Source organism: Malaclemys terrapin, chromosome 8 (assembly GCF_027887155.1).
Source record: "Malaclemys terrapin pileata isolate rMalTer1 chromosome 8, rMalTer1.hap1, whole genome shotgun sequence".
Lineage (NCBI taxonomy): Eukaryota > Metazoa > Chordata > Testudines > Emydidae > Malaclemys > Malaclemys terrapin.
The window spans coordinates 73167795-73311973 of NC_071512.1; the positions used below are offsets into that span (position 1 = coordinate 73167795).

General features: G+C 41.1%; 1 protein-coding gene across 1 annotated transcript; it reads right to left on the reverse strand.

The window, feature by feature from the left end:
• Positions 1-2616: 2616 nt before the first annotated feature.
• On the reverse strand, positions 2617-73595 carry PALMD (palmdelphin). The gene is made up of 10 exons (XM_054038066.1): positions 73343-73595; positions 72781-72907; positions 41282-41327; positions 34315-34395; positions 23181-23311; positions 12101-12215; positions 10983-11016; positions 10706-10819; positions 8776-9879; positions 2617-2731 (listed from the first exon to the last, which is right to left on the reverse strand). The coding sequence occupies exons 2-10, from the start codon at positions 72798-72800 to the stop codon at positions 2688-2690; spliced, it is 1689 nt and encodes a 562-aa protein (XP_053894041.1). The 5' UTR covers positions 72801-72907; positions 73343-73595; the 3' UTR covers positions 2617-2687.
• Between the last annotated feature and the right edge of the window lie 70584 nt (positions 73596-144179).

Below are 144179 nucleotides of genomic sequence, written 5' to 3' on the forward strand. Positions count from 1 at the left end.
CTGGTAATGCATCTCTCCTTTAAAGCCATATTCTGGCTCCACTTACATTGTGTGATTGATGTTAACAGAACTGCTCCCATGAGTTAGGGTTTAAGGATCAGGGCTTTGGTTAGAAGTCATTTCTTCTGTAATCTGTTATGCTGAAGTTCTCACCCTCCAATATTCCCAAAGAGGAAATGAAGGATTCCGAGGTGCAGTGTAAACTCACTCCTGGGCCAAATCTTGTTCCCAATAAAGTCAATAGGGCCAAAGTTTGCTCCTTAATGCAAAACTCCTATTGCTGAAGCAGTGTTTCACCCTGATCTACCTTAGAGGGAAAAATGAAGTGGTGAAAATACACACAAGTGATGCTATAAAGGTGCTGGAGACTGTCAATTCTCTTGACTATGAAAACTGTTCAACAGAATTTTAACTTAAAATTATAAGCAGTGGTAGCTTGTACAGTGCACTTTAAGGAAAAGATTTCTTCCTCCCACTCACTGTGACTTCCTGCATTGTTGCTACTTCGTTTGTTCTTGTCAACAAGTACCAGCTGGAGAAAATATATTTAAAATTACTTCATATTTCCTCTTCCTCTTAGGATTTGAAGCTATCAGGGAGACATAAGTGGACAAAGGTGTTTTGTCCTCTTTCCTGCTCACTGCAGCTTTTGTGACACTACGTGGCACTTTTGGTCAAATAACGTGGTCAGGTTTTTGGGAGTTTTGTTTTTGTTTTTCCTCCCTCCCCAATTTTTAGAACTGTAAATGTGGGGGCCTAGGTATGGGAGATATGTACAAAAGAGGGTCAATAAAAAGAAATTGGCCTAAAGAAGTTTATTATAATTAATATCAAAATATTAGATAATTGGGTGAATAAACTGAATGTAGAACTGACTGCAATTGGTTTACAGAGCTTATATTTTCACTTGTACAACTTCACTAGGATTAAGTTCCAAAAGTCTATCTTTAGTGGTTTAGTAGCAAGGAAAATCCCAGTCTTCTTTTAATGCTCTTTTCTTTCCCCCTCCCCCCCTGCTGCCCTTCAGTTTAGTGATGCACTGAGCTCTTGTGTGCTGAGATGAGGAGATAAGTCACTGTTAAAAACTATGCTACCATTGAAAAATTAATACTGGTGATTGTTTTGGTAATGATAGTCTGGCCACAGGTATTGAGGGTGTAGGGGCAGCATATTTCCCCCTGTGGCAGCACGGGCAGCCTATGATTAGGGCCTTGTACCACGCATTTCTCATGAATTCAAGCAATGTTTATGTTGACTTATTTTTGGATCAGGCCTGAAATATATTTAAATTGGGCATTAATACTTGAGCATTTTTCTTACATTGTGGAAAACTACTTAAACTACAGTACTTAATATACAGAGGAAGGAAGGGACTCCATCTTCTTAGGATGGAAATGCCTGAGAGCAAATGTGGTACTAGAAGGAGAACAGGGTGGTCAGATTAGAAGGAGAAAACAGACAAAAGGGAAAAGCAAAACAATACAAGACTATGAGATTACTAAAGATGGAAGGAGAGAGAAAACATGCAAGTGGAAAAGAACTACCACCCAACAGCTTAAGCCTTATTCAGTTTTATTTGTTCATTTTCCTGCATTTGGCCAAGTTCTAACATTTGAGATTTTGCAGCCCTACATTTTAAACACACAAGTGTATCTCTCAGACGGAGTTTGTGTCAGGTATGATGACAGCTCACTGGATAGGGGGCAGCAGGGGAGCTAAATAACCAGACCCGGGCTTGCCAAGCACAACAGGGTGCTTTGTGTGAGTTACACCGAAGTCTATCACCAGATTGAGCACTAGCTATTGCCTGCTCACTGACTATGCGTAGGAGTACTGCTCTGGAAGGCCCACCCACAGCCGGCACGGTGACAGACAGTTACCACCTACTGAGAGAGAATTTGGATTTGCTTTTACATCCCTGCTGGGTTGCAGCTGACTTGAGAGAGCCGCCTGATAGGAAGCTACAGCCTGAACTGTAATTATTGACCAAAACATTTTTGAACCAAGTCCTCAGCTGTTGTCAGTTGCTACCAATCCATCGAAGTCCAGTGGTGCTACATCCATTTATGCTATGGGAATCTCTCTGCATAGTTACATTCCATCATATTTCTACTTTAAATAGCTGTTTTTTTACATTAACTTAATAAACTAGAAATACTTTGCAACAGCATCTTCAGTTAGGTTGGTTCACTTTCAAGTGTGTGCATGTGTCCTTGAAAATTGAATACTGGAATTTCCTCAAGGGGTGTTTAATTGCTTATCCGTGCTGTACTCATGGCAACTGTTGTTCTTTACTCTGTGTGGGTGGGTGGGTGGGTGTGCTTCTATAGGGCCAAAGTTGATTGTTCTTATGTGGCCAAACTTCCTATTGACATCAGTAGAAGTTTTATTTAGGTGTAAGGACTCCAGGATTTGATTACACTGTTTTTTCTATGCAGATGCCCCTTATGTTGGGGGGTGGAGGGGGCAACAACATAAGACCCAGTCTCTCTGGTGGAGGGACTGGGTGAAGTCACTGGGTCTCTGCAGAGGGACAGGGTTGCATATGTGTAATATGTAATTCACATTTACATTTTAGAATAAGCAAAACACATTGAAGTCCAGAAAAAACAGCCGGAAAGGAAGTCTTAACTTTATTCTCTTTTGATTAAGAAAGCCTAAATTTTAGTTCCATGTCATTCCAGCTGTTAAATCACCTTTTTCCCCAGCTTTGTCATTCTCATCCTCAGAGCTGTGGATAGAAAAGAAAACACAAAACCTCAGTGAATAGTATGATTCGCTTTCTGCTTCTGAATCTAAATCTCCTTGTTTAGAATAAGGAAGAATGCACTTACCCGAATGGTTAGATCCAACAGACTAAGCATTATTTTAGTATTATAGAAAGAAATTAGTAGAAAGGATTAGTGCTGGTAATTTCATAGCATAGATGAAGTACAGAGAATGAATCCATTAACACTTTTAGAAGATAGGTGGGCTAAATTTCAAAGCTTATTAAATTTTTTTTTTTTTTTTTTTTGCTTAATTTAATGCACAGCAAACAGCTGGTATGGTTCTTGATTGGATAGGTGACAAGTTTAAAAGAAAACATGAGTAATTAAACTAAACTCTTTGTTTATAGCCTTCACTTAGTGGTTTAGTTTAAAATAGGGCTGTTAACTCACACGATTAACTCAAGAAATTAATCGCAATTTAAAAAATCGCAATTGAAACTTATTACAATTTTAGATATATTTCTACATTTTGAAATATAGAGTTCAGTTACAACACAGAATACACTGCTTACTTTATATTTTTTATTACAAATATTTGTACTGTAAAGTGATGAACAAAAGAGTATTTTTAAATTTACTTCATACAAGTACTGTATTGCAACCTCTTTATCATGAAAGTGAAACTTACAAATGTAGATTTTTGTTGCAGTTACATAACTGCACTCTAAAGTTTTGCATTGTTTTGTTTTTGAGCCTAGAAGTCCACTCAGTCCTACTTCTTGTTCAGCCAATTGTTTACATTTTACATTTACAAGTTTGTTTACATTTATGGGAGATGCTGCTGCCCACTTCCTATTTACAATGTCACCAGAAAGTGAGAACAGGTGTTCATGTGGGACTCGTGTAGCCGGCATTGCAAGGTATTTACATGCCAGATATGCTAAACATTCGTATGCCCCTTCATGCTTCAGCCACCATTCCAGACGACATGCTTCCATGCTGATGACGCAACACTCCAATGTGGACCTGAACCACCAAAAAAGAAAATCAACCTTTTGCTGGTGGCATCTGATTCAGATGATGAAAATGACCATGCATCAGTCTGCACTGCTTTGGATTGTTATCGAGCAGAACCTGTTTTCAGCCTGGATGTATGTCCTCTGGAATGGTGGTTGAAGCTTGAAGGGACATATGAATCTTTAGCACATCTGGCATATAAATACCTTGCTAAGCCAGCTACAACAGTGCCATGTGAATGCCTGTTCTCACTTTCTGGTGACATTGTAAATAAGAAGTGGGCAGCATTATCTCCTGCAAATTGTAACCAAACTTGTTTGTCTGAGTGATTGGTTGAACAAGAAATAGGACTGAGTGGACTTCTAGCTCTAAAGTTTTACATTGTTTTGTTTTTGAGTGCAGTTATTTTTTGTACATAATTCTACATTTGTAAGTTCAACTTTCATGATAAAGCGATTACACTACACTACTTGTATTAAATGAATTGAAAAATACTATTTCTTTTGTTTTTTACAGTGCAAATATTTGTAATCAGAAATAAATATAAAATGAGCATTGTATACTTTGTATTCGGTGTTGTTGAAATTAATATATTTGGAAATGTAGAAAACATCCAAAAATATTTAAATAAATGGTATTCTATTGTTTAATAGCACAATTAATTGCAGTTATTTTATTTTTTTCCGCTTGACAGCCCTAGTTTAAACACTTGGAAACTTCTCTGTTCTTTTGGATTAACATATGTAGAAGAGTTGATTCCGTTCACACTGGAGTAGGACTGGGGCAGCAATGTCACAATCTTAACATTTGTCACGGTAATGTGGTTTCTCTAAGTACTAAGGGCCTAATAATTGTGACTGGAGTGCTGTAGCTAATTTCAAAGTTACAATGGAAATGCAGGTGATTAAATATTAAGGTTCTTTCTAAAACAATGATATACTACTACTTTAAATAAAGAAAATTTCTATAGTATGTCTAAAAAAGCTACAGTCATAGATGTGTTCTCTCCCCCCCCCCCCTCCATTGCCTAGCTCTGTCTACTGTGAGATAAGTGGGGTCAAGGATTTAGTCATCTGTTATCTGATTTATGAGGATCAACAAGTGTCCTTGGGGAGCCACTGAGTGTGCATATTAAACTTGAAAGTTATTGCTAATCATAGGTTACACTCTACATCTATGGGGAAAACCTGCTCAGCAGACCACAGTCCTGATTAGCTTTGGGGAAGCCAAAGGCCGAAGGCTCTGTAGCTACCACCTTCAGATCTAGGAAGTTTGGATGATAAATCCTATCATGGTTTGGAAGAATGATCAGTTAAGCACGTGATTTAAAACTTAATTTGACCATCTGGATGTGCGTTGCCCCTTGCTTTACAGAAGTTGTGTGGAACACATTTTTTTTTCTTCTGTATTGATTTTTTATTGCATACTGTTTTCCTCCACATGAATGTAGTTGCACATCAGTTGTGTTTTCCCTTCACAACAAAGTAATAGGAAAGGAAAACATTAGTTCATCCACTCCAACTCCCTGCCAAAAGGCCCAGACTTTCACCACTTCTCCTGATAGAATATTCTACCACCCTATTAAAGGTCTCTGGTAGGAGATTTTCCTGCTATTCAGTCTAAATATTTCCTTTATTTGTTTCATCCCATTCCTCCTAGTTTGTGTGACCCTAAGTGTACGGGTGCCAGGTTTGTATAATTTTTAGTGGTGCCTAGAACAGCTCCAAGTAGAGCCGTCCCGTCCATAGGACGGACTGGGACAACCGCTGTGGGCCCCGTGCTTCAGGGGGATGTGGGGTCTGGGTAGAGCCATCTCATCCCTAGGATGGACTGGGGCAACTGCCCCGGGCCCTGCATTTCAGGAAGATGTGGGGTCCAGGGTGGCCTGGTGCTGGCAACAGCGAGTGACCCGGCCCCAGCCTGCTCTACTCTGCCCCACTGGCTCCCACTATTGCTCGGGGGTAGGGGCGGGCTGGTGCCGGGTCGCTTGCTCGCTGCTGCTGCTGGCACCAGGCCTCCTGCTTAGTCCCCAGACTGCCCTAGACCCAGAGCCGACCCATCCATAGGATGTACTGGGGCAACTGCCCCGGGAACTCATACTTTGTGGGGGCCCACGCTTCAGGGGGATGCTGGCTCCAGCGTGGCCTGACACCAGCTGCAGCGAGCAACCCACCCCTTCCCCCAAGCCCCTGCCCTGCCTCTTTCCAGTTTCCACCGCCCCTTCCCCGAGTGACACCAGGAGCCAGCGGGGCAGGCTGGGGCTGGGTCACTCATTGTTGCCAGTGCCAGGCCTCCCACTAATCCCCCAGGCTGCCCGGGACCCTGAGTCCCCCTGAAGCTTGGGGCCCCCCAAAGTACAGTAAGCCCAAACATTGGTGGAGCTGGGCCCACGTTCCTAAATATTGGTGGAGCATGGGCACCATGAGCCCATACAACTCGCCACCTGTGCCTAAGTGCTTTGCCTCTCCCTGAGTGGTGTTTGGCTCATGCAAACATTTGTAGACCCTAATTCACTTGCTGGAAATTACATGAAGAAAATGAAATGTTCTAATAAATTTATTTTTTAAAATTGAAGTTGTAATCCTAGGGCTAGACCCTATGGAAGCAGTAGACTGTAACTGTATCTTGGTGTCCTGAGTACACCGCCATTCTCAGGGGGAGACAAGTATGGTTGCCATGTAGAAAGGGGAGGAGTTTGTTCTGCAATTCTAGTACTGCATGGGGATGTGTAGGAAACTCTGGTTCAAACCCCTGGATCCCCATATATATAGGCAGAGAACATGGCTCACGTGCCTCTGAGCTGACCCTGACTAGCATTAACCTCTACAGCAATTTACTCTGGAGATTCTTTTCAAATTAATTTTGCCATAAGACATCTGTGCCCTAGTCTCATTTGCCATCCACTTCCCCTTCATTTTTAGCAGAGCCCCTGATACATGTTCTTCATATGTGCACATGTAACCATGGGCTCCTCAACCCTCTAGTGCCTAGTTGATTGTTTTCCTCTCTATGCTACATGTAGCATCTGACCCAGAGTTACTGGTCTAAAACACAAAACAGGAGCTTGGAATGGGATAACAATTAACAGTAATGTGCCAGATTCATTCCAGGTGTAACTTCATGGATTTCAGTGGCGATACCAGGATGAATTTGGTAGTGGGATTTGAGAGAATGATTGATTTGTAAACAGTTTTTCTTTCTCTAAGCAGTAGCCCTTTGTAAAACATTGTTACTTTGGATATAAGAGGCTTTCCTGCTTTTGTTTCCTTTTTAGAACTAGCAGTATGACTACAAGGTTATTTGGAAAAATTAGTCATTTCCTGGCTTTTTCCACCATCTAATATGGCAAGGGGTGGAGACAAAAAGATGGGGGAAGGAGAGGGATGTGGCCCTGTTCCATGTTCCACTGGGAACTTCAAAATACATTGTTAGAGATAGTATTGCACACAGTAAGTGAAATTCTGTCCCTATTGAAGTCAATGACAAAACTCCTATTGATGTCTATGGGGCCAGGATTACATCCAATGACCTGTTTCTCCTCTCTCTCATACAACTTTTAAATCAGTAGAATTACACAAAGATAAAAATGGAGTTTAAAAGAATGGAGCAGATTCTCTTATGTTTTTACTACATGTAAGGCTTGCCTTATTCCCGCTGAAGTAATTGTTAGTTTACTGTTAAAATGAGGCAGGACCAGCCTGTGAGTGTATTTCTATCTGCCAAAAGAAATTCAGCTTCTGAAAGTGAAAGAAAAGTAAACTTTAAAATTTCTGTCATGGTGCATTCGACAACATGAATTAAGTGAATGCATCCTTTCACAATAGCTATGCAGAAACTTCTCCAAGTACAGAGATACTCAGACAATATTACTTGAAATTGCTAGCTTGATACAATGAAGTATCCATATCCTTTGGAGATATTTACATTTAAATTGCTACTCCTTTCCTAATATTCTAACTATTGCTAAATCACCAATGGCTTGTTAGCTAAGGTCCAATCTTGCATGTCTACTGCAATCAAAACTACTGGGAATTTTGGAGTGTGGGGGGGAGAGGGTGCAGGATCAGGACACAATTGGATACATTTGAGTTATATTATGATGATGTCTTTTTTCTTTTAAATGTAATATAACCTTTATCAGTTGATTGAAACATGCGCCTCTTATTCTTTAGATATATTTCACTGATAGCTAAATTACAGTATAAATATAAAACATATTAGCTTACTTTTGATAGACAACTATTGCTATTTGAGGATTTCTTTTTAACATTTTTATAAAATTTTACATCAAGAAAGAGTGCAAGACTGTATATGTTAACAGATTAGAAAAAAGTAAAGTATTTTAATAATTAAAGACAGACAGACAATACAGACAGACTGAAGTTAACATACTGACAGGAAAATGACATTTTATCATTTAAAAATTATAAAAAATATCTAAATAACTCAGGCTAGAAAAAATATTAAAATGTGCATAAACATAGTCAAGGCAAGGTAGGCAAAATTGACCCAAGAAGAATGTAAAGCTGCTTGCTAAACAGTCTTTCTAATTTAAGGCATAAATTAGATTATACAGGAAGTAGTTAGAACACAGGCACAGATATGTCCCAATAAGGAGATACACAGTGTAAGAAGCAATGCCATTAGTCACCCAGAAGCAAAGTGAATCTATTCTTATATATCATATGCCAAAAGAAGAATTTTAAATTGGCATTTCTAGAAGAACCAAGAGTGTCAAGTTTCTGTTTCATTTTTTTAATCTTTGAACATTATGGAAATAGTTTTTTGGAGATTAATTTTCAAAATGATCATTATTTCAAAATATGGCAACTAGTGCATTTCTGAAGGTGAAAAAAGCATTCCATAGTACTAAAAATTCAGATTAACATATGTTAACAAATAAAAAGAGTAAAGACATAGACCAATAATTGTCCATAAAACAGCAGAAGAATAGGAAAGTGCTAAGGATTGTTAGTAGGAAAAAAGAGTGATGCAATCAGTTATTACATGAGTGAACAGCAGTGACATGACTTTCCTTTTTTATTACCTGTTAATGAGGGATCCTCTGTACCATCTCCAGATAGCTGGCCATCAAGATGAGTATGGTACATAGGAGAGCTCAAACTTTCCTCTTGTTCTTGCAGTGATATGGAATTTTTGTGGGATGATTTATTCATGTTTCCAGCTAGGTTGCCCTCTGGGATCCTCTGTGGAACTTCTGCTGTTTGTTTGTTGGGTGGCTGGTAAACTTGACTGTAATGGCCTACAGGATGATATGACGGTCTCTCAGATTTGCTGTCTTCTTCATCATCATCATCAATGACAACCAGTTCTGCATGGATAATTCCATCATATCTGGACAAGTTTTTGTTTGCTGCTGCTTCTTCATCATCATCATCTATGTGCTGATAACCCATGAAAATCATTGTAACCGGTTCTGTATCATCCACATAACATGGCACAGCTTGAACAATGCTGTACCTAACATCTTCATCAGCATCCTGCATGACAGGAGACTTTTCACTGGTATTCTCTGAGTTCATAAACATTGCCTCACAATCACTCTCTCTTGTCTTCTGATAGGGTTCCAAATCCTTCTGTAGAACTCCTCTTTCGTCATTATGTATTATCCTGGTTTTTGAACTTATGTGTACCTTTCCCTCTTTTTGCTGAGACCCTGGAGAGGGAGACTTTGGCAGTGTTAATTTGGGAAGATCAAAACCATTTTCTTCATTGTGTTGCCTGTTGCCTTTGTTATAGAAAGATTCATTTTGATGATTGCCAAGTTCATTAGTCTCTTTTTTAACAATGTCTTCCAAATTTGATCCAGGAACTAATTTGTCTTTCTGGGGAGTTGTTGGCCTGTAAAACTGGTTTGCATACACAGGCTCATGATACTCTGTAGGAGATTTAGCATTTTTTTCAGTTGCTTTCCTTAAAAGTTCTTCCACCTCAACAGGTGCAAGCTCATCTATGCCATTGTGTGTTACACTGCCATTGGACCATGTTGCATAGACTGACTTCCTACCATCGTCATAGACTTTTACTCCTGTACTTTTAAACTCATCAGATGGAAGAGGTATGGTAGACAAAACTGTGCTTTCCCCAGTCTTCATGTCTTTCTCAACTTTAATTTCCATGGCAAACAATGCTGTTAAGAGAAACAAGAACTTAACACTGATAACATAGTAGCTGCAACAAATATTTAGATTTTATCCTTATGAGAGGTGATTTGGATAAACTGTCAAATCTCGTAGTCCAATTTTCAGCAGAGATTGGCCTGTGCCACAGAATTTGGATCCTGAGTCTAAGGCACCAAAGAATGAGGCATGCATTGAATCCAGATCTCGGTTCTGAGATTGAACCCCCACTTTATCCCCTGCTGCCCTCCTCAAAGTTTGAAGATATTAAGAAACAATATTTTGATTGGGCTCATCTCTGATAGAAAATCAGCTGTTTGAGGCTCCATTATGCAACACCAAATGAGAAAGCCAGGTTAAACTTGGTCTCTTGAGGCCAACTCCTACAAGGTGCTGAGCAGTGGGAGTCAATGGGAATCGAGGGACAGTAATACTATGCAGGAGTAGAGTCTCAGTCTTAAAGATAGTGGGAGATAGGAAGCTTTGTAGAGGTCAGGGGATGATTAGATTTGGGTTATTCAGCAGGCATAATTGCTCATAGTAGTCCACATAATGCATTTTCTATCGGAACCAGATAGGGGTTACATCAAGTACGGTAAGTAAGTGCTGGATGAAAGTGCTAGAAAACATTGGGCCTCATTTTTAATGGTACACTAGTTATACAGCAGTGCCACACAACTGACTACAATGGAGTTACTGTGTGTAAGTAAGAAGAGAATTATGCCTATTATCTGTAGTCTCTCTATTCTTTCCTTAAATAAGTTAGCTTTAATTTTTTAAGAGGCTTATGAACCATTACAAATCTGCACTCTTTCTAGAGTTACTACCAATCTGTACCTCTTCTGTTTTCCTCCTCATCCTCAGTTCCTGCATGTCCTGCCCTTTTCAGTGCAGAAGGTCTGAAGGATTTTGGAAGGTCAGGTATATTGGTATATATGTAGTCCACTGCCTCTGTTAAAAATAAATAAACAGGAGATCCAGAGTATTTTTCATTGCCTTCATGCAACAAACATTAAATTTTTATTTTTTTAATATATTTTTTAAAAATTTTTAATAATATTTTTTAATATTTTTTTATTATTTATTTAATAAAAAATGCTTTGGTTGAACATACCTTCTTGAATTTCTGCTTTAGCTGCCTTCACAGACTATGAAGAAAGAGCAACAAAAAGTGATATGTGATTATTGCGGTTTTAAGAAATTAACTCAAAACACAAGAGACTTTTCTACTGCACAACTGTTTAAGTTTTTGTGTAGCTCAGCTTGAACTGGAAGATACCTGGAAATGGAAATAACCTCTCAACAGGACAGTTGCAGTTGTGGGGCAAGCTTTCCCATTCCACTTTGACAGCATGCCTTATCTATCCCCTTAGAGTCTGGCTCCTGACAGCCTCTCTCATAGTTTCACATGGCACTGGAGAACAACCCATAGATTTGTACATCTGGAGTGTAGAGGTCAGGGTGTTCTTAGTGGAGGGTCCTCACTTCAGGAATTACTTTTTCTACTGGAGCTGACAAAGCTACAGGGCAATTATGGCCGTGAGTAGTCTCATTGAAGTCAGTGAGTCTATTTGCATGAGCAAGTGTGCAATCTGGCCCCAAGTTTGTTGACTTTCAGGCATACTGCTGAAAATCTGTTTAGATAGGGTTTTCCTGAAGTTATGGGTTAAGGCTTCTCTTTTATTTCAAGTGGGAGATAAGAAGGTTTTAAAAAATGCTGTTGACATTTTGTCAGCATAGCTGACTAATGATTAATGGTACCACAAGATTTTTATTGTAAGTGCACTTAGGATCTATGACAGGTGCACAATATAGTGTAGCTGTAGCCTTGTCAGTCCCAGGATACTAGAGAGACAAGGTAGTTGTCACAATATAGTTGCTTGGAGTGACCACCTCAAGGGTTTAGATAGCTCAGTGTCCATGCTCATTATTCATTCCTTGCCCTCTCTGCTGAGATGGCCTGCAAAGCTGCCAATTGCCAATTTTGTGATGTGCTGTAGATATTTTTTCCATTGAGTAATGGCTGAAACCACCAAACTCTTTCCATATAGATCATAGCCATTGGATGGTGTAATCTTTTGGTCACTCTTCTGTGTTAGATTTGAACTACTGAGGTGAAATACCTTGTATCTCAATATCAGTCCCATGATCCATTCAATTCCTCTTTACTAAAATCTATTTGTTATAATAATGAATTAAAGAATCCTGTTTCTGAAGTGTTGTAACACCAACCTTTAAGATATCTTCTGCTGTTCTCTCAACTGATTTAAGCTTCTTTAAAATCGCCTGTTCATTAACTGAGATTTTCATCTCTTCTTTTTCCAGAGCTTCAATTTCTTTCTCAAGTCTGCAAGCATAATTTATTTTATATAACAATATTTAAAGAATATGTATTAAAATGCAATTAAGCTTACAGTATATTTCCTATAGCGATATTGATGCACCTGATTCCTCTCACACTTACACCATTTTTACACTGATGAAACTGATTTGCTCTTGATTTAGGAAGGTGTGAAATCAGAATATGCCTGTTGTTTTTACAGGCCAATGTGTTTGTCACAGATCTCTTTAGAGGATACTTTGAAAATAAACAGATTAAGGCACCCTGGTAAAATTTGCTTATTAACTCTTTTAGAAGGGGATGGAGGGAGGAAAGGAGGCCCCTAAAGGATTTCTTCACCTTCAGCTAAACTCTCTCAAGCATTATCACAACTAAAATGGTGTTCACCTCCCCATAACAATGACTTAAGATATTAGGCCAGTTCACAGACAGTGGGGTGAATGTTTTATTTGCTCACTTCTTTGTTCTGGATCACCATTCTCCCATGTTCTAGAACAGGGGTCCCCAACGTGGCGTACTGGCTGGCGGATGAGCATCTGCCGAAATGCTGCCGACAAGCAGCGTCATCCAGAGGGGTCGCTGCCGAAATGCTGCAGATTTTTGGTGGCATTTCGGTGGTGATGCCTCTGGATGCTGCTGCTTGTCGGCGGCATTTCAGCAGCAACTCCTATTGACCTTGCCGCTTGTCGGCGGCATTTCGACGGATGCTCGTCCGCCACCACGGTCCTCTGTGGCTCGTCGTCTGGTGCCCACCAGACGAAAAAGGTTGGGGACCACTGATCTAGAACAAGCAGAGCAATTTGATTGCTTGGTGGTAGGAAAGCAGGGCTACCCAGAGGATTCAGGGGGCCTGGGGCAAAGCAATTTCGGGGGCCCCTTACATAAAAAAATGTTGTAATACTATACAATACTGTATTTTCGTGGGGGCCCCTGTGGGGCCCGGGGCCTGGGACAAATTGCCCCACTTGCCCTCCCCCCCCGGCGGCCCTGTAGGAAAGTTATAAACAACAATTTACATGATTATAATTAAGGGGCCAGATTCTGACCATTTTTACATAATGTGGATTAGTCCCTTACTACATAAATAGCCGCGATGATTTCAGATGGACTTCTTGTGGAATAAGGTACTACTCTGTGTGAGCAAGGATGGCAGAAGGGAGCTCAAAAGAATGGAGGAAGATACAGAGAGCTAAACTGCTGCCCTTGGAGATAAAATTGCATTCCTTCCTTGTAGCTGGCACACACTGGACCTGGGATTATGAGCACTTGTTTGAGTTTTAAAACCCAGCTACAAATAACTAAAGTTCACTTTGTAGGACTAAAGTAAACCAATAAAGTGATCTCATTATCTTTCTTCAGTGTAACTATTTCAATTTAGAAAACAATTGTTATTACTAAGCATAATGGTGATGATAATAGTATTTTAAATTATACTAGCACAAATGTTTCCAACCAGTGTTAATTGTGTATCTGGCAAAAACAAAGTCACCCACGTACAAAAGCTTCTGTGGAGATTGGGATTAAAGCTTTACTTCTTTCCCTTTCATTTGTTTGGAACCAAGTACAACTGATTTACAGATACTCAGTGACAAGGGGTTGGGGGATGAATATTCTAACACTTGCTCCTCTGTATGTGTGTGCACAAGTCCACATATAGAGGGTGGGATTTGAACATTTACCTTCCCCCCATCTCTGTCTCTCACTTTACAATCTGTAAACAGGGTGTAACAATACCTGACTCCCAGGCATGTTACTGCATGAGGCTTGATTAATTGTGAAAGGAAGGGTGATGTATAAATGCAAAGTACTGTCATGATGGTGTTTTAGATGTGGCACACCTTAGTACAAGTAGAGAACTGGATGCATACCTTCTACAACTTTACAGCATTGACCAGCTTTAAGTAGATGGAGCCATGTCCCAGCTATCAATGGTCTCTAAAATCCTCCTTCCTGCCATGTGCCCTTTACCATTATAACTCTACATTTCTATACATCCTGCTCTGTGGAAGAAGTGCTGGCTCCACATCTCTGGAAGTATCTCTTTTCAGAAGAACAGTAATACGACCAGAAATGCTGATTCAATGCACCAAGGAGAGGCAGCTGAACGTTAATTGTGCTTGCTGAGACAGGGCCTCAAGTGTACAAGGTAATGTCCTCACAATTGCAGCCAGTCAATTTGCAAGAGAAGCTTGTCAGCTTCGATAAGCAGGATATATGTCAGTGGGTTATTAATGACATCCCCTTTCTGAACCTTCTTCCCGTTTGGGTGACGTGTTCTGAAACAAGAAGGTAGTTTTAAGGGACCCATTTATTACAGGAAAATCTCTTGGGTCATGCCTGGCTGTAACCAAAGGCCTCTATAAGCAGATTAGATACAATGCAAGCATAAACCTAAAATACCACTGTGTTTTGCAAAGAGTACAGCTATTCCACGAATATTTAGTAAACTAAATTTGGGTATTAAAAGACAGTGTTTCCATTACTGGAGATCCTGCTATCTCCCTTCCAGATTTCAATAATACTAACCCAAAATAGCCTCCCTGCCAGACATGTTGGCTGTCTGGTTGTTTTAAAGCCTTTATTGTTACAGAAGAGACACATTGATACCCAGCTGAAAGAATTCATCTCTTGGTCTATGCCGGATTTCACCAGTTTCTTACTAGTTGTGTGTGGCCTCTCTGTGCATCCTGTATATCTGTAAGGAATCACAGTTCTTTTCCCCCTCCCTCTCTTTTGTTGTTGTTATGCAGAACTGTATGTTAGAGCTGGTCAAAAACACTTCAGCACAAATTCTTACCATCAAAAATGCCGTTTTGTTGAAACTGAAGTGTTTCACAGAAAGGGGCTGGATTTGAGGAAAATGTCATTAAGGTTTTGAAACTGTGTAATTTTTTGTGAAAAGGAAGGCTTGTTTTCTCACCAGCCCTGCTATATGTTATTCAAGCCCAAAATAGAGAACAATAACTATGGTCCTAAGCCAACTCCACCTAAGTCCATAGGTACATTTCCACTGGATTCATTGAAAGATTCCCATTGACTTCAGTGGGCATTGGATCGGGATCTAAAATAAATGCTTTTGCACTTGTTCCTGCCATTTCATGTTTATGTATAAAATTTTTAGGGTCAGTTTGCAAAGAATTTTATACGTTTTCACACTGAAACTTGTAGGGATGCATTCTTGCAAAAGCCCGGTGCTGTATGTGTTCAAAGATTCACATGCATAGCTGGAGTTGCATAGCTGGAGAGGCTGAAAATTGTGCCAGAACAGCTTTTTGTAATTATATTTTTAAAATCTGATTTAGAAATGTTTAAATGTTCTATTTGGGAAAAAAAGTTCTGATATTTAACTATTTCCCATTCTTAGTGTTTAAGTTTAAAAAAATACATATGCTCTAAGAGGAATTTGGCTGCTATGGGGTACTTATCTTTGGAGGTTTTCACTGCTTTGTACAGGTTTCAGGTGTATGAAAGCTGGGCATATGTACTGATATTAAATACACGATGTGGGTTTTTGTCCATCTGCCCTTGAGTAACATTCGGGGCATGAGGCAGTTTTCCATTTCTATCAGGAGTAGATTAAGGCAGGATCTTTGGAACTGGGACTTCAGGTCAGAGGGTGCCCAATCAGAGCAATGACTGACTCAGGAAACAGTACAGCACACAGCTGATTGCGGCTGCCTGTGGGAAGAGGCAGCTCTGCGTCACCTGGAAGAAAGATCAAGGACCCAGGAGTGGGAAAAAAAAAGAGTCTGACTGGAGGATACCAGAAAGAGAGGAAAAGTCAGTTTGGGGTTGGGGGGGACAACTTGTTTTGGGTGAGCCCAACATTTTAGCAGCTCTGGGCTCCACCTAGCCATAACTTCCCTTAATAAATTACAGTATTCTTGTTTTTTCCAAAACCCTATTATCCAAACCTCCCCTTATCTGAACCCCTTCCTTGTCCTGCAGCATGAGATACATGCTGCAGAGCGCAGGTATCTAATGCTGGGGGACAAGGGAGGGATTTGGATAATGCAGATGTTCAAGTAATTAATCAGAGACCCTGGGCCAGGACTGCAAGGAGGAGGACTAGACTCTGTGGCAGGGGATGCCACCCTGCTGCTTAATGGCTCCTGGGGCAGACCTCTGTCACAGGAAGGACTAAGTGGGGCCATGACAGTAGAGTTGCAGAAGGCTTCCTGGCTGCCATTGGGCTGGGGACACCCAATCCCTGCAGGTGCAAGGTGCAGAGAAGATTGCAGTCCTGGTGGGCAGAGCAGAAACCCCTGGTCAGGACTGTGAGGAAGAGGCAGAGGACAAGCCCCAGGCTGCAGGGGAGGCCATTCCACTGCTGAATGGCTTCTGCCCTCTCAATTATCCAAATTCCTGAGTATCTGAATAAAATCCATGTTCCCATTGCTATTTGGATAATTGGGAGTATACTGGATATTCCCAACTGGCTGGATGGTGCTTGGTAACATTATGTTGTTTGTGATCTTTTTTAAATAAGTTGTTTAGCAACTAATTCTACTGAGAATGAACCTTTTTTGCAACCAAGCTGTCAAGTTAAGTGACAAAATATGTCTACCTGATTCTGCAGCCAGTTTGCACCCTCAGCAGAGAATGTTTGGCTTTATACCCTGTAACCTCTACCATGTAAACAGGGTATTATGGGATAGATACTGTGAGTGCTATTCCTGTCCGTAACCTGAGTGTTGAACTTCTTGCCTGCAGTTTTGGTTCAGGCCACTGTTAATTGTTCAGTATTGATACAAAGAACGGAACTCTCTCATTTATCTAAAAAAACAGAAATCCTGCTTGTGTACTGGATGATTAACAGGCATGAATTGACCTACTGGGCACTCCAAAAAAGAAATGCTTCAAACTGGAGGCCCCTTAGGGGGAAGAGAGGGAAAGATATATGCATTCACTATGAATCTGCCTGCAACAGCAGAAAAAAAACAGGAGCTAAAGAAATGCTGCAATATTCCTTAAAGGAATTTACATGTTTTTCTTAAAGAAGAGTGAGAAAGAAAAAAGCACAGAATAACTCACCCCTTGGCAGTACATGTGCCATCCATTCTCCAGTTTGACATTCAGATGAACAGTAAAATTCTCTCTGGGATTTTCAATAATATATTGTTACTCAGTGGCAAGTGTGCACATGAGCAGTGTATCTGTCTTCTCTTTCAGAGCTGTTAGATAGGTAGTTATAGCATAGTGGTAGGAAGATGGGCTATTGGAACGGACATTACACTAAGATTTGTAAGACTTAGGTTCAACTCCCTGGTCACACACTGACTTTATATGTGATCTTGTGCAAGACACTTAGGCCCAGATCCTTAAAGGCTTTTAGGGGCCTAACTCCCATTGATTTCAATAGGAGTTAGGTGCCTAAATCTTTTTGTGGTTGGGGGCCTTACTCTACCCCATGCTTCAATTCTCCAGCTGTAAAATGGGGATAATGACTCCCTACCTCTCACAGGTGTTGAGAATAAAATCCATTAATGATTCTGAGGTGCTCATGTTAGGTGTTTCTTGTATATTAAGGTCCTGAAAATCTTTAAAGCACAGATAGATCTCCACCAATGGTAGACAGAGCTATTAAACCTGTATAATGCAGAATAGAGGGGCTGGGAGGTCTGACCAGGAGTAGGTCTTGCTATATCTTTTAAAAGGTGTAATTGTGCTCACCTGCAAGCACTTACCAGTGTGCGGGGAAGGTTGGACCATAGCCACACCCATTCTGGCCTGGTTAGTGTTAGGAGGTCACTATCTTTTGTGCTCCTGTGTGCAGACAGCTGAATTATGCCTAGCAGGCTAGGTGAAATGATGGGAGTTTCTTACACCTTCTCTCCTCTTTGGCACACCCACACAGGGCCATCTATAGATCAGCACTAAGATGGTGAGGCTTTCACTTTCAAAGATTTTAATGCTTTTATGCTATGTTTTGCTCTGAATGGAATTTTAGCCTGTTACAGTTTGATTGAACCCCAAATATTTTGTGGTATTAGAATTTAATATATATAAATAATAATGTTAATAATATAAATATTTATTGCAATAGTGTGTGAATACAAGGTACCTAATGTCACACCCAGGTCTGATATAATGCAATTTAGTTCCCAGAGAATTTGATGATATTCAGATCATGCTTTCAACAGCTAGCACCATCCCATTATACCTTTGTACTTCCTGGAGTGTTACTCATTTCAGCTTGTTTCCTGTTTGTTGTCTTTTAAATACTCTGGGAATTAAATTGCATTATGTCAGACTTGGGTGTGACCCTAGGTAATCTTGTATTCACACCCTACACACTATTGCAATAAATATTTATACAAAATATGCCTTGTGAGGTATCATTTGACAAGTCACAACAGACTGGTCAATAATATCCTTGTGAAATGTATGTGACAATGCTGAGTGTGGATGGCCTCGATATTGGATTTTAAAGTCTGTATTTGAACAAAGTAGAAAACAGGTCTGTCCAGGAGTTGAATACAAACAAAGCATGGTTGATCAGCGATGGTGGGATTGCAATTTATGTATGTGGTAAACAGAAGGAAGGACAATTCCCAGTCATTTGGCATGGGGAATTCCTATATGGACAGTTACATTGTAAAATTGCAGCAGGAACCATCACATTGGAATACAACAGGGGACACCTTAATCAAGATGGAGTTGGTCTCCTGGCGGAGACTGCAGACTGAACCCCAGGGGATCAATTTGACCCTGGAAAGAAAGGCAGACTTTGAGGTTAAGGACACACACAAAGACTAAGTTATAATTCACCTGAGGAGACAAGGAAAGCCAGGATCTGGCTATGAGCTATCAGCCATTGCTCAAAAAGGAATATTGGTGAGGAAACTACCTTGAATGAAGACTGCAGCTTGCTAAATTAATTCTGTGCCCTTTAGAAAGTGTAATCTTTCTTTTGCTTGTTTGTAAACCTTTCTACCTTTACTCCTAGTACTTGGTATCACTTAAACCTATAGCTTTTTATATAGTAAACTTGTTTTACCTTTACTATAAACCAGTCCAGTGCTGTGACTGAAATAAGCGTGTCAAATACCAGCTACATTAATGAGCTGAAATGCATTGACTCTTTAAAGGAGCAACAAATGTTGTATTTTCTGTGAATCTGCAATGATGGGCTGTGTGTTGAAGAGAGACATCTCTGAGGAGCTCTGGGGCTGGAGTTCACTGACTTTTACCTGCTAGGCAAGATGAAGATTGGAAGAGTGTCGAGTTGGCTGGTGAGGAAGACAGATTGGGGGCTGGGGGGAGCTGACACACACTCTACTCTCCAGCAGAACCCACTTCTGCTGAGGCAGGAGAGAACACGATGGCTCAGAGCTCTGAGCATCCCCAGCAGTATTTTACAATGGTTCTGAATGTAGTTCTTTGGCTGCCAAATGTGTTAGCTTTAAGAATGTGAGTTATGTGAAAGAGCTGTGTGTGTGCGTCTGTGTGTGTGATTTGTTCTACACTTCAGTTCGCTCATATCTTTTTTGGAAATATTTTTGCTGAGTAATAGCACTGATTCCTTTCTACATTCTCTCAAACACAGCACATTCAAAACAAAACAAAGTGATATTTACCGATCCTCATTCTATTTAAGTAGCATTACATCATAACTAGATCTTTTCTTCTTAAAGTGAGTACAGTGAATTTCTCTGTGTTGTATTTCCCTTGGCTGTTAACCTTTTGCATTTTATACTCATGCCATTTGTGTCAGGCTCTCTTTGCACTCCAATTAAAGCTAGGATATTTTGTATGTGCATCAAGAAGTGGAAATCATCTGGAGGAGAAAATGATCTAAGAGTGCTTGCAAAGAAAGGTCAAAGTGAAGGAAAAGTTAGCTGGGCAACAAAATTAAGTAGATGACTCAAATAATAATAGCAGAGCTGTGAAAATGTCCATATCGCACTGAAAAAGGTCACCTGCCCCAAGGGTGCATACAAAATCAGCAACAGTTCTGGGTTCTATTCATGAGTAGCAAAATGAAGTAGCCTAATATGAAGAGAGGAAGCTTTTAATATTGGGGGGCAGTGGACTTTTAGGATGAAATTTTCACCCTGAGTTTAACTAAGCTTCTGATTTTGCATCTGTAAATGATTGTGGGAGTAATTAAAATTATTTTAAATCTAAATAACTGATTTATAGTCACAGTCAGATGTTTAGACACCTATGGCATGTTAATCATGCCTGTAAACAACCGAAGGCTCAAATTTGCTTTTACAATTGTTAGTACCTGAAATTTACCTCATGAGAATTATTGTTGCTGTGAAGCTTTGGCTACATCTGAACCAGAATCACAAACTAGGCTTTGGTAAAAATATGATCTAGAATACAAAAAGTGCCTAACTGACCTAGGAGCTTATTGGCCATATTTTTAAATACACGCATTTAATGATGCAGATAGGTGCTTAGTGGGATTTTCAGAAGTATCTAGGTGCTTAACTCCCATTGAAGCAAATAGGATTTCGATGTCTAGGTGCTTTTGAAAATCTCACTAAGAGCTTACCTGCATCTAAGTGCCTAAGTCACTTTTGAAAATGGACTTTGGAGCCTTAGTCACTTAAGCACTTCTGAAATTTTTACCCCTTGTCTACTTTTGTACTCAACCTGCAATGAAAAGGAGGGGCTCTGATTCTAATCCATCTCCCTGAAATACAAAGAAGTATTTAGTTCTGTTTTAGGGGGGTTCTCGCCTTTATAATATATTGGCTTTATAGTAAGAACAATGATAAGTGATATGCAATTAAAATGTTCCATATGGTGCAAAAGAAAGTGTACTATCAGTGTATACAACCTCCTGTGCATGAGGAAATAATGGCTATATTTTGAATAAAGGCAGCATCAAAGGACAGTATGTACTCTATAATGAGATTCTGCAACATCCTTAACAGTCTTTAGGAACCAAGCATAGTAAGATGTACAAAAATATCATCACTACATGGGTGATTCTAGTAGGATTTAACCTTATTAGAAATCTGGTTAGGTCAATATTAAGAATGTAGAGTCTTTTTTTATGCAATAGTCTGACCATTTATTATAAGGACTTAAAAACTTGCTGAAAGCTTTGAGCTAATACTGTAGGAGTTATTTTGATGCTAATTCTAAGTCCTCTCTACTGATAGGATGCAGGAGACCTGCAGCAACTGTTGCTATGAGACCTGCCAGATACTATGACTCAGGCACAGAGAGCACTTAAGGTACCTTGATCGGGTGACAAATTGGATTTATACTCTGGAGTTACAGTACTTTCCCGCTGGGGTCTCTCGGTCTCCAAGGCATTTAATCTGTCAGGAGTTCAATAGCTCTCATTTTAGCTCTACTACTATTCACAGAGCTGCAGGATAAGGGCACTGTCTGTTCTTTATTTAGGTGCCACTGAATGAATTTGAAACAGTGCAGAGGACTGCTACAGGGAGGAGAAAGGAAAAACATGAACATTCTTGACCTGATTCGATGGCTTTAAAAATAGCATTTAAAAAAATTGCTGGGGAGGCTAGGTTTTTTTCTTTCTCTTCCCAAAGGCTCAAAGCGGAGTTAGATGCCCCACTCCTACTGAAAGTCTGTGAGCCTTTGAAAAAATCTCCTCCTAGTATATCAGAGCAACAGGATTCCTTGGGACCTTAACAATAGGACAGCAGCTCACAGTGTGCTGTATGTCTTCTGCTTGGTCCTGAGCCTATCCTTCCCTGTGTGTGTGTGTGTGTGTGTGTGTGTGTGTAATATTTGACAATCACGTTGTCAGTGGAATACATTGATGGTGCATTTTAACTGGGTCTTACAACCAGCTAGGCACCTATACCCTTGTCACCACAACAAAGCATTCCACTGATGTACTCAAAAAGTGATTCTCCTTGAGAAAAGTGTTTCATGGAAGGAATCAGTCTAATTATGGGACACAAGCTGGCACAGCAGTGCTGCCTATCAACAAACAAATATCACTTGTACCAATAAGACAGGAAGTAGGGAGGAGGTCCGTGGGAGATAATCTTGATGACAATTTAGCCAAAGGAGTGTGCGGGGGAGGAGAGCTGAGGAAGAGGACTCTTCAGATGAAGATGCCGTTAAATTAAAATAAAGTAGGAAGAAGCCTCAGCAAGACTTCAGGGACACGGCAACTTTGTGGATCTAAAGAAACAGCTCTTCATCTTTGCTATAGTCCTCACTGAACAAATGTTGGTACTCCTAGCCACAGAGGAGCTACAACATGTGTACAGTACAAACCCCACAGCATTCAAGAAGTACTGAATGCGGCTAACAATCCTGAAGAACATGCCTGTGATCAAATAGGGCCGCCATGTCTGAATCTGCTTATGTCGCTTTAAAAATAGCTATATGTGGTAGAGAGCCAAGCTGTGAGATTTGTAGAAACTGGTAAGATGAGGTAGCAAAAGGGTAAAGGAAGGACTCTGCGGGAGGGTTCTGAGGATTACATTTAGGACGCGCTTAACACTATGGGTTATGAGTGAGAGCATGACAGGAGATAATCACAGGGACAAATGATTACATGACTTAGATGTGGAATGCTTTGCAAGGGGTCAAGTTTTGAAGGCTACATGTTCTCTAGCTAAAATTAAGAAATTATTGGTTATCTTAATCTTAAGTGTGCATTATCTGACTTACTGTTAGCATCTCTGAGCAAAATCCACATGCTGGTGCTTGCCTCTGTAGAGAACAGTACGAATGGTGAATGTGGAGTCAGGAAAACAAATCCTTTAGGGGTATTGTATAGATATGTAGGAATAATAACTTTCAAACCCACATGCTATACTTCTGATTGTTGCAGAAGCCCTTCAAATATATTAAAGACTGTATTGCACCCTTGGAATTAAATAAAACACTGCAAATTATTAGCCTTAGCTGATACTTCATTTTACCTGTAACAATGGAGAGTGGGACCTCTCCTTTCCTTCATGCTTTTAAGAATGAACCATTTTAATGACTACAGAGGGCCACCACAAATTTGTGCTGTACCTGAGGATGCTTTGTTGCAGCTTGTTGGTCCGTTCCTGGTCTTCCCTATTGTCCTTTTGCATTTTTTCTTGTTCTTTTGGAGTGAGAGCACTCAGACCATCCAAGAGCCATTTCTCCCGAAGGGCCTTTTTCTAATTTCAGAAAAGATAAAGACAAGTGTGTTTAAAAAATGCTAATCAGTAACTTTCCCTATCTGCTTCCTAGACTGTAAGCTCTTTGGGGCAGGGACTATGTCTTTGTATGTGTTTGTACAGCACCAATGAGACCTGATGGGAGCATCTGGACTCCCATAATAGAAATATAAATAAACAAGAGTAAACTTGTTGTTTAGTGATTGGTTTAACAATAGAGTAATTAACAGCAAAACATTTTCATTATCAATCATTCTGCCTTTACAGATGGGTTGAATTAACAGGTGAGCAGACCACATGTCACTAAGGCTTGGTCCACACTGGTGCAGGGGATCGATGTGCAGGGGAAACGCAACTTCAGCTACGAGAATAGTGTAGCTGAAGTCGACGTTTCCTAGATCAAACTAAGTTTACTTACTGCGGGTCCACGCGGCGCAGGCAAGCTCCCCTGTTGACAGCGCTTCCTCGTCTCGGTGAGCAGGAGTTCCGCAGTCGACGGGGGAGCACTTCTGGGATCGATTTATCGTGTCCAGCTGAGACGCGATAAATCGATCCCAGAAGATCGATCTCTACCCGCCGAATCAGGCGGGTAGTGTGGACCTAGCCTTACTAGCTGTGATGGTTAACATTTGTAAACTGACCCAGTGTTTGAAATTTTTTGTTTTATTCTGTGCTGCATTAAAGCATAGGTACTATGGGCTCATGCCTAGGGCCCAGCTCCTGAAGTCCTGCGGTTACATCTGTGTATATATATATCTTTTTATTTTTAAATGACAGTTTCCAGCCAGGATGGTTATAAAGAAAACCTTGAAACAGTCAACAAAGTGATGACTGCCTGAGTCTGCAGACAGCCTGAAACAATAGCTCTGAGCGCTGTCCTTGCTCACTTGGAGATTGAATGTGGTACAAGAGTGGGGCTGCAGAGGTGGAACCATGGTATAGGGGAATGGCTTGTATCAGCATGCCTAGAGCCCCAGGTTGCCTTGCCTTTTTCTCATTGTGTCAGTCTTCTGCTCTGTGTGCAAAATTCCCATTGCAAGGGTTATTTAGAGGAGCTCCTGAAAATACCAGAAGAATTGTTGCCTGCTGAGCTTTCCCAGTGCAGGGCTGGAAGGGCTGAATTATTAATGCAGATCCTAGGATAAGACATGTGGGACTCTTGAATACAAGCAGGGTAAGCCTATCTGAGTTATTACACAGACCTAAGGGGGGGCTGTTGGATTCCTGAATTTAGAAGAGGAAGTCTGCCTGAATTAGGTTTGCCCTTCTTCTGGGTGCTGAGGGGCTAGAGAGTTTGGACTCTGTATGAGAACTAATACATGAGTCCCAGAAAGCAGGAATCCAAGCCTTGAGTACTCTGGTGCAGAAGTAAATCACTGCAAGACAGAAAAAGGGTAGTAGGCTGTGAAGGGGCATGCTTGAGGATGGTGCTCCATCATAGCCTTCTGAAGGTAAGTAGGAGGTATTAAACCCCTCAAAGACAAAACCACAGCAGTACAGATGGAGACCTCCCAGTCTTTTTGGAATGAAGTGGCACTCATGGCTGGTTAACAAGTGGAACCGTGCGTTAGTAGTAGGTGTTTGGACTTTTGCACTTGTAATGTTAATGAGCATTACTTAATTAAAACATAAGTCTGTCTTTCATCTGTGGTTTAGATTCTTTTGAGCTGGTGAATTGATCACACAGAAGGTGCTCTGAGTCACTTATTCATTTATGTATTTGTCAATTGCATGAAGTGGCTGCTGATCCACTTTTCACGGGATTATAAAGCACACTCCGTTATTACTCCCGTTGTTTTAGAAGTTGCTTTGGATCAGATGGCTATAGTGTCTCCTATGCGAGAGTTGTGCTTGATCAGGAACCGGAGCTGCTCTGGTCTCAACACAGCTTAGAGCAGCTGCTGGGCTCCTCTAAATTGCACCATTGGTGTAGGGTTGTTAGAGATCTGTTTCAGCATGCCCCTTCCTACCCTGATGCGTTCCTGTGCTGGGAAGACGGGGAGTGGGGAGAGAGGGGAAGGATGTGTCGGGTACAGGGCCAGATCTGTCATGTTTATGCCAGCAGGGAGCTCCCTTCCAACAGGTGAATTCTCTGTGGGCTGCTTGCGAAAGCTATGGCTCCTTTGCACACCGGAGCAGGGCAAAGCCCCATGACTGTGTGTAGAGAATCTTGCCCAGACTTTGTAAATGAGACATCTAGAATGAAATGTGTAGGTATTCATCACTAAAATCTAAAATAAGAGGAAATGTGTTAATTTCTCACAGTGCTTCTGAGAAGCTACATGTGTATTTTTATATATATATATATATATATATATATATATATATATATATATATATATATATATATATATATATATTCTTTCACTGAGTAGATTCACTTTCAAATAGTGTGAAAAGCTGATTAGGCTCTGAAACTTTCCCCAAGACAAATTCAATGTGCCTGCACTTGGAAGGGCTGGAATAGTAGCCCTGAGGAAGACAACCAGGAGTAGCCTTTCCCTCCCTAGGAACTGCACTCCCTGGTATCTTTCCAACCTGCTGCTGATCGATGGAGATGTGGCAGAGGAAGGATGGTCCTATGGTTAGGACTTGGGAAACATGAATTAAGTTCCTGCTCTGCCACAGACCTCTTGTGTGACCTTGGGCAAGTCACCTAGCCTTTCTGTGATTTAGTTCCCCATCTGAAAAATTGTAGAGAACAGCTTTTCCCTACCTCACAGTGGTGGTATGAGGAGAAATACAAAGATTGTGAAGTGCTCAGATAGTATGGGCCATAGATGGATAATGCCTCTTGCCTTGCAGGACAATATTGAAATTCCTAGTGAAAACAACTAGGAAGAGATGTTAACATAAAATTCAGTCAAAATGCCAGTTTAACATAATATTTCAGCCTAAGATTGGAGGCCACCCCTGGGATGTTGGTGGGTACTGAAGCCCTTGGCTGACCCCTAGTCTGTTCACCCATTGCTGTGTTCTGCGAACAATCTTTAACTTGACAAATGATTCCTTCATTTTGGCAGCACAGCATCAGCTTCCTAATGAAACTGTTTGAAGTGACTTTGTTTAGTTCACCACTAAGCCATCACAAGAAGCTAGTTCTGTACTTGTACAAAGAGGAGAGGCATGAAACCTATTTTTTTTTTTTTTGACTGGGCTGATTCTGAAAATCTTTCCAGTCACATTGCACTAGATGTAGGGTTATTGATTGAGGGCAGTTGAAGACAGAGGGTATATTGGGGCAGAGTGCAATCAAAAGACCTGTTTCAAACTTGTTCCATGTAAGCATCTGACAAAGGTGGATGTTGACTGCTAACACACACCTGGATTCCTCACACCCTTCCATGGAAGTACCCACATGAGGGGAAAGCTGGATAGAAGATCTGTGAGATTTTTCTTGCAGTATTTTCCTGAGATGGTTCCTTTGTGAAGTACAAGGACAGGGTATCAAGTATCGGGGGTAGCCGTGTTAGTTTGTATCTACAAAAACAACAAGGAGTCTGGTGGCACCTTAAAGACTAACAGATTTATTTGGGCATAAGCTTTTGTGGGTAAAAACCTCACTTCTTCGGATGCAAGGACAGGGTTTATCCCTCCCCACTGCAGAATGGCCAGCTCTTTTTGCCTCCATAAGCTGTGGATCTGCCTGTGGAATCTGAAGCCCTGTGTCTCCAAACTAGCTCTGGGGCCTCCTGGTCCTTTTTTCAACTCCCAGGTAGTACAACTCCATCACAGTGGTGCTGCCAATCACCCCTGGGACCCTACCTTTAAGAAGGGAGGCCAGTGCAGAGGGGGCAAAAAAAATGTTACTAGAGCTGGGTGGATTTCTTTACATTGAATATTAAATTTGTTAAAGAGGCAGTGTTGGAGTGACCGAAACTTTATGAATTTGGGTGGAATTCGTCAAATCTTTCAGCCGACCTCCCCCCGAATCCTCCCCTTATTTTTGGTTGAAACTGTTGATTTCAGCATATTCAAAACAAACCATTTCAGTGAAAAATGTTACTCTTGAATTGCCATTCAAAATTTTGTTTCACCCCCAAACAATTTTTGAATAGTTGGTTTGGTGAGGGGAAAAACTGAAAAACCTCAGTTTGGTTTAAAGAAACCAATTTTGGGGTTTTTTGGTGGGGGAGGGTTAAATTTAGCCACTGGCCCAAAAAAACCTCCAATAATTTGTTCAGCTCTAAATATGAATGCAGCCTCCACTGGTCTTTCATTTGATAAATTTGATTAGCAGAACATTTTTTTTTTTTTTTTTTATCAAGGGGGTAGCGACTTAAAACAAGAGAGAAGACAGAGTATATCTGAAGACAAGCACAATCCTCTTACTGTAACTGTATCATCAAGCCCTGTCAACGAATGTATCTTGGTCTCAGCATGATCAGATGTGTGATTGTGACCAGAAAGGAGATGACTGGGATTATGCCAGAATATTTGGCACTCAAAGAGTGTCTTCCCCTTGTCAAATCGGGACAATTCCTACAATAATCTAGTCTGATTAGGAACAAAGGTATCTTTTATTTAAATGTTTATGAAAGGTAGGGCTTTCAGGGTAATGACTTTCCAGGTATTGCTCTGTTTTGAATTGACCTAGCACTGCTTTTTGGGGAAAGGAGATTATAATTTCCAAATATGACATAAGATCTGATCCTGTAGTTCTCAGACATGCATATTGCCTATTGGAGTCAATGGAAGTTTTTTGTACAAGGACTACAGGGATAATCCCCATCCATATAAGCACAATAATATAAAAAATAAGCACGGTGGGTAAATTTCCTATTATAGCTTTTTTGCACATTTTATTTAATTAGTCGCACTTTCATGAATGGCTTACGTGCTGTATAACTTGGAAATGTTTGTTGTATAAAGGGAGAAGCTCTGGCTAGAGAAGAATCCTGCATGGCTCCACTGAAACCAGTATAATTCATTGAGGTATAGAACAGCTGCCTTTAGGCATGCAGAAACTTTCTGCAGAGCCATCTTGCTCTTCCTTCATTACAAACAATGAAAGTGGTACATTCACAGAACGGTACAAAGTTATGCATGCTACAGTATGTTTGTACCTCTGATATCATGTTGACTTCTGTACATTGTATAGAAGAAAAGGATGCGAATACAATATGATGTGATAGCATTCCAGCCATTCTGAGAGTGTTATCATTGCCCTGTGTGGTTCATATTCCATCATGCTGGTGGTACTGACAATAGATTACACTGCTGTGAACAAACTCCTGAGCATGATCTGAGGGGGGTGTAGCTGGTCAGAGATCATAGAACAAGTCTGGAGTAATGTAGCAGGATGTCATTATTTTGTCCCCTGCATAGGTGTTCCCGAGTCTTATGTAAATTTTGTGGCTGGTCATCAGGTGCATATTCTATTTTCCCGATGTGCAAAATGCAAACCCACACACTATAGCTAGGAAAAGGTCTGAGTTTTTCATATTTTAACGGCTTTCAAAAATAGGGTTACATGCTATTCTCACAGGATAAACCGCTGGGATGGTAACACATATGACCTCCATGAGATAGCACTTGGAAAGACATTGAAGGGGGTGGGGATAAACAGATTCACCAGGTAAAATGAAAGGATCGATAAAATCTGCTGGAAAGTCTACCCAGATGGCATGCATCTGATGAAGTGGGCTTTAGCCCACGAAATCTTATGCTCAAATAAATTTGTTAGTCTCTAAGGTGCCACACATACTCCTCATTCTTTTTCCAGAACTATATGAGTCCCATCCTCCCTGCACATCGCCTCCAGCAGCACAACTGTGGTCCCTATACCTTTCCCCATCCTCTCAATAGGAATGATTGTAGGTGCAGAGGGGAGTTACTGCTGGCTGCACCAGTAATCACTCCCATGAAGATTTAATGTATGCTCTGTACAGGGGAGGCATGCTACCCTTGGCCCAGGGACACATCTTTTCCTGACCCACAGAGCCCTAATCTAACTGATCTGGAGTGAGACTGCTCTAAGGGGGCTAATCCATGAAAGCCTCATTCAGGTTGGGGGGCTTACCTGCCCTGTTTTATTTCCCTCTACCACATACTGGAGAGGAGCAAGTAGCCCATAGTTGTGGGATGGAGAAAAGTGATGCAATGCAAAGCAATTTAGTGAAAGGGACAAACCTGGAAAGCCAGAATGCTGAACTAGATCTAGGGTGATAGTGGATGGCAAATGAGACATCAGTTTGCTGTGTAATATGCAAGCAAAACAGGCCAACATAATCTTCGTTTGTATATTGTTGTGTGCTAATACAGCCAGTCATGGAACAGGGGATGGTAATACCTTTCCATATGGCTTTGCTGTGGCCAGGGCGGACGAGAGTGGGGGGAAGCCAGTACAAATTACTGGGGCCCGGCGGCCTGGAAGGGGGCCCGGCTTCCCCTCCCTCTTGTCGGCCCTATTTAGCCGGTTCGCCTTTGCTCGGGGGGGGGCCCAAAAAAATTCTGGGCCCGGCTTCTTTCCCCCCCCCCCCCCCCCATTGGCCCTGTTTAGCTGGTCTGCCCTTGCTGGAGGGCCCGAAAAAATTTTCATTGAGGCCCGAACCCGCTCTCGGCGGCCCTGGCTGTGGCCACACATGGGGATATTAAATTCTATTCTGACACTTCATTACCAGAAAGACACTGACAAATTAGAGGTAGCTCAGAGAAGAGCAAGCAAAGTTATTTGGGGAACAGAGGGATTGATTAATGGGGAAAAGATATATAATTAGCTCTTTTAGTAACTTAGCTGAAACTAATAAAGTGGGATAGGATAGACAACAATACCTGAAGAGTGTAAACACTAATGAAAGAGAATAATATACTTAGGCTGGTACCAGAGAGTGCACACAGGAATCATAGGACAAACTTAGGAAAGGAAAAATCCAGTTTGAGTACAATGGAACAAAGTTGTTCCTGATATGGGTCACTGAAAGATAGACTGGACAAAGTACTGATAATTGTGCAATAGAGAACAAATCCAAATGAATGAACTATCCTGCATTAGCAGAGAGATGGACTAGAAGTAACATTTTCAAAAGTGAAAATCAATGGGCCTAAGTCACTTTGGTGCACCGTGTGCAAATTTCAAACACATCTAGTTTGAAAGTTAGACTGTGCCTTGTGATTGCGACATATGTGCCTGTCTTTCTGTGCACCATGATCAACGTAAAGTGGCTTCTACATGGTTTTTTAATGCAGTGACCAAGGAACATGCACAGGTAATATTGGGGTAGGAAATTACTGCTCACAAACTAAAGAGCCTTTAAAGTCATTTTCTTCTCTTCCCCTCCCACCCATCCTCTCACTCCTCAAACCGTGTGAGTGTGTGTGTATCCATACCCATATGCAATTGGGTTTTGAAAAAAATATCTCTGAAGGACCAGACACTCCGTGTGAGCCACTGTGACTGATATATAGCAGCTGAAGATCTTGTCTTTAATATGCACCTGTGCAGGGCAGTGTGTGCACTTGTACTATTTAACATAAATAATTATAGGTCATTGTTCCTGCAACATAGGGATTGTTTTTGTGTATTTTAAAATAGATACCAGGAACAAGGGGAAAGAATCTCCGTAGTCACTATGTCCCCCAGTTCCGCATGGTATCTTAACTTCTGCTAAAACTGAGGCAATTTCATGTCCTTGAAAGGCGGCGGCGGCGGGGGGGGCTGCCCTACAGCATACCCTAGCATTAATAAGAACAAAAAGGATGCTTGAGTTTGTTCATATAGGGATAGAAAATAAATAGTATTGAATATACTACAATGATGCTTCTTAAATAGTGGCACACTCTTGTTTGGAGAACTGTATTCTGTTTTGGGAAGCATGTGGAAAGATGTATTTGAGTTTCAATAGCCCAGAGAAGGGCAATAAGATATATGGAGATACTGCCAGGCTTAAATATGATGGGAGGCTGAAAAAAGAGCATTATTATGAAAGAAGAGCTAGAGGGGACTTAAAATGGGAGTGGGCATCACTGTCCGCCAGTGACATTGGGCCCCATTTGCCATGCTGCAGTGATTGCAAGATCATGTGGCCTCCCCTTACTTTGGTATAGGAAGATATTTCACTTACTGCAAGTGCTTGGGGGCAGCAAGAGACAAATCTTTTAAATCCACAATTTGAGTCAAGGTAGGGCCTAGAGCAGTGGTGGGCAACCTGCGGGCCGCACGTGGCCCATCGGGGTAAGCTGATTGAGTGGTGCAAGATGTTTTGTGGATGTTGACCCGTCTGCAGGCATGGCTCCCCGCAGCTCCCAGTGGAAACTATTTGCCATTCCCGGCCAATGGGAGCTGCGGGAAGTGGCGCGGCCACTTCCTGCAGCTCCCATTGGCCGGGAACGGCAAACCATGGCCACTGGGAGCTGCAGGCGGCCATGTCTGTGGACAGTTGATGTAAACAAACTGTCTTGCGGCCCGCCAGCGAATTACCCTGATAGGCCGCAGGTTGCCTACCACTGGTCTAGAGGTACCAGTCAAGAACAGAGCCCTGTGGTGCCATCAATATTTGAAGTGTATAAGAATAGGATATTATCCCCTTGAAATTTCTACTTCATATGTGTATGTGCTAAAACAGGGACAAGCAAATGATATGCCTGTAATCTGTTAGTTGCAGGTTTTATGGAGTAGGGTGTTTCTTTTCCCACATACAGCACTGCACAACTAGTCAGGTTCATTGCAGTTTTTCCTGCCTTCCTCTAAAGCAGCAGGACCCAGAACTGAAGGATGTAATGATCTAGCATGACAAACTCAGCTTCCTATGTTCTTGTGTGGATGAAAGAGGAAGATGAATGGGACCAGGTTACATGTGCTTAATTTGAAAATGATTCAGTTTTAGATACACTTCTGTGTCGTGGGAGAGGCAATTCTGTGTAACTTGTTCAGGAAAGCAAGCCAAACCACTGGCCTTGAAATCAATACCCCTTTGCTGGATCCCTCCATCCAGACATGCAATTAATATGGGTCAAGATATGCTTAGGATCTTTGATAGCAGAATACCAGTTCTGCATACTTTCAAGAAGCAAGCCTTATGTCTTATTTAAATTACTTGAAATGCCAAACTGCCCTAGACAGAAGGGAAGCCTGAGAAAATAGTCATCCCATTTTTTAAATAATATGATTGAAGAGGTGGATCATCTGATTCATTAGTTGTGACACTGACAGACCAGCCAACCTGTGTATGACCAATAACAATGTAACAGAAGGCATTACAGTGGTAATCAAGACAATCTACTTGTATGTGAATTTCAAAGAGCTGTACTAGACTAGCAATCGTCAACACTCATTCATTTGTAGTAACAGAAATCAAGAGTAGAGGCTAAGTGTATTGGTCTGTGTTTATATCTTGTTAGAAGTTTAACAATGTAACCGGATTATCTTGTAGGTGCTAATTCCCTTTCATGTCTTATTTGCCTTAATTATGAATGTGACTGTGTCCAGTTAACCCTCAGATCAAAGATATAAGATACTGCAAGAAACTAATATATTATCCACATGGTCTTTGGTTTAAATATCTCTGTTATAATGCATGACTGGTTAAATGCCTTATGTGAATGAATGTAAGTAGTTTACCAGTGTATGCATAGGAAATAGAAGATTAGCTTCCAAGCGAAGACCTGCATTGCATATTCTTCCTCAGGAGAAGGCCCTGCTGTGATAATTTCTGTGAGGAGGCTTATCAGCTTGCTAGAAGAACTATAAAGGAAGCCCTGGGCCTGATCCTTTTCATCTCTAGTTTGCTTAAACTTTGAACAGAGAAAGTATAAGTTGTAAGACAGACATCTTCCAAATAATGATTTGGAATAACCTGGAAGATGTGTGGAAAGACTGGGACAGACTCTACATCTGGACTGCCTATTGGACTATACATTTTTAAATTGATTCCAGAAAGACTTTTACAAATCAGCAGCCACACCATCTCTGCTATGAAACTGACCTAAGGACTTTACACACATTTGTATGTATATTGATCTTTTTAACCATTTGCAACTCTTTTTTTCACCCTTTTATTATTAAAATCTTAGCTTTCGCTATTAAGGATTGGCTGTAAGTGTGATTATTGGGTAAGAGCTGAGACTCATATTGACCTGGGGATAAGTGTCCGGTCCTTTGGGATTGGTGAACCTCACCTATGGTGAATCAGGTTTTCAATAACCCCTCACTATATTAGACTTGGCTGTCTAGATGGGAGTCAAGGGCTGGAATGCTTAAAAGGGACTGTATTTGGTTTCTTGTTAACCAACGTGGTATTAGAGAAGCTGTTTTGTTACTGGCTTGGTGAATCTAATTACAGGATAAACCCCCAGTTTGAGGCATTGTTTGCCCTAATCCTTGGAGTCAGCCCTGAGTGAAACATTCTCAGTGTGGCCCATCCAGGCTGTCCGGTCACATCAGTGTTTTGAATACCATACTGATGTGAACTTGCCAAGTCTGACATCAGTGCGAAATTTGCAGATGCTTCTCCTATATGCCTCCCACACTGGGTCACAACATTATTTCACTAAGGAGATGCATTAAATAAATTGATAGATGTTTTGCCAGATAAAAATAATCTGCTACTTGATGATTTTATCAAGAAGCTGCTATTTGCCATTTGGTTGCATCTGGTGATTATATTGCATTTTGTGCTGAAATTATAAAGTGAACACACACAGTCTGACATGCGAAGTCCAGTTTTAAGCTGGGAATTATTTCTGGTTGTGATCTCACTTTAAGCTACAAAAATTATCAAACAACATTAGCCCCTTTATGTGAAGCTTTTGCACGATGCCTATTAAAGTCAATTGGAGTCATTCTGGTAAAACTCAAAATAGTTCTGCAAATGTAACAGTAAACGCATGACTTAAACCCATAAATGGAAGGACGCTTAGATTGAAGGCTGAAGCAACACTTAATTATAGCAGTCTTGCCTAATGTTAATAGCAGGGCTAGGACTTTCTTTGTGTTTATTATTTGACTCTTATAGATATTTTAAAATGTTGAATAACTTGAGCTGCTGATATTGACAAAATAATACCTTCAAATGCTGGTATTTTAATTTTTCTTCTTCTACTTTAAGACGCTTCTGTGTAATTTCTTCTTGAAGCTTTCTCTTGTCCTGGAAATTAAAAAAACCCACACATTAATTTTTAAAGTGACATGTCACTGCTTTGGTGCTTTAACTTGGACCCCTGGGGGGAATTCTTAAGTGATGTAGCACCACCTTCCTTCCTATTTACAGCGCAGAGGTCAAGGCTAAGGAAAAGGGTTATGCCTGGGTGTCCCTACACCCAGACAATACCCACCTGCTGGGATGGCCCCTTGGAGCCACAGATAGCTGCCATAATATAAAATAACCTTGTGGTTGCTCTACCTGTCACCAAGAGACTACTGATTTGGTGCCCAGTGGCGTAGGTGCTGGAACTAAGGTGACCCCCTGGCTTGAAGTGGTTTCCATCATATACAGTTTGGTTCAATGACTCTCAGCACCCCTACTATAAAAATTGTTCCAGTGCCACTTTCAGTGGTGTCCAGAATCTGGGGAGAACATACAATGGTGATAGATGACTTGATCCAACTCCCTTTGAAGTAGGAAGAAAGACTCCCATTGACTTCAATGGGCATTGAATCAAGCACAGAGTAACTTGTACCATTACAAGCACCCCTAATGGGCCACTCTACCGCCAATCATTGCTTTCACAATGTATTGCTATTAGATATAACAACTTTGGCACCTATTCATTTACATTAACGTGTGGTAGGGCAGTAACTAACTCATGTCTCACCTGCTGTTCTATACTATGATGCACCATAGTAAGAACTGACGTAATGACTAGAGGTTATAAAAGACTGCATATAGGGATCTCTGACAGGGGTGTATGTGCCTCCCATGTGACTTTGGAAAAGGCTATGCCCCTCTACTAGGCAAAAAGTTGGATGTTTGGTTCTCAGACTACCTGAGCTGCCAAATGTGGTGGGAAGAGCTGTCAGGATGAGCCTGGCCTAGCTGCTAGGAGGAGGAACTGACAGCTGTGGAGGAAGACAAGAAAAAGGAAGTGGCATCTCCCAAAGGATTGCTCAGTCTCTTTTTGGAAGGGAGAGGAGCTGGTCTTTACTCCACTATCTTGCCTGGGAAGTGCCTGATCCAAGCAAGAAAAGGAGTAAATAGGGGAATAGAAGCCTTCCTTGGTGCAAGGCGATCCTGTTTATATTTTGATCATTTATGAACATTTTGGACTTAGGGCAGCCTCTCCCCACCCCTTTGTTCATAAATGATCAAAATATAAACAGGATCGTCATTACAGTTAGGGGCCACGACTAAGGCAGCTGCCTGCTGTGATGGTTTATTTTCCCCCTCCTGATTGAGATGGAACGTATGTGGTTGACTGATGTTGGACCTGCCTTAATGGACATGTAGCCCCAAACCCCAGGGGTTGCTAGTGTCCTGTCAGAGAAGCCCTTCACTTGCTATTGAAAGTCAGCCACTTCTGGTGTGACGGCTGACAACTGTGTGACTGTTGGTAGGAACAGTACCTGTCTGGGGGACAGCAAGTGATAAACACCTAACTAATTGGAAGTACGTGGGGAGGCATGTAGCTTGGCAGACTATGATTGCCCCCATGTTAGACTGTAGTAAGTGAATTAGCATTGACACACTTTCTCTTCTGAAAAGTGTCAAATTACAAGCGGGCATAACTTCTGTTTTCCATCTCTCTGAAAGGTGCTACTGACCCATCTCTGCAATACAAGATACAACTTTTAAAGGTGAGTTTAGATTTGGAATATAGCTTGACACAGTCCCTATAATACTTATCCATCAAAGATTCTTTGTTCTTCTGTAACTCATTTAACCTAACAATCAACGGATTTAAGATATTAGTGTGTGATGTTTGTCAACAGCATCTATTATAAAATTTGCTTTGTCTAAGATCTGCTATCATAGATTTCTTACTGTTCCACTTATCCTGATTTCAAGAACATGCCATCTCTGAACTTCACAGCTTTCTTTAATACAGAACTTTCCTAATATCATTGTATAAGTGTTCTTGAATTAACCCAATCGTTAGATGAACAGGTCATGAAGTCAGCCTGTATTTACAGAATAGGATACAGAAAGCTTCTCAGTCAATAGGAAAGTTACTTATCACAGTCCTGAAATCCCACAACATAACCCTCTCAACAAAAATAAAACTTTATAATTCTTTTGTGCTCACATCTCTACTTTACAGCTGTGAGACCTGGACACCATACAAGTGGCATATCAAACAGCCAGAGGCCTTCCATATGCAGTCTCTGCGTGCCATTATGGGGATCCGCTAGCAGGACAAAATTACCAACTTAGAGGTTCTCCAAAAGTCAAATGCCATAAGCATGGAGGCCATGCTGATAAAGCTCAACTACACTGGGTTGGACATGTCCTTAAGATGCCTGAATATAGATTCCCCAGAAAAATTTTCTGTGGAGAATTGGCACAAGGACATTGAAATCAAGGCCGCCCCAGAAAGCGCTACAAGAACAGCATACACTTTGGTGCAAAAAACCCAAATGATCTTGAGAAGGCTGCATTAAATAGATCAGCCTGGCAGCACAAAACACTCAGCGCTTTCCAAGCCTTTGAAGAGGACAGAAATAATCGATTTGTTAGTTGCAAGGGAAAAGCGTCATGCTACTGCTATAGCTACCAAGACGCTCACCAATGACTTTGTCTGCCCAATCTGCTCACGAGCATGCGTTTCATGCTTTGGACTTCAGAGTCACTCCAGAATCCACAAAAAGAGAGAGCATGAAAACATCACCGTCGAACCGACAGACTACACACATTTACAGACTGGTCCACTTTCTAAGGGAACGCATTTTCTTAATAGTCACATTTTAAGCCAGAGAATGCACCCATCTTAAGTTTATGCTAAAATATACCTGTGTTAACTTTGGTACAAATAATAAATTATGAAAGATGCCTTGGGAGTCCACATACTCACTAAAAAAAATCTTATTTTAGCATTAAGAGGTCAAAGTAAACAATCAGGCAGCAAATACACTTTCAAACTGACAAAAATCGTCCAATAACAATCATTTCCCCTTGAACCATTTTTCTATACTGTTTACAAACTAACACAGAAGAGTGGTGTACAAGAATACTGTACAAAAAGGCAATCATAAAGGGATAAAAGTAGAATGCAAAGAAACAAAAAAAATCCAACTGAAAATGAGATCAATGTACAACATTAAAAGAAAGAAACTTTTTTTTTTAGTGAACACCTTGCACATTTGTTTTACTTTTATCCCCGGGTTTCCTCCTATGCTCTGCTTCATCTTCAGGTTTTGTACTTGCATCCTTCATAATAGCAATAGCCACAGATAACACCTCCCTAAGTAACTACCCATTAACTAAGTAAAGTAAAACACATTTTTGGTGCTGTATGGACACCTGTTCATCTGAAATTGATTGCTGAATATAGTGGGTCAAATTCCACACAGAGGCTGAGTACAGGTGCAGCCTTCTAGTCATGAAAGGATTTAAGGCAGGTTGGGGCATTTCCTAGGGTGCACTTTGCTGTGCCTTGTCTAGATCTTACTGCAGTACAGGCTCTGCATTTTAAATAGCTGAATAAATGTTAAGTATTAGTCAACTGGGTATGGATACTCCCCCTTGAAGATTCAGCTTACAGGCAAGAAGCCTCTTAGTGCTCTTCACAATGGAGAGAGAGCTGCCCTGTTTGTGTGACGGTAAAGAGGTACCTATGCCCCTTTCTCTCATCCATATACCGAAGTGGGACATGGCCCTGTGCCTTAATTTTTGACTCCCATTATAGTCTATGGGAGTCTTGCCTAACTAAATACTCAGGGTCACCTTAAGTCCTTCAAAATTCATGTGCAGAGGGGAGGAACCCTGTGCAAACCCTAGGGGAGGGGAAGGGAAGAGACGAGACAGCAGTCTCACATCATGGATCTTCCAGCCTATCATCCAGGCTAACTGTATATGGTTTTGTGGTTCCACTGCTTGTAAATGTGCATCTTTGGGAGGGTGGAGCCAACATTCAGCCATGCTCCATGGTCCCCTCCACCACCAGAGCTGGAGACGTATACTTCATAAGAAAATACAGACCCTGTCAACATTGTCTGATGCAGAAGTCCTACTGCACCCATAGTCTTCCACTCCCAGCAATTCCAGCTTCTTCTTCTGTCTGCTAGGCCCCACAGCAGAGGGTCTGTATTGTTAGGGCAATCAGTACAGCTAGCAAGCCAGCCTGTGCACCTTTGCTTTTACAAGGATTCCTGGGAGTGCTTGTTGCTCATCCAAGTAGACAACAGCCTTTTGAGGACACACCCTCATCTCTTCTGCAGGGAGGGAAATGCCACCCTAATGGGATGAGGCCAAGGAAACACCATTATCTAGAACTGTTCCCAAATACTTCCACTATTACTTTTCCCATGGAAGGAAGGACTTAGCCCTGTTTTTTGTCTCAGTATCAGTTTGCTAAAGCAAATGTTACAGATTCTACAGTTAGGGGGCAAGTACTTGCTTCAGGCAGCAAGTGCAATAAACTAAGAACCTTGCTAAAACCCCAAGCCTGACTTCTCATGTCTTATAACAGGCAGCACAGGGTATAGGAAGTAGTCACAAGTCTTTAAAAACTGCTTCTCAAGTGTTTCTAAGGAGAGAAAAGTCAACCCCTTCCAGCTATTCCATCTGCTGGCCTCTAAAAAACTTCTCCGCTTTAAGGGTGTGCGCTGAAAACCAGGTTGCAGCTTGAGCCTGGTGTAGATGTCATTAACTTTCCAAAGATCTTAGGGGGGGAATAGATCAGGCCTTAAATGAATATGCTGTTACCTTTGTTTCCTTGTGCAGTGGTTTTCAAGCTGCAGGTCATGACCCAGTGCCGAGTCACAGAATGTAAGACACTGGGTCGCAGCGGCTCTGGTCAGCACCACCAACCGGGCCGTTAGAAGTCCCATCAGGGGTGCTGCCTGGCTAAGGCAGGCTAGTCTCTACCTGTTCTGACACTGTGCCGCACCCTGGAAGCGGCCAGCAGCAGGTCCGGCTCCTAGGTGGGGGAGCCACGGGGCTCTGTGCACTGCCCCCACCCCAAGCACCGGCTCCACACTCCCATTGGCAGGTTTCCGGCCAATGGGAGCTGGGGGTGGTGGTGCCTGCAGGCAAGAGCTGCGTGGAGCTGCTTGCGTGGCTCTGCCTAGGAGCTGGACCTGCTGCTGGCTGCTTCTGGGGTGCAGCGCAGTCTGCAGTGCCAGGACAGGCAGGAAGCCTCAGGGCTGCCCAGAGGATTCAGGGGGCCTGGGGTCTTCGGCGGCACGGGGCCCCCGCCGCCGAATTGCTGCTGAAGACCCGGCACTTCAGTGCCGGGTCCCAGGGCGTAAGGAGCCCCCGCCACGGGTCTTCAGGGCACTTCAGCAGCGGGTCCCGGAGCGGAAGGACCCCCCGCCACCGAACTGCTGCCGAAGACCCAGAGTGGAAGAAGCTCTGAGGTCCTGGGCCCCGTGAGAGTTTTCTGGGGTCCCCGGAGCGAGTGAAGGACCCCGCTCCAGGGCCCCCAAAAACTCTTGTGGGGGCCCCTGTGGGGTCTGGGGCCTGGGGCAAATTGCCCCACTTGCCCCCCCCCCCACGCCTCCCGGGCGGCCATGAGACGCCTGCCTCTGCACCCTGGCTGCGCCGCTGAGCGGAAGCTGCCTGAGGTAAGCCCATGCCCCAACCCCATGCCCCAATTCTCTGCCCCAGCCCTGACCCCCCCCCCCCACATCCCAACCCCTCATCCCCAGCTCCGTTGGATCATGCACATCAACAATTTTCTTCAGCTGGGTCACCAGAAGAAAAAGTTTGAAAACCATTGTCCTAGTGTCTAGTGGATGGGTGGTGTTTTAAGATGCAACAAGTAAAAACAAAGTCCAGTTCAACTCTTTATCAGAATTTCCATCTAGGATCCTTCATGTTTATCCGTGATGTGTTTAGTGCTGGTAGGTTTTTTTTTAATGCCATTGGCTATTTATCCAGGCAATATAATCTATCTTTGACCACTAATTGCAAAATCAAATAATTCTAACCCACCATATGGATTTTGTGTGTGTTGGGGGGGAGGGGGCTTGAAAACAAAGGTATTGACTTAAAGGTTGCCTGTAATTAATCAAACCTGAACTATCCTACTACAGATTTTCTTTTCTTTTTGTCTCCTCCAGAGCTGAATTCTGCCCCAATTTAACCCTTCTCTAATCTAATTGATTTAATTGGGGGTTAAATCCGGGTCCTGTAGATTTGAGTGACTTTTGTTGTTGTTACATCAACTTCAGCCATCTATGCTCCTTGTTTTAAAGAGATCTAAGAGTTCCCCCCCATACATAAACATTCAGACTTTCAAAGCAGAATTCTGTTTAGAGCAGCAATGAAGGTGTCTTCTACAGTCTTTAGCGTACATTACATTCTTTATAAATATCCCTCAATCTGTTGTTCTACGGAAAGCTGATCGCTTGGAATTCAGTCAGCCCTATGCTCTTTCTTCTGACTTTTACAATTTAAGCTTTAATGTTTGCAGAAACTAGCAATCCTGCAGTGTTAATTCATTCTATGATATAGGGGGACAGAAAGATTTTAGGGCCCTAGTTACTTTTTGCCTGTGAAATATGGTAATTTATCAGTTGCAAAGCTTGTAGATCAAGAAGACCTGCTTTTTGACCTGGCATCCTTCATACACACACACTCTGGTATGAAGATAGCATTATGTATATATGATCTGAGGTGTAATAATGACTTCAGTGCACTGGATTTAGTCTTTAAACCTATTAAACCATAATAAAATGAGTACTGGCAAATTTACTGTATCACAGCATGTAACTTACAAAGCAAATAAAGGAAAAGTAACCATTTCCAGCAGAAATAGATGCTTTTTTTCTTGTTCCTTTATGGAACAAATGATTCTTCAGAAAACATACAATATTGTATTAATGCATTGATTTTTCTAAGCCTATCCTCATGAGTTATAACTGTAAGCACTTACTGTTATGGCCTGGAATCTTTCCTTCAGCAGTTCAGCTTCTTCCATTCTGGAAATTAAAAACAGACAAGCGGTGAAGGGAGAAGAAAAGATACCATAGGCAAAGAGCCACCTGTGAGGGTTTCAAGAAAAGCTGGGTGGTTTGTGATCCAATTCCACAGCAGAGAGAAGGGAGAATTCCTGACTTATCCGGCGAGTCTCTGAACAGATGAGCAGATCAGCCGAGGCAGACACATGTAATGAGGGTGCGGTGGGGAGGCAGCCGTGGAGAGTGCTGGCATGAGCTGACTGACAAGTTTGAACAGTGGAACACAAGCCCTTTTCCTTCAGAAGCTGCCAACTCTTTGTTTTAATGTGCACAGTTAGCTGGCCATAGTTTCTTTAACTGTTTCATGCCCAAAGCACAGTGTCCAGGAACATGGTACAAATGCACTCAGACACAAGCCACAATTCACTTTTCCTTATCTGTATGCCTTTAATGAAAAAAGTTTAAAGCAATATACTGTAGACATGAAAGCACCAATAATTGTACATAGTAAAGGAGTCAGATCCTCAGGCTTCAACAACCTGGATAAGGACTACAGGGTCAGGCTCTCTACCTGAACATCACCAGTATGCCTTTTAGAATTCTAGTGCTTGTGTTCTAACAGAGCTCTCATATTGGGTGGCTATTCAGCTGACTGGAATGAGATGTGTATATCTGTCATGTGCTTTGGAACTTGGTATTATGCTGCTTAAGGGATGGTGTACATTTTCACCTTTCTGGTTACATGACTGGGAGTGAGCCTTCTAAAATCAGACTAGGAAACCTGCAAAATGGGTGGAACTGCCTCAAATAAAATCCACTCACCGAAAAAATCCTAGCACATGCGTAAAAGCTGAAGCTGGGTACACATAAGATGTAATGTGAGTCTGGAATCACTTCAGACCTCAGCAATGTGTAATTGTAATCTCTGCAAATATGCTGTCTGCAAGGATCTGTCAGTGTCTCCACTCTTTTTGCACTTAATGCACAGACACTAAATACACTGTGATTCAAATCATGGGATCACTTCACATGTAATGAGTTGGTGCAAGGAAATGACTTTATAGATGTATAAACCTCCAGCAAGTACCTTGGTATTTCACTATCTTTCCCTCACCCCATGTTCCATTCTGAGTCAGCACCGCCAGTACATGCCTATAGCTCATCACCTGGACTTTGCTTCTGAATCACATGCAAGATCCAAGCTGCTTCCAATCCTACCCCCTTTGCCTCAGGCTCCTGACTTAGCACTTTTTATTCCCCTGGCTGGATCCAAAAGCTGCTCACCTACATAATTAGCAGTACATCACCATAATGGGTATAGACCAGCTACGGACAAATGCCGAGATGCAACAGAATTGACAACTTACAAGTGATCTAGCCAGTGAGTGAATCTTCCCTCTACAGATCCTGATAGGATTCAATACATATCCCATATTTATGCTATGCCATCATTTGCCCATGCATCTATGCAGTATGCTTCCCTTCAGGCAGAGATTAGGGATGCATTAATGTCTTCAAGATCCACCTTGAACTTTTGTTCAAAAATTGACATTATCCCATGTTCATTGTGCGATGAGAGAACCAATTTTTTTGTTGTTTCACTATTAACATGTTCTGCTCTTCCTGGTTGGGTCAGCACCAAAAATTAAAAATAACACAAGAAAGGTGAAGTTTGCTGTTCAAAGCCCGAAGTACTGAGCTATCACAAGAGCCTGATTGTGCAAGTGTGGCAGGCCGTGGAAGTTTGGATATGTCTAGACGAACATTCCCTTATGGATTTAAAAGAAAACAACTTAACTACCCCCATAGAATTTAATAATATCCCTGTTATAGAATCCTAGAGTGAGACAATCATTTTCTGTAACATGATATACTTGTATTGAACCTATTACTTTTTCATAGACTCCTACTTGCTTCATCCTTATTAAAATCTATAGATGATCAGAGATCCCTTCTGGCCTTTTAAGATAATTCCTATAGATTCATGGTTTGGATGCTTACCTGAGTTTTAAAACTGTAAAAATAAATATACCTATTCCATAGAACTGAAAGGTCATTGAGTCCAGCCCCCTGCCTTCACTAGTAGGACCAAGTACTAATTTTTGCCCCAGATCCCTAACCCTAAGTGGCCCCTTCCACCCATTTTGCAGGTTTCCTGGTCTGATTTTAGAAGGCTCACTCCCAGATTGAACTCACAGCTCTGGGTTTAGCAGGCTAATACTCAAACCACTGAGCTATTCCTAAAGGAAATGAATGCTAATGACCAAGATAAAGAAGCCGTTTGGGGCCAAATTCTGCTCTCTGTCATGAGTGGAATTTCGTGGATGTAAAACCAGTATGGGTTCACACTTGAGTTCAAATGGCCCCTTGATTTCCATTATCTTGCACCTCTTGTACACGTTTTCCATAGGTGTGAATGATTACAAAATTCTACCATTCTGAACTGGTTTGGTAACACTCTCTGGAGAAGTGTAAATCACTACACAAGGTGCAAGGCATTGGAGAACTAGGCCCAGTGGAGCTATTGATGTGATCTTTTTCAAGACCAAGACCCAAAATAGTAATTACATCTAGGCAGACAACTTGTGTGCAGTGATTCAGCTAGATGTAGTTCATGGTGGCCAAGTGACAACCCTCAGGAAAACCAGCCTAACTTATGATCTGTATTTCCATTATCTGTGTATAGTAAGCTTGAAACAAAGATTTGAATGTTCTAAATCTACAAGCAATCTTTTTGTGGAGAAGGAGTAGCTCTGAGAAGCCCCCATTCTATCCAAGGTATTGGTCCTGATTCTCCCTTTATCTGCACCTTTGTGAAGTCCATTGCATAGTGGGTGTAAAATCCTGTCACTTGGGTTTGGGAGCATTTTATACTTAGCACTGATGTAAATGACTGCCCACGGTGCGTGGGAACAGAATCAGGTGTTCTCTATCTACCACACCTCCAGCTGAAAAGAACTAGATGAGACTTCCTTTGGTGTCTACCAGTATCATTCAAACTTCAACTATAGTAGATGCTATTGATGTATGGTAACATTTTCTTAAATTGCCTAAGTCCAGTTGACTTTTAAAAGGAAGTAAGTTCCTAAATCACATAGTCTACAAGTGCGATTTATTAAAGAGTACTTTATTAGCAGTTAATTGGCCATAAGGAGATGTACTAGCTAAGATTTAATGTTTTCTTTCCCTCATTTATGTTGCAGAGTTCAAGGTTACTCTAAAAAGGAAAGGCAAGTATGAGTAATGCTACTGGGCTATGTAAGTGCCCATTATTATGAAAGTATTTAAAGTGCTGTTTCTCAATTAACCTGTTGCTAGGTAGATTTTTTTGGTTCAGCCACTAGGTTATTTTCCAGTTATGTTAATCCTATTCTAAACTGGATTTACATGGCAAAAGAAGAAATGGGCCAGCTGTCACTTTGTCTGCCCTTAAGCCTGCTTCGCCAATGACAGTGCAGCAACCAAGACATTACATATTGTCAAATCAGTGGATCCAAACAGCTGTGCTTTCAGTCTGCAAGATTCTTGAAAGCTGACAGATAAAATAGTTTCCTTTGGAAATATCTTACCTAGTCCATAAATTAAAGGGAAAAAAAATCTTCTAGTGGAAAAGTGTATTTAACCTGTCTTTTCTATTGTGGGTGGTCATGCAATGTATATTTCTGCTTTGGATGGACTGATATTTTGAGTTACTTAGAAAAGGGTGGTTGTGCCACTTGATCTTTCATGCAAATCACATTCTTTTGTGTTCATCCCCTTTATTCATTTGTTTCCATTTTGCCATGGATTCCTAATGTAGGAGTCAGATTGCCTAATGTGTATCCAAGACAAATGGTGAAACAATTGCATTATATAGTCATGTAATGAAGTGGGTGGGAATTTAGGGGAACAGAACATTGTGATAAAAGTTCACAAGTGGGCCTGAAGAAACACATTCACAGCTGGAAATGAATATGGATCTTGTTTCTGAGATTTGTGCTCCTAAAAGCAAATTCTAAAGAGCAGCACAGAAAAATCATGCCACATCAGAACTGCACCAGCTGTCCTTTCACCCACTTTTCCATATCCTTGCTTATGGCTTTTAATGGTAATTGTAAAAATAGTGTTAAACTGTGTAATCCAGCATAACTAAAAATAGAAATGGGCCCTGAAAACTGAAATTGCAGTCTGAAGGGAAACATTAAACTAAATCAAAAGAGAATTCTGTATTATTGAGATTATAAGCAACTCCTCTTAGTCAACAACCCCTTTGTTTGTTAGGGAATAGATGTTTGACTACAATTATAGGACCAGATTTGCAGTGGGTGTAAATTGGCAAGCTCCCATTAACATCTTTATGTTTTTTTAAAAGCCAAAGGAGTGAGTCCAATTTATACCAGCTGATGGTCTAGTCTCTTTCCCACTAAGTGCTGTTATTGTTTTTAAGAGAGTAAACTTGCCATCACCATGAGTTTGTCAATATGTAGCTTTAAGTTTGTCTTTTTGGCGGGGGGGGGGGAGAGAGACACTAAATTCTAGAGTTGTGGCCTCTCTCACTGAGAATGCCTTGCCATAACCTTTTGTTAATTAAGCCAGAAGGCTGCTGGCTGGAGTGGCTTAGCTGACCTTGAATGCCGTAATACCATTGAGGAGTAGGTGGTCTCTTGCATAGCCAGGATCCAAGCAATTTAGTTCTTTAAAGATAACTAATAGAACAAATAAGACCATTCTTATGGGAGATTGACAGGGAAAAAATAATGTTGGAAGTCATGGTGAATTTATGATAAACAAAAGCAGCTTAGATAAGCATAAAAAACTTTTGGGCACTTTCTAAACAAGCAGGGCTAGGGGAGATCTGCCCATCAGCTATGCGTATTCTTGCACAACACTGAGGAATGAAATTCAGCAGCTACACCCTTAGGCTACCCAGAATGTCTTTCAAGGTCAAGGGCCAATTTCATTGGTATGCTGAAATGTACTTCGGGCTGCTTCATCCAGCTGTGCTTTCAGTGTTGTGGCATGGGTCAGTTTTCATCCAGAGATATGCTCTGATCATTTTACCCCATCTAGAACTTTTTTGTGGTTTATAGAGGCTCTTTCTGACCAACAAGCACACCAATGAACAGATGTTTCACAAGTAGGCCAGAACAACCTGCAAATGAATTGGATATTTGGTGTACTGGCAGACTTAGGCAATGAGAGAAGACTCAGTTACAGAAACATAAAATCTTAAATGCAAGGAATGGAAACAAATAACACAGGGACAATACAAAATGGGAGGAAGTTATCAATAAGCAACACCCAGCACAGTAAAAGGAGTTTATTTTCATTGGATCTTGATACTGCCTTCGGAAAACACTTGTATCCACAAGGACTACAAACTGTGAGCAGGATTGGGAGTGGCAATGGCTCATGAAAAGATTCCATAATAAGAAATGGTCCCAAATATGGGCGAGCTTTAAAACTATTAGAAGAACTAGGAACACATGGCTTTTTAAATATCACCCTTAGAACATGGGTAGTTACTGGTGGTGACTAAAGAGTTTATGAACATTATTAGTGACTTGTAATATTGCATATTTTGAAAATGGAATGTTTTCCTACCATACCCATGGTATCATCAGGATGGGAGATTTGCTCTGACTTCCTTTAGCTACTGTTAACTTGTTTGCAGATGTTCCCTATTATATTTTACAATTACACTACAGTAGTCTGTAGTCTTAAAGGTACCCAGTAGATTTAACATATTACCCCATATTGGCTTTCCATCAAATTACATAGTAATGTAAATCTCTCTCTCTCTCTCTCTCTCTCTACTTCTTAGGTAATAGGGGTGAAGTCCTGGCTCCACTGAAGTCAATGGAAAATCTCCTATTGATGACAATGGGGTTCGGATTTCACCCTTGGTGTAAGACTTTTCCAGAGCTCAGGTCCAGACTTTCAAGTGTTTGGTACCCAGCATGTTGAGCTCCCTTGAAAAAACCCTGTTTTCCTTGCTTGCCCAAGCAAGCCCACACCCTGAATGTTTGGGAGGAAGAGCTCTGAGTGATTGTTTCTGTTGGTGGAACTCCCTTCCTGTTTCTATTCATAACCCCAAATCTGTTATAGCTTTTAAACCAAACTAAAGAAACAGCTGTTTGCCATTGCCTTTTTGATTATTTTAAAACTTTGATTGTCTTGATCATGTTTTATAGTAAAATGCCTTGTCACGGTTCATAAAAGATGATGTATAAATGTTACATTGCAGATTAATTTCTCTGTCTAATTGTCCTAGGAATATTTGCTTAGCTTTGCACATCCTAGAGAGTATCTACTGTGTATATATCTGTGTTGGATCTATATTCAACATACCTGTTATTACACAGATTAATCAACCTAAAAAAGTGATTGTACTAATTGTATCTTGTCCATATTTTTTTAGGGCTATTCAATAAAATGACCAAATATATTCAATTTTTTGAATCATTTCCATGGTTTACCATATATTCCTTGACAATATAACAATTAATGGGCCATAAATACCTGGAAAAACATTTATATATTTCTGAAAATGGAAATTCATCCAAAGAAACTAACAAATGGTTTCTATTTTGTATTTAAATGTCCCACTTCAGCTGAAACTTTAGTTTAAAACAAGTTGCTCTTCTGATTATGAATATGGTTTTTTTAAATAGCAATTGTTCAAGTGCCTAGCTCAGGGACAGGCACTTTTTATATAAGATAGCAGCCCTTGAACATGTTGTGGGATGTGTTGATTGCAACCGAGCATTTTCTAACTGCTGTAGCTCCATCTAAGAATAGTGCAGGACTTAAAACTCCACAATGCCAACTGTGCTGGGAATATTTAGAAGTGCGCTTTGAGACTTAAGCCTTAGTTGTTGTAGTGGAGTTGTTTCATTTTAGCTGAAATCAAATACACTGTAAGTGAGGTCAAACCCTAGGGAATGGAGCAAAGCTCACATAAAAGCACTATGCTGCACGCGCACACACACATTAGATGGCTTGAGGCTGAACCTATGCAGCTGGGTACAGCTATTGAAACAGAGCATTGGGGGAAAGCAGATGCAGCCTGCTGTTCCCCTTCCATTTGGGGTGTTGGCCCAGTAGATCAGTAGTGTGAGGGTGCACAGTAAGGGGCTGTAGAGATCCATTACTGAGATCTCCACAATGCTCACGGATGAGCAGTGTCCCTCTGCCTTGGAACTCTGCTGTTTATGGCCTCCATTTCATGGCTAATCATTTTTAAGCCTGCAGGTGTGTAAGGCAAGTCAGGATTTCTGTACAAAAGTTAGGGCTCAGTCCTAATAGTCTTACTTGGGCTAAATTCCCACTGATTCCAGTGGGAGTTTTGTCTTAGCAAGAGAATGATTGGGATCTTAAGTAAATTATAAAGCTCAGTGGAGGTGAGCGTCCATTCTCTTTCTCTCCATCCCCAGTCCTTTTAGATGTAACACTGATTGTGGAATGCTTAAATTTACTGAAAACATTCATGCAGTTGTATGGCCTGCAAATATGTAACACATGTAGCTACATATGAAATAAAGTCTTTGGATTATCTGCACTTGTGTTACAATGTATGGAGACTTTCCCAACAGTACTTTGCTTAAACCTTCCCCTAGCTTCAAAACATATTGTACTTACTTTTTGAGCTTTGGTCAGCTGTATAACAGTTGTCTAGCTACTGTTTACTTCCTTTATGCACCCAGCTGTTTGTTTGAAATTTAAAACTGCTTGAAAGAATGGTGACTTCAGACATCTGTCAATCCCTACCATGCTCTCAGTTCCGCACTATGCTGTAGAGTGTGGGTGGTCAGAAAACCAGCTAACACGGGAGTCACTTTGCTTAAGCTTTTCATAGTACTAAAGAGGAAAAAATAAATGGCAGGAGCTAATGTGTAACATTAATGTCAGTGGAGCTGAACAAATTATTGGTAGCAAGTAACATTCTTTGCAAACCAATCCTGACTTTTTTTGGCTAATGTATTCAATATTGGTAAGTATCCACCAAATAGGCTGAGAACAACTTGCATCCCATCAGTCATTCTCAAAGAATTCACTTCAACTCTTCAGTCTTCTATATTTGTAATGCAGTTCATGTCACCTACATTACACAGGATTGTTTCTGCTCGATGACTGGATCTCTTTAAATAAAGGAACAATTAATAGCACATCTTTCATGCTAACATTTGCAAAAGATTCATGAATACCTGAAATAATCTAAATACTCATGAACAACAAATGTCATCATCCCACAACCAACAGGAAACTGAACTTCTCACTTTAATTCTCTAAAATTATTCACAAATTACACAATTGTGTATTTATTTAACCAGCTTTTACTGTGACCAATATCACAAAATAGTGAGAACTATACAGAAGCAAAGAATGCACAGTTTAATGCTGTTGTCTAGTATCACCCATTTATGACTTTTATCATTAATTTCACAGACTAAGTACTATTAATTACTTACATCATTATGTTTGGTAACACTACAGCTAAGCACCAGATATTCATATTTGTCTCATTTTCATTGGCTGAAATGAGGAGACACTCCACTGAAGTCAATGGAGTTATACGGGTTATACACCAGTCTTTTAAAGAATAAGGCCCAGTATATTACTCCTGAGGGCATTCTGCTCTGGGTAAGGTGTCCACTGGTTACATTCACCTTCCTTACAGCATTGTGATACATGGGGACAATAAGGATAAGATTCAGGATATGTTCACACTGCAGTCACAGGGTGTGACTGCAGTTTGTGTAGACAAACCCGAGCTAGCTTTAATTTAGATAGCTCAGGTCCCGATGCAGTGAAGCTGCAACTGCAGTGTAGACATACTCTCTATTTATATATTTTTATTTTTAAAAGTGTGCAGTGCAGGTAGTTTTAAAGAGGCTGGCTCCTAAGGTAAATCTGAGCACAGGACTCAGCGGGTCCTAACCCTAACCCTAAATTTAAACTGGAGTAAGAAAGCTGAAGTATGACTTTTTAACAGCATCAATTTAGACAATGATGCAAGAGGTGGATGGCATTTCCTAGGACTTAATGACCAGCTGGAAGGACTAGATGGCTTAAAACATAGCCAAGGAGACTCATGTGGCCACTAATCCCCAGGAAATGCCCCACATCAAGGTCATTATTGTTATAAGCTGATTATTTTTAACAAATTTAATTGTATGGAATTATTTCATGGCTGGTGCAGATCTTGAGAACTAATTCCTGTTAATCATCAGGCAGACTCCTGAATTAATCTCTCAGAGTTTATTTTAAAATTCCTTATAGATCTCAGTACAGTATTGACTGACCAGGATTACAGGCTCCTTCCTGGATATTAATTGCAATACACAAGCCTGAATAAGTAAAATTAAATTGACTCTTAAGTCCCCAAACCCCTTAAAGCTCTCATTCTGTCCCCTTTAAATATAAAACTTGCATTCTATTCCTGGGTCTGACACTGGCTTTTTGGGTGCCTATGGGTAAGTCACGTCATCTTTCTGTCTCTCTTATTTTTTCATCTGTAAAACAGGGATGATCAAATTTACTTCCTTTTGTAAAGTGCTTTGAGATCTATAGAACAAAAACATTGTACAAGAGTGAGGTGTGATATTCTCTGCATGTGATATAGGACTCTTTCTCTACAAGGTTTTTCATTATCTGCAAATTCTGCCCTCATATAGACCCTGAAAAGCAAATAGTCACATTTGTCTTCAATAGGAGTACTTGGATGCTTTAAGTTAGGCACATGCTTACATGCTTTGCTAGATCAGGGCCCATTGGCAGAATTGGCCCCAAAAAGCCCTGTGTGGGATATCCAGTCTGACTCCTTAACAGCATCAAAGTCACTAAATTCCATAAAGACCACACATTCCAAGACCCAGATTCAAATGAGAATTCTGCTCAAATAAAGACTACAGAAATGTGCCCATTTGCTAATAGTTTGTTTGATTTATTTTTATATTTTAGATTAATAGCATTCTAAGCAAATTGTATATCTGATAATTTTGATCACATCAATTTGGAATCTGCTTGTATCCCTTCAGAAATATTTGATCACAGTGAGGGCATGGGTCAATTTTTAATGCAATTCAAACAGTTTTGAGGAGACAGGAATGAGAATAATTGGACAGCCCTGGCTAAGACATTTTTCAATTTAACAGCTAAAGTTTTCTATTGGAGGACTGCATCCTAACCTGGTAGTGAGATAGAATCTTATTTCCTGTAATAAAGGTGTAGAGAGCCCATACAGAACACAACATAACTCTTATTCCCATGTGGCAATAGTCAGCAGGAGGCCTAGAGATGAGTTGGCAAAATTAACTAGCTTCTAAGCTTGAAGTTTTATGTTTCATGTAGGAGACACCCAGGGGAGTTTTCAAATGGCCCCCTTTGGACACTCTGCAGAGGATGTGAGCAAGTAGTTCTGGTAAACTCAGACAAGGCATTTTCAAAGTAGGATGAGATGGTGCTTTCTGTAAATCTAACCGCTCTGGGAGCCTGTTTCATTTATGTATTCAGTTCTGCTGGGTACCCAGGCACTGGGATTTTCACATCTTCACCGCTAGATGATGTTGTGCTCCGCTGTTCTCCCTATTTCTAAATGCACTATCTTTCCCTGCTGCTCTAAGGTCACTCATTCAAGTCACCTCAGCAATTCTCTCATGGGGCACCTGAAGCCTGCTGGGACAGTAAAATGGCCTCACCAGCCTCTAAATTCATGGCGCTTCAGAAATAGCATCAAATAAACAGGGAGAATTGGTCAGCTTTCAAAAGTGAAGACAACTTTTCACACATTGTTGGAATGTAGTGGAAGTGGAATGTGAAGCGGATAAGGAACAGTTTCTACTCACTGTGTCTCACCCTCTTAAAAAGTTTGAAGAAGCACAAATAACAATGTAAGTCTCGATCTAGGGGCTAAAATGGGAGTTGAGCACCCAGGGAATTTTCAAAGCTGGTGTTTGGCTACACCCAAATTGCCTGAGAACCTGGTGCTTGCACCCATGCCAATTACCTGAGGAGTCGGAGTTGAATAGAAACCTGCCAGTTGTAAATTAGCACATCACATCTGAGGCCTGGATACCAGTGGTGAGCAGGGTAAACGTATGCTATTTTAGGCACCTTTGGAGATTTGCCATATACAGGGATAGGTCATGAGGGAGATAGCAGAGAGAATGGGGACAGACAAAAGGAAGCTTATCTAAGGAGACTAAGAAACTTACACCAGAATGACAGAAATGCTCCTTCTCAAGGATGAGCTCCTGGGCAAATATTTACGAACCTTCTGTGCTGATAGTATGTAGAGTTTGTGCCTTCAGGCTATGTCCTGGATAAATGCTGTGTGGGTCTATGGCAGGGTATAAAACTTGTGACATGGTCTTGGGTAGACAGCCACCATAACTGTCCATCTATCCATGGAATAGGTATGTGGTCTATTTATTGGCTGTATTGTCTCCCCTTGGTCCCTTCAGAACATGTGTGTGCTGTGCTCAGTACAGATGGGAAGAGATCCATGGCAATGAATAACTATATAATTTGGTGTTGGATCTATCTATCCATAGGGAAGCTTAAACCCTTGTGGATTGTAGCCTTTAAGCTATCTCCTAGGTACAGAGAGGGTCCCTTGAAAGGGCAAGTGGCAGGAATTACTGGAAGCTATGGTGACCCTGACTATTACAGAGAAGGCATGGCTGTCTCCATGGCTCCCCCTTCAGCTTGTACAGAGATGCTGGATGACTTTAGCAGTGAGTCTAGGCACACAAATACCACTATATTGAGTGTGGTACGAGAACCTGAATAGAAAGGGTAGAATAACCTATATCCCTGTGTGACCTGTGCCTTAGGATGATGAAAGTCCTTCAAGGTTCATAGATCCTGTTAGGATGGTAAATGCACCTCCTTTTCTGAGCCTTGCTTCCCCTTCAGAGATATAGTCAATTATTTTTTGTCAAGGTCCAAATTTTTTGGTCAAGGTATAGTTAAGGTCCAGACTCCAGAGAAAATAATAACAATACTGATAATAATAAGTAAATACATTTTTTTGGGGGGGGTCTGTTCAAAAGCATCTGATGGTCCGGATTTGACCCATGGTATGCCTATTGACTACCCCTGGCCTACTGGCTCCTATCTAAATTGTCTCATGATGTATCAGCCCCAGCATGATCACATGCTGCACTAGAGACTCTTCCTGATATTGTTCCCCTAACCCACAGCATCTCTTCTCTGAGTCCCAGTCTCTTCTGTCTCCTCCCCCTCACCTCTCCTAGCCCTTCCCCATACTAATCCTATAAAACCTCAGCAACTCCTGCCCTTTTCTGTGTCTTTCAAGTTGTGTGTGTGTGTGTGTGTGTGTGTGTGTGTGTGTGTGTTGGGCTGCTGTTTGGAAACTGTAGCCTGTGCCTCCTGGCTTAATTGTATCTAGACTGCAACTAATTTTTAAGCAATTAGAACAGCCTTGGAGCTGTCCTGGGCCCTTCTGAAAAATCCTCCATGGGCATCTGTCCACCAGACCATGCTTCCAAGCCATCTTCTTGGCGAGTTCCAGCCACAGGGCTTTTTGTCAGTGTAGGTGCAATAAAATGCCAGCTTTGAAAATGCTATGAGCAATGAATGAGGGATAGACCTCAATGGATTACTCACATAAGCAAGACTATTAGGATTTGGTTTGTGTTACATGGAGCCTTAAAAGAGGAATCACAATTCAGTAATGTGATTCAAGAAAATGCTTTGACTTCATAAATTTTTTTTAAGGCCCTCTTCTTGACTCAAAATTTCTCTGCTTAACTTGCTGTTTTAAGTAGTAATTTAGTTGATTGTTTAATTGTTGCAGGTAAAATTTGTGTATAATGCAGTTATGAAAACCATTTGGTGCAGAAGATAGAGACATCTGAATTGCGTTTGTAGTTCTAACCCTTGTTTTTTATTTGCTTTCTCCTCACATCACCCCCATTGGATACCATAATATCATGTGTAGATTAATTTATCAGTTTTATCTGAAATTTACCTTTGCCTTTAATTTACCTGATTCACGTTTTGAATGACTAGCCAAATAAACTTTGGTCTGGTTTATAACGAAATTCCTATTGTGAGACAATGACTAATTCTTTGCAACTCACGCACTTGGTCCCTAGTTAGCGAGAGCTTCAGATATGAATTGTTTTAATTCTCAGGTTTGTAAAGCTTTGATTATTCAATTATGTTGGCATTCAATCATCCTGAATAATTGGATCTTCCTGTATAAAGGAAAAAGGTTTATAAGCACTGTTAATCCAGGTGCCAATTCTTCCTTTGAATTAGTGGATGTGGGATGGCATTGTAAACAGAATGGGAGCTGTGTGTCATTCATTACCTTTTATCTGTAGGCTAAATTAGTAATCAGCCTAGTTTAATCTCTCTCCAGCCACAGAAGTTTACAGAGAAAATCTTTGATGGCATCTGTCTCTAATCTGCTTAATTATAAAACCATTAGATTTGTCTAACAAGGGGTGTGCCCGTGTGTGTCTGTGTGTGCGCGCACACATGTCAGCTTTCAAAAGTGAAGACAACTTTTCACACATTGCTCGAATGTAATGGAAGTGGTAGGTTCTGTTTCACATTTCCTATATTGACAATGTACAGTGTAAGGACAGATAAACCACAAACTTTTTGGTCTCCTTTGGGTTCCTAGAACACTAGGAAGATTCTTAACTGAAGAGATTGTTTCTCGTCTTCCTTTTGCCAGTTATGAGGATATAGGGACAGAGTTTTTATGATTGCTCCCTGTGCAGTTCAGAAATGAAAAACTGTTGGGAATATGCCTGTTGCAGATCTAGGAAAGTGAGTCCTCAAAAAAAAAAAAAAAATTCTTGACATAGAAGGAATAATGTAAAAGACAGTAACTGTCTCATGATTATTATAGTTCCCAAAATTAAATACTTTGGTTGGAGCTAAAGTAGCTGTTCAACATCCAAAATGCTTCATGTCACTATGCAGTAGGAAAACTATTATGTATCTCAAATTATAAGAGGACTTTTATACTATGAAATCTATTTGGCAGTGGTATGTGTTTTGATTTGTTTTTTCTAAATAGAAATTGATTAAAAGCAAACAACGCCGAAAACATTTAACACAACTGGCAAAGGCTTCTCTGATGTTAGATTTCTCAACTAACGTGGCATGTGCTTTAGAATTAATAAGTCAGTGGTGGAAAATTACTAGCATCTCTAAAAGTTTTTCTCTGTTGCATTACGTTGCAAGAGTAAACAAGCATATTGATGACATACAACTTATCTTCATAACTATGGGAAAGGCCTTTTTTCACTGCTTGTATATCACAACTTCCTCTTGCAAACTGGCAATGCTTTAGAAGAGTTCAGTGAAAACTGAAATTAATCTTCCTCCAGCACTCTGGGTGATCATGGTTAGAATTCAAAGTCCAGCAGCAGAATGAAATGTGGCTAAGGATACCAGTGGGAGAAACAGTCTGCACATCCATCTCTCTTTCTATGCACTGCAACTACACAGATTGCCATATGGCTTTCTAGCTGACTATGTTACTCTCCTGCTGGACTTCTGTGGTATTAAAACCAAACCTAGAGTCTTGGCCTTGGTTCTCTCTCTTTTGGTGGGACTAATAGTCACTCTCTCTTCCCCCCAAATCTCACCCTCTTAACCATTCCTTGGAGTGTCAAGGCTCTGATATTGCTGTCTTGCACAGGGGCCATTTATTAGTTTATTGGTTGGATGGGTGCGTGGTTGGCTGAAGCAAAATGATGAATTTGTGGCAAAAACTCTGAATTGCTTTGGATGTTGTTGTGTGTGGGGTGGGGGTTGGGAATGCCAAATTAGAGAGATGCAGAATTATTAAATTCACAGTGCTCTCAGATCAATGAGGCAGATGACATTTGGCAAAGCTATTGTTTCAGGCTCTCTGCTGATGAAACTATGTTAGTGTTTGAGGTTTTCTCTGAAACTATAAAGGCAAGAAACTATGGTTTGTAACCTGTCCTTTAAATCGGCTTCTGTACCCAATGACTGGAAGATAGCTAATGTAACACCAATATTTTAAAAAGGCTCTAGAGGTGATCCCAGCAATTACAGACTGGTAAGTCTAACGTCAGTACCGGGCAAATTAGTTGAAACAATAGTAAACAATAGTAAAGAATAAAATTGTCAGACACATAGAAGAATATAACTTGTTGGGCAAAAGTCTTACTAATCTATTAGAGTTCTTTGAAGGGGTCAACAAACATGTGGCCAAGGGGGGATCCAGTGGACATAGTGTACTTAGATTTCCAGAAAGCCTTTGACAAGGTCCCTCACCAAAGGCTCTTATGTAAATTAAGTTGTCATGGGATAAGAGGGAAGGTCCTTTCATGGATTGAGAACTGGTTAAAAGACAGGGAACAAAGGGCAGGAATAAATGGTAAATTCTCAGAATGGAAAGGGGTAATAAGTGGTGTCCCCAAAGGTCAGTTCTAGGACCAATCCTATTCAACTTATTCATAAATAATCTGGAGAAAGGGGTAAAAAGTGAGGTGGCAAAGTTTGCAGATGATACTAAACTGCTCAAGATAGTTAAGACCAAAGCAGACTGTGAAGAACTTCAAAAAGATCTCACAAAACTAAGTGATTGAGCAACAAAATGGCAAATGAAATTTAATGTGGATAAATGTAAAGTAATGCACATTGGAAGAAATAACCCCAACTATACATACAATATGATGGGGGCTAATTTAGCTACCACAAATCAGGAAAAAGATCTTGGAGTCATCGTGGATAGTTCTCTGAAGACGTCCACGCAGTGTGCAGCAGCGGTTAAAAAAGCAAACAGGATGTTAGAAATCATTAAAAAGGGGATAGAAAATAAGACGGAGAGTATCTTATTGCCCTTGTATAAATCCATGGTATGCCCACATCTTGAATACTGCATACAGATGTAGTCTCCTCATCTCAAAAAAGATATACTGGCATTAGAAAAGGTTCAGAGAAGGGCAACAAAAATGATTATGGGTTTGGAATGGGTCCCATATGAGGCGAGATTAAAGAGGCTAGGACTTTTCATCTTGGAAAAGAGGAGACTAAAGGGGGATATGATAGAGGTATATAAAATCATGAGTGATGTAGAGAAAGTAAATAAGGAAAAGTTATTTACTTGTTCCCATAATACAAGAACTAGGGGCCACCAAATGAAATTAATGGGCAGCAGGTTTAAAACAAATAAAAGGAAGTTCTTCACACAGTGCACAGTCAACTTGTGGAACTCCTTGCCTGAGGAGGTTGAGAAGGCTAGGACTATAACAGCGTTTAAAAGAGAACTGGATAAATTCATGGAGGTTAAGTCCGTTAATGGATATTAGCCAGGATGGGTAAGGAAGGGTGTCCCTAGCCTCTGTTTGTCAGAGGGTGGAGATGGATGGCAGGAGAGAGATCACTTGATCATTGCCTGTTGCGTTCACTCCCTCTGGGGCACCTGGCATTGGCCACTGTTGGTAGACAGGATACTGGGCTAGATGGACCTTTGGTCTGACCCAGTACGGCCATGCTTATGTTCTTATGTTATGTAACTTCTTTTTTAAATTTTAAGGTCAGATTCTGGAGCACAATTCTTTGTTATGGGGGTGAATTCTGTGGTAAATCTTGCAGAATGCAGAGGACCCTGATTATAGGAAACCACAGACAAAACAGGCTTCTACAGAACTTGAGTGCCAACTTTGTCTCCAGTGTTTACTAGGGACCACACACAGTGTGACTAAAGCATACGAAGATATCTAGTAGCTGAATAAAGAAATTAACATATTAAAGTATATATTTTCTAGTGTCAGACTTAGACTTCCTTTACTTCGAAAGCCAGATTCCTTTTTATTTGCAGGGTCTCAGTCCCTATTGTCTTCTCTTTCTAGAGCTCCATTTCTCACTATCTTTCTCAGCTTCCATTACTCTTTTCCCTAGCTCCTATATTTCCATCTCTTCTACCTTATCTCAGATGATCTTTGCTATTAGTTCCTCTCATCTAGTTCCCAGCACACACCTTTTTCCATTCCTTCCCTCAGTGGAGCAGCTTAAAGATATATTTACAATTATGGTGAAATTACATGAAAACTTGATTTTGTGGAGGGAAAAATAATTGATGTTGCCTTTCTCCTATTCCTGACTGAAGACCTTAGCCTTTTGGATGATGGACTATATTTCTGCATGAAGGGACACCTCATTCTGGTGTCTCAGTACACAACATGATTTTCAGAGCTACTGCTATTCTGAACTTAAAGCTGGGGAGCTGAAAATGTGAATATGACACAAATGCAGAATACTCACTTACATATGTATATTCTCATGAAGCCATGACACTTGAATGACATTTTGTCATCTTCAGCCATCTCTAAGGCTCTCTGTTCTTAGTTTCTCTAGTGCAATTTTTAAGAAGTTGTGGCAACTCCTAATTTTCCCAGAGAGTTCTCAAATATCAATTTTTAGTTCTAATAAGACATTTTCTTTGCCTTCCTCTGAAGAAATATCAGTCTAGTGACTGACAGACATGAGCAATACTGCAAATAAAAAAATGGCTTATTTTAAAACTAAGTTTAATTAAGGCTAGCCATATCAGAACAATATACCCACTGAATACAATTATCTCTTCAGCTACTTCTTTACAGGAGATTAGTATTAGTTGAGGATTATGAATTGTAGATAAATGAAAGCATTCAGTCTTAATTATTTATAATTACTAAGGACTGGCAAGTTGGATGGTATCTTGGGTTCTGTGACACCATTGGCACTTTAAAAAAAAAATTCTGAAATTTCTCAGTTTATGAAATATTTTTCTTCAAAATTGAAACCATTATATCCCAGGAGCAAATTTATTTTTAACCTTCTCCCTAATATATTTCTAATAACATGGCCTGTACTATGTAAACATTGAAAATTATGTTTAAAAGTAATTTTTGCCTGACGTCTAGCATAATCAGGAAAATAAATTAAAAATATACAGGCTAAAACTTGCTATATGACAGAGGCAAATGGTATTCTTGATGGTTAATTACATTTATTTTGGTAGCAGTTAAGCTCTCAGTCAGGCTCCCTTTGTACATGTCAGTGCACAAACATTTAATAGGAAGATGGTTACTGCTCCAAATGGCTTACAGTCTAATGCTTGGAACCTTGTACATCTTGAGTTCTCTTTTAAATCTAGAGTCAAGGGCTTTCAAGTGGGCTCTGAATTTGGGAAAAGAAGTTTTGTCCTTCTTAGTATTAAATCAAATGTATAGGTCCTGATTCTCCTCTCACTCTATTACTATGAATGTAAATTGGGAATAAGTTTATGGAAATCAATGGAGCTGCACCAGTGGAAAAACTGAGTAGAGAATCAGAGCTGCTCCACCACAGACTTCAAGTGTGAGCCTGGTTAAGTCACTTATTCACTCTGGGGGCTCAGTTTCCCCATCTGTAAAATGGGCAGGCTAACACTTCTCTACCTCACAAAGGTGTTGAGGACAAATACATACAAGATTGTGAGAGGCTCTCATATTATATTAAGGAGGACCCTATATGTATGACAGATCCACTGAATCCTCTTTTCTTTTATTGGGCTTTTCATCCTGAGATTCCAAAATGCTTTCTATAGGGTATATAGAAATCACTTCATTCATCAGAGTAATCCATTCCACCCTTGGGGAGGAATATAACAGCTATTTAACGGTTCACTGCATGGCAATTTAGGCTAGAAAAGAACACTGAATCCAACTGAAACTACAGTTTGTCAGTTGGAAAAACAAATGTACTTTCAAGAAGGCTGATTGCAGCAATTCTTCCTTACTAGTGTTCATGCAGAATACCAGTAACAACTGACAGTAAAGCGCTAATTATTGATTGTTGCTAAAATTATTCCACTGAAGTAGCTGATCTCAGGAATTATTGTGACTTCAATAATTCTGCTACTGTTTCTCACTCCAATCCAAAGGAGTACTTAAAGAGGTGCTTTAACTCCCACTGAAGCCAATGGGACTGAAGCATGTGCTTAAAGTTAAGCACACGCCTAAGTATTTTACTGTATCAAGCCAATAGTACGTAGTATCTTTCAGGATAAAACCCTACCTTGTGATTGGCAGTGATAAATCTAAGCCTTAACATATTCTCTAGCTTTTTAAATAACATTCTGACTCCAGAACACTTCTTCCCTTCCTGGTATTACTGTATTCCCAATGCAGTATACCACTCCGCTCTGTTGGAATCCATAACTTATGATTTTTAATGAATTCCTTGGGAAGAATCCTTGACTGAGGGGATGGCTCATTCCCAGCCGCAGCCACATAAACCAGAGCTGTCATCAGCAAATGTGATTTGCCCTTGAACAGACTCGCCTATGCTAATCCTTTCATGAGCTCACCATCCTTTTTTAGTAGTAGCTTCATTTAATAAGTGCAACCTGCACCTGTCACTCTGCCAAAGGAAGAGCCTGTCTTGTGATTTAGTGTCTGAAAAATTTCTGAGGCAGTGCGGCTTGGCTGGCTCCTCAATTCTCTGCACTCGGAGGCTGCTCAAGTATAATAGGCTGACTGTCTGCCTGAAGGGCCACAGTTCAAATCACATCTTCGTGCTCTCCTAAATCAGCCCTCAGACTGATGTTAGGAATTCACAGATGTCGGAAGTTGGAATTGGCAAGGAGGGATGTTTTTCACCCTGAGAGGACGGAGATTCAGATATGGGCTGCCTTAGCTGCAGGAGAAATCCTGAGCTTGTGCAAAAGCCACCATCTTGATATGTGGGGGGAAATATAACTAGCAGGGCTTAAGGCAACTCTGTTGCCTCCTTCAGTCTGTTTGTCTCTGCAAGGGTCAGCTTGATGAGATGATGAGGGATGGTAACAGGGAGAAAAGAATGATGCGGATACACTCATTCAGCAGAACTACAACCTTTGGAATTAAGTGACTGCCTACTGCAAGATCTCTGCACTGCACAGCAAAATCTTTTTGACTTTGTATAGCTGTTATAGCACACACAACTACCTTTTTCAAAAGTCATTGTGAGGGCATGAGGGGCCAGATTTTTCAGTATTCATAACCGGGGGAAGATTTTTTCAAAAGTTCAGTTCCCATTCTGTCACTTACGGCCTGACTTTTCTAAATAGTTCAACCCCCAACGTACTGAGCTCCTTTTGAAAATCCGGCACCTAAGTGAGATGTGAATGCTTTGGAAAATCTGCTTGGAGTGTGGGTGTCAAACTTCTGAAAATTTGCCTCCATGTGTAATAACTGCACATGTGTAGCAACCGCAGGTTGCTTTATTTTCAAAGACTTGGGTAACTGTGTTGGATTCTGAAGAGCATTTGACATGCCAATGCATAGAGACTCTCAGACATATAATTGCATCTGGCTCAGTAACTGGCACTGCACAAAGACAGATTATATCTAAGGTATTTATAGAGCACAAGTCACCACAGTATCTAGGAGACGCGATAGCAACATGTTACTCAGTACTAGTCACCTGCTTTCTGTGCACACTGGGAAAATGTGTATCTTTCTACTTAAGTCCCAGAAAAATCAGATATTTCTCTTACACATCTACCATAAATAACCTCTCATTTCCTCCAGGCAGCTGTGGTATGCAGAGATATCACAGGTTCTTTATACACCTATAGGCCCTGATGAGGATTGGGGTCTCATTGTGCTAGGGTCTTACAAACACAGGCAATAGTCCCTGCCCTGAGGAACTTAGAAGATAAATGGACCTTCATGGAGGCCTTGCCCCAATGCCTCCCAACCATTGGGTTTATGATCCAATCTGCTTCTCCCTGCCTAACAGAATTTGCCTTGCCAGCAATAGAGGATGCCTTATCTACACTGGGGAAAGTGCAGTGTGTTAGAACATGTGTTAATGTACTTTAACTAACACACCATAGGTTTGGGCTTAGTGTGATCGAAGATTGTCATATTTAAAAACATGTTAGCTGATTAACCCTGGGCTGCCTCCTAAGTTTAACGGCAGCCATACAACATACTTTTAAACCCTGCCCACATTGGCTACTAAGTTGTTTAATGGTAGAAAATAAATTAAACACATTTCCCCACTGCAGACCTGGCCTGACAGGGTGCGGTAGAGCTTATCAAATGAAATGGGGGCAACAGCGGGAGAGACTCTCAGTCAAGATCCTGGACAAACACAATGTAAGACTAGCCTCAAGCTATTTCAAAAGGAGGCAGATGGGTTGGTGACTGTAGGGAATTGGCATGTGAGTCCATCAAAGGGCAAGTATATCATTATGGGAGACATGGCAGGGCTGGTGGTATTGACAGATGGCTGCTGCTTGGGGGTAGAGGGTGGGAAATTAGCCCAGAATGGATAGTGCAGAGCCAGAAAAATAACAAAGGATAAAATGAAATCAAAAAAGCAACCAGTCTGCTTCCTATTTGTTAGTTGCCTTCCTCTGACTTTCAGTATCACTTCTTTAGCCACTGATCTGCTTTTAACTCTGGCTCCCTGACTCGAAGCAATAAATACTTCCTGAAATGTTCAAATAATACACTACATTTGGACAGGGCATGGCTGTGTATGGAACAGAACTTAGAGTTTTTATCACTCCAAGAAGTGGGGCTCTCGGGATGTGATCATTCATACATTCCAAAACAAAAAGGGACCATTGTGATCATCTAGTCTGACCACCTGTATTACACAGGCCATAGAACTTCCAGCGTATCTTTTAGAAAAACATTCTGTTTTGGTTAAAAAGTTACCACTGATGGCGAATCCACCATAATCCTTGGTAAATTGTTCCAAAGTTTAATTATTCTCACTGTTAAAAAATTACTCCTTATTTCCAGTCTGAATTTGTCTAGATTCAACTTCCAGCCACTGGATCATGTTCTACCTTTATATGCTAGACTGAAGAGCCCATTATTAAATATTTGTTCCTCATGTAGGTACTTATAGCTGGGAATCAAGTCACCCCTTAATCTTTTCTTTGTTAGACTCAAGGACCTCAATCTATTTAGCTTATCACTATAAGGGATGTTTTCTAACCCTTTAATCATTCTCATGGCTCTTCTCTGAACCCTCTCCAATTATCAACATCCTTCTTGAATCATGAGAACCAGAGGTCACACGGGCTGGGTGAATTGATGGGTATAGGGTGAATCGATGGTGTATAGGAGGAAGCAGCCTGCTTGTGAAGCAATACTCACATTCTGCAGTCTGGTCACTGTGCTGAGCAAAAACAGATGTGGCATGTCAGAAGTAGAAAGCTCTCTAATCAGTAGTTCCTGCTCACACCCTGAGAATAAGGCAGGCCAGCTTGCTCCACTGATCTCCCCATTCTGACAAATAAATTGAGTTACAGGGCAAGCAATAAGCAGGAGCCACTGTGGCATCGGGTGGAATAATAGCAGAGGAGTGACAGAGTGACAAACCATTGTTTGTAGCAGAAAGGATCGAATGAAAGGGATGACTGACAGCACAGTTAGCATTGCCAATTCAGCAGGAGACAGAGGCAGCACTTCCAAACAAAAATCACAGAGGCTGGCGGTACTGCAGAGCTGAACCTGATGAGTCTGTAGACTTCCCCTCTGTGGCAGATGGGTAGATTCTATGTATATCATACGGCACATCATGGTAAGCTCCAGTGCTGCCCATGAAGAAAGCTGGATTGTTGTCATGCCATGTAAGGATGGAGCATGACATGGGCTGCAGCATGGCTTGAAAAAAAACACAAAGGCACAATCCCTAGCTGATACAAAGCCTACCGCTAACAGAGACGCATTGTTTGAGCTGAAAATTATAGTAGTAATAGGTGGTACCCGTCTTCTGAGATCCTGAAATGGTGACTGCTCACAATGACAACTGCCAGCAGTTATTCCTACCATTCCCATTATTCATTTTCATGATGGAAATGAAACCTATTTTGCTAATGTATACAGCGCTCAGAATCTATGGTTAGGGGTGCTGAGTACCTGCATGGGTGGATAGATATCACTTGTACACCAATAACATATGAAAACCCCATATATTAATTCTAGTCTTTCCGGGCTATGTTGTTGGGGAAATAGTATTATCAAATGAATCAGCTGAGAGCAATTTGGCAAAGATTAAATATAATGAGTCTGATTCTCCTCTCCTTGACACCACTTCAAAACTAACTTAATTCCATAGACTTCAAGGGAGTTACTTCAGATTTACATAAGCATAAATATATGGAGACTCGGGTTCTCTGTGAAAAAACAACTACGAGTGGTGTTAATCCCAGGTCTGAAATGTTAGGTTCAAAGGTACTTTAATCCATTGATTACAACACTGAACTAGCTCTCACTTGGTGGGGGAAAACTATAGCTTTAATTATTTGGAGAGAGCAGTCTCATTAAGAAGGTTCTGACTGTGCAGCATAATTTCTCTTCTTTATAACATCACCGGGGATGAAGCTTCAAAAAAAAAAAAAAAAAAAAAAAGAGCTTAGAAGTTATTCTATGCATAGGGGACTAACCACAAGGTAACAGTTGTTATTATAACACTCAAAAGTGGACTGGGAAGCTAGATTGCATAGGGTAACTTTCAGAGGGTAAAACAAAGGCAGTTTTTATTCCATTTGTAGGCCCTTTGGGACTAGCTTTCTAAAATAGCTTTCTTTCATGTGGGTTAGTTTTATAAAGCCAAACATCTAGTCTGGGTACCTCTAGAATGGTGTCTGTAAAGAAAATTAAATACCACAGCCTGTTGCTTTGATAGATATGGTGAAGTTATACTAGTCATAATAGAGAATCCAAATCTTTCCTGCACCTAAGACCTTGAAAGGGGTGTGAAATACTACTTTTTACTTCCAGCTAAATTCCCACTAGATAGGAAGGTCCCCTCTGTGCACACTGTGGGATCATGGTGAGGCATGAAGTGCCTTGGAGTGAGCTACATATTTTGAAACAACTCTTTTTGAATGTGTGTGTGAGTCCCATTCGTAGGTGCTGATTTTTGGCCCTATCTACACTTATAGCTTTGCATGTCAAAAACCAGAATTGTCATAGAACTGTTTAATTCTAAAGTAAAGTAAAAATGGCCCTCTAGCAACTAATCGAGTTAGTTTTCAGCTTGCTGCAGTGAAGGGGCCATCTTGAAAAGTGAGGAGGAATGAGAGACGTCTCTTATCTGGGTCCTGTTATAATGAACAGTACAATGGTTAACAGGTTATTTCATTTGATTTGTTGTTTGACTTCCTCTTAGACTATACAGACCTATGCACTTCCTGTGTGGTGCACTGACTGTGGAGGTGATCCTGGAGTTCTTGCCAGGTGCAAAGATCCGCACATGCAGATCCAGTGTCAGACTCAGGCCCTGGAACAGTACTAGTGCAAGGCCTTTATGAAAACAAATGGTAGCAATAGGAGGATTATGTCTGTAACAGATTTCGTTTTGGCCCCCAATCCAAACCCCCTGACAAAGTGCATTCATTTGCTGGTTTCAGAGTAGCAGCCGTGTTAGTCTGTATCCGCAAAAAGAAGAACAGGAGTACTTGTGGCACCTTAGAGACTAACAAATTTATTAGAGCATAAGCTTTCGTGGACTACAGCCCACTTCTTCAGATGCATATAGCTATATGCATATGCATCCGAAGAAGTGGGCTGTAGTCCACGAAAGCTTATGCTCTAATAAATTTGTTAGTCTCTAAGGTGCCACAAGTACTCCTGTTATTCATTTGCTGGTAAGTTTCACTGCACTGTTTAAGTTACTCTCCAGCTGTAAGGACAATTGGAGAGGATTTGTTTGGAAAGGATGAATCTTTGCTCTCCCGCAGCAGCATGTGAGCAAGTGGTAGCCAAGACACAAATCAGCAAGGCCATTCTGAATCTGCTGGGGAACTCTCTTGTTTGCATACAGTACATTAGGGGAGAGGGAAACCTGATTTGTTTAGTACCTCTTGAGACTTTTAACTTACTACTTGGAATATAATAGTGAGGCAGAAGAGACAGAAGCCAGCTGGACTAAATTCATCCCTGGTGTAACTACTGAAGTTGGAGTTATAATATAGCTGAATTTGTCTGAGCACTGAGGGTTCAACAAAGCCCTCAGGGAGGATCCATGTTGAAAGCTTTTCTTTAAATTATTGCATTGCAGCTCAGTTCCTTTATTATTCAGCATGAGTCACTCTGGTCCCTCTCTCTAAGTCTGATTTGCTATGGATATATGTGACAGTGTTCTCCTCTCATCAGTCAGTAAAATATAAATCATATGAAAACACTTTAGCATTCTGATTGAACAGTCACTATACTGTAGTTTAATGAGAAGACAGGCTGTTTAGGGTGGAGGTTATTTTACTGGTGCTATTCCATCTCTGTTACTGCATTTAAAGGACTCCTAATGCCAAAAATACTGGCTGGAGATGGGATGTGCTCCACACACTGGCCCTGCAAGAGCTGAATTGGGCCAGATGGCCCCAATAAGCTAATTAGGCTGCAAATGGAGGAGCTTTAAGTTGGATGCAGCTAATGAGAGAGAGAAGCAGCCTTTCCCTGGGAAGAGGGAGGAGTGCTTGGAGGTTGCCAAGACAGGTTGCCTAAAGTTACTCCCTGGGAGAAGGGATGGAAGAGACTGGCAAACCCAGAGGAATGGGAAAGGCCAGGAAGTATGGAAACGACACAAGGAAAGGCAGAAAGGTGCAGGGAATGGACCTTGGTTGCTGTGTAGAGGGTCCCTGAACCAGAACCTAGAGTAGAGGGTGGGCCTGCCACTGTGAAGCAGAATACTGCCTGGGACTGCTGGAGAGCAGGAACCTTGATGTGCTCCTCTCTGCCCCCTGGGAGGGGATATCACAACTGTGACCTGGGTGGAGTCATGAAGTGGACAACTGCAGCCCCTGAGACAGAGAGGAGCTACAGAGGAGAAACTGAGAGGATATAATCGCTGGAAGGGGCATCAACCTGACTGATCTAATCCCCAGAACCATCAGGAGGCAGCACCATACAGCAGTAAGTAGAGCAACCAGTGAAATGGCTAAACAGGGTATTCTGTACACAATCCTGTCTGAGGGTTAAGTAACAAGCAGCACCATCCCACAAGGAGCTCCCCAGCACTCTCAGGGATAGGTCAGGATGTGGCTCGGTGCTCTTAGTCTGTTCTTTTGCGCGGTACAAGTGGAGAAGGATTTGGTTTCAACTCAACTTCTGGCATGGGTTGCACCTCAAGGGTGAAAAATCTGTGCTCCCTTGAGTGCAGGGACTGGGCCTTCCCACTTAGAAGCAGGACATATAGTAGAAGCTGTTTTTTGCACATGTCTGTGTACCCACATAATGGCCAAGGCATAATCCAACCCCAGATCTTTGCTACTGGCCATGGCATTTTCTCTGTGGCTGCCTGTTTCTCTAAAGAATGTGTGGTTTTGCTGCTGTACACTTGACAATCCTTGAATTAGATTTCTAGTCTGATCTCACTGGTTTAGCAAGCTCCTTTAGGTGACTTCAGTAGAACAAATCCACACAAGTAGCAAATGCAAGTCACATGCCTGGCATTCCATCCAGGTGCTACACAAATATTTAGCTGCAAATACAGAACTTGCTACCAAGCAGCCTTCACACCTGAACACTAATTGATGGGCAAACCCATGCTTCAAGATTAACAGTAACACTCATTAGTTTTCCACTTTGTGCTCTTAAGTAACAGATGATGCATTTTCTGACTCACTGTTTCTTCAGCCAGCAGTGCCAATTCTATCTGTTCCCAGCCTAATGGAAACTTTTTACTGAAGGAAGCATCTTGTGCTTCTGCCCATTGTATGGAAAGTATGTAATTGCGCATGGTATATAGACAAAGCACAAAGGTGAGTTTACCGTGAATACCCAAGTAGAATGGACACTTGTCTGAAATAGTTGTGAGCTAGTAGAGCATTCTGGAAATTTGCATAGAAATGAGCATTGTAAGCATCTCACTAAGTTTAGAAGATTGTTCTCCCTTTATGCTCCTGTAGACTTTATTCTTAGGGGAGGTGGCCTTATTTCCAAAAGGGAGATTTGGCAAAGAGGGAGGGCAGGCAATGCAGGAGGAAATGTAACTCTGTTCATGGATTACTGGTTTGGTCTAGCTCCTCCTCACCTAGAGATATGTAAAACAGATGGGTTCACTCCCAGATTCCATCAGTAGCCTCCAATGGAAACTGAAGCCCAGGTCTTTGGTGGTTAAATGCCTATCTCAGAGTGGAGCTGTAGACCTGCAAAGGCATCCCCAGCTCTCCTATTAGCTGGCTGACCCAGCACTGGAAGTGGGCACTGTCAAATGTCAGGCACAGCCAGAGTGCGAGACGATGCATACAGTGCTCCTATAAAGGGCCTTTTGCAGTTTTGGATGGAGGTTAGGTGATATTGCAGCGCTAGCTCTTCTCTCTCTCCTCGTCTCGGCAGTTTTAGGTCACTATAACAGCATTGCTAGTCACTTTATCCCCCATGCAGTCAGGGGACAATGCAGTTCTTGTGAAATGTGTAAACAGAATTACTCCTCTTCTCAGGACCTATTGATGTAGTTTCACAGGTGGAAAAAAATAGTGTAAATGAGAACAGGCCCACAGGAATGAAAACACAACTAAGTTGACATCACTAGAAAAAAATCTTTGCATTTCCTGCTTTCTATGACATTATTTGTAGAACTGAATGGCCCTTTAGAGAAGATAGTTTGAGTTTATGGGGAGAAAAAATCTGATGAACGGCTGTTCAGTTCAAAGTAAATTCATGTTTTACTATAATTTTCCTGTGGCGTTCAATGCAGCACTTTAAGTTGATTTATTAAAATATATTAAATCTTAGTGTAAATGCTGAAAATAGTTGCTAGCAGGAATATTGGAAGCATGAGAATGTGACTGATCAATCACTTGGTGTCAGGTCACTCGGCAGAAATGTTGAGAAGTTCAAGAACCTCTCAGTTGCTTCACTTATTTGTTTTCATAAGAACATTAACTGAGAGGCCTGTCAAATGCTTGCAGTGTCAGTGATCCCTCGGAGCATGCACTGTGTGACACCGTACCTAAAACTGCAGTCGTGTGCATTTTTCAGGGATTTTATTGTAGGTCAAAGATGAATGCAAAGTTATAAAGCAAACAAGGAAACAAAATTCACCTGTTCTTCTGTGATTTAAATTGTCCAATTTATTCAGTGCTTGGTATATCCACCAAGGAAAATGAACTGGACTATCAGCACAACAAAACTCTATGCATTTAATTGTAGCATAATGGAGCTAAAATAATCCAAATTCTTCTGACTCTTTGCATTGCTTTTCACTCTTTAAAAATTATTCTGCCTCCAATATTATTTGAGTGTGCCTTTTTCCAGGTGTGCTAATCAAATTTAGGTAATCTAGCTGCAGAAGTAGCTCTTCGCCAACAGGCCCTGTGGCACAATGATTGAAACTTTCTGGTTTGTGGTTCATAGTGGTGTTCATTTAGGTTGTCTTTTTAGCAAGGGACTTTCTCACTTCCTGCCTGATCACTGGCACTTTAGAATCTTGCTGCTTGTTTAACCTTATAATCAACATAAATTAACTCATGTTGAGGTGTACAGGATTTGTGGTGAAAGGGTGGCTGCAGAACTCCATGAGCTCCAACGGAGGCAAATGAAATTAATGAGTGAAGGGGTCAGTGTGAGAGACCAGAAGGGTGGGTATAACTAGACCTTTAGAGTGCTTGCTGCAGGCCTTGTTCTTCACTGCCCTGCACTTTGTCATCACTTACACCAATGCAAAGTATTGAGATGGTGGTCAATCAGAAGGGTAGTATTTTACATCCTCACTGCACAGATGAAACGGATACAAGGCAGTGAGGAATCAAGCCTATGTTGTCCTCTTCTCTAAAAATACAACATAGACCCTCAGCTGGTGTAAACTGATAGTCAATGGAGTTATGAATATTTACACCAGCTGAGGATCTGGCCCTGTGGTCCCAGACTAGCTTGTGAATTTTTTTCTCATCTGGAGACTCCACATCACTCAACTTGAAGACTCTTTAAGCAGATTCTTGTATTTTGCTTAGGCTTGGTCTACACTACCCCCCCCCAATTCGAACTAAGGTACGCAACTTCAGCTACGTGAATAACGTAGCTGAAGTCGAAGTACCTTAGTTCGAACTTACCTTGGTCCACACGCGGCAGGCAGGCTCCCCCGTCGACTCCGCGGTACTCCTCTCGCCGAGCTGGAGTACCGCAGTCGACGGCGAGCACTTCCGGGTTCGACTTATCGCGTCCAGACTAGACGCGATAAGTCGAACCCAGAACTTCGATTTCCAGCCGTCGAACTACCTGGTAAGTGTAGCCAAGGCCTTAGAGTCCTAAATTAACACAATCCAGAAGTATTGCCTTGTCTACCACCTACCTAAACTTCTCCTCTGCTGGGTACTTGCAGAAAACTGCCATCTGAAAGCAGCTAGGCAAGTGGTGGCTTGTGATTCCTGCCTTGATTATTACGCTTTATTACTGCCACAAATTGCTCACACAACTACCCTATATTATTCTGATTCAGTCTAGACCACCACATTCAACACCCTGACCTTTCTGTCCTCTCCACAACTCCTCTACAGGACTTTGTAACAAGACCCAGACTAGCATGAACTTTTTCTGCTGCATCCAAATGATTCCATTAGCGAAATCACGTGGACTCACGAAGCTTTGTGTGCAAGATAAACGTTGCTATCAGTTGCATAGCCCGTTATAAGTGATCGTAAAGTCCATGCCCAAGGCACTGAGGTGATACACACGGTGCCGGGCTGTGTCTGTGTCTATTTCCTGTGTGCCTTTTGCTCTTTATAGTCATGCTGTATCCAGCTTGGTCACAATCCAGCCAGTATTCTGATCCTGGGAAAAAATGCTTTTAATATGAATCTCTCCTGCGCTAGAGTTATTTCAGTCACCAGCAAATTGAACCCTCTGAGGATCAGGGGAAGGAAGTAATGTTGTCCGAGGTAGCTGGCCAAAATGAAATACACTGTAATGTTCTGTTGAAAGTGGAGAATCTCTTTCCCCCTTGCTCTGTGAGTGGCACTATCAGTCAATTTGCTGGATGAAGTTTAAGGTATTGTGCTTGGGTTGCTTCATTTCATGGGTGTCCAGTTTGAGATCCCTTTTTAAAATGGTTTGAGCCACAGCTATTTGGGTGACCGCCTCTGTTTGTGTGAGATCACAGTAGCTGAAATCCAAAGTACATGAGCTAATACTGCCTGGCAACAAGGTATTCTGGGTGAGGGATTGTGGGCTCTAGAATTAAATTATGTTCCACCACAGCCTGGGTTTCTGAGTGCAGTTTCCCATGACATTGCTGGAAAGATATTTTATCTGAAGCACTAAAGTTCTGGAGTGGGGTTTGTGGTGGTGGTGATGTATTTGTTTCCCTGTTGACAAAACAGGGTTCTGCATAAAAAGTTTGACCCCCTGTAGTAGTTCTTTTTGAGCTAGGGTAACCGGTACTGTACGCAGTGTTCCAGGTGAGGCCCCACTATTTATTTACATAAAGGCTTTATAATATTACTTGTAGTAATTACCATCCCATTCCTTATGGAACTTAACATCTTGTCACCATGTTCATTCTTGAACTTCATGACCTGATACGATTATTATAGGACAAGATTATGGCAACAAGTGAGATAGTAACTAGGAATGTACAAACCAGGATAGCTTTTAATAATGCTTCTAAGTAAACACACTGAAATTAAATCGCTTACATTATGCTCCTGCTTTTGTCTAAACTTAAAGGAACAATAATCCTTCATAATTAAATGTCATGTTGAGATAGAGGAAACGGTATGGAAAGAGGTCAGTAAATTTTTATCCAGATTCTAGTTCAGATGCTGCTGATTTATTATTTGAAAGCACAGTAATGTCTGTGACCATGTCTAATTTTTTTTTTTTGGAGTGTTTGTTTTGAAATGAAAATTGGAGGCCTTAATATTAAAGGAGGACTTGTGCAAAAAGAAATAGCCATGAGGGGAGAATCACATGTAGGCATCAGAAAACTAACATGTATTTAAAAGGATTCGATGTCTCCAGGGTGATTCTATAGAGCAATTGCAAGAAGTTGTAGACACATAAGAGAGAATTCAGAGAAGAGTGACAAATGATCAGACAGCTGGAGGTTTTGACTTAGGAGGAAAAATTAAAAGAGCTAAACATGGATAACTTAACTAAGTGATTAAGGTGCAGGAGGCAGCCTGCAAATACTTGAAGGACCAGTGGAGAGGAATAAATAAGGGTGGAATAACAGGGCATAACTAGAAATAACAAAATGAACCCTAGAAGATAAATGTGAACTTCCTGTGAGTGAGATTTCAGATTGTGGAATCTTTTCCTGAGAGAAGTGATGAAAGCCCTATTTTGTGGAACTCTTAAGACAACCCTTATTGTTCAGTTGTTTAAAGTATTGGACTTTAAACAACTGAACAATAAGATGCACATTAATGGACAAATGTCTACTTTGTTTGTACTTGTCTTACTGTAGTGACACGTCTCAGAATAACTTTTTCCACCCCTTTTCACCATATTGTTATATAGAATACATATTAAACCAAAGGCAGCTAGTCAGACTTCCTTACCTTAAAACAGACCGTTCCATTTCAGATAGTACAAATTAGTGCAAAAGCACATAAGTAAGCTGTGATTGCTGATGTGTAGGGTCCCTCTGGTTTACAGTTTAAGTCCACTTTGTGTTACTGCAACCTCCTATCATTAGATAATAAAACAGGATCTTATGAAATCTATAGAAAGAGGGTTACATCACTCATATTCAACACAACCGAAGTTAAATTCCTTCCCAAAGAATTGTTGCAATTGCACTGAGATATATATATATATTAAGGCTTCTGTAGCTCAAACTTTGAATGTATGTCCAGATCCTTCAGCTGTTGTAAATTTGATATAGCTGTACTGAAGTTATGCTGATTTAAACCAGCGTAGGATCTGGCCTATCCTCTCGTCTGACACAAATGCAGAACACTGTAAATATATAACTTTAAAAAAAAAATTCTTAATAACTCCATCAAGGAAAAAGCTGACTGCAGAGTATAAAACTCTTTGCCAGGAAATGACCTGAATTTTGTGTGCCAAGTTTCTCAAAAATATAATTCAGGCTATGTAAGTTTTAAGTTGGGCTCTTACCTTCTGTTCCATGACTCTGTAGAAATGAAATCAAGAGACTGCTTCACTCTGTCATAGTCATCACTGCCACTTCATAAATTAATGTAGGTCAGAGACTGCATGGGAGAGAGATACAAGTGATAGACTCCATCTGATGCTGTTCTATTGGACTCCTTTATTAAGATGCTTGCATGAATGATTGGCCAGCATCGATGGTGTTTACCCCCCCCCCCCCAAAATCTGATAGCTTGAGTCACTTTTAGAAACCACTTTTCTCAGTGAAGCTTAGAGCTCCATGCTAGCAGGGTATATTCTAGGAAATCATGTATTGATTTAAACATGCCAGCCCCACACTCATGATGTTATTGTAAAAGATTTGCTAGTCACAGCAATATTAGTAAATATTTAACTTGATAAATCTGGAACTTGGAGTGGTGTAATGTATGTGGGTGTGGCTGTACTGGGGCAAATCTTTGTTCTGGACACTGCTTGGGTAAATTAGCAGTTGGGTGGACAGTCAGTGTAGCTCACTACTACAACTTCAAGATCCCCCACATGCAGTATATTCTGATCTTTCTCAGCAGGGAAACGACTGGGGGAATCTGTCTACTGTGACATGGAAGGATTCATTCACAGCTTTGTAGCGTGCAGCAGGAATGAACTCTGTGTGGGCTCTGTGTCCTGCCCCCTATGTAACAGGCCTTAACGGCCTGCTCTGTGCCTGTAAGAAGGGATGTATGAGTTGGCCAACTGGCCCAAGTCCTTCAGTGCTTAATCAAGTCAAATTTGTATTGACTTCACTGCTCCACCAAATGAAAGAAGTGTATTGGAAATGGAATGTAACATCACTGTGTGCACAAAATCTCCATGGAGAGAAGAAATGACATTCCTAAGGAGAAATAGTGATTGTGAATATTTGTCATTCAGAGGACAGGATAAAAGGTCTTAAGGAAAAAACCTTAGCAGTAGAAGGGTTGGGGTGTGTGTGAACACCACAGGGCTTCAGCCACCTCAAACTAGAACCAAATCTAAACTGGACTGACATTGGGGAAAGCTATTCAAATTCCTTCATCTTTGCCTTTATTGGATACTGGCAATCTGCTGCTGCTGTCTAGAGTATTCCCCAAGAATGGTACCCTAGAAGGCACAACAACCTAGGAAATCTCAGACTACAAGTCCTCTGCAGGCTGAGGCATCTGTATCTGGGAAGCCACATGGGTACCAAATTTGAGAGGAGCAGGAAAAAGACTAGTGCTGCTGCCTGACCCTGCTGGGGGCAGTGAAGCACACTCCATAAGAATGGTAGAGGGTCATGAGAGAGGAGATATTTAAAATCCTGGGTTTGGATAAACTTGTAGTAAATATCCCAAGTACAGTACCTACAAATTGGAAGCTAGGTAAAGCCCCTCTTAAAAATCAGATCCATAGTGCAACAGAAAATAGATATTTTTTTTTTACTCATTAATGAGAAAGAAAAGATAATTACCACAGCATTTCCACTTCTTGAGAACACATCTGACCAGAAAACTGCCTGACTCTAGGCTCGCTCAGTGGGTGCAAAGGCACGTATGTTTTCCTCAGATACTACCATTGGGATGTGAATAGGTCTGCCCATAATGAGCCAAATTCAGAGGAGGCCTAATTAATTTAAATGAGGCTAAACTGCTGTAAGTCACATGCAGCAGATGTAAGTTACACCATTGTAGGACTACCTCCAAATCTGTACCCCTGTGGGTCAGTGTGAGGAAAATGGCAGGCTTTATGGGTTACTTCTAGCAAATATGGTAAAACTTCACTTATGATTTAGTATGCATGAGATAAATACATTACCAATAATAGTGTAAAATGTCATGGGGGGGAAACCCTCTTAAAAACTAACTTCTATGATTAACAAACTTCTGAATAGCATCTAAAGGAAAGCAATACTATCACTTAAGGGACAGAATAATTTTTCCTAAAGGAAAATAGCCTCTTTCATGCCCCCTTCCTCAGGGAGAGGAATCAGTATGCATTATGGTTCATACCAGAATGCTTTGAGACCAATAATTTCATGGCAACCAGTGAATTTTGCAGTGTTGTGACTTTTACGACACCACAATTTATAGGGGGTGAAGGATGAAAGAAAACACTGCTGCAAGTTTTACAGGAGACAAAGTATGGCTTTCCAGCTGGGTAATGCTTAGACAGCTCAAAATACACCATCTATCTCTCTGTTGCAGTGAATGTATGGATCAAATGGCAAAGTATTTGTCCAAAAGAGTACACACAGCCCCCAGCATTCACACTGTATTTCAGTCTCTCATCTAAATGGATCCTTTGGGAACAAGGCAAACATATACACACACAGTCCTGCTGAGAGCGAGAGCAGAAATAAATGAGTGTTTGGTGAAAACTGTTACTGCTAAAATTAGAGCTGGGGATATCTACAAAGGTGCTATCTCTAAACTGCCATAATAAGGCAGTTTTTCGGTTCTGTCCAAACTGACAGTCTGGGATCTTCATTTGTGATACAGTACTGCAAAATTTAATGGTCAGCTGGAATGTTGAGCTGTATTCCACTGGCATTTACGTTGTTATACCAGAGTGGCCAGTTGTGTGGTGATTTAGGGCCAAATTCTTCCAGCCTTACTCTGACTGAGAAGAGACTTGCTCTAAGAGTAGGCTTACTGATTTCAGTGAGAGTATCCCTAGAGCTAAGGCTTACTTAACGTAAGTAAGGCTGGCAGGATCTGGACTTCAATAATTTTGACATCTGCCTACAGTTTGAAGACTAAAATAAGAGATAGAAGTGAAAAGGAGTTGTAACCTAAATCAGCGTTTGGCCTCAGATTACCAGAGTTGAAGATTAGTGGATTAATCCATTCTACCTATCCAGCTTCCCTTTAGCTCCAAGTTCCATGGTAATCTAGTGATCACATATTTGAGATAAGTAGGCCTTAATGACTTGGAAAATCAAACCTTCTGTTATGTGCACTCTGTGTAGTTTAGAGAGGGAAATCTCCTGATGAAATAATATTTGCTACGTAAATACAGCCCAAGCAGTTTGCCTTCAGAGAGAAGTTTTTAAAACTAATTATTCATTGATTAATGAATAATATATAAAAACATGGTAGTTAAAAATATTTTTAACTACAAGTAAATGTATGCCCAACTGCTTTACAGTACAATTCACATCTTTATATCAGATAGGAAGCAATATTTTATTTTTAGTATATTTGCTTTTAAAAAAGGATACATGTGAGTTAAGTCTCACCAAATTTGTCCAGCCATAGGTGTTGTTTTGACTTTGATAAAAGAGTAGTTACATTTTAAATATATAATTAGGTCTAGTGTGAAGTTTCCCCCTTGTGGGAGCTCTGTGGTATTACAATGATTTACACAAAAGTATGTATGGGGGTGTATGCCAGCTACATAGGGAGGGTGGACTCTGAGTAAGTGACTGACTACAGGGCCTTGAGGAAAAAGACTCTCTCCTAGCAGTGAATGTTGTGCTGCTTCAGAAATGAAGGGGGCTATAGGAAGTGTGTATCTCACGTTCTGCCTTTCTGGGATAACTGCTAAATAACTTGCATTAAATCAGCAAAATGAGGTGACTAATAGTGCTTAAGCATCAGACATACAACCAGCAATACAGGCAAAACAAAAGAGATGATGTCAATTATATGGGACCTCAAGATTGCTGTAATCAGAGGAAAGAGGAAAATGAAAGTCCAGATCTAAAATTTAATGCTTGAAATGCCCCCCAAAAATTACTTTAAGAGCAATTTGAAAGTCTCAAGTCCTTATGAGAATATCTGTTTAGACTTAATCCTGCAAAACAAACCTTTGTCTTTCTCTCTTTTCTTGGCATCCTGTAGCTCTCCAGCTGTCTGTTACATCATTTCTGGCCAGGTATAGAAACATACACACCTGGTTATATCTATTGGCCTATCAGCCTTGACAATGCCTTTAAAGGCACTTTCCACATCATATAACTTTTAGATTCAAAATCAATATGACTCTGTACTCGGGCTGTCAAGCGATTAAAAAGATTAATCGTGCGAGTAATCAAACTGTTAAACAATAATAGAATTCCATTTATTTAAATATTTTTGGATGGTTTTCCAAATTTTCAAATATATTGATTTCAATTACAACACAGAATACAAAGTGTACAGTGCTCACTTTATTTTTTTATTACAAATATTTGCACTATAAAAACAAAAGAAATAGTATTTTTCAATTCACCTCATACTGTACTGTAGTGCAATATCTTTATCATGAAAGTTGAACTTACAAATGTAGAATTATGTACAAAAAATAACTGCATTCAAAAAACAAAACAATATAAAACTTTAGAGCTTACAAGTCCACTCAGTCCTACTTCAGCCAATCGCTCAGACAAACAAGTTTGGTTACAATTTGCAGGAGATAATGCTGCCCGCTTCTTGTTCACAATGTCACCTGAAAGTGAGAGCAGGCGTTCGCATGACACTGTTGTAGCCAGCATTGCAAGATATTTACATGCCAGATGTGTTAAAGATTCATATGTCCCTTCATGCTTCAATCACCATTCCAGAGGATATGCGTCAATGCTAATGATGGGTTCTACTCAATAACAATCCAAAGCAGTGCAGACCGACGCATGTTCATTTTCATCATCTGAGTCAGATGCCACCAGCAGAAGGTTGATTTTCTTTTTTGGTGGTTCAGGTTCTGTAGTTTCTGCTTCTGAGTGTTGCTCTTTTAAGATTTCTGAAAGCATGCTCCACACCTCATCCCTCTCAGATTTTTGGACAGCACTTCAGATTCTTAAACCTGGGCTAGAGTGCTATAGCTATCTTTAAAAATCTCACATTGGTATCACCTTTGCATTTTGTCAAATCTGCAGTGAAAGTGTTCTTAAAACAAACAACATGTGCTGGGTCATCATCCAAGACTACTATAACATGAAATATATGGCAGAATGCAGGTAAAACAGAACTGGAGACATACAGTTCTCCCCCAAGGTGTTCAGTCACAAATTAAATTAACGCTTTTTTTTTTTTTTTTTTTTTTTTTAAATGAGCATCATCAGCATGGAAGCATGTCTTCTTAATCTTTTCTTATATGGAAGCTGTTCTATACCCTTAATCATTTTTGTTGCCCTTCTCTGTACCTTTTTCAATTCTAATGCATCATTTTTTGAGATGGGGTGACCAGAACTGCACATAGTATTCTAGGTGCAGGTGCACTATAGATTTATTTAGTGGCATTGTAATATTTTCTGTCGTCTTATCTATCCCTTTTCTAATAGTCCCTAACGTTGTTAGCTTTTTTTGACCGCTGCTGTACATCGAGCGGATGTTTACAGAGAACAATCCACAACGACTCCAAGATCTTTCTTAAGTGGCAACAACTAATTTAGACCCCATCACTTTGTGTGTACAGTTACGATTATTTTTTCCAGTGTGCATTACTTTACATTTATCAGCATTGAATTTCATCTTCTATTTTGTTGCCCAATCACTCAGTTTTGAGAGATCCCTTTGTAACTCTTTGGAGGCTGCTTTGGACTTACCTGTCTTGAGTAATTTTTTTATCATCTGCAAACTTTGCCACCTCCCTGTTTACCCCTTTTTCCAGATCACTTATGAGTTTGTTTAACAGAACTGGTCCTGGTACAGATCCCTGGAGGATCCTGCTATTTATTTTTCTGCTTTCTGAAAACTGACCACATATTCCTACCCTTTGTTTCCTGTCTTTTAATAGTTACTGAGCCATGAGAGGACCTTCCCTTGTATCCCATGTCTGTAAAATTTGCTTTTATAAGTTTGCTTAAAGTATGCAGAAACAGCAGCCATTTTGTTCTCAGGATTGCTGCTGAATGTTGGCGGCAACACACATTCTCATGGTAACATTACTTGGGGTCTTTCCTGTTTTATTGAATCTGTAATTAAAATCGATTTTAGTGCAAACAAAGGTGATTCACTCTTTTTCCATTTGGAAACATCCCACCACCCTGTGTTCTGGACTTCCTTGCTGAGTTCTGCCCTATTCAATTGTGGAGGCTGAGATTCAAGTTCCTGCTCTGCCCTATTCAGTTGTCTCTATAGAGTCACTCCTCTCTCTGTCTCATCCAATTAATATTTTATTACATAAACAAAGTGGAACAGTTTGTACAGACTCACCCTGCAATAGCCCAGTGATCAGGGCACTCCCTTGGGAAGTGGGAGGGTGATGCTCAAGTCCCTACTCCAAATCAGGCCTAGCAGGGACTTGAACCTGGGTTCCCTACATTGCAGCTGGCTATTGTGGGGTCAGGGTCTTTCTCTCTTTTTTTGCAAAAAAAAATTCAGTCTCATTTTTGTTCTGATGTCAACGTTTTGAAATTTGGTTTTGTTCCACATTTTTCACAACTGCGGCCAGTTCTCCTTATAAGGCATGTCCTGACTCAGACTGTGAACACGAAACACTGGTAAATCTGCTGCCCATAGAAATATTTTCTCTCATGCTTCCTAATGGAGTATGTGTAATTGTTTGAGCATCTCCACATAATGCAAGGATCCTACCAATACAGTCCTCTTAGCAGAGGAGATGTCTGTCCCTTCCAAATTCAGAGGCTCATCAGCAAAGCATTAGCATTTCTTGACAGTTTAAATTTTGTGGTAACACTTCCAACTGTGCCTTCCACTCTGTGGGGAAGAGTGGTGGGTTAGAGAACAGAGCTGAGTCCAAGTTGAATGTTGCCTAAAGGTGTGAGAGGATGTTCAGAGCTGGAGTTCTGCTTTGGTTTAATCTAGAGAAGATGAGTGAGCTGCTACTTCTGGATCTGAACTTTCTCAGGCTTCAGTGGGGATGCTTTGATCTAGAATTTGGCTTCAGGCCCAACTCTACTAGAAAGAATAGGAGACAGAACTACAGGGAGATTTGCCAGCCAGCAGCAAGGAAATGACAGACCAGCATGCAGCTTTGCTGCACCACCTAAATAAAACCCACTCTGTGCTGGCTTCAGGAACCCATTTCCCTCTCTCTTCCCTCCCTGCTACTTTGAAGGAGGCAGGGGCAGGTGGGTAGTTCTCTTATGTCCCATTTTTGTACTCCCGCCACTTTTGGTGAAGACTTTTACTCTGAGATTAAACTGAAAAATTGCAGTAATGATGAACTAATGTGGCCATAATGGAGTGCCCCTAAACTGCCTGGCATTTAATGCTGCAGCAGTGTAGCACAATGTTAGATTTTCATGAGATAAACAGAATAGTTGCCCTTTATAGAATGCTATTAAAAGCATTCTGATGAAATTAGAACAGGAAGCAGATTGTGGCTATATTGTGGAAGCATGGGGACCTAGATCAATGGCATGGGAAAGATTTTCAGCTATAAATTAGAGTCAAAAAGAGCTAAACAGATTTTGAAAGCTGCCCACGTTAGTGGACTGAGTGGTGATGCTTCTCTAGAGTTTTGCTTATAAAAGCTTGAATACGTTTCTCTGTGTTGCAATACGCTCTGGGGTAGAAATCCCCAGAGCGCATGAAATTCAAATTGAATTTGGGATCAAATGGCTGTGAACTCAATTAAACAGATACTTGGTGTCTATAGGAGGATCCAAGTTAGTTTTAGGTGGTCTTTGGGCACTGATTTTCATTACAGTTCAGCATTATAACTCCAGAGTTAAGACTGAAGCTAGCTTTCCATTATGTCTTATTTTCAGCCCACTAGATATCTATTTAAAAAAAGAGACTGATCTTCTTTAAGTTGTGCTTCCTCCCATCCCAGGGCAAAGGGCTTTGGGAAGTGAGGTATGCATCAGAGTTCTCATGTGATGGTGCTGTCCAGCCAAAGATTTTTTTTTCAAAGCATGAACAGAACCACTCTAATGCTTCTGTGAGTTGTGATCCCTAGTGCCAGGTGCTTGGACAACTACTGGCCTAAAATCTGTCTGTACAAAGATTAATAGCCTGAATCCTTCTTCCCAAGTGAACAACCTGGTAGGGAGCACAGCCAAGGAGACTGTCTCAAGCTCTCCACCAATCTCCATTTGGAGCGGGGAGGACCTGCATCATAGTGCAGAACCCCTTCTTCAGTAATGATGGAGCAGGTTACCCTACCGTTATCAGCTCGTATGCAGAGCTCATGGGCAGGAGAAGCCTCCATCCCACTAAGCACACGTGTATTTTCTGTCAACTTAACACACCATCTGGGACCCATCCATCTCCCTGGTCCCTGCAGGGGTTTTTACAGCACTGGGATTGTAACAGCTTCTGCAGGCTGTGCAGTTCCAGGGAGTGGCATTGCTCAGGAATCAGTGCTGTCCCACGTGGTTGGTATTTTTTTTTTCTCCTTTATATACCAAGCTGGCCTCTCTGTGTCCCATGATGCTGGTATGGCACAGGTCACAGGATTAGGGCTGTAAGGGTGCGGGACTCGCCCCTGTGGCACCTCCTGCTGGTCTTCTCAGGAATTAGCTCATCCAGCCATTGGAGTGCTCTCTGCAGGCTGGTGTCCCACTAGGCCCCCATGTCCCTCTTGGACCCAGTGCCCTGTTATCTGGGGTGCTGCCCCCTGGCAGTAACCCCAGTCTTAGGGTCTCCCCTCCCTGGGGGAACCCCCACCCACTATCCCCACATAGCCTCAGTTGTGGCTACTGCCAGTCTCTGTTTAGCCCCCGTGCCCTGGGGTGGACTGCAGTCTCTCAGCCAATCCTCACAGGCAACAAGGGGTTTGGCCTGGCTGGCTTTACCCACCCTCCGGCTGCCCCTCTGCAAGCCCAATACCTAGGTAGGCCTAGAACTAAGCCCTGCAGCCTGGGGAGTTGCTGTCCTAGGGCTTCCCAGCTCTTAAGGCCTTTCCCCATCCCTGCCTCTCTCTAGGTCCCCTGGGTGAGTTCCCCAGCAGCCACCAGCCCTGTCTCCCTCTCCAGTCAGAGAGAGACTGTCTGCTTGAGCTCCTGGCTCAAGCCTTTATAGGGCCAGCTGGGCCCTGATTGGGGCATGGCCCCAGCTGAGCCTGCTTCCTCCCAATCAGCCCAGGCCTCTTGCCCTTCCACAGCCCTCCTCCAGGGCTGTTTTAAACCCCTCCGGACAGGAGCGGGTAACCACCCCGCTACAAGGCCAAACATTCAACTGTAGGGCTTACATTTTCAAAAATTACTAGTGATTTGGGGTGCCTAAGTTTTGGGGGATTCAACTTGAAGCACCTTGGAAAGGGCCCAGCTTTCAAAGAACTGCTGGTCTGCATTTGCAGAGAATCCAAATCCTCTGAAGTTTATCAAGTTGGATACCCAAATTCATCAGTCACTCTTAAAAACTGAGGCCGGCGGGTACTAAAGTGACATGGCTTGAACCTCAAGAAAATGTGCAGAAAGCACACTGATGCGGCACAGATCTCCAGGTAACATACCCCACCATCAGACATCAGTCCTGAAACTGCTGATGAAATTAATGCTATTCCATCTGTCAAACTTTCCTGACTTCTTCCTCAGGATGGTGAATCGCTTTTCAGATCCACCACTGGACCTCCGAGGCAGGAAAAAAAACTTGAAAAAGATGTTGATGTGGCAATGTCTTATTGGGTCCTCTTTGAAATGATATGGAAACTTGAAGAATTTAAGATGAAACTGAGCAGTTTTAATGAAACCACCCTTTTATAATTGGATAAAGTAGCAATGGAATAGGTGCTTCACAATTATGCTTCATTACTGGCTCAAAACCACTGTGAAAGACATGTTCATCAAAATGTATAAATCGAATGTGTTCATTTCCAGCTATCTGTTCCTGTGAACAAAAATAAAGAATCCATAATTGAGATCCATTAACTATTAGGGTTATATTGGCTGAGCTAGCAGCTTCAGGTGTTGGCTGGTTTTCAGCATGGTCAGTTTTTTTTTTTTTTTTTTTTACTCTGTTATATAAATGAAATTAGGAAAAAGCAATGGTTCCTGACAATCCAGATTTCACTAATCATAGAATCATAGAATATCAGAGTTGGAAGGGACCTCAAGAGGTCATCTAGTCCAACCCCCTGCTCAAAGCAGGACCAATTCCCAGCTAAATCATCTCAGCCAGGGCTTTGTCAAGCCGGGCCTTAAAAACCTCCAAGGAAGGAGACTCCACCACCTCCCTAGGTAACACATTCCAGTGTTTCACCACCCTCCTAGTGAAATAGTTTTTCCTGATATCCAACCTGGACCTCCCCCACTGCAACTTGAGACCATTGCTCCTTGTTCTGTCGTCTGCCACCACTGAGAACAGCCGAGCTCCATCCTCTTTGGAACCCCCCTTCAGGTAGTTGAAGGCTACTATCAAATCCCCCCTCATTCTTCTCTTCTGGAGACTAAACAATCCCAGTTCCCTCAGCCTCTCCTCATAAGTCATGTGCTCCAGACCCCTGATCATTTTTGTTGCCCTCCGCTGGACTCTTTCCAATTTTTCCACATCCTTCTTGTAGTGTGGGGCCCAAAACTGGACACAGTATTCCAGATGAGGCCTCACCAATGTCGAATAAAGGGGAACGATCACGTTCCTCGATCTGCTGGCAATGCCCCTACTTATACAGCCCAAAATGCCGTTAGCCTTCTTGGCAACAAGAGCACACTGTTGACTCATAACCAGCTTCTCGTCCACTGTGACCCCTAGGTCCTTTTCTGCAGAACTGCTACCTAGCCATTCGGTCCCTAGTCTTTAGCAGTGCATGGGATTCTTCCGTCCTAAGTGCAGGACTCTGCACTTGGCCTTGTTGAACCTCATCAGGTTTTTTTCGGCCCAATCCTCTCATTTGTCTAGGTCCCTCTGTATCCAATTCCTACCCTCTAGTGTATCTACCACGCCTCCTAGTTTAGTGTCATCTGCAAACTTGCTGAGAGTGCAGTCCACACCATCCTCCAGATCATTAATAAAGATATTAAACAAAACCGGCCCCAGGACCGACCCTTGGGGTACTCCGCTTGAAACCGGCTGCCAACTAGACATGGAGCCATTGATCACTACCCGTTGAGCCCGACGATCTAGCCAGCTTTCTATCCACCTTACAGTCCATTCATCCAGCCCATACTTCTTTAACTTGGCGGCAAGAATACTGTGGGAGACCGTATCAAAAGCTTTGCTAAAGTCAAGGAATAACACATCCACTGCTTTCCCCTCATCCACAGAGCCAGTTATCTCATCATAGAAGGCAATTAGGTTAGTCAGGCACGACTTCCCCTTCGTGAATCCATGCTGACTGTTCCTGATCACTTTCCTCTCCTCTAAATGTTTCATAATTGATTCCTTGAGGACCTGCTCCATGATTTTTCCAGGGACTGAGGTGAGGCTGACTGGCCTGTTGTTCCCCGGATCCTCCTTCTTTCCTTTTTTAAAGATGGGCACTACATTAGCCTTTTTCCAGTCATCTGGGACCTCCCCCGATCACCATGAGTTTTCAAAAATAATGGCTAATGGCTCTGCAATCTCACCCGCCAACTCCTTTAGCACCCTCGGATGCAGCGCATCCGGACCCATGGACTTGTGCACGTCCAGTTTTTCTAAATAGTCCCGAACCACTTCTTTCTCCACAGAGGGTTGGTCACCTTCTCCCCATGCTGTACTGCCCATCTTAATGTTAAGATGTAAATGAAAAGCTTTGTTTCCTCCTGCAGCATCTTCACTCTGTTCCCACTTTGCCCCTGAAAAAAAGCAGTCAACTCTTTTGAGACTACGCTGTGCAGATTGCTGCTTTGCTCAGCAGTAGTGCTACAATGTAAAGATTAGAGATTTCATTCGTATGTAGGGACACCTCCTTCCTTCTCTAGCAGAAACTCATTAATTTTAATACACACCAATGAAGCGGCAGAATGGGCTTTGAGGTATCTTTCAGAGTGTGGTGTGTTGCTTCTGCACCACTGAGCTCATTATTCTTTTATTACAAAAGTAAGGAGGAATTCAGAGTTTACAGTCCCAGTGCTGTGTTCTGCAGATATCACAGGGCATCAGTGTACTCCAAAATCACTCAGCCTGCTATTAAAAAAAAGCTTCATTTCATTTTTAATTTGTTCATCCCCATAAGTGAGGAAACATATGACATGCCAGTTCCTGTAGTGTTCACATCTTCTCCCACCAAAAATATGTTTAAGGAAAAACTGGGGCCAGAGAAACTGGATATATAAGCAAGCACCAATGATACTAAACTAGTACCTATAATTATGAGGTTTGCCTATATTTTTGATGCAAACACCTATTTTCAAAGGTTTGCAACTAGGGCTGGGTGAAATGTTTTGAACTAAACTTTTTTTGGTGGAAAAATACACATTTGGTGACACCAAAACATTTCACAAAATGATAATTTTTGCTGACATAATTTGGTGGAAAATAATTTTTTAAAGAGATTTTGTTTTGATATTTTCAAAATGAAATGTTTCATTTTTTAAAATTTTGAAATGGCTTTATTCAGAAACTTCCTTTTATTTTTTTTAAATTAAATGTTAAATGCTCAAAACCAAAAATGAAATATTTTTGTTGTGGGTTGAACAAAACATTTCATTCAATCTGGAATTATTTTTTTCTTTAAAAATTGCCACCTAAGTGAAAAATCCAACAACTCTTGATCTTATACCTCAGATACAAAACCATTCTGTAATCGTCCCATTTTAGAAGTGAAAACTTTGTTTTCTAGTAAATTTAGTTATATAATTGTCAAGCATTTGCTTTCATTGTATATCTCTAAAACTGAGCTATTTTGGCTGTGGGATTTCTATTAACGTTAATGGGAACTGGGAGTCCAACTCCTTTAGGCGGTTTTGAAAACCTCATTCTAAATCACTATGGACTAGAGGAAGGCAGCCATTTTGTATTCAGTTCAATGATCTTTTCAGAAAACGGATGGACACACGCTGTGTGTCTCATGGAGACATTTTTTTGTTCTCTTCTTTATACCAATATCAAAGGTCATCTTTATAGAAAGTACGTGGCTATTCTCTGTGTGTGCAAAACCATAACGTAGAAATAACAAAACTGACAGTGACAAATGTTTTTAAAATGCTGATCCAAATTTTGAACCCCTAAGTAGAGTTGGTAGGAAATTTATCAAAACTGTTTGTCAGAAAAAGCTGTTTAATTGGAATTGAATATTTTATCATGAAATTGTATTACACCTCTACCCTGATAGAACGCTGTCCTTGGGAGCCAAAAAATCTTACCGCGTTATAGGTTAAACTGCATTATATCACCCTGCTACAATGACCAATTCTAAGAATATACTGGATGTGGAAGGAGCACAGAGGGATCTGACATTTGATCTGTCACTGGAACTGAAAGGGATGTGTGGGGTACCATGTGCTTCTTGTACTCGAGCTCCTCATAACTCAACTGGCCTTCTACAAAGTCTGCTCCCTTTCTCAATCTATTAAGAAGATGTAAATAATTCCCATGGAGTAGATGCATAGGGAGAAGGAGGGATCACGACAGGGTCACTATGTGTGCGTACGCGTGCATGTGACCATAGTATAGTCACCCCTGGTCCCTCACAACCTCTCCCACCAGTTTGTCTAGACACCCCACAGTCAGGATGTTGGGTAGCACACAGCATATCTAGGGAAATTTTGTTTCATTATGTAGCTGCAGAATATTGCTCTAGAATCCAAGCTTTCATTTTAAAATGTTTTTGGTTTTTTTAGCCATGAAGAAAACTTTGAAAATATTACCAGAGTGTAACTTGATGTAGCAATGTCTCCCTGAGGCTGCAGACAGCCTGAAATAATAGCTCAGTGTGCTCTGAGCTGCTGCCCTTCACACAAAGGGATATTAACTAGGAAATGTAATAACTTAAATATCAATATGATTAACTATTTCATTGCTGATCATAGTGGTAGAAACATTTAGGTTATTGCAGAGTGTTGAATCATTTCTCTAAGTGCTGAAAACTCCCTGCCCACCTTGAAAACTGAAAATGTAGGGACACTGTAATTTGAATTTAATATACAAGTAAACAGCATGCTGATTATTGCACTGACTGTTCTAGTCATTATCTTATTTCTAGTATTTAATTCAAATAAAGCTGTTGCAGAATTTCCTGGGCCTTGGCTGCAGAAAATAGATCTAGCTTACTATGGGCAAGTCTACATTACAAACTTGCATTGGTGCAGCTGCACCAATACAGCTGTGCTGCTGTAGTGCGTTTGGTGACGATGGCTCTCCCGTCGGCTTAACTCCACCTCCATGAGAGGCGGTAGCTGTGTTGGCAGGAGAAGCTCTCCCACCAACATAGTGCTGTCTACACAGGGGGTTAAGGTTGGTATAACTATGGCATTTGGGGTGACACCCTGAGCGACATAGTTATACTGAAGTAAAAGTGTAGTGTAGACCTGGCCTATATCTTGGTGGTAAGGGACATTTAAGCACGTCACTCAGGAGAAGACATGCTCTCTGTCACTTCAGAGTGGCTGCACTTTTGCAGTGAGTGCCATGGATAGTTATTCATGTTGATGGGTGTCAGCCTTTCCTATGCTGAAGATTTTGGGGTGCATATCTATGCTACAAATATCAGTGTAAATGTGCCTGGGCTTCTTGGTCAATGGCAAGTCTTTAAAGTCTTGTAAAATCACCTCAGGAAAAGTATTGCTATTTTCCAGCCCATGGAAAACTCTGATAGGGCTGTAGGTAATTGAAAACTAGAAAACCTAATATTATACCAAGGGCCAGATGGTGGCAGCATAGAATGTATTAGAAAGCCATTTAAATCTCCATGTTAAATAGCAAATAAAAGAACCAGGGGTTCAGCCCTCCCTTCTGCTAGGGGACAAGTTTGGACCCTCCCACCTCACCTTCTGTGCCTGGAAACTGCTCTTGCAGCAGTCACTTGTGACCCTTGGAAGGGGAAAGGAAAGCAATGATTTTGTTCCTTACACAGAGATCTTTAATGGCCTATGCAATCTATTAGCTCAGAAGCAGCAACCACTGAAAAATCTTTCCTATGTGATGTCAATGGAAGCAGTTCTGCTGAAACCTTTATCGTTACTTCTACTGTAAACCTGGTGGCCACAGAAGCAGAACCCAGAAGATGATACCAGATTTAATGGGGCTTACAAACCCCACACCAGTGCTAGTCCCTTAAGGAAAGAGCATAACAGAAGGAATAGCTGATTTTTTAGATAACTGTGTGCTTAAGAAGCTGAGCACCCCTTTCATCATGTGACAGGGAGGAAGTGCTACTGCTGTTGCAATGCCACTGCTTGTGTCTTTTTACTTGAGCCCTAGGGGTGCTACTCACCTGGGCTGGATGGTGTAGGCAGATGGCCATTGTACCAGCACCATTCTCTCTAGACCCACTAGATTCTATGTGCAAATACAGTTGGGAGGTAACACAGTTTGGTGCTGTGTTAGTCCTGCTAAGTCACTTTGCTACTGTACCCAAGCAGACATAGGGGACTTAACCAAGAGCAGTGCGGCTTTTGCCAGATCTATGCTGCTAGGGGCAGGGGATGTAGGCAGGAAGACCATCTGGATGGCCAGTTGTCAGCACAGGATCACTCATATCTGCTAACGAAAGCACACCCTTGCCTGTGGATTCCCAGGATCTGTTGCGTTTGTTTGGCTGCACCCCTACAAACTCTGTGCTCCACCCCAAGACTTTCTTAAAGAGCATAATTCCCGAGGATCTCCATGTGATAAACATAATGGACTTTTTCTTCCTCTCAAGTCCTCCTTTGTAGTTTCTCTGTGGGAGCAGGTGATGAGATGCACACAGCAATATTCTACTCCTGTTTCTTAATTCTCAACTTCTGGATAAATTCTAAAAGTCAAGCTGTTCCAATGATTGTATTTAATATCATTTGCATCATTTCCCCCCATAAGCTCATAGTCATTTATCCTCAGACTATCCAGGAAATAATTTCTATCATACACTTAAACATTTAATTATCTCCTGCCAATGGAGACTGCTAAATTAACACTGTCTAGCTTAGCAAAATCCCCATCCTCCTTGACATAATTAGAAATCACAGGAAAAAGAATAGTGTAGACAGCTGTAAACTAAAGCTGCTGTGACTTGAAAGGAATATTTCAACGTGCCAACATAGTGGCTTCAGAGCAGTAGTGGTGGTGCAGGAGACCCAAGTTCAAGTGCCCCATGAAATGTCAAATTATTCCAGCCATCATAATTCAAGCACATTGCTGAAGTGACAGTCTCTTGCTACACAAACTCCAGCTGCCACCCAATCTCTGGAGCAGAAATGACATTTGCCTTGGATAAAGCAGTTTGCCTCAACTCTGTTCCTGGCCATCTACAAGGGGTATGGATGATGGAGAAAAATGGTGGTCTCCAAGAATTGGCAGTTGTTGAGACATTATTAAGGGCACCAGAGCAAACTATCCTAATGCATAGGAGAGAGAGAAAGTATGATCTAGAGAACACCTTAGCTTAACTAAGAGATCAAGAACCTGAAACTCAAAAAAAAAAAAAAAAAAAAAAAAAAAAAAAAGTGTCATAAAAAGTGGAAACTAGGTGAAATTATGAAGGATGAAAATAAAAAAAACACACACACAAATGTAGGGACAAAATTAGAAAGGCCAAGGCAAAAATGAGATTAAATTAGTGTGGGACATAAAATGTTTGCTTGTTACCCTTTACAAACACATTAGAAGCAAGAGAGAGACTAAGGACAAGATAGGCCCATTACTCAATAAGGCAGGAAAGACAATAACAGAAAATGCAGCAATGACCAAAGTGTTAAATGCCCTTTTTGTTTCAGTTTTCACCAAAAAGATTAGCAGTGATTAGATGACACATTGACCATCAGTGAAAATGGGGTAAGATCTGCGGCTAAAATAGTGAAAGAATAAGTAACTGATTATTTCAACAAGTTAGATATCTTCAAGTCAGCAGGACCTGACAAAAATACATCCTAGAATACTTAAGGAATTGGCTGATGAGCTCTCTGAGCCATTAGTGATTATCTTTGAGAACTCGTGGAGGATGGAAGAGGTCCCAAAGGATTGGGAAAGGGCAAATGTAGTACCGATCTATAAAAACGGGAATAAGGACAACCCAGGGAATTATAGACCAGTTATCTTACCTTCAATTCCCTGAAAGATAATGGAGCAAATAATCAGATTGTAAGCAACTAGAAGCAGGGGTGAAAGTAAGTTAAAGGACTTACCAGTATGCTAGAGTCCTGGGCAGGGGCGTGGCCTCCACAGGAAGAGGCAGGGCCTCAACCAGAAGAAGCAGGGTCTTCTGCATCCGAAGAAGTGAGGTTTTTACCCACGAAAGCTTATGCCCAAATAAATCTGTTAGTCTTTAAGGTGCCACCAGACTCCTTGTTGGTTTTTATAGCCTAGATGAACCTACTTAAGGTGAGTGCACAGCTGGTTGGAAAACCATACTGTGAGAGCAGTTATCAATGGTTCACAGTCAAGCTGGAAGGGAGTATTGAGTGGGGTCCTGCAGAGATATGTAATGGATCCAGTTATATTCAATATCTTTATAAATGATTAGGATAATGACCTAGAAACAACTGCAGACAATACCAAGCGGGGAGAGAGGATTAGAATTCAGATCTTGACAAACTGGAGAAATAGTCTGAAATAAACAGGATGAAATTCAATAAGGATAAATGAAAAGTACCCAGGAAGGAATAATCAATTGCACAAATACAAAATGGGCAATGACTGCTTAGGAAGGAATACGGCAGAAAAGGATCTGGGGTTAATATTGGATCACAAACTACATCTGAGTCAACAATGTAATACCGTTGCAAAAAAAAGTGAACATCATTCTGGGATGTATTAGCGGGCATTTTGTAAGCAAGAAGTAATTATTCTATTCTACTCAGCACTGATAAGGCTTCAGCTGGAGTATTGTGTCCAGTTCTGGGCACTGCACTTTAGGAAAGATGTGGACAAACTGGAAAAAGTCCAGAGAAGAGCAATAAAAATGATTAAAGATCTAGAAAGCATAACCTATAAGAAAAGACTGCACAAATATGTTTGTTTAATCTGATGAGGAAAAGATTGAGGGGGTGGGAGGACATAAGTCTTCAAGTGCATAAAAAATTGGAAAGAGGGGGATGATAAATTGTTCACATTACCAACGAGGACAGGACAAGAAGTAATGGGCTTAAATTACGGCAAGGGAGAGCTAGGTTAGACATTAGCACTGGAATAAATTACCTAAGGATGTTGTGGAATCTCCATCATTGGAAGGTTTTAAGAACAATTAAGACAAACACCTGTCAGGGATGGCCTAGATAAATACTTAGTCCTGCCTCAGTGAAGGGGACTGGACTAGATGACTTATCAAGGTCCCTTCATGTCGTACACTTCTGTGATTAGCTGTTTTGTCTCACACTGGGAGTTCATGTTCAGCTTATTGTCCACCACAATCCTGAACTCTGAACAAGAGTCAGAGCTATCCCGGATAGAATCCCCTATTGCATAAGTATGGTCTAGATATTTTGTTCCTAGATGTGTACATTTACATTTTGCCATATTAAAAAACATACTGTTTGCATGTGCCTTGTTCACCGAGCAATCCAGATCACTCTGAATCAGTGACCTGTCTGCTTGTTATTTACCACTCCCCCAGTTTTTGTCAACTGCAAACTTAATCAGTTTAACAATTGACACATTAGCTTTCTTCCAGGCTTCTGGAACTTCCCCTATACTCCAAGACTTATTGAAAATCAACATTAAGGGTTCAGTGAGCTCTTCAACCAGCTTTTTAAAACTCTTGGATGGAAGTTTTGTACCTGCTGGTTTAAAACTAACTTTAGCTCCAGCTGATGATCTCTGGAGGAAAGCTGGAGAAATGAAATAAAACAGAGGGGGCAATGTTGTTGTAATTGTGCTGGATACAAATTTAGGGATAGATTTTCCTTGGCCTTTCCATAGGTGTGCTGGGAGGAGGTGTGAGAGGCATGAGGAGGTGTTAGAGGGACCCGCACCCCCTTGTGCTGGGTACACAAAGGTCAAGTCACTTAGGAGTACATTTCGGACTGCTCCCTCTGTGTGTGCCTGGTTGTCAAGTGCAGAGGAAGCAGGGCTAATGGCTCCACCCCCGCGCACCAGCCCATGGAGTGTTGAACCATCCCTGAGCTCCATCTGGGACAGTATGTTTCTTTGCTACCCCCTATTCAAGATAGTGTTCTAATCTAGCCTTAGATTATCTGAATAACTCCTCTCTGCTTTGATGGGAGAATAGATCCTTAGGCTGGCAGCCTCTAGAGAGGAAAACTGATAGGGGATGAGAGGAAAAAAGACTAGAAAAACTGAAAATTCACCAGCCCCTTGTTACTATATCTCACATACTACAGACAGACAGCCCTTTGGAATTCCCAAAGAAACAGAGAGGTTTTGCCACAATTTAATTTGTGTTATACATGATAAGGTGGGGAGGAAAATACTTTAATTGAAAGAGGGAAACCGGCTACCTATTGATATTCATTACCCATCATCCAACACAAAGTTAAATTCAGAACTTTCCAATGGAAGCATAGATTAATAAATATCATCTTAGCACTTTGAAGATCTAAAATACAGTAAGTGCTATTATTAGATATTAAGCTTGCTCTTCTAAGCAGAAATATTTGAGTTTTCTCTTAAGGCTTTTTATTAGAAATGAGTCTTTATCAAGTCTTTCTGAAAAGACTAAATGACATGGTACATTTATAGGCACCGTGATGAGGGCACTTACAATTAGCCAAAATACTTTGTACAGGCTTGGAGGAAAGGGATTTTTGAGTCAGCAGGTGGCACCATTAAACATATTTAAAGGTATTTTAATAATAGTCTTTTCACGTCCTTTTAGAGTGTATGAGTCTTATTAAAAAGAAATAAAGAACAAAATCACTCCTGAGGCTGAGTATACTGCATTCATGCTAGCCTGCATCCCTGATTACAAGCACTACAATCAGGCATGTGAACAAAACATGTCCATGGCAAAGGCCCTCATAATTGTGGAGAGATGGTGCTGTAAACAGATGAAGGATCTCTCTTAGAATACAAATTAGGCACATGACATGGTGGCTCAGCATGTTTATTTGCCGCTTCCCCCAGAAATATTAATTTCTATTCATGTTCTCTTTACCATCTTTTTCTACCCTATGATTTTCAAGCCAGGAAAGCAGCAGTATTCATATTGTACAGTCTTTGCAGTTACTCCTTTGGAGTGGACAGAAATATTGTAATATTTCTCTTTGCTATTAGTTTTTAAGCATTTGAATATCTTTAATAAAACATTTATTCCTAATCAGTAACTGATTTCATGGGGTAAAGGCCATGAAGTATTTATCCATGCATGGGTAATAACAGTAGAGCTGCCAGGATGATAAGGTTGCACTCCAAGCTCCAAAAGATCAGGCATGTTGTTGTGACAGGTTGCTCCCCATTAAGTGCCACCTGATGTACTGAGCCTGTCCGTTCCACCAGCCTAGGCCCCTTTGTCTCTGTCTTGCTGAGACATGCTCTTAAGCCTCCTCTAGCGCACACACAGGCAGGGCCACACCCAGCTGCAGAAAGACACAGAGATCAGATCTGGGAAGATTCAGCTTAAGGGACTTGCCCCAGCACTCAGGTGCCCACCTCCCTTGGAGTGCAGACCCAAAGGTATACTGTCTTATGCTGTATAGAAAAATCTGCACAGTGGAAGCTCATAAAAAATTTGTGCCCTCCCTCAATGTGAAAAGAGATATGCACAGCTTCTTGCCCCCCCCGGATATGGATTGCACAAACTGGGTTATGTTCTAAACTAGAAATAAGTTTATTAACTACAAAAGACAGATTTTAAGTGATTATAAGGGATAGCAAACAGAACAAAGTAGATTACTAAGCAAATAAAACAAAACACGCAAACTAAGCTTGATTCACTAAAGAAACAGGTTACAAAATGTAATTTCTCACCCCTAAATGTTGAATTAGGCAGGATGCAGAGTTTCTGTAGCTTAAAGTTCCAGTTATCTCTTCTTACAGACCGGACCCCTGTCTGTCTGGACTCACCCCTGCCTTTCCCCTCAGGTACTTTCAGCAGTAGGGTAGGCAATGGAGGAGAGTCCCTATCAACCCCATCCCCAGCCCTTAAAAAGGATTTACCTAAGTTGGGACTCCTTTGTTTGATCCCCATCCCTCTACAGAGGAAAAGTACCAGCAGTGTCCAAGAGGTTATTTTTATCGGGTGACATTATCACCTGACCTTATAGTATCAATGTAGCATCCCAGGAAGCACCTTGGGAAGGTGGGAGATTAGCATCTTCAGAGTTCTATTGTCCTTCTTAAATGGGTCATTCAGGAGGATTGCCTACTGTCTGGTGAGCGTTCCTCCCCTCCCCCCAAGTACACACACAGTTGTAATTGTTACATCGTCAATATTCCTAACTTTGATACAGAAATGATACATGCATACAATTGGATAATCACATTCAATAAATCATAACCTTTCCAATGATATGTTACATGAGCCATCTTGCATAAAGTATATCTTAATTATGCCATATTCATATCCTAACCATATTTCTATGAAGAATATGGGGTGTAACGTCACAGTTGTAAATTGCTGCACTTGATCTCCAGTGAGGGCAAGACCTACTGGTCAGTTAATAAGGTGTCAGAAAAGTGAGTGTCAGTAACAGTGACTAGAGGAGGCTACGTAGTCAACTTTTCTGGTAAGAGGGAGACCACCAATAGCTAGGTTTAAGAAATGCTGCTAAGATCAGTATGGTCAATAGTGTGACGTAGTATACCCAAGCTATGGTGCCTGGCACCAGAGGGTCCCAACTGTCAGAAAAAGACAGACAAAAAGGTGGGCCACCTGCTGGCATTTTCAAAGGAGCCAAAGATGTTAGGTGACCAACTCCAATTCAGTGCTCCTTTTGAAAATCCCATCCCAAATCCATTGATATGAATGTACAGTATCATGGGGATGATTAATCTTTTGTTCTTTCAAGTGCTATTAATAGTTTCCTGGAAAGTTGTGTGCTCTACAAATACAAAAGTATAGTTTAAGATTAAATTAATTTGCTGAGCAGTATTTGGAATGGACTTCGTGGCATACATAAATCATACTATAAATACATCCACTGTTATGCTCATACAAAGCACATGGGATCTTTATAGAGGAAGGCAAATACGCAGTTAGCATATGCTTTTCAGTCACACACACAAACACACACACAGTCCCGCCAATGATGTTTATAGTTACCAGTCTGTTGTAGCTCAAGTCAATCTAATGGCCAGTTAGATTGAGCACGAGTGAGGAGCTGGGCTCTTGTCGGTCGCGATCCAATACTCCGAGGCTTTGCAGGACTGAACCCTAAGTTCCATGGCAAAACACCCCAGCTCTATAGTTGTAAATTCCCATTTGAGTCCATGCATTTTGCAATGTCATCCTGTAATTATTAGTCCTTAAATGGTGTTAATCTTGGGGTTTTCTGCTGTTATCATTTGATGGTTATTGTCGGGCTTCCCATTGTTATCTCCTATTTGTTGACTCGCCTTCGGGGGTGCCTGCCTCACCTCTGAGGTCATCAATGCTGCTAACATGTTTAGCATCGGATACAATGGATGTTTTCTGATTGTCTCCTGGTCTTTCCAAGTCTCTCACTTCTTCTTCTGAACCATCTGGACACTTGTGATGGCTTTCACACCTTATCTTTTCCTGATGTATGCATTCCTCATTCACACAAACTATCTCTCTCTTACAGAAACCTTCAGAGGTATACAGACAGCAGTATTGTATATTCAGCAGAATACATTGTAAATCAAGCCTTGCTAAATCTTATAACTAAAACAATTCACATTGGGGCTTCAGGCCCTCAACATTCCTCTAATCTCCTTAACATAGATACAATACAAGATCCTGTCTCTTACTTACTAAAACCTTAAAACAAATAAATGTATATTTAACTAGTGCCTAATTTGTAATACATATAGGAAACCATAGTAGACATTATAACTTTTATCCTAAAACAAAAGGGTGACCATAATCAGTCATAAGGATTGTTCTTGTCTGTCATTCCTTTCTGTTATTCAAAAAGGGTGGCTGACAAGATGAAATCAAATCATACATTAATTCTCATGGGACATTATAAAATCCTGCGCCTACACCACATGAGGCATCTCAAAACAGATGCAGAGGTGGGTGGAAAAGAGGAAGTTGGGTCATTCAAAAAGCAGTGAGAAGCTAACCTAAGAAGACAATATTTTGAAGAAACAAGCCCAATAAGTTGATTCATAAAAGTTCACAATATGTTGTTAAATCTGCACTACTAATAGTCAAATTCTGTCATTGTGGGTAAACTCTCCCCACTTGTCACTTAGTAGGAGCTGCATGTATGCATCTATAAGCAGAATTTAGCTCTAAAGAATTGTTACTTCAGAGTGTCAAATTGTGCAGGCTAACCTCAGTTTTTGGTAACTATATTGTCAACCTAGATTCCAAGTGCACTTCGTCTGATTGATAGTATTCTTCACTGCTGGCTCTAAGTCATTTTGGTAATATTGCTGTGTGCTGTTAAACATCTGCCATTTTTCACTCCTAAGGTGTTTGCATTTCAGTTCTCAGTGAAATTCCTTCTGTACAGGACATAATTTGCAAAGTGCTTTGTGATATTTGGGGGAAAAATGGTGCTGTATAAGGTTAGCATTAGTACCATATGGACTGTTCCTGTTTCCATTAAAATCCACGGGGAAAACTCCTAGTAATGTCGATGGAAGCACAGCTGGGTCCATAAGTGTCGTGTCCTAGCTTATAAAAATAAAGATTTACTAGTGGATGTTCATCTATCTTTGGTATGTAAGGAAGAGTTTTTAATTCGATTGGTACTTCTAAGGCAGTTCAATTATGTTAGACACCAGAAAGAAACAAAGCCACTCAAAAATGAAAACTATAGTGTTTGAATTAAAATATGCAAGAGACGGTAAAAACAAGCTTAGAGCTTAAATTGCCTTGGTCAGAGGGAAACCAAGTTGTTAGAGGTACTGTTAACAAACCACTTGGGACTTGGTTCAATAGTTGGCTGGCTTCAGCAATGTGCTGAACTCACAAACTCAATCTCTACATAGAATAATTCGCTAAAAAATCAATTTTATCCCCACTATCTGGACACAAAAAGGGATGCAGACAAGGGTAAATGACAGCTTTCAGTGTAGCTATGTTCAATGCTGCGTTCAGATCAGAACTGCACAACATTCTTACCAGTTGTATGCACTGATTGTGATGGCCTTAATTCAGAAACACCTTTAAGTCGATTGCTTACAGAAAAACGTTCAAAATTTGTGTCAGTGTTTCTTTCCATTGCAGCCCCTGTAATCTGAAAACATCTTCAAAATAAATATGACAGTGCAAGTCAGAATGAACTTTGACAGCAGGATAACAAAATGTGTGGGAGGCAGTACTCAATCTGGAGAGTTTGAAAGGAAATCTAATTCCACCTCCAGTCCTGCATAAAGTGGTATTAGTCCAAGGACATTCAGTACAAGTAGCAACAGTGTACAGTATAATTCATTTGTGGGAAAAGAATCCCTTCTGGTGTGTTTTAATACTCTAGGGTTTTCTCCATCTCTTGTATCTCATCACATACTTCGATTTGTAAACTTGTTTGCACAGTAACATGCTTTTATATTTCATGTGTAGACAGTGTCTAGTACAATGGGGCTCATATTCCTAATGCAGGGCCTCTGACTGCTACTGCAGTGTAAAAGGTAACTAATAACAACAGGATGACTTTTAAAGCTTTTTCTAGCCAGTAGTTTATAACTCATGATGATTTCTTCCCCACACCATCCCTGAATCTACTCCAATGGAAAAAATGAAGGGCCACATCTTCAGATGGTGTAAATTGGGTGAATCTAATGAACAGAGGAGGCACAGACAGCCTTCTCTCCTAATGCACCCACTCAGCAGCAGGGCAGAGAACATTTGCAGTACTCATCAGATGCGGGACCTGGAAAAACAAGATCACTGATGTTTCACAGCACTGAAGGGGTAGGATGGATTCTGGACTCTCTTCCCAGTCAGTATCATGTTCTTTCTTTCACCTCATACTGTAAAAATCTGAGTCTTGGTTCAGCAAATACTTAAACCTGTGTGTAGGTTTACTCCTATGTAATCCCTTGTGGTCTAGGGGACTACTCATGTGGGTAAAGCTATGCATGTCCTAAGTGTTTAAGGCACACTCTTAACAATGAGAGTGTTCAACCATTGGAACAAACTATCAACGGAAAGTGGTGGACTCTACATCTTTTGAAATCTTCAGATCAAGACTGGAGGCCTACCTAGAAGATATGCTTTAGACAAACACAAGTTATTTGACTTAGTACTGAGTAACTGGATGAAATTTATATATCCTGTCTTATACAGCAGGTCAAACTAGATGATTTAATGGACCTTTCTGGCCTTCAAATCTATGAAAATTATTTGCAGATCAGGGCCCAGATGTGTAAGGCAAAGACTTCATCATTGCATGAAAATTTTCCAGAAGTCTGAGTTTCTGGCTGTCTTCCCCCACCTAAACTCAGATTGTCCTGAACAACTAGTAGAAGATAAGTGGTCTTGTATCTTATGCACAGATCTTTCAGAAGAAGGGTAAGATTATTATCAATTACTCAGAACTCAGTAGATTAGTGTAATACCTTTAATCCTACCTAGTTTCTTTTTTCCATAGTGGTGTTTATTATATAACCAGTTTCATTTTGTTGTACTATAAGTATCTGTTGGAATAACAGATGAACAACACCAGTGGTGTTTCTTATTCATCTTTTTTTAAATATATTTTGCTTTGCTGATTGGATGGGAAAAATAAAATTCTCATTTGGGACAATCTAGGATGTGACTTTGGAACCTGTTTTGGACACACTGACAAATTCTGAATATTTTGAAAAATACCTGAAATTTGGGACTTTTTTTGGGGGAAAAAACACATTGCTTTTTCAAATGGAAACTGCTCAGAATCAATTAACTATGGCTGCCAATAAATTATGAGTAATTAACTGTAACCACTCATTACAGTAATGACATCTTTCATAAAGAAGAACTAAACTTCAACATGCTTTCTTCACTGTGGGGAATTATAGATTATTTCACCTGTTACTAAAATGAAGCTACATTGGAAAAAGAGGAAAGCGTTGGTCAGGGAGAAGGAAGCTGGAGGGGAGAGAATTCAGCACATTCTAACAAGAACTGTCTGGAATCATCCAACAACAACAAAATAATCAATACAGCCATTATGCTTAGAGAGCTCTCATCTGGATGGCTTTCACTTAGTTGGATCCTTTGATAATGCCCTTATTATCCTGAGATTTCTTTTTAAACTTTCTCTCTCTCTCAGCTTCCCGTCTCTTAGACTGTCATTTCTAAAGTCCTGCGTATCTCTGCATATCTCACTTTCTCATAGGGACCATGATGCCCTTCAGTGTTTTTAAATAAGCGTCTAAAAACTGCAGAAAGGTATATGTTAAAGCAGTTGTGCAAGTAACTACATAGCTTACCCTGTAAAATGTATAAAAAGAAGTGTTTACAAGCCAATTATACAGATTCCAAATCTGTGAAAATCTTGTCAGAACAGCTTCATATCAGTGTGCAGAGTGTTGCACCTCTTGTGCCTACTAATGGAATAGACACTTTACAGTTAGTAGCATGGTGCAGTCTGTGGTGAACCCTGCACAACTAGACTGGATACTCTGTATACTCCAGCTAGGCATCTTGCCCATACAGTATATGAGGAGTGAAGTTCTGCATTGCTAGGTATTTGCTAGTTATTTCTCCTTTAGACAGCCTAATTATAGTCATTTTTTGTCTAATAAGATTTGCTCACATCTGGTGGTCTTGTGGATGTGCTATTGACTCAGCCAATTTTGAATACCATGCCTCCCCCCACACTGTTTTCTTCAAAGCAAATACTATCCTAGTACTTGGCCTCAGTGTATCTATTGTAAATGGATGCAGAGGGTTATTTATCTCATTTTGTAACTCTTTCCAGTTATGTTCCTCTGGGAGGCATTATGTGCATATGTCCATGGTGTTGGGAATGAATTGTGTTGTAGATTTGATTTTAAGTCTTTTTCTTCATAATTCTAGGCTATAAGTGAAGTGGTCCAGGTATCATGCTTCATGATTATTCAGCACCAAATTGTCCTGCTTTCCCAAACCACAGAGCTTGTGGAGTTCTCCAAGTTCCCTGGACTCTACAAGTGCTTGGGCTACTTCCTATTCGGGTGGGAAGGGTGTAAATAAGGAGAGGTAAGAATAAATGGATCATGAGCCTGAAGAGCCTTGCTTTCCACCCTCTCCAAACAGCTGGGGGAAACAACTCCTACACACTCAAAACCAAACAAACCATAAGATAACTGGGATGGAGAACATCACACCACTGATCAGCTCGCTCTTTTTCAACCCTCTGACAAAGCAACACAAAGCTCTTTCTAGCTTCTAAAAGGAAGCAGTAGTAGCAAAAACCTCTGCAGGAGGCAGTTGGGGAAAGTGGGTTAGAATCTGTCATTCTGAGATTAGTAATAACTGATATTTTTTCCTTTGCCTCTTTTATGACATAGGTTTACATTTTAGATCGGAGAACAAAAAGGAACCAAACATGATTGCTTGGGGAACAATAAATGCACACAATCCCTGCCAGAGAGCACTAGTTCATGGCAGTAGGCTGGGCAAATGGAAGGAGAGGAGTGTCTGGGGTGGGGGAAATCCAAACTACTAAACACATAATAAACAGAAAAATGTCACATGCTGCAATTGAGGCAGGTTATTTAATTATTTATTTCTGCTCAGTGAACAGGAACACCCTAGTGGTGTTATAATGGGACATGTATCCGTATGTCAGGCTGTCCAAGGCTATATAGAGACCTACACCTTATAAAGGAGCCTTCACACCATCTAGAACAGTGATACTCAGACCTCAGGAGTTCAGGAGGCAAATTAGTGATCAAAAATACCCAAGAGCCACAGTAGTGTGAACTCATTATTTCATTTCCTATAGTACTATATATTCCTATTTAACTAGGGGGAAATATTTAGTTTATATATATTATTTTCACAGCAAAATGACTGACCAAATATTATTTTATCAACTACAATTGGTTAATAACATATTAAAAGCATCCTGATTGGTTGTTAATTAAATCCAGTGTTTTACCATCATGTACTGCAAAGAGCCACAGGCGACAGATTAAAGAGCCATGGTTCTGAGTGTATCTGTTAGAAGATGGCTGAAACCCTGCCCTCCTTCAGCACTGCTTTCATTAAAGCACATCTTTAAGCTGGATGTCTATGGGGCCAGCCCTGAGAAATGCCATGTAAAGGGAATGGCATGAAATGGAACAAACTGAACTTTACCTCTTAACTAGTGGCATAATTTAAATGTGGATGTGGGGTGGGTGTGTCAACATTCCATATTAGTAACACACGAGCACCAAGAAACAGTGCGATCATCACTCCCACCTTAGCATTAAACAGATGCTGGGTTTACTTTCTATGAGAGGTGTGTTTAAAGAAAGATGCTGGACTGAGAATTCTGGAAACTGCAGTCTTCTATTTTACTACAGAATTGGTGGTGGCTGTGCAACTTTCCTCACACCATTCCACTGCTGTGCCTGGGAGCTGACAGAAACAAGACCAGGTGAGATCCCTGCCCTCATTCCAAATTCTTTGTACCGGGTGGAAGGGACAGAGTAGTGTAAAGGGGCTGTAAAAGCCCCAGTTGTCACTAGGGAAGGATTCCTCGGGCTCTTAGCGATTAGGCTGTCCTTTGAGGACCCCTTTATAAGTTCTGGTGTCTGGGGGTTGTCTGGAGTAGGATTATAGCACTGCAGATATTCCAGGGAGTGCTGTGGTCTATAGTGCAGTTCCATGAAGGCTGTCATAACTCAGACAGGCCCTCAAGAGGCGTGTGCGTGGGGGCTGTTTCAGCTCCCTGACCAACCCAGGATCTGGAAGGTGCAAAGTTGGATAAAGCCACAGTAGTCCCCTTCCCCCTGGGCTCTGAGTGCTGTGCTGACACTGAACCTAACCCAGTATCTTTAAGGATGAGAGGTAATTTAATATCTGTGGCCAATCATTTGCATCTTTGCCGAGACATCCAAAAAGGTGCACGTTGGGGCCAAATGTGACAATGACAGTTTGTGATGTGCAGAACTGACCACAAGGAGCTAGGCTTAGATTGTCAACAGCTATTAGATGATGGAAACCTTAGACGACTAGACCCAGATCCTCAAAGATATTTAGGCTCCTAACTTCTATTGATTTACTGACCTGACATGGATGTAAACCAGTGACATACCTATGCTAAAGGCAAGACTCCAGATCTGTCCTGTTGCTAATCCCTTGGTACTCCAATATATGTGAACTTTCTCACATTTCCTTTCTTTTGCTCCCTCTGTCATAAATCCCACACTGGGTGTATAAAGTGTTCTGAGCTATCTGTGTCAGGGAACTCTCATTAACTTCAATGAGTGTTGGTTCAGGCTCCAAGAGATCTCTGATAATCCACAACAATATAGGAATGATTTATATGGCTCCTTCTACATATTTTTTTTAAAAGTTAATTCATCTGATACTACTCAGCATGAATAAAGGCTTCAGAATCGGGTCCTCGTTTTAATTATTTAGGAACTGATTCTCACCTTCATTTACCCTGAGATAAATTGGGGGTTACCCAATGAAGTCAGTGGAGTTACACCAGGATCTCTCAATGACAGTGATAGAATCAGGCTCTTATTTCTTTATTTAGATCATATAGGGCTCATTTTGTACTGTTGGCACTTTACGTAAATTTAAAACAAATTAAGATCTCATCACAACACAACTCTTTTTTTTTTAATCCCCCACTCACCAGTTTATAGATTCATCCAGTTCTCAAATGCCTGTGAAAGAATCAGTCTTGATTGCCAGTCATTGCTTTGCCATGTGGGGAATAGGTTGGTTGGTTCCTCTTCAGATTCAGATGGAGACTTGAAGCTGCTCTCTAACTTTTCTTTGTTTGTGGTTTTTTTTTTTTTTTTTTTTTAAATTGGTTTCTAGTAGCTGCCAATCGTTTTCTGGTGCAGCCTACTTCTCCTTATGGTGTTCATTATCATTTAAAATGAGACATTTCTTCACTATGTACTGTTTATCCAAAGGAGTTTTTACAACACACACACTCTCTCTCTCTCTCACTTGCTGGGCCATTCCATGTCTGTTACTTGTAAGTTCACAGTGTGGTGATTTTGTTACACAATTGTAGTAAGATGGGTAATGCCTTCTGCTATTTCTATGCCCAGAGCAATCACCCATGGCTAGATCCTCCAGCTGGTGTATATTGGCACAGCTTAATTGAAGTGAATGGAGTTATGTTGAATTACAGCAGCTGACGGTCTGGGCCACAGTGCACAGGCACTATAAATGCTCTGGGTCTGATTCTGATATCCGTTATACCATTTTGCAACTATGTGATTTACTTATATGATGTTACTCCTGATTTATACAGTTAAGTGAGATCAGAATTGGGCATTTCTTTTTTTACATAATAATTCAAAAGCAATTATTTTATCTGCTGTAACAAATGAAGGCTAGGAGTATTTATGAACATCTATTTGACTTAATGCAAAGATCGATCATGGCACCAAGAGGGGAGGATCCAGTGTAAAGTAGGGACTAGAAGAGAGCTAGGTGGATAGGGCCTAATGTGGCATAAGCTGATAGGTTGGACAAAGCAACCAGAAGAATTGGTAGAGATAGTAATTGCACCACAGGTAGAAGGCAGGGTAGCTGTCAGTGGTAACAGACACACAATTCGTGGGTGGAGCTGAGGCTGTAGCTAGCTTATCAGGTGGTAGCTAGGGTCAAGGGAACTCTTTTTGCATCAGTATTTGGTGAGAAACCTTTTATTTCTTACGTTGACTATAGATGAGTGGCTGCCTCAGGGCAGTTCTGGAGGTAGCCTCTCACCCACTTGGATCCCCAGTAAACTCCATACAGGGTTTTTCCACTCCAACCCCAACTGTGCTCCTTAGGGTTGGGTCTGATTTATTAATTAAAGTTCAGAAGTCTCTCCTCCAGCCTTCAGCTGGGTACACCCAAGCTCCCCTGGTCTGGGCAGAGTCCTTCCTGCCTTAATAGGCTACTCCCAGCCCTTCCTTGCTTGGGCAGTTCCCCTAGTCTCAGGGCCTTCCCTGCAGGAGCCCCTCTCATTCTCTTCCATCTCACTACAGCCTCCTGGACTTTCCCTTTACTGTGGTCACCTTCTGCTCCTGATAGGAAATTGCCTGATTCCTCTGAGGCGGGCTCATGCTGTAATCAACGTTGGCTTGGCTTTAGGATCTCCAGCCCAGCAGAGACACCCTGTTATGCTGGCCTTGCTACTCTTACGTGTGCCATTGTCATTTTGATAATAGGTAATTGAGGCTACATCTTGAGACTGCTTGAAAGGCTGCCACATTTTTCAGGAACTTCAGTTACTGGCTAAGCAGGGTCTTATGCTGACAGTACATAATACCAGTGCTCTGGAAACTGCAGCAGCTTCTAGTGAATTTCAAGTAGAATTGAAGGTGTTCATTTGGGACCAGATTGAGAGTTTGCTTCTTTTCTTGCACCTGATTGCAGCAGTTGCAATCAATGAAGGTACTAGATTACATGCAGTATGAATCCTCCCAACAGTGACAGATCCCAACACTCCCTTCAGTCTTTCTCCTGGACTCCAATGCATCTCAATTCTAATATTTTATACACTTGGACTGTACCTAGGCCATGCAGGAAAAAATCCCCCCTGATTCTACCATCAGTCCAGCTGCACTGGTGGGAGCCCTCTTGCAACCAAGTCTCTAGCAGCATCCAGAGGATTTGAGGGCTCTAGCCAGTGATAGCACCAGGAGGGAGGGAGGAAGGGCAGACTTTTTTTTCTGAAAGTCACATGTAGACAAGAGCAGAGTGTATTGCATGCCTCAGAGAACGATATTCAAATCTGAAGCAGCTTGGGCTTCGTATAAAGGAATGTGATCCATTCCTGGGGTGGCTGTGTTGGGAGTAATGTCCAGAGTTCACAGGGATGCTGGGTGAGGCCTGAATGGCTGAAAGACTGAAGAGCTCGTGAGAGCTCGTGCTAGAACTCTGACAAAGGAAGATTCTAAAAGATAGAGACAGACTAAATAATGAAACTCAGGGTCTGGATGGTTTGGTGATGCACAAGAAATCAGTTTGTAGAAAGCAGCAATCAAATGGATGACACAAATTAGCTTGTCTAGAAGATATTTTGAAGGCCTCTGACCCAATCCTTCAGGTATAAACTACCCTATAAATTACCAAGGTGTAGCGCATGTTCTCATCTTTACAGAGAGAGATTATTTAGACAAAGGAGAATAAATTCATTCTCTCAACTATAGAAAAATACAGATTTTGTGCAAAAACCTATATCCTTTTGTGACGGAGTGGGAAGGATTGACCTGGGGATGTCACAGGGGAGTTTTACTGGGACTGTCTGCATTGGAGATGGGATAGGAGGGGGTAGGGTGACCAGATGTCCCGATTTTAAAGGGACAGTCCCGATTTTTGGGTCTTTTTCTTATATAGGCTCCTATTACCCCCCCACCCCTGTCCTGATTTTTCACATTTGCTGTCTGGTCACCCTAGGAGGGGGGTTGGGGCCAGGTGACACCTTTGCCCGGGAAACTGGACAAAGGCTGGAGGAGGAGCTGGGGGAAGTCTGGAGACTGCTGGAGGTGGTTTTCAGTTTGGAGCGGTCTGGGGAAACGGAGGGAAGCCCAAGGCTGGAGTCTAAGCTCCCTGCCTCCCACCCCCTCCCCCGAGGGACCTGACTGAGGGATCCTGGTTGTACCTTCAAGTTCTGTTTAGGACTGTGTTCCTGTCATCTAATAAACCTTTCATTTTACTGGCTAGCTGAGAGTCATGGTGAATCACAGGAAGTGAGGGTGCAGGGCTCTGACTCCCCCACACTCCGTGACACCTTTTTAAACAATAATAGATATAATTCTGTTTATTTTACCCATTCCTATTCCATTTCTGCTTGATCCTTACAGGTTTGTATAGATTACACAGCAGCATCACAAGACAAAAGGATATTTATTGCTGCTGTTTTTTAAAAAGATTGAAAGCGCTTTTTACATGCATGTGTTCTATTAAACTGTAACTCAGCCAACATAAATCTGCATATTGCATAACACTACTAAAAGTGCCTTTCCTCTATTTCACTAACCCCTCCCCTGAGCTAATTTTATATGTGTATGAGGTTGTTCGTGACTGTATGTACCCCCCCATATATCCTTCTCAGAACAACAAATGCAAGGTGAGGCGTACACGCTGCCACAAGGGGGCAAAGTCAGACAGATATTCAGTTAAAGCAATATTAAGGAGAACCTTAAAAAAGCAGAGTGTACCACACTAGGCAGCAGCATGAGTTTGTCTGATTGAATGTTGGTTTTCTGTCCTCTTCATTTGCTAGTTGGTAAACAATCAATAATCAGCCTCCACTTCAATTAATGTGCCTGGTACTGCTTCTGAGATACTGAGGAATGTCTATGTAAACAGTCACACAACAGTGCATCATATGATAGTTTTGTAAATGTTTTAAGGGCAGTACAATATGGGTTGTAATAAATTGCTATAATTTTCTATGCTGCAATATACAGAAGTCTTTGAAATACCATGTGCAGTATTTTGGCAACTCTTTACCTTTTTTTGAGCATGGCTTGAAAATAATGTGCAACTGTAACATGCTATGATTCTAGTCTAACAACGTTTTTGTCTATTCTGAGACTAGAGTAGCAGGAGCCTGAGGCTTAAATCATGCCCAGTTACACAAGATTTGTAGATCATACTCGTGTCTAGGAATATTAAAAAAGGAAACCTACTTTCTAAGATATTTCAATGACTTATTTGTACAGTGAAATGTAGTCCCAGTGAGTCTTGGGTCCATAAGCTGATATTCTTCAGAGAAATGAATACAAGTGCAGAGTTCTTCCTTCAAATCCCTCCTTAAAATCTTCTACTTTCCTGGAAACCATCTTTGTCCCCTGCTTCTGCCCCCCCCCCCCCACCCCGTCTATTGCTTGAACTTGTTATACCATGTATCTTTGCCTGAGAGAGAATTCTCCAATAACTGATTGAAATTCTGTGTGAATGGTCCGTAGTCTGAAGACTGTTCATCCCAACTGTGGAGTATGAGGGAGTTGTGGGTCAGATATATATATATTTTTAATAAATATTGTAACCTGAGGGGCATATCTGTTTGATATCAACATGGCTGACTGCCAGGAATTAAATCAAAGAGGCTGTTAAGGGAGAAACCAACAGGAAATGAAACAGTGACAAGACACCTGGGGTAAACAGCTTTGAAGGAGTTAAGATAACCATGGCTGCACCATCCATTGAGAATGGCTCTATCCAGGCTGGCATAGGTTACAGTACCCAGGAGCTGACAGCCTAGGATCAAAGGGGATTCTAAACCTTAAAAACACTGGCTTGGGGAAGCAGGAGAAGTGAGAGAGTTGTCAGTAGACTGAGGCTGACCTCCAAACTGATTGAGTCACAGAAATAGAGCATGTATGCTGCAAGCAGGACATTCTTTTTCTCCCAGCCAGAGATAGGGGTTAGCTGGGCTTAGGGGAATTTACAAAAACTGGCCAAAAAAAAAAAAATTAAGGTAATAGTAATATACCCATCTGTATAGGCCTCTTATTGTTTTTGCTCTTTGCTTTGTGCCTTTGTGGGTGGTGGTGAATAAATAATTTGTTTTGAAGATTCTGTATTTGAGTTGCTTTTATCAGCTGCTGTCATGAGTCTCTGGAATGAAAGGGCTTAACAGGTACCAAATGTAATTGGGCCTGCTATGATAACAGTTGGGAAAGCAGATTTCTAGGCTGTAGCCCTCCTTTCTAAGAGTGATAGGGCCATATGGCTCCATGCAGAATTGGTGAAGGTAGTGAAACCTGTCCCCACTTGAGAGACTAAATAGGGTCTAAAGTGCAGCTCAGCTTGTAACTGTGATGAACAAATACATTTTCAGAAATCAGAAAAAATGGATGAACTTGCAAGGAATACTTTTCACAATGAATAATTACTTAGTCTCTAGTCTCACTACTTTGAATGCTCAACTCTGAGCAAAAAGATCATAAAAGACTCTGGTAATTACAGAGCAGAAGCTAACGTCTATCTTAGACCTGTTTAAAAAAAAAAAATCCCAGATGATTCATCTGAGAAATAGAAAAATGTGTCAGCTAGCTTACAGGCAGTTCTAAATCCACAGTGGAGGTGGGTAGGTAGTAGTAATGTACCCTCTAATAGTGTGGGTGCCAGGAAGGGATATTGATTAAACATATTTTAAAGGTATTTTTAATAAAACCAATGGAGTGCAAAGGAAGACAGTGAAACTGAATGGAAGCTGCAATGGAACTCTCCAGACCATGCAAAATTCTGGCATTTTGAACACCATTTTAAATGCATGCAATCTGCTCCACTATTATTGTTACTTGCTTTGTATTTTGCATTATACATATTAAATATAGAGACAGTCCTGAACCAAAAGCCTGCATCCAAACTTGCTTCTTAAATTCGGGGGGAAGATCTGATCCAGAACAAACTCTGTGATATATCTATGGTCAGATAATAGGTTTTTTCCCTGTGGAAAATGTTGAGTTTTTGGAGAAAAATGGAACCTCAAAATATTTCAGCCCCAACCTGAAATACTTCTATTCTGAAATGTGGCTGGGGTTCCTCATGGGCTCATCATGGTGAGTGTACATCTCCCATCATGCACCACAACCTCTTGGTGATGTGTGGCAGTACATCATGACGCACTGCAGCCATGCAATTGTCATGGGAGATGAAGTCCATTGGGAAACCTGATCTACAGAGGAGAGTGGAAACATGAAGCACTTGAACTACAACTCCCTGGTGGCATCATGGCAACATTTCAAAATTGAAATATTTCAGGGTTTGGATGAAATATTTTGAGTTGAGGACATTCCATTTTTTGACAAAATGGAAATGTCTCCCTGGAAAGTTGACATATTTCATGAAAACTTTTCTTGAGTTGGAAAAACCAAATTTTCTATATTTAAAAAACAACAAACGTTTAAATGGAAAATTTCTGAATTGCCCTGGGTGTGAGCCTGCCCTGAGTGTGACAGTGATTTTGATCATTACTTTCGAAAGTGCCACCATAACAAATATTTAACTTTCATTTCTAGATTGTTTGTTTGTAAAACATTTAAAACTATGATGCAACAGCAAGCTCTGAACTTCATGGAGCCATTTCCTCAGGCTCTGCTCATACCTGGTTTTATGTAAGTGAGGGAGGGGATGTAAGACGTCTTCACTTGCCATACAAGCCTGTCTAGGGATCAGAGACTGCCCCACTGCTTGTGCTCACACAATACAAAGACTGCTCTGCAGCAATAGCCTCCTCAAAGGTGTGTTATAGGGCCTTGGCACAGTCCCCGTTTTAAAGAGAGATTGCATGCGGAACCTTCTTTAATGTTTAAAGAGTTATAAGTAATCCAAAGGCTGCATGGCCTGCCCAGCTCCAGGAACCTGGAGGCTTGGTTTGCCATTTAGCATAGTAGACCAAATGCAGTAGTAAAGCATAATGGGATATTCGAAACCACCTTCCACCATCATGCATGACTAACCGAGTCACAGAGGGAGTAACTTGGATGCCAAGGAGCCAGAAGTTGGATCAAATTATCCTCCCATACACATGGCTCAAACAGGTGTAAACAGATCTAGGGGATTCTAGTGCTAGGGGGTCTAAATAAGTTCAAGGAGGCCTAACAGAGTATGTTAGCCATAATTTCTGACTTGGGACCATGAATCTCTTCATGTATCTATCCTATCATCACAATCTTAAAAGGTATATTTATTTACGGCAGACAGATATTTGTAATGCATTTCCTTCACACGGGTTAGCTTTCTCATAAGAGTGCCTTGTGTAGAAAAACATTTTAAAGAATTAGGCCCAAAATCTCCATGCACAGATCATAATTTTCTTAGCTATATTTTTTTGAAATTCAATGACATTTATTACAAATTTTATTTACTTGCTCTTCAAAATCCAAATTCAAGCTTAGTTATGATTGGTCACAGAGAATCATAGAAGATTGCGTTGGAATAAACCTCAGGAGGTCATATAGTCCAACCCCTTGGTCAAAGCAGGACCAACCCCAACTAAGTCAACCCAGCCAGGGCTTTGTCAAGCCGGGCCTTAAAAACCTCGAAGGATGGAGATTCCACCACCTCCGTAGGTAACCCATTCCAGTACTCCACCCACCCTCCTAGTGAAATAGTTTTTCCTAATATTCAACCTAGACCCCTCCACTGCAACTTGAGACCACTGCTTCTTGTTTTATCATCTGCCACCACTGAGAACAGCCTAGCTTCATCCTCTTTGGAACGTCCCTTCAGGTAGTTGAAGGCTGCTATCAAATCCCCCCTCAATCTTTTCTTCTGCAGAATAAATAAGCCCAGTCCCCTCAGCTCTCCTCATAAGTCATGTGCCCTAGCCCCCCAATAATTTGTTGCCCTACACTGGACTCTAAGTTTTCCCACACCCTTTCTGTAGTGGGGGGCCCAAAACTGGACGCAATACTCCAGATGTGGCCTCACCAGCGCTGAATAAAGGGGAATAATCACTTCCCTTGATCTGCTAGCAATGCTCCTACTAATGCAGCCCAATATGCCGTTAGCCTTCTTGGCAACAAAGGCACACTGTTGACTAATATCCAGTTTCTTGTCCACTGTAATCCCCAGGTCCTTTTCTGCAGAACTGCTGCTTAGCCAGTCGGTCCCCAGCCTGTAGCAGTGCATGGGATTCTTTCGTCCTAGATGCAGGACTCTGCACTTGTCCTTGTTGAACCTCAGATTTCTTTTGGCCCAATCCTCCAATTTGTCTAGGTCACTCTGGACCCTATCCCTACCCTCTCCCCCCAGCTTAGTATCATCCGTGAACTTGCTGAGGATGCAATCCATCCCATCATCCAGATCATTAATGAAGATGTTGAACAAAACCAGTCCCAGGACCGACCCCGGGTTCATTCTGCTTGATACCGGCTGCCAACTAGACATTGAGCCGTTAATCGCTACCCACTGAGCCTGCCTATCTAGCCAGCTTTCTATCCACCTTATAGTCCATTCATCCAATCCATACTTTTTTAACTTGCTGGCAAGAATACTGTGGGAGACCGTATCAAAAGCTTTGCTAAAGTCAAGATATATCACGTCCACCGCTTTCCCCATACCCACAGGGCCAGTTATCTCATCATAGAAGGCAATCAGGTTGGTCAGGCCTGACTTTCCCTTTGTGAATCCAAGTGCTTCAAAATGAATTCTTTTGAGGATCTGCTCCATGATTTATCCAGGGACTGAGGTGAGGCTGACCAGGCTGTAGTTCCCTGGATTTTCCTCCTTTTCTTTTTTTAAAAATGGGCACTATATTTGTCTTTTTCCAATCATCTGTGACCTCCCCGATCACCATGAGTTTTCAATATAATGGCCAATGGCTCTGCAATCACATGCATCACATAATATTGTTTCTGTTCTCTGGGTGGATGTAACCTTCAGATTTCTGGAGGAGAAGTTCATGGAAAGAATATTTGCAGCTCGTTTTTACTAAGTGTTTTAATGTGAAAAGTTGTAAATCCACTTTCCATGAGCATTCATATCAGTAAAATTCAATCTCCGAAATGTTTTCAGATAGCAAAATCAAACACCATGACTATTGATTCAAAAATAACAGGAGTACTTGTGGCACCATGGGGTACGTCTATACCCAGCCGCTAGTTCGGCGGCTGGCAATCGAACCCGGAAGTGCTCGCCGTCGACTGCGGTACTCCAGCTAGACGAGAGGAGTACCGCGGAGTCGACGGGGGAGCCTGCCTGCCGCGTGTGGACCGAGGTAAGATCGAACTAAGGTACTTCGAACTTCAGCTACGTTATTCACGTAGCTGAAGTTGCGTACCTTAGTTCGATTTGGGGGGTTAGTGTAGACCAAGCCTTAGAGACTAACAAATTTATTAGAGCATATCCGAAGAAGTGGGCTGTAGCCCACGAAAGCTTATGCTCTAATAAATTTGTTAGTCTCTAAGGTGCCACAAGTACTCCTGTTCTTTTTGCAGATACAGATTAAGACGGCTGTTACTCTGAAACCTGTCATTCAAAAATGGTAATCAATACTTGTGGAATCTTTCACAGTATTTCCATTATTACGATCTGAGCCAATGTTTGTGCACAGGATGGAAACTAGCCTTTTTCCATTCCTCTCTGTCATTAGCTGCTGCTCCCATCTGCTGTATGATGTTGAGATTTATTGTCCCACCCTCCCCGATAAGGGCTCTTCTTAAGGTTTCTCTTGGGTGCCTTTGTTTCCTCACACCAGTTGGTTTCCACTTGACAGCATCATGTGTAAGTCTGCGTGTTGGCACGTGCCCCAAGCTGCTGCTTGGTGATTTCTTAGACCTCTTTGTTGGTAGTGAAGTCTTTCCAATCAGTGCCTCAGAATCTTAAGTAGGCACTTATTTTTGAAGGCATCTAGTTTTCTGTCCAGCTTTGCAGGTTTGTTTGCACAGAAATGGTTTGAATTGAAAATTCTCAGTTTTGTTCTGATGCAATGTATCTTTGATTTAAATACATTTACTAAGTTTAGTACATGCTGTGGATGTCTTATTGTTTCACTTATTTTTTGAGGTCTCAGTTGGCCAGTATGATGCTGCCAGGTTATCTGTCTTCCCAACTTTTTGGGGAGTTGCACAGTACAGTAGCACAATCTCATCAGCAAGGTCTAGTTCTTCAAGGCATTTGTCATCTAAGCATGCTATACCACTAATACAGTTCTTTATTATCCAGGCTATGGCAATGTCAGAGATAAAATGCAGTCCTGTTTTATGCTAGTGTGCACACTGTACCACTTTGTCTGGTTGTTCACTGTTACAGATCACTGTATGTGGCCTTGATGTAGGGAAAGCCTTCTGTCATCATCAACAGAGATTAGTGTAAGTCCTCTCTACTACTAAGTCAGTAAGCTCACCCTTTTTGGATATTCTGACAATGATTTCATGTTTCCACTGATCATGAGGGGTCTCTTTCCCCAAACATTATCAAACAGTTCTGTCAGTTTCATTAGGATGATGGTATCAAATGCTTTTAGCATTTCTGCTGTTGTTTGATCATCTCCTGCAGCTTTGTTATTTTTCAGCTTCTTGATTGCAGCCTGTACTTTTGACATCTCTGTTAGACCAATGTTGATCAAGTTCAGATGCTTCATTAAGTCTGGTGCTGAATTGGTCTGTTGAGGATGTCTTTGAAATGTTAAGCTGGGGTGGGGAACCTATGCCCTGTGAGCCAGATCTGGCCCCTTGATCATTTTCATCTGGCCGGCGGGCCACACGTGTTCAACTCACCTGCCAGGGGGGAGGGGCGCAGAGACTCAGGGCTTCCTCTCCACGATGGGCAAGCTGGCGCTTGTAGATCCAGTCCCACGGGGGGAAACCCCGAGTCTCAGCTGCCTACCACAGAGCTGGAGCTGTGTGCTCCGGCTCGCCCCACTGTTGGCAGGAAGCCCCGAACCTTGGCGCTCCCCCAGGCAGGTGAGTTGAACATGTGTGGCCCGCCACTGATTTTTTCAGTTGGTCAATGGCCCCGATACAAAAAGGGTTCCCAAACCCCGTGCTAAGCCCATCCATTTTTATGGTCTACCTCATTTGTAAGCATATTTCCATCTTTGCTTTTTACTGACTCATTTCCTATTTTGAAATTTCTACACAGGGTTTAGTTATTTGGTAAATGGCTCTGTGATTTCCTATCATGCAGCAGCTTCAGCTGCTAGGTCTTCAACATATCTCCATTTCTCTTTCCTGTGTTACTTTTTACTGCTTTAGCCGCTTTCTTGTACTCCTGTGCTTTTTCCAATATTTCATTGGTCTTCACATTCAGGAGTTTCCTTTCAGTACTTTCCTTCCTCAAGACTCTTGATTTATCCAATTATTGCTCTCTTTCTTACAATCACATTGTTTGAGTACTAATTTTTTCTTCTGTCTCTCACCTTCCTGTGCTTCTGGCAGTGCTTCAGATATGTTCTTTAGTTTGAGTTGGAATTTCTCACAATGCTCTTCTTTTTAGTTTTGCACTTGTTGATTTACTTTACTGATTTCTATTTAAAGATGATCTTTCTTAGTTTTAATTTCAGTTTAGCAATGCAAATATTATGGTTGGTGCTGACATCTGCTGCTTCATGTGCCCTTGCATCTTGAACAGAATCTTGAGGTAATGCAGATATGGTCAGTCTGTTTTTTCATTTTGCCATCTGGCAAATTCCATGTTTCTTTGTGTAAGTCTTTTTGAGGGGCCAGGGTGCTTGCAATAACTAAATCAGATACCAAGCACAGTTTGACAAATGTCTCACTGTTTTGGTTGATGATTCCCAACCCATGTTTCCCTATTGCTCTTTCCATTTCTTGGTTGTCACATCCAACTTTAGAGTTAAAATTGCCCATCACAAGGAGTAAATCATGTTTTGGTATTCTGTCAATCACATTTTGGAAGCAATTATAGAATTTATCTTTATCTTTGTCACTCTGTTCCTCTGTTGGAGCATAGCACTGTATGATTGACATTCTAGGAATCTGGTTTTGACATTTGCATACATCATGGATTGGTTAGTAGGTTCCCAGGTGATGAGTGATTTTTCTGCAGCTTCTGTCTAGTATTTACTTAGTTCCAAAATTATCATGTAGATTAGCCCATTATTTGTTGTTTATGCATTGATGTCAATATCAGAGCAACCAAGGGTGAGGAGTCCCAGAAGACGACAATTTTATTTTTGATAACTGACCATGCTGTATTCCCACATCTAGTCTAACAAACAAGTGCTAGGTGAGCTGGAATCTCAGTAGATCTCATGTACTGTACAATAGATATAACCTTTTCCTAAAGAAACTTAATATAGTGACATGACCACAACATGTTTAAATGGAAACTGGTAAGTCCAATACCAATCCAGCACAGAACGTTAAACCAGGTTCTGATATATGAAGTTACTCTGGATTCTCAGTTATACCGATGTAACTGAGATCAGAATCTGGCTCATATTCTACAATAAATTAAATCCAGGGGACTATTGGATATATGCAAATCATTTACATGGTGGGTGTATGAATTTTAGTAAATCTCAATGATAAAAATGTTTACAAAATGTCAACTTTCCAGGTAAATTGCGTTCAAACTCTCCAGTTGTAAGAGCAAACTGATTCTTTTTATTAATTAGAACAAGAATAAAATAGCTTTATAATCCCTCAAGTATCTTGTCAGCTAATACCAAACTCTTCATGTGTGAGAAACCAGATCATTTAATTGTTCAATATTCCATGATCCCCAGTTAATTAAAACCAGGATTAGCATTTTTAGGTTAAGATGATTCTGCTAATGGATCCTCTACTTCCTTTTACAAGATTTATTAGCAGCTGCCAGAATGATTATAGCTACTAAAGGGAAATCTCCAGGAAACATTCCTATTAATAAAGGGCTTACTAAATCCTGGAAGAGCCTGGCTATTGAGAAACTGCTCGTATTAGATATGGATCTGAAAAATATCTTAAACTGATATCTACATATTGAATATATGGAAAACACAATTCCTTTATATAATCAATTATATCCTTAATTAGACCATTAATATCAATTTTCACTACAGTGTTTTGGTTCAGTAGTCCTTTTATCTTAAAGTGCATCTTGTATAGTTGTACTTTTTAGAGATGTATGTAATATTTTCCCAAATCCGTAGTACAACTTTATAACAAATACAAAGAATTAATTGGAGGAAATGAAGTAACCTGTTGCTCTGTCTGTATTCATCTGTTGTCTTACACTTTGACTGTAAGCTCTTTGCCTACCTTTTCTGACACTGCGCCGCACCCTGCAGCAGGTCCAGCTCCTAGGTGGCTTCACGCTGCTCATGGCCACAGGTACTGGAGCCGGTGCTAGGGGCAGCACGCAGAGTCCCGTGGCCCCTCTGCCTAGAAGCCGGACCCGCTGCTGTCCGCTTCCAGGACACAATGCGTTGTCGTAAAAGGTAGGCACTAGCCTGCCTTAGCTGGGCAGCACCGCTGACGGGACTTTTAATGTCCCAGTAGCAGTGCTGACCAGAGCAAGACGACCCAGTGCTTTACATGCTGCAACCCAGTACTGGGTCACCACCCACGGTTTGAAAAACACTGGCCTAGTACACGGTCCTTTTCTTCAGAAAACCATAAGAGAGGAATTGAATATGAAGTCTACATTCCAAGTTAACCAAGGCAGCCTTTGAAGAAAATGGGGAAAACTGGAGAAGTATGTTCTTTGTATGTTCCTGATGATAATTATTGGTATAGAATTAATCTCAGATACCAGAAGGCAAATTCAAAGAACCCAACATTTTGGTCTCCTGACTTTTAAGACAATGTCAGGTTTTGAGGTCCCGTCTCCTGATTTTTAAATATTAAGGTTTGGGAATACTGAGAACCAAAGCAGATCTTCCTGAAAGGAGTGAAAAAATCTTGTATCAGATTTACTCCTTTACAAGAGACACCAGACTAGCTAAATACAAAAGGTAATCTCTGCAAGCATACTTGCAATTCCAACTTCATTTTACTACAGAAAAATCTATGGGCCAAGATGTGAAACTTCAAGAAACTAATTTATTCTCTTGTAAAGGAAAGATGGAAGGGGAGGAGAACCTTCAAGAACCATACTGCATTTAACATTTATTGTTTAGATTTACTGTCAAATCCTGTGGCCACTCTTAATACACTTAAAAAGAGAAAAACAAGAATTCAAGTATGGAAATATGGATTTGAATGCCTAATTTTAGGTACTCAAGTTTGAAAATATTGGCCTAAGTCCCTATATAGTACTTTAACGCCCTGTTTCACTGGTTCAGCTGAGCTATGCTCAATGCAGATCCAGGGAGGTGGAGCAAAGGTTGCCTTATGACATCTCTATTTTTCCCCTGATCTGGGCACTGATACCACATCTGGTGAAAGTGGTCTGTTCTAGTTTAGGCTTTGCTCAAGTCTCAAGGGGCCCCTGGCTTCAAGATGCCATTCAAGCAACCATGGATCTGTAGAGTGCAGAAGATGCTCTGATCACATACCCTTTCTACTGTACTGGAGACAGTGAAGGAAATGCGACATAACTGTTATGCTACAATGATTCTCTCTAGTTACAGAGAATCCTGAGGGGACTATATCTGCTGTGCACTCAGTAGTTTTGCATCGCCAGAGAGAGGCAAAGCAGATTAAAAAACTGAGCAGAGTTTTTTTTTTTCCTCTCACAAGCTTCTGTAGAGACTTTTACTAATAAATCCCTACATCACCTCTGTAACTAGTATCCGAATATTTGTGGAGAGAGATAAAATAAGGCAGGGGCATTAAGTGACTTGCCCAAAGTCATTTAGTGAATTAATGGCACAGCTAGAAGTAGACCTCAGGAGCTCCTGGCTCCATTTGTGTCCTTCCACCTGACTTCAGTGCATCTTAGAATACTCAGTTCTTTCCAATGTGTTCTGGTGTTTCTTTTTTTGTGAGGTCATTTCAGTAATCGGAAGCCTTCTGCTTCAATTTCTCATCTATCAAGTTTGCCTCACCAGCAGTATAAATCAGACTTACCTTCCCTTTACAATTTACAAACAGTCAATGACCCCAATGACAGAGCGAGAGCAAGACAGCATTCCTTTTTCAGTTAAGAAAAGCAGCAGTGCATTCCAGAAGCAATGTACCCATTTCCTCAGAATAGATGGGAAACCAGAGTATGTTAGTAATCTGTATGAAATATTGTGCACACTGTGGGCATTAATCTGAAATTGGATGCCTTTTCATTTCTGTATCGTATATTTCCTTTCTTCCGTAGCTTTTAAACCAATTTGTATGGTGTTTTATAAAATAAACCAATGCTAAAATGTGTCTATCTGAGGAAAAGGAAGAAAACAGAAGGCATAAACGTCACAAAAGTGCCATAGATCTCTCTTGGGTTCACAGATCTTCTTCTCAGTACTGTTTCCATGGAAATTATTTATAATGCCTACAGGGAGTGCAGGTTACAGATGTACAGAACTACAGTTTGCTCTCAGCCCATTTAAGCAGAAACTGACAACAAATGGGTACATCTTTGAACAGAGGTGCTCTGCATTTCAGATAGTTTATCTTCATTGTCAGTTTTCATAATTACAACAGCTTCCTACTCCCTCTCCCCACCCCTACCCCCTGGCCCTTTGTGGTCATTAAGGATCCCTTCACACTTTTGTAAGATCAGGAAGTGTAAATGTCAGTTTGGGTAATTATTTTTGCCTAACTAAAATCCATCCTCTCTAAAACAGAGCATCTACCTAAAGCAAATGTAAGAAACCACGTTAAATGCTGGGGATGCAGCCAGCCATCAGTTAGTGTCCCATATAATTTTTTCTTAGCAAAAGTTACAAAAATACCATAGCAATATATGTAAAAATATTCCACAGTTCTGAATGACCTTCTCTAAAAGTTAGGGTGACCAGATGTCCCGATTTTATAGGGACAGTCCCGATATTTGGGGCTTTGTCTTATATAGGCGCCTATTACCCTCCCCCCCCCCCGCCCTCTGTCCCAATTTTTCATACTTGCTGTTTGGTCAGCCTACTAAAAGTTAGTGTACTTAGATTAGTAGATTAAATAATCCACTTGTACTTTAAATCTGAGCTCCATTTTACTTCCTGTCCCAAACTGTTCTGTAGTATTGAAAAGTTGGCTAATTTTGCCGCCATGAGTTTTATTGTGTAATTAATTCATATAGTGCAAGATCTAGTTCCCACTGAAGTCAATGACCTATTGACTCAATGGTGTGGATCATGCCCATAGTGTATGTTCATAATACATATTCATTTGCATACTCAGAAAAACATGTAAAATGATTCAGGATCCATCTAGAGATTTGGAAAGTATTGGGGACAACTTCCTGGTGCAAGTGCTGGAGGAACCAACTAGGAGCCGTGCTCCTCTCGACCCGCTGGTCACAAACAGGGAAGAATTGGTAGGGGAAGTAGAAGTGGGTTGCAATCTAGGCAGCAATGACCATGAGATGGTTGAGTTCAGGATCCTGACACAAGGAAGAAAGGAGAGCAGCAGAATACGGACCCTGGACTCCAGCAAAGCAGACTTTGACTCCCTCAGAGAACTGATGGTCAGGATCCACTGGGAGGCTAATATGAGGGGGAAAGGAGTCCAGGAGAGCTGGCTGTATTTTAAAGAAGCCTTATTGAGGGCTCAGGAATAAACCATCCTGATGTGCAGAAAGAATAGCAAATATGGCAGGCGACCAGCTTGGTTTAACAGAGAAATCTTCGGTGAGCGTAAATACAAAAAGGAAGCTTACAAAAAGTGGAAACTTGCACAGATGACTAGGAAGGAGTATAAAAATATTGCTCGGGTATGCAGGGGTGTAATCAGGAAGGCCCAAGCACAAATGGAGTTGCAGCTAGCAAGGGATGTGAAGGTTAATAAGGGTTTCTACTGGTGTGTTAGCAACAAGAAAAAGGTCAGGGAAAGTGTGGGACCCTTACTGAATGGGGGAGGCAACCTAGTGACTGATGATATGGATAAAGCTGAAGTACTCAATTCTTTTTATGCTTCAATCTTCACAGACCAGGTCAGCTCCTAGACTGCTGCACTGGGCAGCACAGTATTGGGGGGAGGTGAACAGCCCTCAGTGGTGAAAGAACAGGTTAAGGACTATGTAGAAAAGCTGGACATGTACAAGTCCATGGGTCCAGATCTAATGCATCCGAGAGTGCTGAGGGAGTTGGCTGATGTGATTGCAGAGCCATTGTCTCTGAAAACTCGTGGTGATCTGGGGCAGGTCCCGGATGATTGGCAAAAGACAAGAAGGAGAATTCGGGGAACTACAGACCAGTCGGCCTCATCTCAGTCCCTGGAAAAATCATGGAGCCGGTCCTCAAGGAATCCACTTTGAAGCACTTGGAGGAGAGGAAGGTGATCAGGAACAGTCAATATGGATTCACCAAGGGCAAGTCAGGCCTGACCAACCTGATTTCCTTCTATGATGAGATAATTGGCCTTGTGGATATAGGGAAAGCGGTGGATGTGATATATCTTGACTTTAGCAAAGCTTTTAATACTGTCTCCCACAGTATTCTTGCCAGCAAATTAAAAAATATGGATTGGATGAATGGACTATAAGGTGGATAGAAAGCTGGCTAGATCAGTGGGTAGTGATCAACGGCTCTGTGTCTAGTTGGCAGCCGGTATCAAGCGGAGTGTCGGTCCTGGGGTTGTTTTTGTTCAACATCTTCATTAATTGATCTGGATGATGGGATGGATTACACCCTCAGCAAGTTCGCGGATGACACTGAGCTGGGGGGAGAGGTAGATATGCTGGAGGGTAGGGATAGGGTCCAGAGTGACCTAGACAAATTGGAGGATTGGGCCAAAAGAAATCTGATGAGGTTCAACAAGGACAAGTGCAGAGTCCTGCACTTAGGACAGAAGAATCCCATGCACTGCTACAGGCTGGGGACCGACTGGCTAAGCAGCAGTTCTGCAGAAAAGGACCTGGGGATTACAGGGGCTAAGAAGCTGGATATGAGTCAACAACGTGCCCTTGATGCCAAGAAGGCTAATGGCATATTGGGCTGCATTAGTAGGAGCATTGCCAGTAGATCGAGGGAAGTGATTATTCCCCTCTATTCAGCACTGGTGAGGCCATAGCTGGAGTATTGCATCCAGTTTTGGGCCCCCCACTACAGAAAGTATGTGGACAAATTGGAGAGAGTCCAGTAGTGGGCAATGAAAATTATTGGGGGGTTGGGGCACATGACTTACGAGGAGAGCTAAGGGAACTGGGCTTATTTAGTCTGCAGAAGAGAGCGTGGGGGGATTTGATAGCAGCCTTCAACTACCTGAAGGGGAGTTCCAAAGAGGATGGAGCTCAGCTGTTCTCAATGGTGGCAGATGATAGAACAATAAGCAATGGTCTCAAGTTGCAGTGGGGGAGGTCTAAGTTGGATATTAGGAAAAGCTATTTCACTAGGAGGGTGGTGAAGCACTGGAATGGGTTTCTTAAGGAGGTGGTGGAATCTCCATCCTTAAAGGTTTTTAAGGCCTGGCTTGATAAAGCCCTGGCTGGGATGATTTAGTTGGGATTGGTCCTGCTTTGAGCAGGGGGTTGAACTAGATGACCTCCTGAGGTCTCGTCCAACCCAATCTTCTATGATTCTATGAAAAGTGTTATTTAAATGCTGACAACTTGCACTGAAACAAGTTGCTGCAAATTAATTTAAATGTGAACAGAGAACTTAATTTTAGGCTAAATTAAGCTGTGATATCCAGACAAGTCATGCCCATTTCCTGAAATTTGGTTTTAAGTACCTTGCTTATAAAGGGTGAAATTCTATTGCACTGGTGTACATTTGGAATAATTCCTTTGATTTCAGTTGTTACTCTAGATGTAAACATGTGTAACTGAGAGCATTATCTGGCCCATAGACACTATATAGTAAATGCACTACTATATATAAAATAACTTGTTGTTACAAAACAATTAGTTTTCCATATATTTGCTATTGCTTGAACTTAATGATTACAAACTGAATTCACTTCTGACTTGTAATCACATTTAGAACATTATCCCATTGTGCTGTATTTATTATTATGCAAAACTCTATAGGATTCAATTCCATACTTGGCTCCATGGTAGGATCTGACTCTTGCTTGTAGCTAAATCCTGGCTCTGAAATTAAGGACAATGTCTTTTGGAGGGCCTTATTCTGATATTATTTACACTGGTGTCAATAGGGAGTCACCATTCTAGCCAATGAAGTTGCTTTGGTATAAAACCAGTTATGTCAGAAAAACCCAGGCCATAGATTTCTAAATAGCATTTATCTAGTGTGTTGTCTTGACTGATTCTCTTTCCCTCCCATGGTTGCCATAATATGAATCTATTACTTGCTAACTAAGTCACTTGTGGCCCACAGGGTGTGAGTGAAGATGTATCTGCTTGCTTATTTAAGACTCTTCAAAGTCAAACGGATTTGCTTTTCTCACCTTTTGGCTTCTAGCTTTTAAGTAAGAGCCAACTGAGAATCTCTTTATTGCCATTATTTTGGAGTACAAGGAATACTTCTCAAATATTTCCTCGTGGGCTATGAATTTGACAAAATGCTATATTCCAGGGATTTTTTTTAAATCACATGCATTTTGTGCAGCTCTTTTTGAGCCTATACTCTCTACTATAGTTATTTCCCAGGTGCCTGGTCATAGTCAGTGTTTCCTGCCTTTTCATTTAAAGTGTGCAGAATCAAATTTCAGATAAGACAACACCTTGCTTCAGTTTCACTTCATCTACACTTTAGCAAGAAACCAAACTGGACTCGAAGATAGTGAAATGGTTAATTTTTAGTTTTGTTATGATATTAAATATTTACAGGAAGACTTAATATTTCTGATTTCATTTGACTCCCATCCATTTTAGTGTCTTTTGGAGACAATATTGTACACTGCATTTCTTACTGATCATTTAAAAATGTAGCTTCATGGTGAATATAGGAAGCAGCCCATAAAAGTTTAACTAGCAACACCACTCACATAAATCTCAGTTGGGCTGCTTTAAATACAATCTCTGACTTTAGGTCTTGTCTACAATTATTTTTGAGTTTTAATTTAGTATGTGGAAGTACCTAACATACTGTAATTCAATATATATTTTTCTGCTGTTTTAGCCATATGAACTTTACTCACATGGGGATGTTAAAGAAGGGGGTCTAGATTCTGCTCTCTCGGAGTTCAGTGGAGATATTCAGAGTAATTGTGCTCTCAGTTAGACATTCAGTATTTAATTTTCCTTGTTTCATTCTCTAAGTGGATTAGAATTTGATGATTATTTTAGTGTTCTAACCAACCACAGCACACGTCTAGTTTAAAATGTGATTGGTAGTTTATTATCCATTTAGAAAGTACTGAACACAGTGTGGCTGCTGCTGAAAATAAATAATAATAGTTAGCGTTTGGAAGGACAGTCTCTTGCATGCTGTGGACACTTGTCCTTGTCATGACTAGGATTTAAGGTATGATGTAGCACAGGTGAGTTATCATGTGCTTCTAACACATACTACCCTTTAACAAGACCGGGTCTTGTCTAGACTAGATTTTTAAAATGTATTGGCAAGTGATAGATAACCTGTGCTACACCACCTGTTAAATCCTCATTTAGACTAGGCTTTTGGCCTGAATCCACTTTCAGCAATGTGTTTCACACAAATATCTAACTCCCTTGGGCTTGAGGCCGATCTCATTTGATTAGGTTTATACTGGTGTAACTTTGATTTCAGGGCAGTTACTCTTGACTTAAACGGGGGTCAATGAAAGCAGAATAAGGCCATTCATTTCAGTGAAAGGTAAGAACCTAGCTATTGACCTGCTCCTGCTCCTCTTGCGGGCAATCGTGAAATTCTCATTGACTTCAGTGGGAGCAGAATCGGGCCCTATCTTTGGATTACCCTGACTATACACTGAATTAAAATAGGAGGGAAAGCTGGTTCTTCACTTTCCCCAAGGCATTTTGATGAAGCACTTCAACCAGCTCTACCAACGTCATCTCCCTCTTAGCAGACTCTAGGGCTCCAGTGCTACGATGCTTGATGAACATCCATCACCCCAGGGCCTGAGGAGTGCTTTAATGGCTCTTAAAGTCATAGTGGGGAATTTTCACACTACCCAGCAACAAAAGGTAAATGGATGAAAACAGGACTGGATCTAATGTTCATGCTGCTTTAGGCAAACAGGAAAAATCCATGCTTACATCCAGGGGCCTCAGTATGATTCTGCCCTAGATTGTATAAGCCTGCCAGCCTTCACAGATTATTAAAAACAATTTTATGTTACTCTGATACCTTGCTTTAGGCTTCCTCAGCAGTCAACGGTGACAAAAGCTTCCAAGAAAAATAAACAAAAAGCACATTTTAAAACAGCGTTTTTCACAATGTAAAAAATTTATATTTTCATGTTAAAAGCTGAAACCTCTCAAGGTGTGTTCCCCTTTGTGACTGTCTATTATTTGTATCATAGTAGTGCTTATCACATCCAATCAGGATCTCCACTCCAGTGTGCTAGGCAAATGCAGAAGATGACCTTGGCTTAGGAGATCTTGATCAACTGAAGAATTTCCAACAGTGGATTCTGATATACGGTTCTAAATTATTTAATGTGACCTATACTGGAAAAAAGTTCTGAAACATTATGATATATTCTGTAGCAATTTTGTCTTTTCCCATAAAAATTCATTGCCCCAAGAGGCTTACTAACACAGAACCTTGGCTTTTCAGGAAATCTGCCCAGAAATATCAACTGAAAGCTGGTGATGATACTGTATAGAGAACTCTAGGCTGCCTCTTCCAAATGTGTACATAGAAAAAGAGGGAGCTAAGTGAAGTAGAACTGTTGCACCCAACTCCAGGATTTCTGGTTTTCACACTGCAGATCTTTCATAGCCAAGTCACTGAAGGGATATTCTAGGACAGTGCTTAGGATAAGAGGGCCTTTTAGCATGTACATTCCCTGATCTAGCACCCCCATCTCTTGCTCAGATTAATTGGACCCTTTATAGCAATAATCCGCATAAGGCTCTGTCTGGATCAGAATACAAGCCCACATCAGCACCACTTTAGTAACACTAAAATGTGACTATCTTTATTAAACAGACTGGGGAATTTATTGCTGAAATCTGTGAAGCCTAAGTCTTGCATATAGCTGCTGTGGACCCTAACTTTTCCTTTACAGGCAATGGAGCTATTCGATTGAGCAAGGATTACTCTCAGGCATTTGCAGATGCATAGTGAATCCAAATGACACAGTTATGAAGTCACATGATCTGTCACATGGCTGGCCCTATGAATGTCATGTATTTAATGTGTCCCCGTGCATTGATAGCAAAGACTGACATTGTTGCTAAAAGCATTGATATTTTTATTTCTGTTTATACAGAGGACAAGATTGCTTCCCCTCTAAAATCATATAGCAAATGTTTCCCATATTAGCCCCTTTCATCTGCCTGGCTGTAATGTTATATTATTAAGAGTCTGTGTATTCCTGTCGGCTTAGTGGTAGCACTTCAAGCAGGGGATAAGGGCTCATGAAGAGTGCAAGATTTATAGATTAATCTCCTAAAATACTCAATTCAGATTAATTCTGAGACAACAAGGCCTCTACCACTTCTCTCTTCCCCTGGGGTGTACCACCCCCGCCATCTCTCTTCCTTTGTAATAGGCTCTTCCAGTTACCACTATATGTCCATTGTTCTGCAGAATGGGTCTCCACACTGCTCCAGTCTAACAATCTTAGACATGTCTGTGGACTGGATGTGAAATGTTAGCCACAGCCTAGAAATGCAGCACACTCCTCACTAATCTATTTGGAACCATCTGTCATAAAAGACTGCAATATGCCATATCACTTTTTTTCCTCCCTGTGGCATCTGCCAACTTGTTTTTAATCTACAGCAATAATGGTGATCATGCTTCTGTCATTTGTGTTCTCTTGGTTCTTATTTATTAAGATCACTTCCATTTTAAAAGCCCCACTTTGGAGTCTTTTTATAGGGGAGTGGTGGTAAAATGTTCTTCCGCTTCTGAGAACTTTTCGGGTAACACCTTGGCACAGAATGTTCTGAACAGCAGTATATTTGTACATTATACTAAGCCATTCTCTCCAGGAGACACTCTTTAAAAAAAAAAAAATAGTGGCCCATATGCTCCCCTGTTGTGAAAAAACACATGGATAAGAGCAAAACTCCACAGTCTAGGAGGCTGCAGCATGGGTATAAAAGTGGAGTGAAGGGGTAGGAACGCACAGGGATCTGGGCCATCCATCCCACAATCCATGCACAGAGTGACTCTCTTTCACTCTCCTCTGGCAACATCAGTGGTTCCCAGATCCTGAAAGAGACTTAGAGGTTGAGACACTGAGCATTGTGGCACCGAACTTTTAGGTCCATGTAAAATCACCAGAAACAACACTGCAATCCACAAAGCCTGAGTTAGGAGCCTCGACTTCTACATAATGAATGGGGAGGCGGGGAAGGGGATAGGCATCTTAGAATGTAATCCACAAAGCCAGCATGCTAGGGGGACTCATCTATTCTAGCCAATAGGGGATGGTGGTAAGAGGGGTGTGTCTTAAGCCCTACTCCTTTCACAGGAATAGGTGCTGAAGTCCAGGCTTCAGGGAGGAGCCTGTCTCTGCTAGTGTTTTATGAAGTGGGGGAGATCAGGTGCTCGTCTACTAACTCAGGTAGTGCTGAATCCAGTAGTCATGTACAGAGGCCACCTAGATCTATACAAAAGGGCGAGGTGGCCTTTTCTTATCTTTAGCCCTGTGGTTAGAGCATTCACCCAGGCTGTAGGACATCACCTGTTCAAGTCCCCGCTCTGCCCGATGAGAAGGGATCTGAACACAGATCAGCCACCTCTCTGCTGAGTGCTCTAACCATTACACTGTGGAGTCACTCATTTTCCCCTCTGGCCCACTTAATAGTTAATTATTTAACTGAGGTGAAACAACTGCAGTAGGAGAGATTAGGGAGGACCACATCAGAATATTCCATGGCCTAGTGCTTAGGGCACTCATCTGAGAGGTGGCAGATCCCTGTTCAACTTGTCCTCAGGCAGAGAAGGGACTTGAACATGTGGTTTCTCAGATCCTGGGTGAGTTTGAGTGTAAAGCCCCACTTCTGCCTGGTTTATGTAGAGTTAGGCAGCCTCCGAGTACACCTACCAGTTCAGACCCCACACGTGAGAGTGGCAGAAGAGAGTCTATCTTCCCTCTGCTTCATAGATTGCTCTGGCAGAGACAGAAGCCCTGGTGCCTAGCAGGCAATAGTGCACATGTTCAGAGATAGAAACTTAGGTACTTCTGGAGCTTTAACTGCAAAAAATTAATTAGGTGCCTGAAGGGTTTGGTGGGAGTTTTATGAATTGCACCATAAAACTTGAACTTTGGCACCTGAGTCTGGGGAGTTAGGTGGCAAAGTACCTTTGTGGATCCAGGCCCAAGAAATGAGGCCTGAGCCACTAACAGGTGTGCAGTGGCTTGCAGGATTGGGCCCAGCAGAGTTGAGGTAATTCAGCATCTTGCACAATTGTTTACCTACTTATTTTCTATAGTATTGAGGAATAAACCTGGATTCATTTTCTGTAGCATCTCCACTACCAATACAAACTGAACACCAGACCCACAGATGGCATGCTTCGGTGTTTCGTCTTTTGTAATCTGATATAATGGATAAGCAACTCAACATGATAATAACATATGTAGTAATAGAAAAAACTACCAAGATGGTGGTTTAAGTTCTTTATTGTTGGTAGTGATTAGATTAAATGGAAAATCATTACACCTGCCTGAATGAGGCACATTTAAGTATTTTGAGATTCCTTTCATATTCTGCTGAATACTCAGATTCCACGTAGATCTCTGTACAAATTACTGAAAGGAAACCACTACCTTCCCTCCCACCTACTAAAGTAAGAGGAATTAGTTAACGTTGTCCAGAAGGGGTAGCTTATTAAAGTGGTGTTTTGTTTTTTGGGTGTTTTGAAGATACTTCATGGTAAAAGAATGATCCCTTAAAGTAGCATCTTCATGAGACTATTTCTCAGAGGGGCATTAACAGGCAGCTTTGTTTTTGCTGTATGTCTTCAGCACAATAGGTCTGTCTCATTGTAGAAAAATCTCTTTTGGAGACATAAGGAAAAATATAGTATTACCACCCATGTTTTCCCCAATTTTCAATTCATGTGGGTTCAGCAAGATTTTTTTTCCCTCTTGCTTGCTTTTTTGATTACAAACATCTTGAGTCAGAGCTGGTCAGAACCCTGATCTCCCCTTCCACTAGATATTCTGAAGTGTCATCGTTTTTGTTCTATATCCGAAGGAAAAAATGAAATTTCTCATGGAATTCTGAAATTTCATTTTGGAAAAATTGAAATAACTTTATTGAATAGTTTCATTTCTATGAAGTTGAAACTGTTCCTTTTCAGATTTCTACTATTCTATAATATAAAAGTCAAGTTGATACATTTCTTATATTCTATTTTTATACACTAATAACTTGATTTTGAAATTGGCTTTCTAATTGTTAAATGATATTCTAATTTATAGTCTTTGGTTTGATAATTGGTTTTGTAATTGGTATTGTCATTTAAATAGTATTCTAGTTGGTCACTTGTAATGGTTCTTCCTGGTAATTGGTTTGATAATTGATTAGGTAAATTGGTAGTTTCCTATTGAAATGTCATTTATTTTTATATTTTCCCATTCTACCAAATACATGTCATATTATGAATTGGACACTAACTTTTGCATTATTATAAATGCTAAAGATGAAATAAAACAATTCAACTTTATTAAAGTAAAATCTCTTGATAATTTGATGAAAAATTGATGAAATTGATATGTGTCCCTGGAACACTATTTTGTCAAATCAGCACTTTCTAAAGGAAAAACATTCTGTTGGAAAAACGTTGACCTGCCCTAACAGGGACTTATTTCCTAATTGCCTTGCGCGAGGCTGTGCATGCGCACAAACACATTAGTCATTTGGTACAAAGGGCCTATAATCAGATCTGTAGCTTTGTATGTCCCATCAGATCAGCAGCACCCTGCTAGGTATGAGAAAAGCAAATGATTTTCAATTGCTGATGCACTGGCTGAGACTGAACAGTAGAGAAGTCTTGGGAGGTTGTCTGTCTGACAGAGATTACTGAAGGCTTTTACCCCCAGAAAGACCCCACTAAAGATTTTACCCTGTGGGAATCTATTCCAAAGATTGCAACCAGAACTTTTGGTTTCCATTGTACTGTATTGTCTCTCCCACTATTTTATTTCACTTAAATAAAGCAATTAAAAAAAATGTAGGATAGACAGTTGCTATGCAGCTGGTAAGTGGCTTCATCTTCTGTCTTTATTACCCAAAAGAAAGTGGAGTGACTAAGACTTCAGGGGTCAGTTTTGTATAGTGCATCTGTTTTTAAAATACATTTTCTGAAATTTAATGGGCATGTTATGCTTAATATATGAATGTAACATGTACATTCCAAATTTGGTAAAAGCTCTGAAACAGGCATCCTCACTGAAATATTCAGGAGAGGCTTGGCAGATGTGCACTTTTATTGTCTAGCCTTTACCCTGAGGTAATTCTATAGAGAGAGATAAAATACCAGAGACTTCATTATAACACCTCTTCTCAGGTTTTGCATTACTCCTGTTTCACTAGAGCCTGTTATATGTAAACTCTGACTCTTGTCTTTGCAGAGCAAACCCTTACACACATGAACCAGAAACATTTTTCCTGCAACTTATTGTTGTGAGGAGGCTTTTATTTGTTTGTATAAAAATAATTTTATTGCCTCTATCGCTATCTGGTATTTTGAATTACTAGTTTGTTCCCTGACCACCTTGACAGACCATGAAGATGCTGTGTAAGTCATAATGTTGTTGTTTATGTATTGTAAACCAGTGGGTCTCAAACTTTTTTTTTTTACTGACAACCCCTTTCACATTGCAAGCCTCTGAATGCAGCCCCCCTAATAAGTTAAACACACTGTTAAATATATTAAACACCATTATAAATGCTGGAGGCAAGCAGGGTTTGAGGTGGAGGTTGACAGCTTGCAAACCCCCCCCCCCATGTAATGACCTCTTGAACCCCTGTTGTAAACTAACATCTTACAAAACCTATAACAAAAAAGTCTTTAAAGACCAGAGCACCCAGGAGCTAAGGTTAGAGTGGGCTGACCTATACTCAAACAGCTTATTTGCTGTGTTAGAACTTAAGTCACACTTTATAATATAGGAGTGGACTCACCCCTGCAGCACCTCCTGCTGGTCTCTTCTGGGAATTAGCTCTTCCAGCATCCTGGAGCACCCCCTGCAGGCCAGTGATCTGCTTGTCCTCTGGCCCCCATGTCCCTCCCAGACCCCAGTGCCCTTGTATCTGGGGTGCTGCCCCCTGGCAGTACACCCCTCAGTACTAGGGTCTCCCCTCCCTGGGAAACCCCCACCCACTATCCCCACCTAGTCCCCACTCCCTGGGGCAGACTGCAGTATAGGCTACTCATCACAAGTAAGGCTGGGTTTGGACCGGCTACCTTGGCCTAGCCCTAGGCTGCTCTCTACAACCCCCAGTACCCCTTGGCCTTCCGCTGGGCCATAGCCTGGAGCTTTCTAGGCTGCAGCTCCCCAGCCCTGCTCTGCTCTGCTCTGGTACCCTATCTCTAGCTTGCTGCAGCCAAGCCCTTCTCTCTCTGAAGGCAGAAAGAGACTGTTAAGTGCCTGGCTCCCAGTCTTTTTATACAGGTCAGCTGAGGCCTGATTGGGGCATGGCCCAGCTGCGGCTGCTTCCCCAATCAGCCTTGTAGCTTTTCCTTTGCCCCAGCCCTGCTCCCTGGCTGTTTTAAGCCCTTCAGGGCAAGAGCGGGGGACCACCCTGCTATAAGGAGCTTTAGTTGTGTCACAATCCTACTGTGTTTATACAACTTCCTCTGATTTCAATGGGCTTTAGATCCGGCTCTAAATGACAGATATTTACAGTGGACATAGAGTGTATTTAGTATACCTAGAAGAGTCTATTAATATTTGTATTTAGTAGGACACCAAAGGGGTATGAAGGAAATAGTGTATACATTACATAACATGTAAATTCAGGTTATATGAATTAATGGTAATTACATATGGAAAAGAAAAATGTCTGATTTTACTGTATCTGTAATGTAACTAAACTGTAATTATAGCATCTTATAATGAAATGTGACCTACTGTATAATATAATAGGGCTAGCAGATTTGTCCAAAGCAATTTAGTTGCGACTGTTGATATATTTCCCTCATGTTCCTGCATTCCTCATGAATGTGGCATATCAGCATGTAAAGTAGCATTTAAATCAAATAAAATGTAGAGGCTTTATCTTCAGGAGCTCTGACTATAAATGCTTTTATGTCCTACGTTATAACAAGTTCACATTTTATGGATGGAATCCCAACACTATTGGATCCCAACACAATTACATTGCCTCGGAGAATTAGAAGGATGAGTGTTGAAAATGTGGTATAGGCAAAGTTACATTTATCTGTATGCTCTAGGAATGTTCTATCACAGCTCCCTTTGAGGTGCAGTTTTGAAAAGAACTGAGTTGCCATTAACTACTGAACTGGACAAAAATACAGCTGTGCTACTCTTCATAGCCTTGTGAAATGGATGGGTGTGGGGGAAATGGATTCTGGGAACTGAACTTGCAGCAAATAAAATAATATTAATGAGCTGGAAAAGCAAAACCAGGGATTCTGCCCTGTAAGAAATGGCTAATCCTTTTTGCTCAAAATAGCTTATAACATTATAGATGCATAATTTCATTTGACAAATCTCTTTTTAAAATTAAATTCCAAATACCTGATTCTTGGTTTGGCTGTCTTCTGACTTCAGGCATTGTATGATTATGTGGTGGCTAGTGGTATTGGAAATCTGTGATGAATAACTATCTTTTTTTCTCTCCCTTATATTTTTCATAAATTCAAATAATGTCTAGTACATGTTCCCACAGCTGGATGAATTGCTATTTATTGCCCTCATAATTATGCACATGCTCCAACTCCCATTGATTTAGGCCTTCCAAATGATTACATTATATATCCATCGCATGTTGGTCTTATTCTTTATTTGCATGTCAGATGCTACTTTTTCAACATAACTTGTTTACTCCGTGAACTTCTGTTCTTTTTATCACTCAAAAGCTTCAGTAACATTCTAATTAAAAATTAAACACCAAATAATGTCATCACTGAGTTCAGTGAATTAGCAGTAGGAATGAATTTTTTCCAGTGGTTTTCACTATGAACATATATCACCTAGATTTTTTTCCCTACATTTCCCCCCTCAAGGCTCATTTTTAAACTGTTGTTGTTCTTAGATGAAACCGTTCATCCCCTTTAATATTTCTTTGTGGGAAAGTTAAGTAAAACAATGTCTTGATGCACTAGACTTATCTTTGAAGACACGGGGCTAAATTTATCCCTGACTGTAGATGCCACTGAAGTCAATGGGATTACACTGGCAACTAATTTGACAGCAGACCCCCTATTAAAGACAGTTTTGGTCATTCTTGTCTAATTTTTAATGGATATAGTTGTTCTAACAGATATCTTAGCCATATTGAGAAATAACAGAAGTCTTAGATGTTGGAGAGTTCTGGACTGAAAAGGAACAATTTTGCAGGAGGAGTATTGATAGAAATGTATATGGAAATAGCTAATGACTTTAACTGTATTATGCCTGACTAATACAAACAATGTCAATGTGTCTCCATGACATACCATGAGCACTAAAGTGCATCCAATAAATTTTATGATCTTTTAAAACATTCAGAATGAATGGTGAAAATAACACCAAAATAAATAAAGGATGAACAAGTAGTGATCAGGAGGAACATATGTGACCACATTTTCAAATATGGATACAAACAGACACCCACTAAGGGCATGGCTACACTTGCAGATGTAGAGCGCTTTGAGTTAAACCAGCCTTTGTAGAGCACAGTAGGGAAAGCGCTGCTGTCTGTCCACACTGACAGCTGCAAGTGCACTGGCGTGGCCACATTAGCAGCTCTTGCAACGGCCACAGAGAGCAGTGCATTGTGGTAGCTATCCCAGCATACAAGTGGCTGCAATGTGCTTTTCAAATGGGGGTGGGGTGGGGTGGAGTGTGACAGGGAGTGTGTTGTGTGTATGTGGGGGGAGAGAGTGATTTTTGGGGGGCTGAGAGCATGTCAGTGTACTGTCTTGTAAGTTCAGCACCCCCTCCCCCCGCCTCTCTCTCTCACACACAGCATTCCACAATAATGTCTTTCTTTGTCTCGTAGCAGATAAGCATGCCGGCAGTCAGAAACGGAGCTTTGAAAGGGCATATCCTTATTCCTGCAGCAATTCCAAAACAATGACAAGAGTGGCCACTTGACTTAAGGGGATTATGGGACATTTCCGGAGGCTGATCAGAGCGCAGTAATACAACATCTAATTCACACTGACGCTGGGGCATACCAAGCGTTAATCTTCTCATGGAGGTGGATTACCAGGAGCGTTCCAGCTGCAGAGTCCAGGCACTCTAAATGCCTTGCCAGTGTGGACGGGTCGTGAGTTAGGGCACCCGGGGCTGCTTTAATATGCTCTACCTCGCAAGTGTAGCCATGCCCTAAATCTCTTAGTTGTATGTGGATGAGGTAAATGCACACATTTGTGTTTACAAGCGCAGATTCTTTTTCAGGTGCATTTGTTCACATATTTGACAATTTGGCCCACTATAGACAAGGACAGTTCAGCATTCCCTGTCTATAATGGGCCCCAAAGCCCCCACCATTGCATTCACTTCTGAAGTGAAAAGCAGAGATAGGAGATGCCCCAAGTCCCAAAACTCAGGCCTACTGCTGGGCATTTGTTCCTTCCAATGTTTTTTTTATTTTTAACTGAAGCTTTCTTTCTAATCTTCAGCTGGCTGCAATTATATCACTATCATCTTTTCATTTTAAACTGTCTTGTTTATTTTTTAAAAGATACATGCTAAACATGAAAGCAGGAGGAAAGGAAAACATCTGCTGCCGAAAAATATATTCTGAATGGCAGTGTTTGCACAGTTTATAAATACTGTAGGGTTTCCACTTGTATAACACCTTGTGGATGGCACACTGACAAGTGCAGGAGCTCCCAGTATGTGAATCTATTTTGATGGGGCAGGAGGGAAAGGAAATAACTATGAGTAGGGAAAAACTTCTCTTCAATAAAATGGCCTAGATACTAAGAGACATGGAAGCTCCTTACACCTGAATAGGCCGAGGACGCCAGGCCAGTGCGGAAGAGGACAGCTCTGAGAGGTTGGGTCCTGTGGACCAGTTCAACAGTGCTTGAAATTCAGGCAAATGACCCTCTTCCCCCCATCTCAGTTCTGGCCCCTCTGTCTCACCTATGGTGGTTTACTATAGTCCCAAGAATTCAGTCAACTCTATGCAACAGCTGCTGGGGGAAAGGCATTGTAGGATTATGGGGCAAATTATGATATAATCTAGATTTAAAGGGATCCAGTTAGATTAAAAATCCATAGGCTTAATCCTGAAAAGCTTTGTTCAGTTTTCACTCAGGAAAACTCTTCCTGAACAATTCAGGCTGAGTTTTCTGGAGTAAGGACTGAGTGAAAACTAGATTAAGGATTTTAGTAACTGGCCTCATATTTCTATAAACTAAATTTCCCTGCCTATTTTTTACATATCAAATTTAGCATTTTGAAATGGAAGGGCTTTAAAACTCAAATATGTTTTTGGCTATTTAGACTGTTTTATTCTCCGATTTCTCTTTCTTTTTGTGTGTTTTTCTACCTGTTCACAAAATCCCAAAGACCAAACATAGTTCCTCCACCTAGCTTTAATCTAACTATATCTATCTGCTAGGTTTTTCCAAATAGCTCCAGGGGGTGATATCTTAAGAGAAAACAGCACAGGGAAATGTTAACATAAAAGTTTTTAGAAATGGATGATGGGGCTGAGAAAAGAATGCCATGGGGTCGATCTGACCTAAAAGGATTCTGCTTGCCACCAGAACATTTCCTAGGTTTCCCATCTAATTGCTAGCTAATATTTGTGTTCCAAATAGCTGCCTGCCAAATGCATTGGATATGGAATAGAAATTTCCTTCCTAGCTGCCATAAACTTAGCCTGTTTGTTGTTATCTCTGTCAGCTTTTCTCTAGCGTTTTACACACCAACAAAAGGGAAGCAATTTAGATTGTGTGTTGTGGATAAGATATTCCATAGCCAAATGACCTGTTGGAAACTAAACAATTCTTTTTTCATAGTACACCTCTACCTCGACATAACGCTGTCCTCGGGAGCCAAAAAATCTTACCACGTTATAGGTGAAACCGTGTTATATCGAACTTGCTTTGATCCGCCGGAGTGCACAGCCCCGCCCACCCGGAGCACTGCTTTACTGCATTTTATCAGAATTCATGTTATATCGGGTCATGTTATGTCGGGGTAGAGGTGTAATTTTTCCCTCTACACAGATCATGCTATTTGTGGATATTGTATTAACTCAGTGGTGCACTAGCAGGATAGAATGATTTTGTACGCTACTGAAACAAGGTTGAGCAATTTTGAATAAAAGTCAAGCTATTTAGAGCTGGGTTGTCCCTTCCAATGAAAATTTTAGAGATTTCAAGAAAATTTCCTGTCCCAAAGTAGGATGAAATGTCAATATTCAAGCTTTGGCATACAAAAAATCTGAAAAAATTGAAATGTTTCTCTTTTCAAAATTTTGAAACTTTTTTATTTTGACGTTTTAATTTTTTTTTACTATACATTAACTTAAATTTAGAAATGAAATGTTGTTTTGACCCCCCCCAAAATAGAAACATCCCATTTTTATATTGTCTACAATTTCTGAAACTTTTTTCAAAATGGGAAATTCAATTAAACTGCCCCTTTCCTTTAAAAAGTTATTCAGTTTTGACTAATCTGCATTTTTTTAATGGAAAAACATTCCATTGAAGAATTTCTGACCAGCTCTAATGCTGTTAATTGCTACATTTACCTTGGCATCCATTTCTGACTTTCTCAAATGTATTTATATTTCCTTCATGCAATTATTGTAAAAAGACAATTTAGTACATGTGGTATATTTTAAATTATTTTGGTGTATCCAGAAGACTTTATTGCTCTCTACAAATGCAGTCACTGGCCATATTCAGGGAAATGCTTCCATGAGAGAACTTTTATACTGGGGCTAAACTGAGTTATTTTGTGACAAACGATGCCCAGCCTGTTGAATGGGACTTGCACCTACTATAAAAATACTAGTGGGTGAGATTTACAAAGCAGTCAAGGGGCCAGATTGTGAATCACTTATTAACGTTGGAGAGCAGTTACTCACATGAAAAATCCCATTAGTGCCACTGATGCTACTCATGTGAGTAACTGCTTTTCAAAGCAGTGGGAAATGAGACTTTCTACAAATCATAATCAGCACTCCCTCAATTTTTTTTGTCATGCTTCTGCAGCTTAATGCCTGTTCTACCAATTCAGTCCCCAGTTCCGATAACAGCATTGTGTTCTGACAACTGCTTCAAGTCAACTGGTTCAGGCTTTCTACTCTGATCGTTCCAACTCTCCTGGTTCCTCTATTTGCTGCCTACTAACAAGCATAAATGCTTGGCCACTAGTGATGGCAACAGAATGACTTCATTCACCATGGGCAAAGAGTCTTTTGATATCTATATGGGAGAGAGGATCTTCTCACTGCTGGTTGGCAGGAAGCCATGTGCCATGAAGGTACAGTCTTAAGAGACTCTAAGTTTGAAAATATTAAATTAATACTGACCATAGACTAAAAGATCCCAGACTGACCAAGGTAAGATTTTCCTCTAAATTCCATTATTTGAGTGTGTTGCTGGCTCAAAGCATGAGCTTGGCTATGATTTGTTGGCATGGGGGAAAAAAAAGCCAGCCTCTAGATGGATTAGATACCAATTTGTTCTGTGGCCACTGACTGTGGGTCAGAATCAGTTCCTCAGGATGAAAAATTTATACAAGAGAGGATTTTATAATCCTTACAGAAGGATATTAAAGATTAAAGTGAGTTTTGATTAGCATAAATCCGCCAGTCTCTGCTCCTGGCCTCCAGAACTGCCCATAGGAGTCCTCCTGGTACATACAGAGTAAAAGGATTCTGTTAGCTCAGCCGAGCTTGATGGGTCAGCCCACCATGTAAAGGACGTCTGGTGACCTGGGGCTATCTGGTCCTCTGAACAGTCTCATTATCATCATAGCTGTGGAAAAGCCTGTGATGACTGGGTCTTACCCAACATTCTATTTTGGCAAATGCTTTTTCAGTCTGATCAGTTCAAGTACAGTAGTTTCCTTTCCAGAGAGTTTTTAATAGTATGGGCTAGGGTCCAACATTTTCAAAACTGGATGCTTAAACTTAGGCATCTAACTCCAAATTTAGCCACCTAAATAAATGGCCTAATTCTTACCCACTACTTCCCTTAATATCAATGAGAGTTGCAAGTATGCAGTGCCTCTAAAAATCAGGCCACCTTTTTTAGGTATGATGTCATGGCTCCATTGAAGTCAGTGGTAAAAATCCCATTGATTGTATGGAACCAAGATTTCACTAGGCATTTAAATATGAAATAGGGAGGGGAAACATTGAAGGTCAGTGGTAGTTGCCTAATTTCCATTTGTGTCTTTGAAAATTTCCCCCTCAGAGCCTAACTTTAGACATCTACATTTGAAAATTTTAGGTTGGTATTTTTATTTGAAAACAAATATGATAATTAAAAACATAAAACTGTATTTAGTACTAGCTTGTGTTTCTCTACAGATTTCTGATGTTAGGCACAATGCTACATTTATTTATAAAATAATATTCATGAAACCTGTATACTGAGAGGGGCCCTCTCCATGTCAGATACTATATACTGGACTCAGATAGGTGCTCTAAATTCACAGCCATGGGGAATTACAGAATATGAAGAACCTCAAAGTAATGTATCACACTGGAATTTGAACACATCAAAATCCTCAGCAGTTATTATTAAAATCATGCTTTCCTTTAAAGTGGATATTAAATGCTGACATATGGCACAAGCACAAAAAAGGAAGCCTTTGATAACCATTGCAAAAAGCCTCTGAGTTTACAATTTTAAAATTATAACAAAAATCCTTCACCCTTCTTTTCCTGTTACTCACCTGTGTTGCAAAAGTATATTGATGTTTGTGCCTTTTTGGTACTTGTAACTATATTTGAGAAAAAGCATAAGAATTCTAACACTTGTTGTTGGCATGAATAACAATTCTGGGGCTAGATGTTTTTGATCTGTCCAGACTATTCAAGGTTCCATCTCCTTACTATCCCCTTTCATTTATACTATTTATAATCTTATGTTCCCATAGGAAAGAGCATGTTATTGCTTCTGTTCATACTGGAGCTGTGACAGAATACCACTGCACGCTTCTGTGTCTTTGGTAGAATCTGGAATTAGCCATCCAGTGTTTTGTAGGGAGCGAGAATAGTAGGGTAAAGTCAAAGAGATAGAAAATTCTTCCAAGTATGGTTCCTCCTCTATTCTGAAAAATATTTAGGGAGAGAATAGTTCATGGGTGTAGGAGGTCTTCAGAAAAAATTACCTATTTTCCCTATCCTTGCTTGCACGAGTGGGCTGATTACTAGTAGTGCTGTTGTATTTATTTCTATCATTCTCATCTATATTGCAATAGTACCCAAAGACATATGTCAAGATCAGGACCATATTGTGCCAGGGGCTGTACAAACACAGGAAGATACAGTTCCTACTCCCAAAGAATTTATTAACTAATAAAGAAAAAACAGAATATTGTACATGGACCACTATCATTCAGACTCACTCTAGCTTGGTGCAACCACCCAGGTCTGTCTGCATAGATCTCATTGCAAGATCAGGGCCCAAATATATGTCATATTTTATAAGATCTGATGCTTTGTATGTGTACAGGGCCCTGATTGGGATTCTGGGCACTACTGTAATACAAATAATAATGTATAAGCAATTTCTACTTGTTCATGTTCCCTCCAACATAATGTTCTGAACAGTTAAGAAAAATGAAGAATATGTGTATCTTAGATTTGTAATCTATGATGAATTTTTCTTAAATACCTATTAAATTAAGATTTTCCATATTATACACTATATATAGTGTATATATGCCACACATGGAAAAATGGCATATGTAGAAAAGTGTAATCCATGTCTGTACAGACTGACCCACAAGTCTTCTGGAGAAGGTCACAAATGCACATTATGTCCCTAAGTGTTTTTGTGTTTTGCATTTGGATCTTTGAGTTAGCTGAAAGATGTGCAATAACTGTCATCAGACAGCTCCACATTGGCTACATACATGCGGAGGGCATTGAAACAGCCCCGCAGACCAAGGCCTGTGAGCCTAAGTCAGCTGGCACGGGCCAATCATGGGTTTTTAATTGCAGTGTAGACACATCCTTGGAAGATGGTAGCATCTTGGTGCAGCTGTAGTTTAGCAAAAATGTTCCTGTTTAACACTCAGGCAAAGAGATTGTTAGCCACTTGTGTGCTCCCCCAATCCTGGGGCCCATCCAGTTCACAGCATAATTTGGAGTAGTGTTCAGGCTGCTCTAATCTGCACCAGTGGCATAAAGGAGCCCCAGCTATGCTCCCTGTGGTGGAGAGAGAGAAGGAGATGGTATAAGAGCCACTGCAGTGCTTTATAGCACCAAGGGACTTCCATATGCAGAGAAAATCCTCCAGGATCTGCCTCCGCTATCTTCTCGGCAGCTTTGTGCCACCCAAACCCACTAAAGAATTGGGGCCCAAGGACTTTAATAGGCAATAATTTAGATTGAAAAGGATGTTCTTCTTTATATAGAATGTGCTTTTCAGATTATCAGGATGACTTTATACAGTTTCCACAGCCATAAAAGATTTACAATTCATACTTTTATTGGAACATAATGTGGAAAATATTCTATACTTTACATCTGACAACTTGATTAATTAAATTACACTGTATATTGGAACAAACAGTCAAGGCTGCTACAACAAACCAGCCTAATGCAACATTACATGAGCCCTGTTAACTACCATGGTTACAGAGGAAGGGAAGAAAAAACCTTTGCAGGCTCCTAAAAGCAGAAGGAAATGTGCCTTTTCATTGGCTCACAGACCCTCCAAATGAATTCCAGGACATACACACATTGCAAGAATACTGTTGTTAACCAGTTTTCTCTTTAAGAAAAGAATTTCTTAAATAATTATGATTCCTTATATATATATATATATATATATATATATATATATATATATATATATATATATATATATATATATATATATATATATAATATAAGAAATGCTAACAACACCAAAGGCTTTTAAAATTTATTTTAGGCTGTGTCACTCTGCAGAAGATGGATGGATGAATATCTGACTGCCCCACTGCAGTTGATAGGCACCTGCTCTCACAGAGCTGTCAGGCTTGTGCTTTTAGTGTTATGATAGCAGCAGGCTTTCCTGGAAACAATGGGTGTTCTTTTAGCAGAAGTCAGAAGATCAGATATTTAGAAGCCTGTAGCTGAGCAAATCTCAAGGTTCAAATGGCACATTAAAAAACACCACCAACAAAAACACCCCAGTGGATGTAAAATACTACCAGATCTGAACAACACTCTGTTACACTCACTTAGCACTGGTGTAAGTGATTACACAAAGTGCAGGGCCACAAGGTGTAGGGGGACCTCAAGTTCTTCAACATTAAAATATTTCCTGCTGAGTGTTATAAAATATGTTCTCCAGTATCTTCTACATGTAGCTACCCAGTGCAAAGGAAAGTTTGTGATTTTTTTTTTTTTGCTTTATTTATTTCAGTTTATTGTTGGGGTGGGAAGAAACTTGTGTATCAGACAGCTTACAAAATATTTTAAATAAATACTTTTATAATGGAGATTTTACACTGTTCTGAAAGAGTTTGTTGTTAGACAGCTCTGTGTGTGATAACTGACCATCACCGCTAGCTCAGCTACACTCTAAAGGGAACCAATAAATTACAGCGAGGTGATATTTTTGGCAATAATATTGAAATCACTGTAAATGGGAATGATTTTGTATTTTGCCGTTCATTTGAAACTCACCCTAAATTTTGTTGGGTACAAAGGAAAGGGAAATTAACAAATGAATTTTTTTTCCCCACAGTCTTCATATAAGTACAGAGCAAGTCCGGCTGATTTCATCCAATACAAGACAAAGGCAAACATGCAAGCAAGATAGTTTATGATGATAGATTATGAGTGCTCCACATTTTTAAAAGGCCTTTCACAGTTGTGTCCAGGGGCACTTTACATGGGTTACAATAAAAACAAATAACATTAAGACAGATATAGTGACCATAAACCTGCCCTCTGATCATCAAAGCTAAGGACAGAAATACCTAACTTAGCCATTCCAGAACCTGCACTAGACAAAGTGGTACATCTTTTGGCTCACTCAGTTGTGTTCAGCCCCTAAGCACGTGTGCAAGGAGACAGCGATGGCACAAAGAGTTTTCTCCACTTATGTACATACACACACACACACACTCACTCACTCGAGTCAGGATAAGTGGAAGTCCTTGTGCTGCTGAGCGCAACCACTGCTGCAGGCTATCACTTCCACCAGAAAGGGGCAGGGAGGAAAGAGAGAGGGCAGAGCCCTGCTCTCTTCGCCGAACCATCCAGACTCATGAGCAGCGCTGGCCCAACCTGTAAGGCAGAACACAGTGCAATCCAGAGTGATGCAGTAGCTATATTTCCTGGGGATTCCTGGCCTCGAGAATTCAGATGTATTTCTGGTGGCAGTGAATTCTAGAGGCAAGGACCCCCATACAGAGAATACTTTGTTTTTGGCTTTGCTTGTTGAGGCAGTCAGCTGACAGGTTCCAGCTGTGGTAGGATGGAGAGGGGAGAGGTGGTCTCTAAGGAAACCAGGACCTAGACAATGTAGGGCTTTGGAGATACAGTGGAGACTTTAAAAAACATGCCAACTGCCTTAGTAAACTCTCTGCATTAGTAGTTCTCCAGGTATTCTCAATAGTGAGTGTAGGGGAACATTGCAGATGCTCTGTTTACCTAAATTATTTATCTTGGGTAAAAGTGGGAAAGTTTCAGGACACCAAGTATTCTGCAGCCGTGGAATCTGCTGAGGAATCCACTCCTTGCTGCAGAAATGTTCGCCAGAATCTAAACTTTCATGGGGTTGAAGAAAACCTTTACAGTTGTGACCTGACATAAACCAATGTGGTGGTGTCCTGCAGAGTCTGCAGACAGTCTGACACAATAGAGCTGGGAGGTGATAACTACACTATTCTTCTCGTCTAAGGCCAGGCAGTAGCTGTGACTGGCTGGCTTGCTCTGTAGTACTTCCAAGATACTTACCTGGGGTGGATTTGTGAATACCTAATGTTGCAGGCATTCTGCTCCAGACACTCTCCTACAGCTGCATGTGATGAGGTCATTGTGGGAGTGGTGCAGATCTGCACTTGGCAGCCCCCACTGCAGGCCAGCACTCAATCAGTGCAGTTTTTCTCTTAGGGCAGTGGTTCTCAACCAGGAGTCTGGGGCCCCCTAAGGGCCCACGAGCAGGTTTCAGGGGGGCTGCCAAGCATGGCTGGCATTAGACTCTCTAGGGCCCAGGGCAGAAAGCCAAAGCCCCTCTGCAAGGGACTGCAGCCCAGGACCTTGAGCCCCACAACCCAGGGCTGAAGCCAAAGCCTGAGCAACTTAGCTTCACGGTGCCCCCTGTGGCATGGGGCCATGCGCAACTGCCCTGCTTGCTACCACTTAATGCCGGCCCTGGTTTTTATATGCAGAAAAACATTTGTTGTGGCACAGCTGGGCCATGGAGTTTTTATTGCATTTGGGGAGGTGTGGGGTCCTGAGAAAGAAAAAGGTTGAGAACCCCTGTCTTAGAGTATATCTTCACTGCATAGTTAACCCTGGCTCTTACCTGGGTGTTAGCTTAACTCCCCCATCTCTCCACCCACGTAACCCTCTGACTTGGGTTTGGAGATGTTTCAAGCCGAGCTAGCTGACCCAGCAGGAAGTGTGGTTTAGAGCTGGAACCTACCCACTTTGCAGTGAGGATGCAAACTTAAGTTGGATAAAGTCTGGATAAGCATCACAAGTTTTAAGTGTCAATTTAAACTGAATTGAACCTCCAGACCTTGACCTTCCCTGATTACCTGCATTTATTTTATTTAGAATATTACCAAGCTTTGAGTGGAGTCACATTTTGTTTGAGGTTAATATTTACTTGATTGCCCACAGTGCTCATCTCATGGTCTCTAGTTAGCAATTTTGGGTTATAAAGAAAAGCATGTTGTGCAGCAACACACACTGAAGTTGCACTAGCTACACCATTATATTTAATGGAGGGTGAATACTTAAATTGTAAACCCATATTTTCAAGGATTTACAACTGGACTACAAACCTTTACAGGAAGAATACTAGCAGCCCTGTACACTAACGTTCTGGCACAAATCTGTATGTCCTCATCTCTCAGAAAAGAGATCAAATTGTGGCTTCCCTTGGAGAGATGGATTAGAGGGAGGAAATGGTGCAGGGGGGCTATTCTTCCACAGTTAGCCAGTGTAGCCATACAGGAGGTAAATATGATATGGCAAACACTCCTGAGGGTGAGGAAGGCGGACAGTTAGTGCTGCCAATGGTGCTGTTGATTCTACAGTGGGTGTGACCCGACATGCTATGGGCATGTGTACAGGGCTGGCTCTACCATTTTTGCCGCCTCAAGCAGAAAAAAAAAAAAAGGCCGCCTAGACTGTGAAGCCCCAAGAATGGATGGAATGCCGCCCCTTAGCATGTGCTGCCCCAGGCACGTGCTTCCTCCGCTGGTGCCTGGAGCCGGCCCTGCATGTGTAGGATTCATTCTCTCCTATACTCTAGGGCAGAGTGCACACTGCATCTGAGCACATGCCATTCAGCACCCCTCAAGGCGCTGGAGCTGATCATCTCCTTGGTTATTTATACAAGTACAACTTCATTGACTTTGGATTATTTACACTGGTCTGAGTGGAAAATCAGGCCCATTATGCCCACCTCTGCCCTAAACAGACCTAACAGGTCTGCTCATTCTCTCACACCTGTATAGACCCCCCAGTTCAGCAAATGATTTAAGCCCATGGTTTTGTTACTCCCTATCCCACATGCCTAAATTCTATTGAAATGTTGAGTAAGGAGGGATTGCTGGATTGGGCCTAAATCAAGAGTAAACCAATTGGCATCAATGGTGTAATAGGCCTAAAACTGGTGCTAGTGAGAGCAGAATCAGGCCCAGCTCATCAGCCCACTACC

What these genes read in the sequence shown, in the direction of transcription:
- PALMD (XM_054038066.1), bottom strand. Translation starts at nt 72,800, where the DNA reads ATGGAACGGTCTGTTTTAAG. An exon ending in TAAAGCAGAAATTCAAGAAG is followed by an intron (nt 10,820 to 10,982) that starts GTATGTTCAACC and finishes TATTTTTAACAG; the next exon opens with AGGCAGTGGACTACATATAT. An exon ending in AGAGGATCCCTCATTAACAG is followed by an intron (nt 2,732 to 8,775) that starts GTAATAAAAAAG and finishes TTCTATCCACAG; the next exon opens with CTCTGAGGATGAGAATGACA.